General features: G+C 35.4%; 1 protein-coding gene across 8 annotated transcripts; it reads left to right on the top strand.

Annotated features, from left to right (window-relative positions):
• Positions 1-50,910: 50,910 nt before the first annotated feature.
• LOC117339363 (sex peptide receptor-like) lies at positions 50,911-121,505 on the top strand. 8 transcript variants are annotated; one of them, XM_033900906.1, is made up of 5 exons: positions 50,911-51,018; positions 64,352-64,457; positions 88,109-88,178; positions 88,896-89,014; positions 118,372-121,505. In XM_033900906.1, the coding sequence occupies exons 4-5, from the start codon at positions 89,001-89,003 to the stop codon at positions 119,642-119,644; spliced, it is 1,287 nt and encodes a 428-aa protein (XP_033756797.1). In that variant the 5' UTR covers positions 50,911-51,018; positions 64,352-64,457; positions 88,109-88,178; positions 88,896-89,000; the 3' UTR covers positions 119,645-121,505. The 8 variants fall into 8 exon arrangements, with proteins under 8 accessions (XP_033756797.1, XP_033756801.1, XP_033756798.1 ...); XM_033900910.1 differs by lacking the exon at positions 88,896-89,014; XM_033900907.1 differs by lacking the exons at positions 50,911-51,018; positions 64,352-64,457 and adding an exon at positions 86,952-87,231.
• Positions 121,506-144,179: the final 22,674 nt, after the last annotated feature.

Below are 144,179 nucleotides of genomic sequence, written 5' to 3'. Positions count from 1 at the left end.
ATCATGATGTTAAGTCGATCAAAATAGCCCCGAGTTAGCATTTCGAATCACCCCCTGGACCACGTGTTCACATCAAACTAAATTAGGAAGGATCGACGATGGACCACATGTTCCCTACACTAGCTGTGTTACCTGGATCAGATTAAATCGAATAAGGAAGTATCAACGAATTGACCACATGTTCTCTGTAATATCTGTCTTACCTCGATAAAATGAGCATCAACCATGGAACCACGTGTTCGTTACAATACCATTAGATCACGTGTTCATTACAATACTCTTGACTACACGTTCATTACAATACCACTGGACAACGTGTTTATTACAATACCGGTGGAATCCGTATTCATCACAATACCACTAGTTACAAAACCCTGTCCCACTAGTTCATTACGATACCACTAGATCACGTGTTCATTTCAAAACCCTGTCCCACTAGTTCATTACGATACCACTAGATCACGTGTTCATTACAAAACCCTGCCTCACTAGTTCATTACAATACCACTGCATCACGTGTTCATTACAAAACCCTGTCCCACTAGTTCATTACGATACCAATATATCACATGTTCATTACAAAACCCTATCCCACTAGTTCATTACAATACCACTAGATCACGTGTTCATTACAAAACCCTGTCCAACTAGTTCATTACGATACCACTAGATCAGGTGTTCATTACAAAACCCTGTCCCACAAGTTCATGACAATACCACTGCATCACGTGTTCATTACAAAACCCTGTCTCACTAGTTCATTACGATACCACTAGATCACGTGTTCATTACAAAACCCTGTCCCACTAGTTCATTACAATACCACTGCATCACGTGTTCATTACAAAACCCTGTCCCACTAGTTCATTACGATGCCACTAGATCATGTGTTCATTACAAAACCCTGCCCCGCTTGTTCATTACAATACCACTGCATCACGTGTTCATTACAAAGCCCTGTCCCACTAGTTCATTACAATACCACTAGATCAGGTGTTCATTACAAACAAAACCCTCTCCCACTAGTTCATTACAATACCACTAGATCACGTGTTCATTACAAAACCCTGTTCCACTTGTTCATTACAATACCACTGCATCACGTGTTCATTACAAAACCCTGTCCCACTAGTTCATGACAATACCCCTAGATCACGTGTTCATTACAAAACCCTGTCCCACTAGTTCATGACAATACCCCTAGATCACGTGTTCATTACAAAACCATGTCCCACTAGTTCATGACAATACCACTAGATCACGTGTTCATTACAAAACCCTGTCCCACTAGTTCATGACAATACCTCTAGATCACGTGTTCATTACAAAACCCTGTCCCACTAGTTCATTGCAATACCACTGGACCCCCAATTCATAAGTTATGCAATACAACTGGACCATGTGTTTATTACAACGTTTGTTTTACTTCGATAAGATTAAATTGCTAAAATTAAGTAGCATCAACCATTTGACCATAATGTCCTGAAATTGTTTTTTTTTAGTAAAAACCAAAGCTCTCAGCCAAGTTGACCCACACAACCTATTGTTTACCCGGAAAGATTAATCTAGCTTAGCTTTTACTGACTACTATTAGATCTAACAGCACGAAAAATAGATTAAGATAATCTTTTATCTGGTGTATTCAATTAAAATCTTTTATTTCTATTTAAAACAAATTTAAACCATTCAGACAGAATAATATTGGATTATTTATACAATACATCCTAACAACAAAACGTCATTAGTGAGATGTATGTCCGAGATAATTTGATGGTGGCACGTTGAATTGAACATCTGTATGACGCTAATTGGTTTGCAGGAAAGATCAAAATCACCAATAAAAACTGATGATTGTTTTAGTCTGAGTAACCATTTTTTATCACGGTTCTTTGACTTTCTTTGAACAAGGTCCTACAGTGGAGATTACATCATAATGCGGGTAAAATATGTACTAATGCAAACAATTATTTGTACGCTGCACGAATCAAATAAATTCAATGTAACTTAATACATTGAAACGTTTTTTTTTTAGTTATTACGTTCGCTTTTATGGATTTTTGGCGTTTCAAACTAGCCTTCTGCACCGATATGTGTTTCTTTCTTTTTCGTGAAGTGAAGAATTCATCTTTAAATTAACTCATTTGAACTTTAGATTTAGTGAAATAGATATATTACCGAAACTGTAGAACTATATTCCTCATGTGGAATTTCAAATATCACATACTACGTTATACAAAAGGAAGTCCATTGCTCTCAGAAATCAATAATTATATCCAGTCTATATCACGTCAAGAATTGTGAAAGCGTTGCAATGATCTAAGCATGAGGCTGCCAAACGCAAACCTTTCGGTTCTATAAATATAACACAGATTGACGAAAGTATACAACTGTCCTTTGCACCGGTTTCCTGCAGAGCACAGCACAGAAGTAAAGTTGGCTGTTTCTGGAGATCACTTAAAAGCTTCCTCTGGCATGTTTGAAAATTAAATTGTTCATGTTGCTGAATCCAAGCCCTGAGCAGTGTAACTCGATATCTACGAATCTTAATTGACGTGCGTGTTTGATGTGATGGCGTAATTTGACTCTAGGCTTACATATCCCGTTTAAATTGAGATTACTCAGCGTGTTTCAGTTTGCTTTGGTAAAGTTATAAGAGCACAAAAGGATGGTTTCAAAGATTCATACACCAGCTTGATCTTATGTCCTATCTCTTCCTTTGTGCAATGCCTTTATCGAGAAAAGGGAGCCAGTACAAAAGTGACAATGTCAGTACACACTGTTATGGAAATAATGTTAATAAAACAGTTCTGATGACTTCACACCTTCGCCATTATAAAGCATTTGTGATTAACATGTTTTACAAAATATGAATTAATCAAGTTGCCAGAAATCATAGAATTAATGACTTTCCTTTTTCAGGATATGTTCACATCAGTATATAAGTTATATTTGATCATGTCGGCGGCATACGCTATCAACATAGTTAATATGTAGTGAGTACATAGTTAGAAAGAGGTTCCCCAACATTTGACGCGAAAGCTCTTGTCTGTTCTAAATTAGAAAATTAATTAACCCTAGTTACATAAACAGGATACACAGCCGTCACTAGTTTTTTTCAGACACTTCTTATGAGTCATATACTTATGCAATCATACTTAAGCTTATTTGGTCGAAATATCATATTTACATATCGAAGTATTCCGAACATAACCGACAAGAAATTCAGTTTCAAAATTGTCATAAATAAGTATACACATGTAAGCTAGGAAATGGAAAAAGGGGCAAAAGCGCAGATATCACTTCCGAAGAGATTAATTTAAGCAGAGTGCATGATTTATTGTATTGTCAAATAATGACGAAGTATTATATCATTATGTAAAATGCCCAATAAAAGATCTCGCAGTGATGGTCAATTGTAAGTTGGTTAACCGCGTTATCGAAATAAGGTAGAGGCAGGATATTGGCCGACTTGAGATCAGTCGTTGGATTCATGTCCGGAATAAAATAAGGACTGAGGGTTTATTTTAGTGCATCAGAGAACATTCAGTCCTTTAGTTTCAATCCAATATAAAGGCAGATTGGCTAGGGCCACTTATTCTGTTTTTTCTTAATCAAATCTCAGCGAACGGGTACAGCAGTCTCTGATGTCCAAAACCACACCGTACAAATATCAGGTATACATTTCCTGTTATAATTTGAAGTCTTATTTAACTACTTCGTTCAGTACAATGCATTCTCGACAACTTCCCGACGGAATATCAGTATTTTAATAAAGATTAACCGTTGTGGTGCTTATGGTTTTGGAGGGCATTTTCTTGTGCTATCTCTCACTTTAATCCTTATCCAATTGTTTGTGTTATTAGTGGGATGAGGTCGGTAACTGGCTAAATATGGGTTAAACTATGCAAACGATGCTTTGTTCGTGATTTAATTATGATATTGTTGACTGTAATTATTTCGTTGATATTTCAAAATGAAAATCAAAGATGCCAAAAACTTGTCAAAGTAAACTAGTGACTCGAAAATCAAAGAGATCCGCAAAACATATGTTTTTGAATGGTTTTTCCCCGATTAATTGGTGAATAACACTCCGGAATATCGAGAACAACATAAAACCCCGCTGTCATATATCAGATTTATAAATAATGTCGGCCGCAATAAAAAGGAAGGATGTCTTCATTGCAATGACTTTAAATGTTTAAGATGAACTATACAATTGACAAAAAAAGGAAGAAAAAGAAAACAAATGTATTATGTAATGACTCAGGTTATAGACACAAGGATGTATGGTTTGATGTAGATTACCATCACCCGAAACGGTATGTTTAGGCATCTTTCAACTTAGTACATATCCAAATAATATTTTCCGTCATTTTTTATCTTGAGTCTTAACAGTTATTTGTCAAATAAGATCAGGAATGGAAACACAATTATTTAAAATTATATCAAATATGCTCATAAGGATCATCTTTATTCCACGACAAGGCTAACCCCGGCTAATACGAGAGATATCTACCACATACCAAACGTAATCAACTGTTGTAGGTATGCATATGGTTTCACTGTCAAATGAGCTGTAACAGCTGAATGAAAGACAATATGTATACTTTACGTTATGGTGATTTTATCCGTTCAAATATGCGAGGGATATATCAGGACATGGAATGATTTTAATACATTTAAAGTTTTTATCAGAGAAGTGAAATAAACATTGGAAGAAATATGAAACACGACCGTTCTTAAGTTTGCGTCCTTACAGGAAATCAATGCCAAAAGTTGTTCTTTATACTGCATGAATAATATGAATTTTTAATGTTATTACACACAACACCAGGTTGTTTATTGAAAGTGCAATATAACAATAGGCCTTGTTATTCTATATTGATCCGCACAAATTTCTCTAATTTCATTTATCATCTAATAGTGCAAGTCTTTCAGGATTATATAGAATACGTCAAGAAACTCCAAATGTGCGTCTTTTATTACAGTTTTGTGTGATGTTATATGTTTTCTTCGGAACCAGATCTCCTTTTTGTTTTTGTATCTTTCAACATTTTATATGACTTGTTTCAACAGTAATATGTAATCATTTTGCGGATTTATTGGTTTTATTCCCGAGCGACTCATAACGTGGTGTTCAGAATCCAGTTTCTTGACGTAAACAATTTCCCAATAGTACAATACCTTTTTGAGAATGTATATAACTTTCAATTGTTTTACTGTTCGAAGACACCCGATAACATGCATAATGTTCTAGAAAAATAACATAAATAAACGAATATCTCGTATGGATTTGACACATATCTCTTTGTAATCTTGGCTAAAGCAATTATGGCGAAAATATAATTTAAAATTCAATTAAATTTCAAGAAACCTACCATGGCAAAAAATAAATCTAAATTGTGAAATATGTGGTCCCCTTCCCCTGATGCCTGGTGGATGGAGCAAAAGGGGTTACGTTTCAAGACCAAGATCACCGTCGGTAACCCATGATCCTGACGCCAACGAACGGTCCGTTTGCGTCAGGACCATGTATAACCGACGACGAACACATATATGGTGCTTTCGAATATATATGAATGGAAGTTTCGTAAGATGCTTTACCAACATAGTGAATTCCATATCGCAAATTTACAATGTGGAAGGGAACAGTCACCTCACGTTTACTATTTTGAAGGTAATAAGCTATGGTATATTGTATATAGAAAAATGACATTTTTGAGGACGATAGTAACAATGGCATTTGTAGATCATTCAAAAATGTTCAGAATTAAAGCTATGAGATGGCAGTTTTACGGGGCGTGAGGGAGCTGGAAGAGTTGGTGTTGCTTAAAGTTCTGAGGTTTCCCTTTTAGACATGGCAATGTACATTATGGCTTTTCTTTTTTAATATTTCTCGTACATTTTTGTTTTTCAATTCCATATACCTTTAGAGAGTAATGGATAGTTAGTACATGTTTAATTAGATGTAAGTATATGCTCATTATCTCTGTACATGTATCTTAATACAGTACACATGCCAGATGTACCTGGAATGACGGGATGAGACGTGTAACCTGCCAATACAATTAACTGCTTATTATTTGTTAGGTCATATATGCCTACACTATTGAATGAATCGTGAAAGGTATTATGCATTATAAATTTCCGTTTTAAGGGGAAATTGTAAACTATTTAGACACAAATTCCATTATATAATATGTGTTTCTAAATTGACATTTTATTGCCATCTTTTATTAAACAGGCGATGTCATGATCAATCATTCATTTGGAATTGAGTACTGGTGAAGCTGATGGTATAATTGTATCCCTGCTCTGGGTGTTTGTTGGCATGTTCTGTGTTTGTATGTTTATGTCACTACTGCCTCATGTATCACGATGATGTATGCCTGACACATAAATCTAGATTAAAAAGATTCGCATTAAATCAACGCATCCATATCCCTTACATCATATTCCTTGGAATAAAATAATTAAAAGATCGCTCTGACGTGACTGTTTTTACTCCCTTCTTTTGTGTAATTAATGAGAATGTAACTGAATTCCTGTCGATCTCCATCCTTTGCTGACTCCTACTTCAATTGATGCATGTGTACAGTTGTGTGGCGTCTCACTCACCTTCGGAAGGAAGTGCCAGGGATGAAGAGCTATTCATTTTATAATTGATTGGAATCTTAGATAAGAAGACAGATAGCTTTATAAATTAAATATTTTTTAAAAAGTTAACTGAAATGAATATCGAGCATTTTCGAAAAGGAAACCCGTTTTTTATGATCATGAATAGTTGTATTTTCCAACACGAAATATGGGCGGTGCCAAAACAAATGCGTTTGTCATACATACTTTTCCATCGCATTAATGATAATTTAAAATTTTAGAATTGACATGTATCAGGTACTCTTTAATAGCCTGATTGGATCAGATTGTTTTATCAAGAAGAAAAATGGTTGCTATCCTCAACACGTTTGACTTCAGACATTACAAACATTATCTGAAATTTATCTTTAAATTAGTGCCATTACATTGATTCTTATCATTGCCAATCTTTATATACGGCCAACGTAGAACACATTGAAACGCTGTGTGGTCATGGATCATTGAAGTTATAACTCATAACAAAGTAAGACGCGATATCAGATGACAATCGAAACCCTTTTTTGTAACACTCATCTGTAAAATATTTTACAAAGATCCGTTTTCTTCTAGATAGTAAACGTATATATAATTGAACAAAGCAAGCAGTATTTTTCTTAGACATGTAAGTAGGATGTTTGTTTATCGATATTTCCAATTGTTGGCGTGCATTAAGGTGATGACTGTTTCCACGCTGGGACAGATCATTAACCGATGTGTAATGTAATATATCACACATGCAACAATGCGATCGTATGTATGCTATATTTGCTTCATTACCGAATGTGCAATATCAATTGTAACATTGCAGGTAGTAATTGGTTTATGTTCTGACTTTGTCGGGAACAGCAACACAACGCTTTTCGGCTTTCCAATGATATTAACAATAGATTGACGTATTCAGGTAAAACATATAATTAATTACAAACGGAGTTATTTTAAAAAGTTTGAGATTCTCCACGAAATGCTTAACTCACACTAAAAGTGATTGCAACATTCAGGTAAATAACACTAACAATGTATAGTAACAATGTCACCTTAGGTAGACCATGAACCATCCATTTGTAATGAACACATTTCAGGTATCCCCCTCCCTACATACAAAGAGACAGCTTATATACAACTTAAGCCATAAAGAAAAATGAACGTTATAGCTAACAAGAAGTTGACCATTAGTGTATGGTATTACTGTTTCATTTGGTATACATTTGTTACTGACATGCAAAATACTGATTGCTCTCAGGTGCAGTCTTGGTAGCAACATGTAATGATTTTTCACTTCAGTCGGAAAGACAAATGAGTAGATGCTCTATTTCTGGTCTCTAAAATCCCCGATCTGCTATTTCCTCAGAAGATGAACTAGCTGCATACATAATGGCATTTCGCACTCTTTTCGTAATCGTTTCTTACTCAAAAGCCACATCCCAAAGGGAAAATAAAAGGTACTTTTTTCAGGCGCGTTATTGTCGTTAACTATGATTTAGATCAATTTGGGCTATATTTCAAACGTAGTAAATGTACATCAGCATCCGATTATTGTATTACTGATCTTAACGTGTACCTTTTTGCGAGCGAAGCTTGATCGCTGCTGAGAAGTCATAAAATGTCAACAACTGGCATAAAGTAGTCTCTCTCCAGCAATCAACTCCATCACTTTAGTAAAGCAGCGGATGCCGACTGTTCGTTGTACGAAAAACCTGACTTGTCACTATCTTCGCTTTTCCTTATTTAGGCTAGAAGTGTTTCTGTTGATCAGAACTGTATCCCTCTCTATGAAATCAAAAACATTAACATCGCAAGAGTTTCTAATTAACGACCTCATAATGGTAGCATGGTAAAGAAAAAAATGCCTGATCTGTAATTCCATTTTACAAGACTGAACTATTCAAAAATAGATTGATTGTGAATTATTCAACACATTACAGGCATTATGTAATATGCCCCCATCTCACCTTGTAAATCAATGCATATTTACAGTACTGTTTGTTTGTTTGTGTTTTACGGCCCATCGGCACCTAGGGTCATTTAGGGCCAAACAGTATCATTTTGTTTTATGACTTTAAAATCAGATAAAATTGGTCATTGTTAAAAGCATTCCTATTGTATATTTAGATCATTATGATAACAGGTTGGTTAAACTCGTAATATATATATATATGTATATATAACGAATATATTATATGAACTTTGTGATATATATTCAACGTCAAATAGAATAAGGTAAAAGACATCAAAGTCTATAGAATAGATCGATTTCTACTTACGATCTTTCCGATGTTTTAAGTTTCGGTTGTACTTTATAAAGTTTGTTGCTCGTCTCAAGAGGCCAGCGCTGCTGCCATTTACTCTGGATGGCAGTACTAATTACAGGTTTAAAATCTGTTTATGTCATTTTGATATTTGTTTGTTGCAGATTTAAAGCATGTTTTGCTTGGCGGTCAACAAGTTCGTTGCCTTTAATTCCGACATGGCTCGGAAACCAAAGTAAAGTTATTTTGCATTGTTTTACGATACGAGATATTCGAAAGACAAGGTTTATATACAGTACAGTAGTCTATATATGTACGTAATTTGAATACCCCTGTCCATGTTAGCATGGGAGGAAAAATACCACCTCTCACCCGGGATCTCCAAATTCTAAACAGATGCATCCCCCAAAGGAAAAGATGTCTAAACGCAACGTTAGTACTGTATACACGCATATGTTAGATTCAAAGGAAGTATTACATAATACACATACACGCTATGTATGTACAGTGTATATATACAAACGCTTACATAGAGCATATTAACAAATCCCAATTCACTCATGCAAAAACAATAACTAATAAACAATAACTAAAAAACAATAACTAAAAAGTTTAATAATTGATAAAAAAAACAGCTCAGTTTCGCTATGACATGTACGATCTCCGAGACATTTAAACATTATTGTAGAGCGCACATTCTAGGAAACGCATTGTGCATTAGACTCAGGCTATCTACAAACACCTGAATGTTTTACTATAGTACTAGTGAGAGGGATGATTGAACTTGTAACATAAACTTGTCCATTATCCTGTTAGGGTAAACGTCACTTCCACGATTACTATAGATACCACAACGGTGACCAATTACGATCATAATTGTTTTTGGATTGATATTGAACCATTCATTAAGAGCAGCATTTCCAGGCCATTAACCCAGATAGTTCTATGCATCTGATGGTGTTGTAATCGTTTCACTTAACTTAATGACAACATATGTACCAAACACTGTTAAAAACGTAGTGTGCTTCATCACAATATCACAAGATAAGAATCGATTGAGAAACATGTATTCATTTATATTATTCACATTTATAGACATGTATGAAGTGATAAGGGTAAACTTATTCCTTCTATTAAAACCTGTATTTCCCGACAAAAAATGTGAAAAAAGAAATATTCATATAATTATATTGTCTGTAAAAAAGACATTCCCCCTAGCAAAACTGAAAACATTATTATCTTCTATTCTCTTAATGATAATTTAACCACGTAATGAAAACGAAAACGCATGACCCGGAATCATCGCATGTTTAGGATGTTATTTTATATATACATGCACATATATATGTTTGTTAATACGGATAATATACAATAACAGGATCCATGCGTCAAAGTCCTTTTTTCAGACTCCGCGATCGCTAACAATATGTATCTAATGATGTATAATATATTACATGAACTAGTATAGTTGTGTACCTTGTAATAGTCATTTTGAGTGTTTAGTGTACATAACGTCCTCAACAAAAGCAGTGAGTATAGATCGGTTTGCTGTTTGTCGTGTATATGGCTATTCTGGAGTGAAATAATAACCCAGCGTTATAAAAGGAATACACAAAATACATATTGACTATGTTTAATCTTAACTAATGTGACGCTACGATCATAAAGGAACGCTGGGCAGATACTGATGAGAAACAACGAAAGATCCGTACAATCCGCTTTGTGTACGTTTGTTGATTGTTTTGTTGGTAATCATTGTCCTCTGAAAAGCCAGGGTCATATGAGATTGACTGTATTGAGGACATTTATTAGCACTGAGAGCAGAAACCAATTATGACACAGACGAACCACCCTCCTGCTGATTCTGCAGGCGCTCCACATTGAACCGCTTCCGTCTTTCAACATCAGGGAGAATAAAACTGGCTCGGTTTTCACAAGTTCCTCTAAAGAAAACAGAAAGCACTACCTATTTTCCGAGTTGGTCACGCAGTCACTGACGGCATACTATATCTCCGCTTCTATATATGTTAATACAAATACAGATTAAAATATGATATCAATGTATGGTAATGAGGAATCCCACATAATGTAGAATTCCGCCATTAGCGTGTAAATGATATTATAGTAAAACTCGTGACATCGTTTCCAATTCATGTCAACACTATGAAACAAAAATGTGCATTATAAACCCACCGCTCCAAACACGAACTTGACCATTAGTATCACTGCTTCATTCGCTCATATTCCTAATTGCATGGTCAATAACATATGATAAATACCGTGTTAATGGTATGCATTTGTTACTGACCTGGGAAATACATAAATTTGCCGTTGCTATATATTATTGTATTAGTTATCAGTCATGATTCTTTATCAATACTATAGATAGCGGGATGCGGTTACATTTGTAACTGGTGTACAGCGATAATATTTACTTTGTTTCCAATGCACCATTTCCGTCTCATTAGTTGTACTTAGTATCGTGGTTATTAGCATGTCCTGATACAACCTCCTCTGCTTTCCAGCTATGCTAAGTTATTCTTATATATTCAATTATGTAACCTTAGCAACAGTAGTTGAGCATTACCGTCTCTTAAACTGACCACCGGCGCATTAATAGTGTGCCAATTGAAGCACACCGCATATGAGGAAAATATTAAATACATATTCTCTTTTTGAAAAACTAGACGAACACTTGATATTTTGTATTTTGATCATGTTAATTTACATTATATATTTGAGTTACATTGATTATTTTTGTCAGGTTTTCCATTATCATACGCACTATTTTTAAGCGAAACAACATGGTAGAGCTATTGACAGGTCCACATCCTAGATTTGCGGAGAAACTTGAATCCCGTTAATTGAAGTGATTTTTTGAAATCGCGCTTCATACAATTTTCCATTGTCCAGCTGACATTACCAGCCTATAACAGCCAATTGAAAGCTGTTTAATAATTAACTATCGGATTACGCATTTGTCCTCCATTTTTTATAGAATATCTAGGTTACACTTTAAAAATCGCCGATATATACTATACACTTTGAATATCTGAGTATTTAATTTAGAATTTAGCACTCCTCAATGAGGTCTGTGTTTTTGTCGTCAAATGTAATTTTTTAATGATCTATCAGCTGGGTTTTTTTTGTCGGTAAATATCTATTCTTGTTTGTTATTGATTTCTCAGTCCAAATATTCTAAAATTGAAATGAAAATTAAACTTTATCAGCTTACAATGCATATCAGCTACTATTGTTTTCCAGATGGGAAACGCACAGTGGTTGTTAATTTGGACGGTTACCGGTGCACCTTGGGGAAACAAGTGGTCCGGCAGCCGAGTGACCTGTTTCTTTTCTGCCTCTTGCAATTTGATATAAATTTCAATTTCTAAACTTTATAATCACTAGTGCTTCCTGGCAGTAAGATCTCGGCGTATATCCACACCATTTGTTGCCTAGTCTTATATAATCGCTACCTCTGCTACCTCGAGCCGAGAAGAAAGCCTTGTGGTTCTATTGTGCTCTTTCTAATTGGTTTCCGTCTGAGACGACCGGTTCGCTGTTAACAGCGGACCGATACAAAATATATTTAATTAGATGTTCTATACATATACAGCTAGTCTGGTATAAATTATCAGCATATGCAAACGATGCACGGTAGAAAAAGGCTTGTTCTTAAAGATGAAGAAAGAGTTTTGCAGGCTTTCATCGCATTTATTTTGCAAAATTATGAAATAAATGTTCGCTGAAATACTGAGCTACTCATACGGCATTACAATAATAGACTAGCAAGTCTAATGCCAGACTCTATTAATCTTTCAAACGCCAAGGCAAAGTACATTACTTATAACGACCTTTATATTTATAATCAAGGAAATATCTTCATTAACAACACGTGTAATGATAAGTATCTGTCATTTAACCAGTTTTCATTGATTATTTTGTGCTTTATCATCTGACTCTTACGTATGTAACGTGCGTCACCACACACACTAATTATCATATTCTATCTTATTTGGACATATACCGTGTTCATTAGGCCACCGGTGCTAATGACAAAACAATGAACATAAAACGCGTCTTATACATTGTAAAATACGAAACTATTTTTAACACATTTAAAAAATGTTGATATAGCACGGCGTCGATAATCAAGGACAAAGCCGGTATAATAGATCGAAACAAAGCCACTGCATCAGGGACACAACAAAGTATCAGTATAGAACATTCCTCGATCTCCGGTACGTGGAGAGAGCTGAACGTTTTCTGATATACTCTAGGTCAGGATGAGTCCAGTAAACTAAGTAGAATTAAATAGGTGACCAGTACTCTTCACCTTGTTGAGCATGTCTTTAATTTCGAAAGTATGTCTCAGACCACGGAAGCAAACCTAACTGTTTTCTATTCTTGATGTAATCTCCGCACTTGTGCATGTGTATGCAGAAGCATGGCACTTAAAAGACTGCAAATAAGATACTTGAAAATGTTCCTCCCTATCCTTACTTATCCAATTATGTTTGTGTACTGTTCTTGTAGCGACTAGGTGTGAGCGGCATCAAATCCTCTTTTGTCATGTTATGAATATAAGAACTAAAGCTACATGTACAGAAGCTATCTGTGCTGATTGAAAAGGTGCAAGACAAAATACGATGATAATATCTGGATATTAGTCAATTCAAAGGGTGTCCAGGAAGAAGACAATCTCGAGGATGCTGAATGAGTTTTTGTTTCGATGATACAAAAATAAGGTCGCGATTTCCTACAAAGTTCCTTCATTTATGAATAGAACAGTGCACCGGCCATCATTAATAGTGAGAACAATTGAATTTCTGTTTGATGGTCTTTGTTGATTTGACCAGACTATTAACATTTGTGATGGTGCTTGCGTAAAAAGCAAGTTTCTCAATATTACTTCACCTTGCTTCTTGTTAAGCTGCCTTACTTTTTCAACATTCTTAGATCTACAAGGATTTAACATGCATAAAGAGCTGAACATTTTCTGGTTGGTTTATAAATACTGCAAATGCAGCATATTATGCTAATTCAATTAATTTAACAATCGGGTCATCTGCAGATGTTTAAAAGCATCACGGAAGCATAATAGTTGGGCGGATCTTTTGAATCAAGCGAGCAAAAGTATCGTATAGGTGATCAACGTCACGGAAGCTATGAAAAGAAACTTAAAAAGAAATGGTTCTTTTTGTTATTTTTTGCATCGATGCAATGATGTATCGATAGAGAAGAGATACTTCATTGATACAAAAACAAATCACAAGAAAATCTTTACATTTGTAGGTGAATTTGAACGCAATTTCGATGCAGATCAGGACAAGACATCTAATTGAGTTACAACAGAATGCAGACTATTTTAAACTGTCTAAGATCAGATGGCCAACGCACCGGCTTTATATTCTGTAACTAATCACATTTAAGGTTTTATCCATCATAAATATTTTCCAGTCTCTGCATGATAATATGAATTAATCAAATAAGCATTTCTTTAATTTTTTTGTTTGTGTGGACGACGACTGTAGGGAATACAATTTACTGATTTAGAAAAAATAGCATTATGTATTCAAAACACGGCATGCCTAGAGTTCAACCTCAACTACACATGCAACTTTGATAGTTCATCAGATCGAGATACTAAACGGAATGAAATAAATTAGTAATTCTATACCAGCTAGGAAGCACCTCGAAATAAGTTTGATACGGCAATTGTAATGGAAGGTAAGTTAAATGGCACGAATGATATGACACTGAAACTAAAACTAGTTTATAGAAAGTCCTGCTTTAAAACAACGTTATATATAACATATAACTAGTTCATCCACAAATAAATGTACATGATCTATCGTGATGGATATTTATAGTGTAATCTAATTGATATGTTAACACGGGTGTCAACCACGGACATCTTACTCTCTCCCACAGTATCAATTACAGGTCATCAGTCTCAATAGTATAACGTACCGTCGATTGGTAAAATAACACATGTACATTTAATTGAAATCTATTTCACAACTAACACACAAGATCTTTCATATTTCAATGTTGGTCAAAATGAATCATTCTTATCATACATTTTTGTTTACGCTTGAATAATTATTTAAAAAAAAATATGATAGAATCACAACGACGAGGTCCCCAGTGACTTAAAAAACCAAAACCAAAATGTACAAACAAGATACATTGACAGTATCTGTAAATGTAAAATGCAATGATAAAAAATGATTCATCTGTGTCAGTCAGTCAGATGTTTAAAACTAGATCGATTCAGGAGGAAGCTTGGTTGTCAAGTTCTTACATGTATCCTCCTGATTGAAAGTATTTTTGATTGTCATGCTTGCTGTCGATGTTAAAAGTAGGCCACGCGCTGTCATTCAACAGTCATATATGACTTAACGATTTAATGCTTTTGAATTAAGACTTGTCAACCTAGGATACTCTAATGTTAGTTTCTAAACACTCGAAGATTAATTTATCATGCACATTTAACAATCTAATTATAGAACAGTTTGCACAATTAATACAGTATGTTTGTAAGCAAAATGAAAACAGAAAGCATTTACAAAGGGTTGTATTCCCAATAATCCAAAACTGAAATATTTGTTTCTGACACGACATTATCGATATCTCTGGTCAAATGTAGCAGAAATGTGAACTAGATCTGATCGTTTCTTGAGATATTTAATGAAAAAAGTGTATAAATACATTAGTAAATATTTTTTGGTCATTGTACAATGCTAGAGTAGTATTTTAAAGGTAAATGAGAGACGTGATACGGCTGCTGATGCCTAACGTTAAATGGTGAATACAGACATCTACAAGATCTGCCTTAGTTAGGCTTCCGTCATATCCGATCTGCCATATCGTTTCATACTGGGCGACATAAGTCAAAGATTTATAATAGTTTGTGCTTTGCAACATATCTTCTAGGATGGTATTCACCGATGTCGCACTTAGGGAATGTATCAAAAGTCGCGTAATTGTTTTTGTCCTGTGTCGACCCCTACTGGGACACTTGCTGGTTGAGCAATTAACCTGAGCGTGTGTGCTCTAATAAATGCGTCTGGGCCGCTATGGATGGCATATTCTGTATTACTGTATTCACGAAAACAATTGATTATAATTGACCCTAGCTTTTCCAAATAAAATAAGTGAAGTTGGTTTACTTTCATAGTGATTGGTTAAGGATAGGTAGCAGATTTCGTGGTTGTATAGTTTCACACTAGGATATGATCCAAACAATTCTCACCAGTGTATTCCATGTGTACCATCATCATACTGACCGAACAGTGTAATGTTATCATTGCTTAAAACCTCTTCATTGACACAAGAACTAGATCCCGTCTTCATACGACTGGCCTATTGCGAGGATGTTATTACAATGTATGTATTTATTCATTCATTAATTCCTTATTAATTTATATGTACTATGACTCCCATTGTCAGGACAATGTATACAATTTGTGTTTTCATATAATTTAGGAATGTTAAAATCATCCACAATGTATACCATGAAACGTTCGTAATGGGAGCCGTTTATTGGAATATATGTACATGTACTTTTTCGCTATAACGGATACTGGCCTTGGCCATATCTTCTGAATACCTATCGATATTGCCATGATTTGGCGACTTGTGGCGTATTCATGCCTGTCACCGACTTCTTGTCAATGACATAGATGTATATATTGCCAACAAAATAGAAATCATTGGTAATACCAGTCGCGGCGGGATAACATTTATTGCTTCATAAACAATGGCGCCGAGTCCATCAAGATTCGTCCGTATTTAGTGCTGTATTTTAGTGCGTCTAAGATCAATCTGTGAGGTCAACAAAGATCGCTGTACATTTTAAACCTCTGTCATTCCTCCCGGAAGTGCATTACCGTTGCATTGTGGGAGACCGGAAACACTAGTCGTAGTTCCCTCTCAAACAATCGAATATTCTAAAAGAGACTGCAAAACAGACCTAAAGCACAAAGAATTCGGTCAGAAATCCCGCCAGTTCTCATGAAGGTCATCGTATATTTGTTCTCCAGTAAGATGTAATAGGTTCCACACACGTAAACCAGAAGTAACCGCTTTAATCCATATCCGTTTTTGTTTGTAGATACAACCACACACTTGGCAGAATGGCAATATTACAGAGATTGGTCCATTGAAGAACAGAATGGGTTCAAGCTGTTTGAGAGCGTTAGCTGAATATAAAATAAGGTAGCTGTTTTTGTAATTTTACGCATCTACCTTTCTTTGTGGTAGTTCTGTGAAATGCCGTACTGACAAATTTCAAATAAGACACGCGTGTTTTAACACGGGAAACGCAAAATATCGTGTCATGTTGCATATTCACGAATAAATATGGTGACACTAGCGTTATTGACAAGACCTATTGGAACGGCAACTGTATGATGCCCCTAGCCTTACTAGTTAGTCTTATAAGGGTAAAACAAATGCATGATGCATCTAACGTTGCTGACAAGTCCAACAGAGATGGGACAGCAGTATGATGTAGTTTAATCTGTTACCACATTGATAGATAAAGGTACACTGTCGACTCAGATTATTGCGGTAGAAACACGTCAAACGACTCGTGGATATTGGATATGGTATTCATTTCACTTGCGTTAATTACCTTTAAAAAATTCCAAGACACTCGTAAAAACTCGTGTCTATGTATTTTGTTTTTAAACAGATATATAACTCTTCAGAAATCAATAACAAATCCATGAACCACTCGTCGTGTACCCTTTATGTGTCAGTATAATTGTTACTCGTTCTTACACAGATTATATACATTAATATGTATCTTATGGAACGATTATATACATGTATGTTTACATTGGTAAATTATTGTTGTTGCTAAAAACAACAGTGAATTTCGCATTCATATAAACGAAGGGGTTGTTCATAGATATGTTATTATTTTCGATCAGTATTTCTCTTAAAAGATGAAACAGCTTACTCAGGTCATTTTGTCCACAGTATGTGTATAACCAACTGCCGATATGTTACATAATAGATAATGTAGACTACTATGGATACTGTCGCTAAGATGACAGTATATACGTGCCTTCCTAAGTCATTTGGCATTCTGATGCACATATCGTTCTAAGAATCCGACTGCGTGGATAAGCAATGAATAGTTGAGTACACATAAGCATGACAAATGTGATCCTTCTATAGGATCAAATAGATTTTATATGTAAACGACGAAATTACATATGTCACTCATTCTGTAAAATCTTGATCGGTCGTGTCTTACATACAGCTTAGGCTTAATACATATTCTGCAGAAAGTTTAGCATCGCAATAGCTTGTCGCCTAAAGCATAAAGCGGACTAACCTGTCCGGAATCGATTAAAAACTTATAAAACAAATATAAGAATGAACAACAATATCCAGAATGGAGTTATTTCTCCAATTGACCGTAATATATTTAGATAACTCACAGACACAGTAACACCATGCAATAACATGTTTTTAACTAGTAATAAATATCACCTCACTTTAATTTCACATTGAGCTACCTCCGTGCACTGTGTTTCGTCAGTTACAATTCAGTCGACCGTGACCCCTCTCAACGCTGCATGGTTTCAGCAGATTTCCCACGAAAACGCAAACCCGGGGTACTCTTGTGCAATACGTGTTGGTACATCCTGACAAATCGAACATTGGAACAATAAAGATCAATAACAAAACATTTCTTTTCGAAGAGAATGCACAGCAAAATGTCTCGTTGTAATGAAGTCGACAATGAAAGAGCGATTGCTTTGATAGTGCAGTGGCATTTACAACGTCATGTATCCAGCAATGAATTGTACATAATAAGACAACAATGACAAATTTAGTTGGGCGTCTTAGAGCAACAGGGACATAAGGTGACCGTCCCTAGACTGGACGTCCACAGATTACGTCGCAACTTCAAGATAGAGGCATACGTCTCTCCAAACTCCGTAACCGATTTCAGTCGTCGGCACTCATGGTCGGCACCTTGTTTCCTAGAACGTTTAAAAATCAGTTCCGGTAATTTCATTTTAGTCATGACCTCCCTATGTTGGTTCGCTACTTATACATGCTTAAGCAGAGGCGATGCCAACGTCGAATGCAGTGGTTGCTTGCACATGCACCTAATATCAGTTTTGTTTTGGCTATTGTCGACTGGTGTTGTTTACAAACGAATCCCACTTTGTACTTCATACAAATATAGGTCAGATGGACGACAGCATGTCTATCGATGCCTTGGTGAGCGATATTCTGACGCTTGCGTAACGAAAAGCGATAGTATATTTATTTATATATTTATTATTTTATGGGGGGGAGGGGGGGGGGGGGGGGGGGTATATATCTCGCAAAGCGTTAAAACACCTCTCGTGGCTTAACCATGGTGATGCTACTGTCGTAAGCTTACGTGGCAGTAGAACAATGAAGGCCCCATGAGGTTAAGGTTTGGTGTGACTTTCTGGCTCAAACAACCATACAGTCCAGACATAACACCAGTGGAACATTTGCTGCAATAGCTAAACAGGAGGGTACGGAAGTGTGACAACGTCCCATATTACGTCGCTCAACTTACACAGGCCCTTGTTCAGGAGAGGAATAGTATCACAGAATTATGTTTAAAATAATAGCTATAGAAAATTAACTTGCTTTAATTTTTTTCGCTGTTTATAATTTAAATTTGCAATATCATGTTTGATATAATACCATATGATTTTCAGTTATAGAGTAACCGTAGGAAAATACTAGCAAAGTAAACAGAGAACCATAAATTTCCGCTGCTATATCAATACCTGATACAATACAGTCATACTATATGCGATAACAATGGTAACGGTCTGTCATCATGTTCTGTAACAGTTCAGACTTTTATGAAACATAAATCACGTAAAATCACACATTGGTTTTTATATCACCCTCGCATGTGTGAAGCGTCATAATCACCAATATAAACCATACATAGAAAACGTTTCTCCTAAAAGTAGCTTTCTGCAGTGCACCTGAAATTACTGAACCCAGTACTTTATTAAAAGTTCATTCAACATTTAATGCATGTCACATACAATCACAGGTTTAACCAATGTCAAAGTGGACGTGGCCGCTTATAAATATTTGCGCATGTTTAAATTTATCTCAAGACAAAAAAACAACCTTGCATTTTGGGCTAGTTCCCCTTTCTGATCTAATAGACCATTGGTTGGCTGTGTCAAAAACATATTCACATTATTTTCTGCAAGAGAGCGAAGGCTTGAAGTGTGTGAGTAGACAACGCGAAGTTCGGACAAAAACCAAACACTATTTCGAACGCACTTTATCCTAATATCACTTTCACTGTATTGTTCATAGAGAAAACAACGTATTTTGTCCAATTGATTGCCACCCTGAATGAAAGGTGTCCACCGCTCTGTTGTTCGACGCGGTCATTCCCACTGAACCGAGACAATGACGCGGGAACCCCGAGTATGTTCCTGCTTTATATCAATCGGGCGACAACCTTCTTTGGTACATTGTACAAGAGGAACGAAACTCTGATTCTTGGTCTGGCACGAAAGCGTTACAGGTTCCGAAAGTCGTTATTAATGATAATATGGCCTCTGAGACTGCATTCTTGTTCCGGTCGGAGCTGCTGGATTTGTCCAGTGCGGTAAACATGCCTGGAAACAGGTACCGTTCCATAAGGTCAATTTTTCGTACCTCTAATTATCGCGACGGTGTTTAAGTATGTGCTCGGGTTTCCTTTTGTTGCCATACATGGATATTGATGTAAGATGTATTCCTGTATGCCTTTCCACAGGCGAGTTGTGATGTAGTTCAATGACAGGTTTTAATGGCACTATAAATATCGTTTGACTTTCTAACATAATTTGTCTGGAATCCCTTTGAGAAGCAGGTAAACTTCATTTCTGCACAATGTTGTAACTTTGCGTTGTAGGTTGTAGGAAAGGATCCCTGTTAAAATGGTCATATCGCAGAATCTGAAACATAACCAGCAGAGGAAGAATATATTACATCTGTGTCTTTGAAACCCTCTCAGCTTAGTAGTTGAGATGTTGTAACATTGTGTACACCAGCCTTATTGAAAGTGTAATCTTGATCATCTATCTCCTGCTTTGTAGAGTCTACATAAGAATCACGAAAGAAAAGGTGTCTTTCCCCTTGTATCTTGCGGTGTTGATACGTTAGATGATGTACACTCAGCTTGTTCTACAGGAGATATTTCCTCTTTAGGTGAGTCACTTCCATTTTTTATCTCTGTCTGCCTTTTTGATTTCATTACTTCTCGTTTAATATCGCATGATCAAAATCTCGATCTTCTGAGTGTCAGCATCATAAACCTGACCTTGATGAAAAGTAGTGAATATTGGTTATGAAAAAAGCGTGAAGATACGTATAGCCGGGGTAACGTTTTTACGTTGTTAACTTCATTGTGAAACGAAGACAATTCAACAGACAAGTAAACTTGTAGAATTTTCTATATGACGTAGGAAAAGTGAGGGTCATCGTCTTGTCATCAAAGCATAGATTAGCGTTTTGTAGGATTTCAATTAAGCCCGAAATTTGTTTCCATCCCGTGAGGGTACCCTGAATATTTTTGACTTGTAATATGTTTTGCCTTGTTCGAGCTCTGTAATGTGGTTTGGGAAGGCGACGATATGGAAAATAAAGAAACTGAAATGTCCTGCAATTGGACATCTAAATTATCAATTTCGGCCAATTTGATTTCAATATGTAACTTTCATTTTGTATTGGCCGGATGGCTTTCAATAATTTAAATAACATGTTAAGTAGTAGTCATGCGTTTACTACCTTTCCCGGTCATATTGTTAATAAGCATTGCCCAGGATAGAGACCGTCATACAATTTGAAGTAATAAAACTTATGCTCTCCTCCGTAATCTGAAAATATGCAAGTCTGTGAGGATGGCTTAATGACATTTAGTGTATTGTGATTGTGAAAGCAGGAATAAGAGATCCGTGTTCTTCATTGTTTTACATCAATAAATCCCCCAAACAATGTTGGGGGAATTAGTGTGGTTATTGAGGCTTCTAATTGGTTGAAATTAAGATATTTTTCAATATCAATGAATATTGGTATATAGGCGTATTAGGGAACTGCGAATTCAAGACTATAAATTTGGTTGCCACAGGAACCACATGGATACTTCTGATTGATTGAGATTAAGATCTTTTTTCAATATTAATGAAAATTGCTATTTAGGGGTATATGGGGACTGCAAATTTAACTGCATGGGTCTGATTGGTCGAAAGGTAGATAAGGTTTGATTTCTATTAAAAAATGAGTATATTGGTTGTAGGAAACTGCTAATTCAAATGCGTGGGTTTCGTTGCCATAGCCACAACATTTGTACTTTGGGAATAAGTTTTAGAACTTCTGTATTGGTTTCCAATTGCAATTAGTACTTGTTAAGATTACATTTTCGTTCATACGATCTGATGTGTTTTACCTATTTGTTAACTGTCATATTTAACGGGCCATGCATCGCATTTTGTGATATATACATCTAATCGATAGACAAGCCGTTAAAACGTCATGTGTGGCAATGTGAAATGTAACACTTCAAATAATGTATTACCACGGAGACTGGTGCACGCATTATATTAAAATTAATTAATTTTGACAACTTTTTTTTTTCTCCGTACTAATGGGTTTCTAAAATGCATAATAGGAATCCATTGATAAATATCCAGTGAAACGGGAATTGATATAAATTCGATAACTTGGAGTTACAATTTTTACAATAAACGCATTATCATGTAACGGAATTGATTTTATATCATGGAAAGTAATCACCTCTACAGATACAGTAGCATTATAAGTAGTTGGAAATGTTACGACAGATAAAGCAATAACACATATAAACACAAATGTTGTTGATCATTCTTTGCTGTTAGGTAACGGACATTTCGGCAGACTACTGTCCGTTTGTTCATCTTTTTCTCTCTTTTCAAATTCAGAGCTGTCCGTTAATGAATATCTAGACATTTGCAATAAGTATCAATTTTTGCTAACACACTTTAAAACAAGACATATATATATATAATTAGCTGTTATGACTAAGAACTAGATAAGAACAAGTTTAAACTAGATTATATCAAGATCAAAACACAGCATTTCCATCAAGGAAATGGGCGTAGACATGCTATCGTTTTGACGGTCGCTTTAATACGTTTTCCTTCATTTTCTCTTCGCTTCCCTTCTCTGACCGGTCAGTCATAAACATTGGGTCAACGATTTGGATACGTTTTGTAGCCATCCATTCATGTTATTGAAATGATAATTATGAAGTCAGTGCGTGTCAGATTAATGGAAGAAAAACATTCAAAATGCAATTTTAGGATAGATTTGAATTTTGGCGGGAAAACGTTTTTTCTGTCTTATTTTTGGTGATTTGACCGTAAAACGTTGAATCTTAATAAGAGCATTTTCTTTTATGTATGATCAAAATTAGCCATTTTTAAAAGTGTTCAAAATTATTGATTTTTTACCATTTGATCTCTGTGATCTTGAAGTCAGGTCAATGAAATACAGCAATGTGTGTAGGCTCTTGTTTATGCTATAAATTCGCCGAATATAATATCTGTATTTGTGAAGATATGGGAGAAGAAGGAATTTAAGTGTATATTTGGTAGAAATTTTGAATTTTGGCAGGAAAAGGAATATTATTCAAAGTGCCATTTCTGCTCATTTTTAGGTCACCTGAGACGAAGTCTCAGTTGACCTATTGCAATCGCCTTTTGTCCGGCGTCGTGCGTCGTGCGTCGTAAACAATTTACATTTTCAACTTCTTCTTAAAAACTGCTGAACTAAATTCAATGAAATTTTACAGGAAGCTTCCATGGCTGAGGGTGAACCAAAATTGTGAATTATATGGTCCCCACCCCCTGGGGCCTGAGGGGCGGGGCCAAAAAGGGTCAAATTGACTAAAATTTCAAAAATCTTCTTCTCTACTCTCAGATATGGTAGAATCAAATACTTTTTATAGATGGAAGGGTCTTAAGGTGCTTTACCAAAATTGTGAATTTCATGACCCTGGGGTCTCACGTTTGCCCCTGGGTAGGGGGTAAACTTTACTATAGTTTATATAGGGAAATAACATTTTTGACTATTATTTGTTGGATTTCTATTGGAATTTATTCTAACTTTGTTCAAATTATCAGCATAGGATGACAGTTTGATGGTATGTACATGTTGGCCCTGGTTGACCCCCAGGGGCTGGTGGGCGGGGCCAAAAAAGGTCAAATTGACTAAAATTTCAAAAATCTTCTTCTCTACTCTCAGATATGTTAGAATCAAATACTCTTCATAGATGAAGGGGTCTTATGATGCTTTACCAAAATTGTGAATTTCATGACACTGGGGTCTCACGTTTGCCCCTGGGTAGGGGGTAAACTTTACTATATTTTATATAGGGAAATAACATTTTTGACTATTATTTGTTGGATTTTTATTGGAATTCATTCTAACTTCGTTAATGTTATCAGCTTGGGATGACAGTTTGATGTACATGTTGGCCCTGGCTGACCCCCAGGGGCTGATGGGCGGGGCCAAAAAGAGTCAAATTAACTGAAATTTCAAAAATCTTCTTCTTACAACCCAAATAAGGTAGAATTAAATACTCTTCACAGATCGAAGGGTCTTAAGGTGCTTTACCATAATTGTGAATTTCCTAGCCCTGGGGTCTCGCGTTTGCCCCATGGGAGGGGATAAACTTTACTATAGTTATAGGGAAATCACATTTTTGACTATCATTTGCTTTATTTGTTTTGAAATTCATTCTTTCATTCAAATTTACTGAAATATTTCAAAAATCAGGTGACCGTTAAGGCCCATGGGCCTCTTGTTTTTATTGAACGACCATAAAACTTTTTGTCACAGTTAATGATATGTTTTCGTAAGAAGAAGAAGAAGAAGAAGAAGAAGAAGAAGAAGAAGAAGAAGAAGAAGAAACAGCGATAACAATAAGGATATCCGAAAAAATAAAGGAAATCGATATAAATATATAAACGGCAGAAATAACCGAATTTCGAATTGCTTGTTTGTGAATGAAATGACATGTGTACATGTAGGAATACTACATTCGTATTCCAGTTAAAATTAAAACAACATTTGTTAAACGTTTCCCTAATGCATAGGGAAACGTTTAACAACACTCTGCAATATTTCTGATTGATGACCCATGGGAATGGGGTGAAAGAGATAAAAAATGATGATTTAATGACAGAACAGATAAACAAAAATAGTAAATATTGTTCCTCCCGTCAATTATTGATTGAAACGTTCACTGTGTCAGTGTGTTAGCATTTAGCCGAGCAAAATCCGAAATTTCACATAAGGATTGGGCTTTTAGAAATACATCAGCACTGATTTAGTCGAAACTCACCTATCGCTATGCATATTACAGAGTAAATATAAATATGTCGTTAAATCGTCGGCCATATGACTTTCACAACTATCCAAATACACCGCTTTGTCAACATACAGATCGAACCTCTCGCCAGTATGGGCGTTGCCAAATGACCGAGTTTGAAAGCTTTTGTTCTCATTGGTCATTCCGCTACAGTATGACACGTCACTAGTGAAGGTCACAGAGTACCATACAGCGTACTTATAGCGATGTAAAAAAAATCTAAATATCTTTAACAGTACGATACGATGCTAGATGTGTCGGTGCCCGTTGACGTAGACCATAATTACCAATCCGTAAGACCTAATCAATTACCCGTTTCCTTTTCGAGGATCTCGGTGTATATTGTGTTTGTTAGGGCATTGAACCCGAATTATAAACTGTTAACTAGAAATACGCGTTTGCAGAGATGTCAGTGCTTTTCATCCTTCCCCTTATATTGCTGGATACATTTCAAAAGAAATTGTTGATGTCTTATCAAAACAGCTGGTATATAGGCAGTAATGAACGAAAAGTAAACTACACGAAAACTATGTACGTAGTAGTGAATTAATGTACATGTATATTTTAAATTGTTGTTACGCCGACCAATTAATCTACCCTTGACAATTACCTTTGTGTCACTGACCGTCTCCATGTCAGATCGGTCCAAACATTGGATGGTATGGTTAGTATATTGCCGAGCACTTTCATGTGATCCGATGGGTTATCATGTCACCATTCCAATGTATTACATCTCAGAGTGGTGGCACTATAAAAAGTATTAGTCTGTCAACCGATATAACCCGTGGACAGAAAAACATCGTTTGTCAACCGATAACTCGTGGACAGAAAGACATCGTTTGTCAACCGATAACCATTGGGCAGAAAGACATCGTTCTGTTAACCGATAACCCGTGGACAGAAAGACATCGTCTGTTAACCGATAACCCGTGGACAGAAAGACATCGTTTGTCAACCGATAACCCGTGGACAGAAAGACATCGTTTGTCAACCGATAACCATTGGGCAGAAAGACATCGGTCTGTTAACCGATAACCATTGGACAGAAAGACATCGTTCTGTTAACCGGTAATCCGTGGACAGAAAGACATCGTTTGTCAACCGATAACCCATGGACAGAAAGACATCGTCTGTTAACCGATAACCATTGGGCAGAAAGACATCGGTCTGTCAACCTGTAACTTGTGGACAGAAAGATTGGTTTTTGTTTGGTTTATATTGTTTAACGTCCTATTAACAGCTAAGGTCATTTAAGGACGGTCTCCCGTACGTGCGACATGCATGCGTGTGGTGAGTGCGTATGTGTGTTTTGGGAAGCTGCGGTATGTTCGTGTTAAGTCTCCTTGTGATAGGCCAAGACATTGTCTTTCAACCGATAACACCTGGCCAGAAAGACTTCATTGATTTGTGATATTTGAAACTTAAAACTGTTTATTTGATTAATCATATCAAGTGACCCTGTTTTATCTAAATACACGAATGGCGTCTTTCAAATAGAATCATATCACTATATTTCTCCAATAATTATATGATTCCTATTTCAAACTGAGGATTTTTGCAATATACAGACCAATGAAGTTTAACATCACATCATTTGCTTTTTAATGAAGTGTTTGAGACCTCGTTTTTCATTCATTTCAGGGTCAAATGAGGGCTCTTAACTTAAAAACAATGATCCGAGTTAATATTGATCTTCATGATGTAAAAGTAAAGGGATGTTATAATATTGCAGATATTGCCGGTGAGAGCAGAAATACAGGGGCTGACACATATTTTGCGCACAGTCGACACCAGTTCATCATTAGGATCAGAATGGATGTGTTAGTTAACGGTCATCCATCAGCGCTAAACAATGGCTGTAAATCGAGGTACCGCCGCCCTCAATCACTTACAAGCGCGCTCTCAAGAACGCTTTTCGGGACGTCATTGATAGATTTATAGGTATGAGTTGTCCGATTTTATAGCCGGGATATTATTGTAGAGATTTATATGTGGAAAAATTACCTCGAAATTGTGTACGTCTAGTATTATAATCAGTTAAGTCCTTTAACGATAACCGTGCATAAAACCCCAACGATTCATTATAGAGGTAAATAATCACTAGAGTATTCCACGAGTCTGATGACACACAGAGGTCGACATTTCAGCGATAATATTTTCCCTTAAGTATCGAAAGTATGCCTAACTTAGATAATCATCCCAATAACATACGTGTTCAAGGCCGTAAAGGAAGATTTTAATCGTTACGTATAATTGTTTATCGACTCAAAGCGGTTACTTTGGTGTAACTTCCTAACATATATAAGATATTGCCTCAATACAAGAAACTGTTTTTGTAGCTACATTCGGCAATGAAGATTTCCATTTGGGGTCAAGGTAACATAACCTTAGAGTAAAGAAGTAAACGATCTGCTGTTAGATGACAGAGAACACACAGTATGTATACAATGCCAGCACATCACCGTTGTTTGTGTGAAGGGCGAATCAATTACATTGTCGAGGGAACACATATTCTAGAATGAACATAAAGTAAATCTTCACTATATCGCCCCTACAGGTATCGGTAAGTTTCGTCCCGCTACGACAGTATACAATGTATATATGTACACAGGTATTCATCCTGATATAATGACTACCTATTCGACACGTACAGATATATTACTCATTCTGACACGTACAGATATATTACTCATACCGACACGTACAGATATATTACTCATTCTGACACGTACAGATATATTACTCATTCTGACATGTACAGATATATTACTCATTCTGACACGTACAGATATATTATTCATTCTGACACGTACAGATATATTACTCATTCTGACACGTACATATATATTACTCGTTTCGACACGTACAGATATTTAACTCATTCTGACACGTACAGATATATTACTCATTCTGACACGTACAGATATATTACTCATTCTGACACGTACAGATATATTACTCATTTAAACACGTACAAATATTTTACTCATTTTGACACGTACAGATATTTTACTCTTTCCGACAACTACAAATATTTTACTCATTTCGACACGTACAGATATATTACTCATTTTGACACGTACAAATATTTTACTCTTTCCGACACGTACAGATATTTTACTTTTTCCGACACCTACAGATATTTTACTCATTTTGACACGTACACATATTTTACTTTTTCCAACACATACTGGTATTTTACTCATTTCGACACCTACAGACATATTTCTCATTTCGACAAGTTACTGATTTGGACACGTACAGATATTTTATTCTTTCCGACAAATACAAATTTTACTCATTTCGTCACGTACAGATATATTACTCATTTCGCCACGTACATATATTTTACTCATACCGACGTGTACATATTTTTTCTCATTTCGACGTGTACAGATATATTACTCTTTCCGACAACTACAAACATTTTACTGATTTCGACACGTACATATATATTACTTATTTCGTCACGTACAGATATTTTACTCATACCGACGTGTATATTTTTTTTCTCATTTCGACATGTGCAGATAGTTTACTCTTTAGAACACGTACATATATTTTACTCATTTTGACACGTACAAATATTTTACTCTTTCCGACACGTACAGATATTTTACTCTTTCCGACACGTACTGATATTTTACTCATTTTGACACGTACAAATATTTTACTCTTTCCGACACATACTGATATTTGGCTCATTTCGACACGTACATATATTTTACTCATTTTGACACGTACAAATATTTAACTCTTTCCGACACGTACAGATATTTTACTCTTTCCGACACGTACTGATATTTTACTCATTTCGACAAGTATAAATATTTTACTCTTTCCGACACATACTGATATTTTACTCATTTCGACACGTACATATATTTTACTCATTTTGACACGTACAAATATTTTACTCTTTCCGACACATACAATTGTACTGGTATTTTACTCATTTCGACACGTACAGATATTTTACTCATTTCGACACGTACAGATATTTTACTCATTTCGACACGTACATAAACATTACTCATTCCGACACGTACAGATATACAACTCTTTCCGACATAAACACATATATTGATCATTCCGGTTCGTATTTCTCGCGAAGCTTTATCCAAATTGCTCTTGATGACATACAATGGGCTTCCATATGTTGTTTAGTTAGGTAGTCACCAACTACTTCAGGTAGAACCCGCCTGGATGTTCACGGGGGTATAAAACTAGCAAACACACAAACAAATAACAAACAAAGAAACGAATAGATGTACTTGTCCAATCATGTCTACTACTCGTCCTGAAACACACAACTTTATTAGTTGTTTGAAGTAATCTCCTCAAATCTAATCTCAAAGCAATGTCATGATGTATTGGCCAGTTATTGTAGAGATGGTAACCGTTATATTTAGGACCTAGTTATTACCAGATGTGTCCTTTATTGCGCACGTGACCAGTAAATAATTTCATTATTTTCATGCTCGTCCCTGATGTTATTTCACCATAACAAACCGTATCTCTTCCGGTTCTCGCCTAATCCCATCAGCACTACAAAATTCTATGGTGATCTCTATCGAAACAGAATTGTTCCTTCTTAGTGAACGTAATATGTATGTGTACCGAAACCAATCATCTCGCGTGTCGGCACCTAAAGAGAAAGCAGGACGGCTATAACTAGAATGTGTTTGATAAGTGAAGCGTAGTGGTCATTATGGTTAACAAGATTTCACGACAGAGGCGATGAAACAATAAAGATGGTGTTGTTCTCTGCAAAACATATTACACTGCTACAACATTATATGTATACTCAGGAAACATTAACAACAAAAACCACTTTCGTCAGGATAAATATCTTTCCACAAATAACCATGTTTCTTATCTAGTAATCAGAGTGAATATACACAGTCCACTCGTATTTATCTACACAAAGCACAACAATCAGCTTAAGTCTGTTGGAAATTGTGACCTGTTGACCCATTTCTTGAATATATGTTCAGAAAATTAAACGATCACATATTGTACATTTGTACATTATATCTTGTGGACAGTACAGTGGGTGTCTAATCAAACGACTTTATGATTTGAAAGTGTGTTGTGCCATGCGCAACTGTTTCAGTTGAGTACATATTGTTATATTACAAACAAGTACCTCTGCAAATCAGAACTGGCATTTTCAATTTCATGTTCGATTCTTAGGGCAATCACAATTCAATAGATACTGTCTGGAACATATCGAGGATCATATTGTCAAATTTTATAAACAACATGATACACAAAACATCAGAAATGACAAATTCAATTTCACAATTTGGGAAACACAATGCAATAGTTTCTGTGTAGGACATCTCGTTTAGACGCAGTACATGTCCTTTGTCGAGCAGTGCGTCAGTGTGTTATGTAAAGATATGGTTACAATCAAGCTGAATTGTACATGATGCTAACTTGTTCGGACATAATGTCGCGTTCGATCAATCATATAAACATAAGTTGTTTGACATGTTCTGGGTGGCGCGGGCCTGAAATGACCCAAATCATTACAGTCCTGTGGCGTATTTTGTGCTCCACCTTTTTGGCTATATAAGATCAAGATATTGTTTATGTTGTATATAATATGAAGATACTGTTTATGTTGTAAATATGTTTAGGCAGCATGGCCGACATTGTTGTTACCATGCCTGCCATGTTATTCGTCATTTAATAAAATGACATTTACTGGAAACAGTTCTCTGTTGTTCTTGATATATACTTGTGACTCATTATAGGTAGCAAAAAACATAGCTAAGTCGTGACTTTGTTATCGTGATGAAGATTTCGACATAAATATCTTTATAGATAAAACAAAGGTGGCTCAATCGGAAATGCCCGTGATATTTCATTCCAAACAAATGAGTCGCTTTACTAAGCGGACCCGTTAAGTCCAAGCAACCAAAGGGGCTCATTTATATATTGTTTTCTAAGGGAGCATGAGCTTAGTAAAATCATAATTAATTACAATAGATAAACCGTCCACATATTATCATGAATGTCGGTGTTTCCTTGACACTCGTCCATATATAACCGTGAATGGCGATGTTTCCTTGACATCCGTCCAAATATAACCGTCAATGTCGGTGTTTCCTTGACATCCGTCCATATGTTACCATGAATTTCGGTGTTTCCTTGACACCCGTCCATATACATATGTATAACCGTCAATGTCGGTGTTTCCTTGACATCCGTCCATATGTTACCATGGATTTCGGTGTTTCCTTGACACCCGTCCATATACATATGTATAACCGTCAATGTCGGTGTTTCCTTGACACCCGTCCATATAAAACCGTCAATATTGGTGTTTCCTTGACACCCGTCCATATATAACCATGGATGTTGGTGTTTCCTTGACACCCGTTCATATATAACCAGGAATGTTGGTGTTTCCTTGACACCCGTCCATATATAACCATGGATGTTGGTGTTTCCTTGACACCCGTTCATATATAACCATGGATGTTGGTGCTTCCTTGACACCCGTCCATATATAACCATGGATGTTGGTGTTTCTTCGATACCCGTCCATATATAACCATGAATTTCGGTGTTTCCTTGACACCTATCCAATAACAGTTATAATAATAATTTACCGTGTTACCATTTAATGAAGGGCAACAGATGATTTCAAATAGCCGTCAGCTGTTTGATGGCTACAGGAATGCATATAATATCTCTAACATCAAATGTTCGGTCGGTTATAACGTCATATGCTAAAAAGAACGAAAGTGCAAATCATTGTATGAAGATGCATGATTTGACAGGATTTTAATCAATATTACCTCGGATTATAATCAATATTATCTAGAATTATAATCAATATTACCCCGGATTATAATCAATATTATCTCGGATTATAATCAATATTACCTCGGATTATAATCAATATTACCCCGGATTATAATTAATATTACCCCGGATTATAATCAATATTACCCCGGATTATAATCAATATTATCTAGAATTATAATCAATATAACCAAATATTAAAGAAATAAAAATGCAAAATCCTATCCATGAGAAGCTACAATGTAATGCGATTATGTGTTAAAAGTTGCTGAATCGTTTTACAAATAGTTTTTTGTTTACTGGTGATAGAAGGAAATATACGAATTCAATGTTGTGGTAAAAGACGCATTATATGACGCTCTGGAAATGCTAGCTCCAAATAACTTTCAATCAGAAATAAAACAATTTTTATCATCCTGGTTCATTTCGATTCCGCATGATAATGGTACGGTTTGGCCATGTGCTGTTTATAGCCGACAGCCGTGACAACGCTGACAGTTCACGCTGCTAGTGCCTCGGGTTAAATGACAACTGATGCGTGCAAAGAGGTTTCGTTTTTGTCCTTATAACAGCTAAATCTCCACAAGAACATTGTCTTTATTACCGAAGGATGTGTCGTAAATGACACGCTCTTTAGTGCGATTTCATTTTGCTTAAGTTGTATAATGAGAAATATGCAGTATAAAACGTGTCAGATAACGCGAAACATAGTTCTGTCGAACGGTGAATGTGTGCGTGAATATAGCATTCATTATTAAAAAAAAAAAACAACAACAATAACCACATTTTTTCTGACTCATGCGATATCTATAGCCAGATCTATATCGGTATTACACTGGAGTATTCTATCAATATCAGTAACGTTATTAAATGTCAGATAACAGGTAATATGTAATGCATTTCCCATTTGTTAGCTGTTGTCACGGATTGTTATGACGTCTGTTCAGGTGATTGCTTGTGAAGGACTGCTGTTTGCTCAATCATGGTTGTGAGTTTTGTTTGTGTACTTGAATGCTTGCATATGTGTTGGTTGTTTGTGTGTATGCGTGTTTGGTGGAATATACGTGGAAGATGGTGTGTGACGGTATGGTTATATTGGTGTTGGGTTTTATATTGACTTGCTTGTGCACGTGTGATTGTTTAAGTATTAGGTGTTTTTGTTTATGTTTTTGTGTTGCGTTTATGAGTTAGTGTGTTTGTTTTAGGAATATATGTAATAAAGTACTAAGCCTCATTTAATTGTTATTGGTCCAGGAGCATATTCGCCAGAACAGTCTATAAATATATCTATGTCATGCATATTTCCGGTTTCCAGTGCAGTAAAGACCGAGGAAAAATAAAATCGTCTGTCCTAATGCCTTACTCGACAGTGCCCCAATTTATCATGAACGTTCGTCCCTATGAGGAAGAGTTTCTCAGAATTTGGGGAGTGTGATAACTGGTTCGCCCATTGCCAGTATAATGGGACCTGAAGTGGTGTCTACGATAGTATATTTCAGTAAGATAGCACTATAAAGTTGGATTCAGTTACGTCTTATCACTAGGAAGAAACATGAACCGAACATACATAGACCAAAAAAGCCAGCAGACTCATAATAGTATGCAGCTCGCACAAACAGGAAACTGTCCTTAAATAACCTTATCTGATGATAGGAATTTAAACAATATCAAACCAAACGGACGCAAAGCGTTTTGCAGGCTGCGTTATCAATGTAAGTAATGCTTAAGTTCAATCCAGTTCAGTTGGTTTGTCAGAGAAAATATATTGGAATATGTCGGAATTTCTGGTGCTCATTAGCACCTGTTCCTTCCCCGCATATACGTGTATATTGATACCAAGCACAGATATCAATTTAAAAAAACGTCAACCTGTTACTTTTTAAATGAAAATTTTGCAATAACAAAGTAAAATTACGACAAAATATAATTGACATCATCATGTATATACATATTGTAGTTTCTACTCCCCATAAGATTTGTAACGTTTTGGAGAGAATTTTGATAAAGGTTTTTGTCTCATGTTCGATCCAATTATTTGAGCAATACAGTATGTTGACACATATTCTATCCTTATAGCTGTTGACTAATCAGGAAAAGTGGGTGAAGTCGGCCTTGACCCGACCGTTTGGTTATCATCAAAGGCATCAGTGCAGACAAAAAGGAGATATGGCTGCCGATGGCTAGACTTTTTAATGACTTAGGGCTTTCTGTAGAAACAATGAAATAGTTGAACTGTAGGATTTCTAGGCATATCAAGTTCGAGGTTCCTTTAGACATGGTCACATTTTCGAACAGCAACAATTACCACATTATGACCCGTCAAACATTTAAGTGTGCATACGTCAAAACACAAATAGTTTGTTAATTATAGTGCGTTTATTTAGCTCTGACAAATTTGATGCATATTCTTGTAAACCGTGGGTGTTTTGTTGTCGACCGTTATACTATAAGATATTTACGATGATCACTAGTGCATATGCTATTAAATGATTCATCCTCACACAAATCAAGATGTTTTAATCAGCGAATAATGCTACATAAAAGTTGTTAAGAGTATCTACATCAAACAGATAAAACACAATTGGAGGGGTGAATTATTAATTATATTGTATACCACAATTGTACGCCGAAATACCACTGATTGCATACGTAAAAGCTGTGCGACATTGTAATGTTCTTTTATAGTTGACAGTGAAACAAAATGTGATCTTAGCAATCTCATCTCCCGTGAACAGTGCCATGTTGTCATTATTACACTACGGGGTGAACATGTGACTTAAGTTTATTACATGTAACGTATCAAGATTACCCAGCTATTTGATGTCAATGGTGTATTTGGCAGAACGTTTTTCGTAATTCTGACGAGCATCTTAACATGGATTAAATGCACTTCTGCAGATAAATGGGTAAGGCTTGATGTTTCCTGTAAAAGTGTTTTAATGTGTTAACATCAAGGACATAAATAATTGGAAAGGTTATCAAGTTGACGGAACACTTGCATTCGTATATACCCAGCGGAGAATTTCTAGCTTTTAACACTGAAGATGTAGTAAGGTTCAGGCGACGACACTGATGAAGCCTTTAAGAGTAGTTCCATACACTTAGACACAGTTCTCGTTTCCATATAAGTCCCATATGCACAGTATTGTAAGAGCTCTTCTAATACTGATAACATTAGTATGACTTTTATTTCACACCACGAAACCTGTGGATGGCTTCAAATCGATCGCAACCATTGGGCGCGAGTACTCAAAATGACAGACAAATGAAACGGTTTCACAATGGATAAGCATTATACACCAAGACAAGGGAGCGAGATCTCTATAAAGTGTACTCTTTCACTAGAATAATTACTTGTAAATTCACACCTAACACATTATTTTTTTTCCAAGCTGCAATGAATATTAGATTACGTCAAAGAGTGAAAAAAGGAACAAAATAAATGTGATTGTAAAAGTTTTCTACTGAAATCAATGTATTACTTGTTTTAATTGATAGGTTTTATCTACTGGAGAGGTTGCGGATTCCTCAAATTGATTCCACCCCATCTATGATAAAACCACTTCCTTGATGACACCTCATAGACTCTCTAATGTAACATTAATGAAATTGGCGACAGAGTGCGTGATATCTGAAAATTCATTTTATTTCACTGAACACGTATGAATTGTTTCTAGTGTAGAATAACTCGTTATGTGCTCTATGGTAACGATTAGATACGAGAGAGCACGGTTGGATGCCGCACTAAGCAAGAGATTGCATCGCTTGTGTCAGCTAAATAAATATGTTTATTTGTTTTGATACAAGTGATCGCTCATGATGAATTTAACTCGTGTATTTGGAAGATGGACTGTTAATACATTGTTACAAAACATTCGTACAGAGCTATTGGGCATAAAATGAATTATCAGTATATATGTGTAACTCTGGGGATGTATTTTAACAGATAAATTCAATAACTCCTGGAGAGAGAAGAATTAAATGGGGAACCCCTGTTCATGATGATATATTACAATAGATTTCTAACGTAGTCATAAGTATTTATAGCAATCAAACCTAAGCATTGTTAAATTAAAGTAAAATAGAGTGATGGTGATGTTAACAGCCACAATCGTTATAGATAATCATCAAGCGAAAATCATAAAGCAAGAACAAGAAATCAGGATTACAAAAGCTCGCAAAAATGTAAAGAAACTTTAGACAAAACCAAAGTGAAAGTGTTCGCCTTACATGTACGTATCGGAGTTTGATGGAATATATTAAGCCGAATATTTCCTACTCCTTATATTTTAAGCTATTCTCCTATCCTTACCATGTATCATATATTTAAATTATTTCCATTTCTGACATATATTTGTATTTGTCACAAGACACTCTCTCCTCTATTCAACTCAACACACATTCTTTCGCTCTCCTCCCAATCTCTACCTCCTCAGCTCTCTGCCTCTCGTTTTTTTTCTCTCTCCTCCTCCCCCACGTCTCTCTCCCCCTCCAGAGTCTATCTCCCCCTCCAGATTCATCTCTCTCCCCTCTCTATTATCTTTCTGTCTTTATATGATAATGTTAAATAAAACATAATTGAATAAATTAACAATATTAAAAAAATATTACATATATTATTTGTATGTCGCTTTGTACCCATATAATAGAGCTGACAATCAGATCATTTCTGAGTGAAAAAAAAAATAAAAAAAAAATAAAAATAAAAAAATTAAGCCGATAATCATTTTCCCTTCTGTATCATTCCTTCTGATATGTGGCGTTTTAGGCAAACAGGGAATGTGCTGGACGTGTTGAATGCGACCGTTGGGGGATTCAACGATAGTAGCTCAAAATTCACGTTTTTTTTTGTTATGTTTTTTAATTGAAGGTATTTAAATTGCCATCAGTGTGATTAATCTGGTATATGACTGGATGTGTAGTGATGTCTGTAAAAATGTTAAGTGTGTAGGTAAAGGTATTACAAATGTAATGTTTGTTGTACATGCATCGTGTAACTGTCAGTCACCATGTGAGCTATACAATTAATATACCATATAATGTTATCCTTGCACACCAAAGGGAGACAAACGTAGGCATTTTGTTTAAAAAACTATAGAACAATTACATTATTATATTTATAAAATAGTATCTGGGACAATTACACATAGAATAAAAAACAGTATTAGACAAAATTATGGATAAAGATCAGAGAGAGGTTTCTGGCTGGACGATATATTTGGGAAAACACACGATTAGTTTATGATTTAATGAAATATACAGAGGATAATGATATTCCGGGGATGCTGCTGATGATTATTGAATTTCCAAAAAAACTTTGGATTCGGTCTCATGGGATTTAATTGAAAAAGTGTTGCAATTTTTGTGGTTTTGGGATAAATATACGGAATTGGTTAAATGTATTTCACAAAAATGCAATCATTCATGTGGTAGGGAAACTTGTCATCGTTCTTCATAGGACTACAGGTGGGAAAAGGCGGGAATCCCGGAAGGGAATTCAGGAAACACCACTTATTGGGGACTATATTCCTTCCCGAGGTAGCATGCACTACAAATATAGGAGTCTGGTACCAAAGGTTTAGAGGGCGCCTATATTTCCTGTAAGATCGAAAATCAAAATATCTAGAAGTATATGATACAATCTATATTTTCTCGGGATCCCATACACAATGGCATTTGGTAGCCCTAAAGGTTTAGAAGCATCAGGCACAGGGATCTAGGATTTTAAGTATAGGATAACCTGATAATCTAAGTGGTATCTTCGGGGATCTAGGTTCTGTGTAAGTAGTCTCGAGACTTCAGGTAAAGGGGTTATGTGATACTCTAAGCGGTCTCAGGACTTCAGGTATAGGGTTTTATGTATATGGCTTAATGATACTCTTGTTTCGGTTTACGGTTTGGTGATCTATGTTGTCTCAGGATTTTAGGTTTAAGGTTTTATGACACTCTAAATGGTCTCGGGACTTTAGGTACATAGTCCCATGATTCTAAAGGTGGTATCGGAATTTTAGGTAAAGGGGACCATGAAAGTAGATCCTTTTATTAATTTTGATTACAATAACATTACATATTACATATTAATGTATACGGCTTAAACTTTGAACAGAAATAAAAGCTATTACAAAAATGAATAACAGAATAAGAGTATTTTGTAGTTTACATTGCCTGATGGTTGGAATTAAGCCTGAACCAATTACTACATGAACTGCTTCGCTTTTCACTGATTCCTATGAGGCTTGCCCCGTAATCAAGTCATGCAATCAGGAAAATAAACAATCAACGTATGGTATATTGTCACAAAAATGTTTGCTTCAACTTCCACAATGCAAACATTCAGTGGAAAAAAAATTAATTAAAAAAAAAAACATTGTAAAGTTTGCATCTTTCAACAAATGCAATATAGACACATTTCATGATACTGGTTGGTTTGAAAGTATTTGCATATTGAATGATCCACAAAAACATCAACGCGAATTTTCTTGTGTCACGTTAATTCCATGCGTATGTAGATGTATTACAGGAAACGTCCAGACAATGGACATGTGTGACGATAAGTATACATCAGTCTCTTATACACATAGCTATGTTAAGATGGGCATGATTGTGTCAATATTTTAATTTATATTTTAAAGACAGATATCAGTCTCTTATACATATAGCTATGTTAAGATGAGCACGATTGTGTCAATATTTAATTTATATTTTAAAGACAGATTTGCATTATAAGATTTTTGTTACAGCGAATAAGGTAGACCTGGTATGATAAGCGTGATGACTTCAATATCCCTTAAATCCATTTAGCGATGATAACATTCCTACTTCTCCAAACATATGTATATGTGTATATGTTACATTTGATTCGATAATCGAGGAATTATTGTCAGAATATCGCCAGTGGTTCATTATTAGTACATCGTTTCTTACTTATAGAACGTTCCATTACTTGGAATTGATCTAGGTTTCCATGGTGAACATCTATGTCTGAGTATTAGTGTATGTTTTTAGGTGAACACGTACATTCTGATTTTGTTCATATTTATCCTTTGCCGATATCCCGTAATTGTTTTTGACGATGCTTTTGACGTTATACATTTTCTCGAGTTTCGTCCAATGATTATATATGTTCCGATGACACAAACCATTCATGAAAGAAACGCACGGAGGTCAATTTGTATGATCATGGGAATGTAATCATCGACCACAATTGAAAATACTACTATGAAATTAATTTATGTATTTGTCTTTCTAGAACGATAGGTAAATAACATCTTTATGACTGTATCTATCAATTTGTTATGAAAGGTATTAGTATCTAATGTGTCTTTAGTACAATTATTCAAGACCTTTTAACACACAACATACATGCCTTAGGCATGACAAGACGGTAATCATATCAAACTTGACCTCTGGATAGAATAAAATGTTTAATATACTCGTGCAGTGCAGATCGTTAAAGATAATGAATACAGACACACAGGGACCACTTATTAAGATGGCCAGTTTCTAATCAATCTGCTTTAGATGAACATGTACCCTTAATGGACTTGCTAGTTATTCCCCGACTTCTGGATCTGTCAACGACATTTCCCCATTTGATCCTCGCCATTAGTCACTACTTGACTGCAACTTACACTGGGTCAACAATTATCTGGCATAGAGAAGTGTTTAACAATATTGGGTAGGATATGATTCTTCAGGCCGGCGCGATGTCTCTAATCTGACCAATATCTCCAGAAGAGTCACTCTGTTAGTGGTCAAGTCAGTGTCAAGTACGGTCTACAACACTCGAGTATTGTACCTGTCAACATGCTCCAGAGAAGCTTTTAAGGCAGTAATGCATTAAGATTGGTGATAGCTTCTGTTTACGACATTTTATGAATAACATATGCCTTCAACGTAAAGGGACAATTCATATCAATATATTCATATAATCTGCGCGACTATAATAAGGGAAACTATACCGCATGTTTTCAAAATAAGTAAATCTTCCCTGGTTGTATGATTATCTGCGTAAATCGGTCATCAATAATATACAAATTGATAAAAATTTAATAATAGAATATATAAAAAGAAATAAAACTGGTCATTGTTATTGACTTTTTGATCAATAAAAAATAAAACCATAATTCAAACTCACATTCGATGAAGCGGGGGCAAAAAGCGAACAAAATATTCATTTGCAAGTAGCAACTTGAAAAAGTCAACTGATGAAAAATGTTCCGTAGGGTAATCGTCTTCTGTAAAGTTTGGTTCATATCCGGGTTCAGTCACAGTAATTAGGAACCGGGGTGATGAAAAAGGAATGACCAGTTAATAAAGATCAGCGTTGATAAACTCCAATATGATAATTAGGGAAACTGTTGCTGACCACAGTAACCAGAAGCTACTGTATGTTTAGTGCAGTAATACACACCAGCGAGGAGGAGCGCCTCTGAATAAAACGTTAATAATAAATCCGTTACCATGCTGAATAATGAATAAGAAATTGCATCAGGTAGCTATCGTCTTTCTCTGATTAACATGTGACGTTAGTCATCCAGAAACAAATTGAAAGAAACATATTGAAACTAAACGTATTAGATAAAGAGAACAACGAAACATTTAACCGTGCATATAAGCTGTCCAATGCTAATCCCATTGGTACATTGTATAAGTTGTTAATTAAAATGCTAAAACAAATTTTGAGCTTTGTTTAGTTTTGCCTAACGCCTTATCAAAAGATTACCTAAAACCTAGCATACTCGAATGATTCTACAAAGTGATACCTATGGATGGTGTGAACAAAGCGTTATGAGTAATGTTTTCCTATTATTTGTCTTGCTATTGTATTAATTGTTAAATCGTTTTCTAGAACTGTTATTGAATGTGTTTGTCCTTTGCACAAAAAGTGTTTGTATATTTTGTCTTATGTTTTAATTACACAAAGGCAGTTAATCTATCAGAGATAGTGATATTACGAACAGCACACGCATGAATATCAACCATTGATGTGTACATCGAAAGGCTAAGAAAGCATAACAACTATTAAAACATAGAATTGGATGATGGGAGTTGTAGGTAATTATACACAAACTGACGGTTAATTATTGGTTTTCAGACGTTTGTTCTCAAAAACATTAATGTTTATAGTCGGTTGGGTGACTATTCCTCCCGATTATTTTATTATGTGTCGATAAAATAGTTTCCCAAGTTCTCGTCGTTATGGATTGTTTGGGCGGTTATTCCCCTGTTCATTAATGTTTAGAGGTTGTTTGGGCAAGCATTGCTCTCCGTCATCACTGGTTGACGACTGTTTCTCCCGTCTGGGACTGTCGACATACAGCAGACATGAATTCCCAGGGTTATATTAATTTGACCAATTAGGGCACATCACGTACGATAAATCAAATTAGGTCCGTGTATTCAAAACCTCAGCATATGCCTGTGTTCGAAAAAGACCATTGATTTCTTCTGCTCCCGTAGATAACATGTTATTAAGGTCCAGATCGACCAAGCTAGATGTTTTCCCAGAATAAAATTGCATTTCATGATATCATCGAAATCGCCGCTGGTAAATATGTCTCTGTTCCTGACCTCTGTCGTTTATTAATATCCTTATAACACGACCAAAAGTATATACATGTACTCTATTTTCGTACATATTTTGAAACATCATGTAGAAAATAAAGGTATAATAGTTCAAAAGGTAAGGGAAGCGGAATTTGGAAACTCAATAACAGTTATTTAGAGAATGACGAATATGTAGACTTTGTTAAAAAAGTCATTGATGATGTTATTAATGGCAATGAAAAGTTGAATCCAACTGATTTATGGGATTATTGTAAAGTTATGATTAAACATAAAACTATCGAATTCTGTAAAGAAAAGAGCAAGAAAAAACTATGCATTATAAATCGTCTAGAAAGGGAATTGGCAATTGAGATTGTAAAATTTGACGAAAATCCCAGCAAAGAAACACAAGATAAAATTAATGATTTTGAGAATCAGTTAAACCTCCTCTACCAAGAACGAGCTAGAGGGGCCCAAATAAGAGCACGGGTGGATTGGGTAGAAAACGGGGAAAAAAATACCAAGTATTTCTTGGGCATAGAAAAACATAGACAATTAAAAAACACGATTACACAATTAAGATCGGATAATGGGGAAATCGAAAGAGATCCAGAAAAAATCCTTCGTGAAATTGAATTGTTTTACTCAAAATTATACCAATCCGACAATCCTGATAAAAACAAAATCAACACTTATATCGGAAATTGTAAGGTAGATAATGTACTTAATGAAAAAGAGAAAACTTCTTGTGAAGGAGAGTTGACCATGAAGGAATGTGAAGATGCTGTAAAACATATGAAATTAAATAAAAGTCCGGGAAGTGATGGTTTAACTGCAGAGTTCTACAAAACATTTTGGGGAAAAATAGGAAAAATTGTACAAGAATCCCTTAATAACTGTTATAGAAGGGGCGAATTAAGTTCTTCTCAAAAAAGAGGAATTGTATCACTGATTTATAAAAAAAATGACCCATTAAGTTTACGTAATTGGAGGCCGATTTCTCTTTTGAATACAGACTATAAGATAGCTGCCTACGCTTTGGCATCTCGAATCAAACCTCTCATGTCAAAGATTATCAGTACTGATCAAAATGGTTACATAAAAAATAGGTTTATTGGCTACAATATCAGGCTAATTCAAGACATAATTGACTTTTCGGAAAAAAATAACAGTGATGCCTGCATATTATTTTTAGATTTTTCTAAGGCCTTTGATACGATTGAGTGGGATTTCATGTTCAAAAGTTTAGAAAAGTTTGGTTTTGGGGTATCTTTTATTAATTGGGTAAAAACGTTATATAATGATATTAGAGGAAGTGTTAAAAACAATAATTGGCTAACCGGAAGTTATAAGATATCACGTGGTATAAGGCAAGGCTGTCCTTTGTCTTGTTTATTGTTTGTAATAGCAACAGAACTTTTAGCTTGTACATTGCGTAATGAAAAAGAGTTACATGGCGTCAAAGTACGAAAAAAAGTTATAAAGTTATCTCAACTTGCTGATGATACGACGTTGTTCATGAAATATAATGACATTGAAATGGCGTTGAAGTTAGTGGAGGAGTTTGGTGAAGTATCTGGCTTAAAGTTGAACAAGGATAAAACTGAAGGGATTTTTGTCGGAAGAAATAAAAATAAAGATGAAAGTCATGCAGGTATCAAATGGGTCACTATGGTTAAATCGCTTGGGGTTTACTTTGGCAGAAACAGTAAAACATGCTCAAACCTTTGTTGGAAAAAAAAAATAACAAGCATAGACCTTCTACTAAAGAACTGGAAGAAAAGAAAACTTACTTTACTCGGAAAGTCTATTATAATACAAAGTCTGATCATACCAATGATAACATTTCTTGTAAACACCATCGGAATTGATAGCAAGACTATAGCAGTTTTAGAAAAGATGACATACCAATTTATATGGGATGGAAAACCCGACAAGATAAAGCGGAGTATAATGATTGGCGATTATGCAAAAGGTGGGCTAAACGTTAGGGACATTGATTGCCATGTTAATGTATTACGCATATCATGGATAAAACGTCTGTTAGACAAACAGGAAGCTAACTGGAAACTAATTCCAAGTTTATACTTTGAAAAGTTTGGAGATGATTATCTTTTATTCAAAATGAACACTGGTACTAAAAAACTTCTGCCAAAACACCATGGAATTACAGATTTTTATTTGGATCTACTTATTGCATGGTATAAAGCTCAGTCCGATACCAATGTTAAGAAAAACTTCAGAGAAATCAAACAGCAGGTGATTTGGGGAAATAAATACATCACTTTTAATGGCAAAGCTTTATTCTTTAAACATTGGTGCGATTCTGATTTAATTTATGTAAATGACATTATTGGTGAGAAAGGACGGAATTATCGATGAAAATCTTATACATCATAAATTAACTTGCAAAAGAAATTGGATTGTGGAATTATTAACAATTAAACGCGCAATACCTAGAATTTGGTTACAGGAGCTGAAAACAGAGAACTCTAAATCAATTGTGCAGATTTTATGGAAAGAGGTCTGTCTATGCAATTCTATTAAAAAGTGTGTAGTGTCATTGGCAAATTTAAATAACCATCACATTTACGCAATACTCAGAAAGGAAAAAACTTGTGATACCCTTAATTCAGTTATAAAGAAAGATATACTAAACATCGGAGAGGGGACTCACAATCTAAGAAACCTATTTCGTTTTGTCTTTAAAATGATACCTGAAAACGATGAAAAAATATTTCGCTGGAAATTGCTTCATAACATTATCCCTAATGGTATTCTGTTAAAAAGATGGCACATTAAAGATAGCGAAAATTGTCATATTTGTAATATAAGGGATGACTACAATCATTACTTTATTGATTGTTGTTGTATCGACCCAATTTGGCAACACATAAAGCAGTCGATGGATAGACTAGGCTACACCATTGATTTAAGGAACTTGAAATATATAGTTTTCGGCTACAAAATTACTTATAATGCATATAATGAGATTAACACCCTTTTATCATTGATTGGTTTTGTAATATACAAATGGTTCCATCTCAGTGAGTCAAGAACGAAATACGTGGATATACTGCAGCTATTTAGGTACGAATTAAGAAGAAAATTGTACCTGGCAGTTTACAAAAAAATGTCCCTATTACCTAACTTTCTGTAAAAGACTTGAGGTATAGTGCATACAATACATTTAAAAATAGGCAAGCATTGCTGAACTTACGTAAAATCAAAAGAAAAATTGTAACAATATCATAATTTTTTTTATGATGCATTTCTTAAAAAATGTGAAAATTGAAAAATAAAATAACAAACCACTATGATGAAACGAGAATATGAAGTGTGAGCATTGTATCATTTCAATAATAAATTATGAATATTTCAATGGATATATAAATATAATATTACAATATATGTATGTATGTATGTATGTATGTATGTATGTATGTATGTATGTATGTATGTATGTATGTATGTATGTATGTATGTATGTATGTATGTGTGTGTGTGTGTGTGTGTATGTATGTATGTATGTATGTATGTATGTATGTATGTATGTATGTATGTATGTATGTATGTATGTGCAAGTGTATGTATCTACGTATGTATGTATGTATGTATGTATGTATGTGTGTGTGTGTGTGTGTGTGTGTGAGTGTGTGAGTGAGTGCGTGCGTGTGTGTGTGTGCATGTGTGTGCATGTGTGTATATGTGTATGTATGTAATGTGTACCATTCCCATGTTTGTAACTACATGTGTGGTGCTTATATGGGTGTATTTATATGATTGTAAGGAAATGTTAACACAAAATTAATGTAAAGAATGATAAGAAAACTGCTCACATCAATGAATTATTCTCTTGTGCATGTGTGTATATGTGTATGTATGTAATGTGTACCATTCCCATGTTTGTATCTACATGTGTGGTGCTTATATGGGTGTATTTATATGATTGTAAGGAAATGTTAATACAAAACTAATGTAAAGAATGATAAGAAAACTGCTCACATCAAAGAATTATTCTCTTATCTGAGTGAAAAAAAAAAAAAAAAAAAAAAAAAAAAAAAAAAAAAAAATAAAGGTATTCTTGTGTCATCATTGCTTCTATTCTACAGCAATGCTACTTGTCCAGTCTGATATGTATTTGTGACTTTTCGTATGTACAAGGCAAAGCTATATTTTTTGGAAGGATTATACCAACAGACGTATAATACTACTTTAGAAACAAGTTTTTTTTACTGGTTATGTAACTTTACAATATAAGGCTCACCTGTTTTTATGTTGTATGACGTATGATAATATTATGTGTTACCAATATGACGGTGCATGTTAATGGAATGACTCAGACAGATACTGTGTCCTTACCACAATTGTATTTACATGGCGGTTGTCGTTGATGGCGAAGCTGTTCTTGTTTCTTACACTACCATAATTATCCTTGTTTTTTCCCTCACAGTATGACTATCATAATGTTTCTGGGTTTTCTCTCATACTGTGACTACCATATTTTTCCTTGTTTTTTTTTCTTACACTGTGACTACCATACTTTCATTGTTTCTTTTCCTTACGCTGTGATTACCTAAATACAATTCTCTTTGTGTTGGTGAAAGTGTGGGTCAAGATATTTAACGGATAACTGTTAAATAGGTCAACATAAAAACAGCGTCTATAAGTGGTGTATGGTAGACCTTCAATCGATTTTGATGATTGGATAATGCATTTTTAATCTTTGATGAGTCAGAAATTCGTCGTTTATCTCTGTGGATGGCATTGATGTAACATAATTGATATAAAATAACACCGTCAGTGGATTAGGATACCAAACTGTAATGGTTGATAATGGGTTGGACGAACAATACCTTGTTTAGTTATTTTTGTGAGTTGTGCTGATTAACGTATATATACGAACTTCAACAACATACAATGTACCTCACCATACTTATCTATAAAATATACATATATGTATTTATTGATGAAATTTGCGCGTGTTGATGAAATATAATGATATATGTTATTAAAATCCCGATATAAATTACTCAACATACTTACACTGTGACTACCGTACCCCCCCCCCCCCCCCCCCCCCCCCCCCCCCCCCCCCCCCCCCCCACACACACACAATTAACTACCGTGGTTTACCCTTTTTCTTTTTCTTTCTCTGTGATTACCATAGTTTTCCTTGTTTTTTTCTCACCCTGTGATTACTATAGTTTCCCTGGGTTTTTTTTTACCTTGTAACCAGATCTACCATAGTTTTTCCTTGTTCTTTTTCTTACATTGTAACCAGATCTACCATAGTTTCCCTTGTTCTTTTTCCTTACAACGTGACTACCATAAAATTATATTTCCTTACTATTACCTGAAGCAAACATCAGTATATCTGTATCTGTCTCTGTTTGTATTATGTTTTTTTTTCATTACAGTCATGCAATTTGTCAGATTAAATACACCAGAGTAGATCTTCTCTTTTTTATTCATCTTACGTCATAGATTTGTGCTATCAAAGGTTTTTTCCCAATTTGTGTTATTGAGTATCTAATTATGTGTATTTGGTTTTAAATTATAAGTGATTTTAGAATTTAAAGAACAATGTTCGTATTGTTTATATTTAGAGGTTGATACGGATAACGTCGACAGTACACCAATTACCTATAGTGTAAGTATAGACAATATACAGTTGTCGGTCAACATTACGTTATAAACAACTTAGGATAAAAGGTCGAAGAATTGTATTTTCCTCAATAAAAGCAAGTGTTTTCCCATTTTTACATGGATTATCCTCTGGATATCCTGGTCGATTCGAAGAAAGATTTGTATCTTTTTAACAATTATACTATCGTTTCACTTAATGTTAAAGTGAATTATAGATAAAGGATGTTGGTTTTTAAATCGGGTAAAATAAAGACGGTGGTTAGTTTTGGACTAAACATATACAACGTCCATCTAGAAATGACTATATTTCTTGTAAAGCTGAGGAATCCTGACTAGATGTCAGTGTTTGCATTATTTGTGATAAATGTCCGTTTTCTTTTTATACCCAGGGCGATATAGCACATGTATTATGGATAGCATAATCGCGTAAGAAATCCGCTCGACCTAAATACAATCCTTTTTGTGTTGGTGAAAGTGTGGGTCAAGATATTAACGGATAACTGTTAAATAGGTCAACATAAAAACATAGTCTATAAGTGGTATATAGTAGACCTTCAATCGATTTTGATGATTGGATAATGCATTTTTAATCTCTGATGAGTCAGAATTACGTTGTTTATCTTTGTGGATGACATTGATGTAACATAATTGATATAAAATAACACCGTCAGTGGATTAGGATACCAAACTGTAATGGTTAATAATGGGTTGGACGAACAATACCTTGTTTAGTTATTTTAGTGAGTTGTGCTGATTAACGTATATATGAACTTCAACAACATACCTCACCATACTTCACAAAAACAAATATACATATATGTATTTATTGTTCGGTTGAAATTTGCGTTTGTTGATGAAATATAATGATATATGTTATCAAAATCCCGATATAAATTACTCAACATACTTACACCGTGACTACCATACTTTCCTTGTTTCTTTTCCTTACGCTGTGGTTACTATAGTTTTCCTTGTTTTTTAGTAATTGAATGTAATGAAAAATCAATGGTTCAAGTAATGCACCGATTACCTACATCTACATGTATTTGAATTGTTCGGCTGTGAACAGAAGGATAAATACGTTTGACGATTTAACCATGTCATGCCTGTCACAGCAAACACGTGTTGGATCAGATTACAATACATATAGTTATACTTACAGCGGCACGTGTAAGAAGCGACGGATGTCTCCAGCGCATTTGTTTAAGTTGTCGTTCTTGTTATTTCCTGGGGGATACGAAAGTGATACGTGTTGCACAATAATATAATTTGTTTATATCCAATCCACTTTAATAACCATTTCCTAAACTGAAATCTCACTTGAATTTATTTCTTCTTTATCATGGTATCGTGTATTGAACAGAGGTAATGGTTGTCTCCTTTAACGATACAGACCTATGTCTATGCACGTGTTACTTAAAGTTCTTTGTTTGACTGTCAAGTAAATGCAACAACTCATCAACACATTGTGTTGAATATAATTCATTACGTTTATCGTCCCACGCAGTAGATAAATGTTTCCAAATTAAAATGTTCCAACCAGTGTCAGATTTAAAAGCGACAGGGTTAAGGTGCTCCATTCATTGTCAAATCTACAAACGACAGATTTAATGAATTCTACTCGGTGCCAAAGTTAAAAACTAAAAGCGAAAGGGTAAAAGTGTTTCATTCAGTGTCAAAGTTAAAAGCAACAGAGCTATGTTATTCCACTCAGTGTCAAAGATAAAAGCAACAGGGCTATGGTACTCCACTCAGTGTCATAGATAAAAGCGACAGGGTTAAGGTGTTTCTGTTATTGTCAAATATAAAGCGACAGGGTTAAGGTGTTTCTGTTATTGTCAAAGATAAAAGCGACATGGTAAAGGTGTTTTTGTTATTGTCAAAGATAAAAGCGACATGGTAAGGTGTTTTTGTTATTGTCAAAGATAAAAGTGACATGGTAAAGGTGCCACACTTAATGCCTTACTTAACAAAACAAGATATTGATGTAAATGATAGATGAAGTTGATATTTTATGTCTCCAAAAGATGTCTTATTTTATATTTAGATAAGGTTAAAACAATTATAATGCTCCTTATGATTGACCAGTTGTTGCTACTAGTATGTGCGATGAATAATAACAGTATTTTACGAGATAAATATGTCCCCTTTTTAGCAACGCAATAGTTATCTGAACATATCCCAGATGCAACTGTCGTTCATCCCAGAAGCAAACTGGAGAAATATCTCACGGAATGTTCCACAAAAAGTAATAATATCGCGTCGGTATAACGAAATGGAGCAATATCTCACGGATTTCTCCACACAACCAAACAGTATCGCAAGGATAGTAAAGCGAAATGGAGCAATATCTCACGGATTTCACCACACAACCAAACAGTATCGCAAGGATAGTAAAACGAAATGGAGTAATATCTCAAGGATTTCTCCACACAACCAAACAGTATCGCAAGGATAGTAAAACGAAATGGAGTAATATCTCACGGATTTCACCACACAACCAAACAGTATCGCAAGGATAGTAAAACGAAATGGAGTAATATCTCACGAATTTCATCCACACAACCAAAGCAGTATCGTAAGACTAGAATAACGAAATGGATTAATATCCCAAGGACTTCACCATGGAATTGAGCAATATTGCATTGATTGTACAACGGAATGGAATATCATGGATCTCACCATAGAGTGATGCATTATGGCACGGATTGTACAACGCGATGGAGTAATATCTCAGGGATTCCATCAAGGAATGAAGCAATTTCTCGCGGATTTCAACACGAAATGGAGTAATATCTCGCGAAATTCAGGAAACTGACATTACTAAGAAATAAGATCATTCGTTTTCTATTAAATTTTCTGGCGCGATGATTTTCCTTTCCCGTCATATGAATTAAGCTAATGATAAAAGACAGCATAAATCATTTGAAATGCAATACAATGGTATTATCACACCAAATTCAACTTATTGAATCGCGAAATAGTATCATCACACCAGGTTTAACTTATTTGAAACGCGAAAAAGTATCATCAAACTAAGTTTAAACTAATTGAAATGCGATATAGTATCATCACACCAAGTTTTACTTATTTGGAATGCGATACAGTATGATAACACTTTGTTTAACTTACATATGTAATTGAAAGGCAATATAGTATAATCTCACTTAGTTGTCTTAGTGTACGCATATCCACCAATTTAAAGAGTTCAAAGCACGATATGACAAAACAATAAAAAGTGCTGTTATGTGTTACAAAACCGTCAAAGAAGGTGTCACTAAGGATGACAGATACCGATACTAACAGTATATATGTCGCAATAATATAGGGGAAGGTAAATTAACACTGAAACTAACATATGTTGTAAGCATTCCTTGTGCAAACGACAGAGTGTAGTGAGAAACGCTTTAGATTACCAGAGAGTCAATATCTATATTTATTGGTATGCTAATCAATTCTGACTAAAGTGACAATGTATGTATATTGGAATTCGTGAAGCTGCTTTTAACACATGTCTCCGCCCACTGGGCTGAAATCTACAAATCGCCGTGTGAATAAAACTGAGCCATGTATTGGTTGGGACTGTAGAAGGCCCTGAGAGAGTGTGAGGGGTATTTCTCGAGACATTCCTTGTAGATTTCGATCGATCACTGCTGTTATTTCACAGAGCCGTGGTGGGAAAAGGTGAGTGTTATTTCTATTATCTACATTAAGTAAACCTGCGAAAACGTATTAATCCCAATTTTACATATCAGATAGCATATGGGATATGTTCCACTTGCAAAGTGTTTTTCAGGATGTCGATAAATTTAAATAGGTATATATCTTCATTGAAATTTTATAAAATTAAGTGACTCAAACGAAAACAAAACGGTTTATTTGTATACAATCATTTAGGTTCTGTGTTGAGTTTCTTAAAATTGGTGAAAATTCAGTGATGTATAATGACTTTATTTGGTGATTATCTTTTTGGAAAATAACTGTTAAAATCGCTCTAAAAATGTCAAGAGAGAAAGCGGAACTAGAAAGAAGAGTTTTACAGATTATATATTCAAAATAGCTGTAGTTGTCGGGGAGGATCTGTCTATGTAATGCTTAAAGTGTGTGTGGTTTGTCTATAAAATTAATGTTTTCCTGAAAGTCATAAAGTTTCCAAGTCGTACATTAACATCAGTGCATGATGTATGTTAAATTCATAGGATGGACATTTTCTTTTTTCCATGACCTACGATTCTGAAACTAAACAGAAAATAAAATTATTTGATGGAACATTTGAAGATACAACAGTACGACCAATGCAGTTAGAATGTGTCTAATTACATCATGTTCTAGCTGCAAAGATGAACCATAAAACATATCCCAGTACCAACAGTTTCGTGTGATACCTCGATACGCCTATTGTGTTTATTCAAGATTTTCTACGAGATCCATATATTCATTTTGTCTAACAAACTCAAATTATATCAAAGTATATATTTATAAAATTATGAAATATTCATATGATTAAAGCCATATCGAAACAACACAGATTTGTAAACCAAGAATAGTTTACTTTTGAATAGAAACATTATATATATTGAGTCGTTGCTGAAAGAAAGCTACAAATGTATATATTGTGGATTATATACTTTATGTGGATTATATGTTTTTGTGGGTTATATTTTCTTTAATTATTTGTATTTGTTGATCATATATTTTTGTCGATTATCAATTTTTATCGATTATATTTTGGGAACTATTTGTTTTCCCGGCAATATTTGCCTTAATTTAGCTCTCGATAGATTTTACGATGGTATGTATTCATGGAGAAAACGACCGGTGAAGAAATCGATTAAAATTCAAAAATCATCATAGTGGAAAATCGCAAAATGATACTGAGTAGTATGATATTATCATTACTACTGATAAGGTGATTATGATTAATTTTATTTATCAAAAATTTAAAACATGCGTTGCTAAACCTTGACATTATCAAAGGTTAAGCTACGGGAAGCCAGGATATAACTCGATACATTTCATTAAGTGGCTAAAAGTATGCCTCGTTAGTTGTGATTCAGACTGGGGGAGGTGTCGTGTAAAGTTACACAATAAACCATCAGTGGACAATGGTTTCTAAGCGATAATGTTTAACAAGCAAGCATTAGTCTGTTCACCAGTGTGTGTGTGTGTGTGCCGATAAACAAAGCACGTCATTCATCGACAACGAGACATAATTACTCAACTTGACACAAAGTTTCTAACATGATGGCCAGTCGTAACAATTCAAACATTATACCGTAGGTATGTGCGTGCATGCATGTCCGTGCATGCGGTTGTCATAACGTGTATGTCCATGGAGAACAGAAGATCACAGTGATTTTTTTTCCAGATATCACAACAAAACATTAATCATGATTAACAACCAGATCATAGTCGAAATGTATGCCAAATCAATTTTATTAGGCTTATATAGTATAATGAGCATTTAAATCGGTAACGCGTTAAGATAGATGGGGATGTTGCATGTCAGTTCTCTTTCTTTGTGGTGTAAAACCAAACGCTTTAACGACAGGTAGTTTACAGCACGTGGTTGATAGACTGAATGGGTTAAACATGAATTAAACATCGTAAGGTCACATCCAACGAGCATTTCATAAGAATTGTTCCAATTACGAACGAATTACTATCAATATCGACTGTTCTAATATGGCGTTTTCTTGTTAATCGTTACATTTTCTAATCCATTATTTATTTTCACGATCTAGAACTATGTCAGTCATTTGTACATGTAACGGAAATATTGAAACAAAAGTCTGTTGCTGGGACATGATGGAATTTCCATGACGTCACATGTTGATGACAATACCAGATGTCTCTTTGGTTGGTAACGATAATCTGATTGATCATAATCGTACTGGTGCGTTAGACTGGTGTCCATACACGAAAATGGGGTCCTGCGTTAATATGATACAATAACATTTCTCCCAAAGAATTGAATCTGAACTTTGACGGAATCATAATCTTCCTATGTGTTTATATATGTGTTGTCATCAGGATCTTCCGATGTGTTTATGTGTGTGTTGTCATCAGAATCTTCCGATGTGTTTATGTGTGTGTTGTCATCAGGATCTTACTATGTGTTTATGTGTGTGTTGTCATCAGGATCTTCCGATGTGTTTATGTGTGTGTTGTCATCAGGATTTTGCGATGTGTTTATGTATGTGTTGTCATCAGAATATTGCGATGTGTAATGTATGTGTTGTCATCAGGATCTTCCGATGTGTTTATGTGTGTGTTGTCATCAGAATATTGCGATGTGTTATGTGTGTGTTGTCATAAGGATCTTCCGATGTGTTATGTGTGTGTTGTCATCAGGATCTTCCTATGTGTTTATGTGTGTGTTGTCATCATGATCTTCCGATGTGTTTATGTGTGTGTTGTCATCAGGATCTTCCGATGTGTTTATGTGTGTGTTGACATCAGGATCTTCCTATGTGTTTATGTATGTGTTGTCATCAGAATCTTCCGATGTGTTATGTGTGTGTTGTCATCAGGATTTTGCGATGTGTTTATGTGTGTGTTGTCATCAGAATCTTCCGATGTGTTATGTGTGTGTTGTCATCAGGATCTTCCGATGTGTTATGTATGTGTTGTCATTAGAATCTTCCGATGTGTTTATGTATGTGTTGTCATCAGAATCTTCCTATGTGTTTATGTATGTGTTGTCATCAGGATCTTCCGATGTGTTTATGTGTGTGTTGTCATCAGAATCTTCCGATGTGTTTATGTGTGTGTTGCCATCAGGATCTTCCGATGTGTTATGTATGTGTTGTCATCAGGATCTTCCGATGTGTTTATGTGTGTGTTGCCATCAGAATCTTCCGATGTGTTTATGTGTGTGTTGTCATCAGAATCTTCCGATGTGTTTATGTGTGTGTTGTCATCAGAATCTTCCTATGTGTTTATGTATGTGTTGTCATCAGGATCTTCCGATGTGTTTATGTGTGTGTTGTAATCAGTATCTTCCGATGTGTTTATATATATGTTGTCATCAGAATCTTCCGATGTGTTTATGTATGTGTTGTCATCAGGATCTTCCGATGTGTTTATGTGTGTGTTGTCATCAGGATCTTCCGATGTGTTATGTGTGTGTTGTCATCAGGATAATAGTAACCATAATATAACAAAAAGTAAGATATATTATCCCCTATTGCATGTACTACATGATACTGACATTTATAATCTATCTTTTCTATCTTGGTTATTTCATAAACAAAATAAATGAATAAATAAAAATTAGATAAATTGATGAACGAATAAATGATAAAAAAAAACCCAGAAAACATGAGCTAGTTGACGATAACAGTGATCAGTTTATATGAAATGGTTCTTCTTCTTATTCCTGACCACTTCTATTATATCAATGGAGATATAACCAGGAGATGCCCAAGGTCTCAGTCAAAAAATAGGATGACCAATTAGATGACATTTACATATGTAATAAAGCCACACAACAATGCCTGACTGATTGTATCTGACGTGCTCTGTACAGAATATCCTTCAGTCAATGTGCTAATGTTCTGTGATTCATAAGTCCGGTAAATTCTATTATAGACGCTTTAGACTATGTTCTTTGTTGGCAATGACGTTACCGACTCGATGAAGGGATAAGAGCATCAAAGAGACGAAGCAAGCGCAAACTGGCACCCTGGCTTTCGGTATAAGGGAGGTTCGGCTTTGTGTTCGAAGTGCCATCTTATTAGATTTCTAAATCATTCACATCAGACAATTGCGTTAGACCTATCGTTCGGCACTCTTTAACTATTTTGTTTATTTGCACTTTTATATGTTTTTGAAGGTCAACTGAGTCCATGTTTTAGTTGTCCTCAAAATGTACAGTATCAGGTTATTTCTTTGTTCCTGGTATATTAAGGTTTTTTTTTCGTCATCTGGTGGAGTCTTCACTTATCACCAATAGCTTAAATTACAAGGCATAAAACTAAAATAAGAGATGTTATGAAAGCCAAAACCGTAAAAGGAAAAATATGTAAAATACTGACAAAGATAACTGATGCGGTTATTACAGGAATAATACTAGACGAAAAGGGCTATTTGTTCTGGAATGGTACATTTTTTCTACTCCAATGAGGACATACATCATGTGACACCTTTAGAAATCGTTATTGCTCCCGAAAAGAACATAATGCAGTAAAAATTGAAACATGGAATAAACGGTATACCTATCCCGGTGTGAAGTAACAGTGAACTGTACAACACTACAGTATGTTTTGCGACAATACTGTATGTTTATTCCTGTGTGAAGTAACATTAACCTGTACATCAATAATGTATGTTTATTCCTGTGTGAAGTAACAGTGACCTGTACATCAATACTGTATGTTTATTCCTGTGTGAAGTAAAAGTGACATGTACACAAATACTGTATGTGTATTCCTGTGTTAAGTAACAGTGTCCTGTTAATCAATATTGTATTATATTCCTGTGTGAAGTAACAGTGTCCTGTGTATCAATACTATATTATATTCCTGTGTGAAGTAACAGTGACCTGTACACCAATACTATATTATATTCCTGTGTGAAGTAACAGTGTCCTGTGTATCAATACTATATTATATTCCTGTGTGAAGTAACAGTAACCTGTACACCAATACTGTATGTATATTTCTGTGTTAAGTAACAGTGACCTGTACACCAATACTGTATGTATATTCCTGTGTGAAGTAACAGTGACGTGTTCACTTATTAATGATGGGTGCCTCGATTCTGTAACGATGTGGCGAATAAAAATCCATGCATTAAGCTTTCATGCCATTTTCAATTTTTGGTATTGGATGAAATAAAGTTGTATGAAGTATTCCAGTCGTTTATGATAGTTTTAGTGAACAATTCAAGAAAATGGAAACGCTGCTGACTACAGTATCGACTGGGACTAGATAATCGAAGAAATATGATTGGGAATCTAGAAGTCTATCATAATATTCTCTAAATCTATACAAAACAAACCTTTTAGTTAACATACGATTCCCTAAAGCTACAAAAATAAACATTTTAGTCGCCGTAATTTTTTTCTTATTGATAACTGAAGTATACCATTGACATAGAAAACAAATTTGCATGAAAAGATAACAACTGTTATGACTGTATCACAGATGATATACGTTATACAATGTTTGTTTTATAATGGTGAATAAAATCGATTCTTACGGATAATAATCTCTTTTAGCAACGCCATTCGGTTACTACCAGACATGAATATTGTAAACCAGTATCGTATTCCAATGCTGGAAATAAGCTTAACATTGTCATTTCCTCTGATACAGTTATATATCCCTAGTGTGAACAGTATGAAAAAGCGACCTGGTCTTTCCGTCGTACAATATTGCTGTTCAGAAGTGTATGGTATTCATGGAAAACATGTACATGCTTTATTCATATGATAGCATTTATCAACGTGAGTGTGACGCACCTTGATATCCAACCAACTTAGTATTAAATATTGATACCTTTGGCTATTAGACTTCCTTTATATGTTGTTAATTATTTGTACAAACCATTGGAATTAATGAGTAAACCAACGGAATGAAAAACAGATTCTCAATCCTAACTCGATGTAGGCTTGTTTCATACAGGTTCTCAATAATAAGTCGTTCTATTCTTGTTTGATACGGGTCCCCAGTCGTACGTCGTCCTGTTATTGTTTGTTACAGATCCCCAGTCGTACGTCGTCCAATTCTTGTTTGTTACAGGTCCCCAGTCGTACGTCGTCCTATTCTTGTTTGATACGAGTCCCCAGTCGTACGTCGTCCTATTCTTGTTTGTTACAGGTCCCCAGTCGTACGTCGTCCTATTCTTGTTTGATACGGATCCCCAGTCGTACGTCGTACTATTCTTGTTTGACACAGATCCTTAGTCGTACGTCGTCCTGTTATTGTTTGTTACAGGTCCCCAGTCGTACGTCGTCCTATTCTTGTTTGATAGAGGTCCTCAGTCGTACGTCGTCCTATTCTTGTTTGATAGAGGTCCTCAGTCGTACGTCGTCCTATTCTTGTTTGACACAGATCCTTAGTCGTACGTCGTCCTATTCTTGTTTGTTACAGGTCCCCAGTCGTACGTCGTCCTATTCTTGTTTGATACGGGTCCCCAGTCGTACGACGTCCTATTCTTGTTTGTTACAGGCCCCCAGTCGTACGTCGTCCTATTCTTGTTTGATACGGGTCCCCAGTCTTACGTCGTCCTATTCTTGTTTGATACATGTCCCCAGTCGTACGTCGTACTATTCTTGTTTGTTACAGGTCCCCAGTCGTACGTCGTCCTGTTATTGTTTGTTACAGGTCCCCAGTCGCACGTCGTCCTATTCTTGTTTGTTACAGGTCCCCAGTCGCACGTCGTCCTGTTATTGTTTGTTACAGGTCCCCAGTCGCACGTCGTCCTGTTATTGTTTGTTACAGGTCCCCAGTCGCACGTCGTCCTATTCTTGTTTGTTACAGGTCCCCAGTCGCACGTCGTCCTATTCTTGTTTGTTACAGGTCCCCAGTCGTACGTCGTCCTATTCTTGTTTGATAGAGGTCCTCAGTCGTACCTCGTCCTATTCTTGTTTGATAGAGGTCCTCAGTCGTACGTCGTCCTATTCTTGTTTGATAGAGGTCATCAGTCCTACGTCGTCCTATTCTTGTTTGTTACAGGTAATCAGCCGTACGTCGTCCTATTCTTGTTTGATACAAGTCCCAAGTCGTACGTCGTCCTATTCTTGTTTGATACAAGTCCCAAGTCGTAGCTTGTTCTACATTGTATATATGGTTGACCAGGGCCCTCAATCATAACTCGTTGTGTGTTTAATACAGGTCGCCAATTGTGACTTGTTTTATGTTTTGTGTTGATACAGGTCCTCAATCGGAACCTGCTGTTTGATTTTGTGATACAGATCTCCAAGCGCAGCTCATTCAATGTTTGTTTGATACAATTCTTCAATAATAACTTTCTATGTGTGTTGGATACAGGTCCTTGCTGTTTTGATGCAGGCTATCAATCATACTTGTTTGTTCTGCTGCGGCGATTGATAGCATATTTTTGTTCATTGTTCTTTTCTATATGGCATTTGTCTTGCATAATTGATCATTCATTATGTGTATTATGACAGATGAATAATACATTATGTTTATTTTCAATAGCTACATTGTTCATCGATCGAGATATGTTACGTGTATAAAATGTTATTAAAATGTAATGCTATTTAAGAATAGGGCCATGTTATATATTCATTAAATTCATATACATGTATCCCCATTCATTGAGGAAATAACTAAAAAAAAAACGGGAATTCATACACAGTTTGGCTATCATTTTACTGCATAATTAGGATTTGTAATCAAGTACACAAATGGACATTTGATAAAAGCTCTGTAAGCAAACCTTACCAGGTAACAGCTTAAAAATCCTTAAATGTGTTGAGCAGCCCATTCAAAATCGACATGGTTTGTTTACAATAATGATGTCGAATATCATCTTTCTGATTCACAAATTTGTTTTCTAATTGCTCTTTGCTTAGAACATAATAAATAAACAGCTAACGTTTTCTGTTCGTTAAAATATCGTAATTTCCACCAAACGAATGGAGATTGTTTATCATTTTTATCCAACTATCGTTAGTTAATTTTCTAATTCAAAATTAGAAAATTAACTAACAATAATTGGATAAAAATGATAAACAATCGTCAAGAGTAGGGGAACTTGTTTATCCCATAACTTCTTTACTTACAAATGTAAGTTTGTCCAGTTCAAATTCTCCCAACGTAGCAACTAAATTCCGTGAACCAAATCACTACGCGACAAAATATAGGTCGTTATGAACGAAAGCTTATCATCTATTTTAGATACACGACTCATATCTTCTGTACTATATTTGTAGACGATATTATTATACAAAACGAAATATTAATTTGACAATCCTTGTGTCTGTGTGATTTATTAATAGGTAACTTGTTGAAATGACTCCGCTCAAAATATTCGAAGACGACACCGTCATCGCGAAGTCGAACGTCACCGCTGAATATTAGACTAGCCTAATCATTGTCAGATTCAATTATCGGTCCTTTCCTGGATTTCGTAGGTATGCTATTACTGTTTATTGTGATGGTATATGCTCATTCTGAGATTTATGCATTCAAGACACCGTGCATGACAACAAATATTTCGGAAACCGCACTGGAGTGCTGATCAATATGTATTTTACGTTTGTCAGTGTGTTTAAACGAAATATCATCAGTTTACTGACATGAGACAAATGTTCCGATATGATTGTTTACATTTTTGTGTTTGGGATCAATATATTCGTAATAAAAGTAAGTGGAATGATAAGAAAGTGTTTAATTATTCGTTGATGTTTTTTCCTGTTGGTACAATATCCGTACCGAATGACACCCAACTAAAAGGGAAGCTCTAGGCTTAGGCCTACGTTAGATGCCGCAACCGTTTCATTCAAATGACTACGATAAGATACAGCGATTTAACCATTTTGTATTTTGTTCATTGTTTTGATATTTCATTCATGGCTATCGGGGTACGACTCAAACCACAAATGAATCGACATTTCCACGAGGACAACCCTCTAATGTTGAGCACCGACAAATCCACAAAACGTGTCCATGTTGATGTTGTTGACGGACGGGAAAAAAGAATGAGTGAGAGTAGTAAAAAAAGTCCCTGGTCAAAGGCAAGAGGTTAGCCAATCAGATTTGTTGAGTGTCACAAATGACCAATCGGAGGCTTAGAAAGTGGTTACACACTGCGGTGTGTAAACAAAAACAATAACACACTGCTACACATTTTATCACGTGCCATATCAGTTGTGAAACAAGCGTAGTTATGGGATAAAATCCTACATCATCTTTCTATCTGCATATGGTACTCTGCTGTACGTGTTGAACTACCCAGATGAAGGTAGGTAGCAACTGAAAAAGGAACACCAAGAAAATGATATTAACGCAAAGAAACAAGATGAAGGAATAAGTGGTCACCCCGTACATAAAGGGGTTATCCGGAACCATCCAGAGGATATATTGCATTGCAGCCATCGCAACTAAAAGTTGGGCCCCTGAAAATTCGAAAAAAATAAATCGTCTGACCCGTTTCATCAGTTCTACAGGTGTCTCCTTGACGCCGATATCCATATGACCCTTTAAGATAAAAAGTAAAAACCAAAAGCAATGCAACTCCATAAAGACATCCTTGTACAACCTAAGAATAAAACACCAAAAGAGGAAGTTGCGGAATGTGTATATAACATAATCTGATGCAGAAACTGCGACACGGCATACATTTATATCTGACAGACCGGGAGAAGAACTTTAGCCTGTCGTCGACGATACCAGAAAGAAGATAAAGCCCGAGAAGGCGGGCATTTAGAAGATCAGATCTAAAACAACCAGGGCCTTATATAAATAACCCGGCAATCACAGATCATGCCGTCTAACATAGTCATAATGTTGACTTCGTAAAATCAAAAGAGATTGACAGAGGAAGCAATATTGTCAAACAACAGTTGAAGAAGACCATCTGGATGCGACGCCACAAGCCAGGTCTAAAGTATGACGAGATGCCGATAGACTTTCGCACATATGCTATCAGGTTATAAACAAAGAGCTTTGCCGAATCGACTTTTGCACAAAATAGCCGAATCAATGTATCTGCTAAGTAGTCAAAACTGTTTGCTACTTCATTGTACTTATAGTATACAGGACGAAAATGTCTGTATCATTTCAATCTCTCGTTCAAGTAACACTTCACTGTACATACACTCGTGGCTGGTTTTATGTCCGACGTGACAGGGTACAGTCACCGAAACTTAAACGTCATTTACTGATTGTGATTTACCGAGTCCATACATACATATATGATACATATTGCAACGCAGATAGCAAAAATGTGTCCTTTATTTATCGCATTTGGCGGAACCAGTTTTGTATATATTTGCTAAATTATATTACCTTTGCTTAAATTTGTCTCGTCCTACTATCCGTCAGACGCCATGCTTCATATTTGTATAATTTTCATTGTAAGCATCCAAATCAACATTTAAAACCTAGCTTGGATTTATGTATCATTGGTATTGATTACCAATATCACAGAATATAGTATAAGTGTTCTGATGCTTTTAGCGCCTTCCTGTACATCTGTTTCGTCGTCCAGACAATACAACCAAACTGTATCTGTTACCCTTCCCATTTTATACTGCCGACATGACTGCATGTCTGTATACCACAAAACATTGTCTCCATAGTGCTGCAAACGCTGTACAATAGAAAAAAAGATACAGATGTGTTTTATCTAGTAATGTGTAAACGAAATAAAAATTGAGAGATTACGTCGAATCCGACTAGAACACCAATATGTTACACTAACTGGTGATTGTTGACAGTTTATCTCTTTTATTGACACAGTAGATCTGATAGACTGGAGAGACTAGACAATCCGAGCGTCTATGTTTACACGAACAAGACATTGTCTGCCCATGGTAACACATCACGCCTAATATGGCTAGTTAAACGGGACTGGCAGCATGAGGTGATTAATGATGCTATACAGTGACCTTTGCCATTAATAATCAGCCTCCATAATGAATAAATCGGTTGGTGAGAGTACATTTATCGAGTAGTCAGTACCCCCAATATGTCACAGTCAACGTGGATAATACATCAAATTGGATAATCATGATCGTAATGGCATCGCTGTGTTGGTATGCAATATCGTGAAACCTCTAATTAACTGATTGGGGAATCGAGAATCTGTCCTGAGGATATACTGCCGAGGTCAGGGGAAGATTGAAGTACGGTGATATCCTATATTGTTTGAAATTATATAAAAAATGTTAAAACCACGTCAAACATTGATTTACTGAAAAGGAAATTATGATTAATATTATAAAATAAGCATACAATGTAGTACAATTAGTGGAGATTGTGACAGAACATACATGGTATATGAATTTCCAGCTTTGCTGGTAGGAGATTTCCCAGTGTATTTACAAGTAGCTACTCATCATTCCGCAAGTGACCTTTTATTACGCCTTAGCCTGTCAATTCGTTACACGTGACAAGGTGACTGAGAGCACTTCCGGTTCCCGTTTTCTACGGATGTTTATTTCAGGACCTCTGTTGCAGTTTGTCCTTGAGTACGTGTTTTTTCGTCTTTCTCTTCCTTTTTGCGGTTTACCATTTCTCTGTTGGAAATAATTTGCTGAATGTTTCTTGTTAAAATAAAATGCTATGTAAATGCCTAGTATTGTCGACCTTTTTAGCCATACGGGACTATATTAGTATGGCATTGTGTTATATCGCTCTTCCGTTCACACTTCCCATCTGATTGTCTGGCTCATACGTCTTTATTAAACTACAGTAAACTTTGACAGACCTCCCTAAGTAAACAGTTTAACCTTTCAAGTGTGTAAGGCGCATTGCACTATAAGCTTGCCGTGTGCGAGCTGTCTCCTTAGTGGACGAACCTCACTTTGACATTTTGTTCAAACTTTATGTTTTATATGATAATGCCCGTATACATCGGTCACCGTATATTTGTGTTGGTTAATCAGTTGCGACTAATTTTGTAAATATAACTTCAGAAATGTTCTTACAAGACTACCCCATCGCGATCCCCCATCGCGATCCCACATCAGTTTAATTAGTGTAGAATGGTTCCAATGACCAAGCTCACACGATTCACACCGTTGTGTAATATAGTTATAATACATACTACAGCACCGTTAGCCGTATACCACCTTTAAACGACTTAGCCTGAAAAATGTATGAAAACTGCCTTTTATCTGTTAAAAAAGTGGATACCACAGAACATTCGTCCTTCGCTTAATACCATTACATGTATGTTTTATCTAACTACAGAATGGCAATAACGATCATATCAACACAAAATGCATGCTTAGCAACGAAAAAACATTACTTTATATTCGCAATCTTTGGCGTTTCATTTCATAGACAAGGAAACACCAGCGGTAAGGTGGCGTACATATAGCTGATACGGTAATCAAAGGTCTTTTTTAATATGATCAGCTACTACAGATATTGTTACTATATCTCCACATTAATGGGCGGACTATGTACAAATAAAGGTTTACATTAGAAAAAAATATATAAGATTATGTTTTTCGAAAGAATGGTAGAGCTCAGTTCGACGACACCAGGCATGCAAATCAAAATCACTTCCAGATGATGTCACGTAAGAAAACTGGAGCCGGACTTTTGAAACACGGAACCACTGAACATATCACTGGACATCGAGCAAGTCTAACGTCATAACATCTAGAGAAATGGAATATTTCCCACCGATATCATGAAGTCCACTATACTCATTGCTGGTGCAGTACGCATCTTTCTATATTTACATTTAAAAGGAAAAGTAAAATTCCCTTGCTCAACAAACGTTAACATAAAAATAATCTTCCAAAGTCTTGAGGATGGCTTTAACTGTTCACTGACTCAATGGACGTTTCACACCCGCCATCCGCGTAGTCCGTACATGATGTCTTTTCTTTAAATTCGAGATACTAGAAAAATGTTGACGTAGTTCGAATTCAAATTGTTACAAATACAAAATGTCCCCTTAAGTGTGTATCCCTCTTACATATCATGTCCATTAGAATGTTTTGGATATTGACATGATTGTAAGTGATGCAGTATATTATAGTTTTCAATGTACATACCGACGTAAACACTTCGAACACATTGTTCATGTTACATATTCATTCTTCATTGAGACATTTGAATTAGTATGTCCTTGATAGATTTTCTACTTCAATTGTATAGTATAATTTACCATTACCAGAGCCTCAATACAGGTCAAAGGTTGCGATTTAGATTGTATGTTGTCAGTTACGCCATCTGTAACATGTTTCTCGTCCAGCGTCATGTAAAGCACATTGTTTTATGACATGCTGACCATGCAGTTCATAGCACTACTGAATTTTCCACTACAGGCAATAATATGCATCAATGTCTGTTTACTATTTCAGCAAGGATCGATACAAGTATCACCAATAATACCATCACAAGGACACCATGTCACAGAGGAACTACAGAGACTAAACCGGTTATACATTCAAAGGAATCCATCAAATAGTAAGTACCGTTTTGATTACTGACTCTCTGATAATCTCAGTCACTGACAATTGTCTTGTTACTGATGCATATATAGAGGATATCTAACAGTGTCTTCAGTAACACCAATTATATTTCACGAGTGGGGCTAATATTTTGATATTTTTCACGAATATTAACTTATTTTTCACGAGTGGGAATATCAAAATATTAGCCACACGAGTGAAATATATTTGGTATTACTGAAGACACTGTTAGATATTCTGATTGGTCAATTATTTTGGTATTTTCTAATCATTAATTTGATTGGTCAAATCAGCAAAAGTGATATTTTTTACTAGTGTAAACTATCACTTTTATAGAATGAATAATTTTTGATATTTCACTGGTAAAAATGTAATGAATATATATATATATATATATATATGTGTGTGTGTGTGTGTGTGTGTGTGTGTGTGTGTGTGTGTGTGTGTGTCATGAAATAAAAAAACGCCCATTTTGCAGCGCAATAGCAGTGGCCGCTGCATATATTCTCAATTAGTAAATTAAGTAATTTGTGGTACATCTATTTCCATAGACCAAATTTGTTTACCGAATAACTACCAATTAATAAAAGAAAAGAATAAACACCAACACAGAAAATCTATACTAAAAACAGCCCCGCAAAAGGTTACGTACCAAATATAGAGGTAGTACCAATAGGCATCCTTCAGGATCAAATTATCGATGTATTCAAATGCAATCTTAATCATATTAATAATTATAAAGGAAAATACTTCCGTAAATTAGCACATTACACGTACAATAGCATATTCCTGTTTAAATCAGTCATAATTTCATCTCGTTGATGTATTACCTTTCATTAAAATGTATATGCTGGCTTCATTCTCATATTTCTCAATGTCTGTACTTGTTATCAATCAGAGTAACGACAGTCCTAAATTAGTCCCATTCAAGGGGGTATTATCCTTAAATGACCCGTATGTTTTGATGCGATTTTAAACATTAACGACCAAACAAAAGTTCCAATATTTTTTTATGAATAACTTGTTATTATTAATCTGATTTAAATGCTTTGATTCAGTATTACCTTGCCTCCTCTATAACTCTGAGAGGATAATGCTGATATATTAAATAAAACATCAACTAGGGACAGGTTTATTATGCTTTTTTAGAATATCGTGTCCATGTAGTAACTTTATATTTTGTTATGTTAACTTGAAACGCAATCGCTATTGCGAACGAACTAGTATATCTAGCCCAGTCATTACTCATATTGTTAGAGTCGTTACCATTCAAACAACCACACACCTATTTCCTCAATCAAGCATGACAACCTGCTGAGCTAAATTAAGTTCATTCACTATCCTCATTAATTTTCTATTCATCAAGGTAATCATATCTTGTTCTCGAGATAATATGATGTAATAAAAAAAAAAGAGAAAGATGTTTTTGGTCTTGTGCCATGCAACGCGGTGCGCTCAAAGACTACTGGTATTACATGCGAGTGCATTACATTTTTGAATCCAAGATAGGCTTTTAGCTTGAGCTTATCCATTCCAAATGACGCAAGCAGATACATTTGAAATTGACTTGACGCTGTTGTTAAAATGCCGATGCTGTTTTCTGGATGTCAAAAGTAATACGATCCTTTTCGGCTTCATTAGCGTCCGGCCTTTATTTTGTGCTGCGCTTAGGGAAATAACCAACTATATCCACAGCATCATATAATTATCACTGTACAGCACAGAATTGATTTATGTGTTGAGAAAATGGATTTTTCTCGAATATTGATCAAAAGTGACGTCATATCATTGTTCGTGCTCTAAGTCATTGTCACTTCAAGATTCTCAGCCATTACGATACAGTAAAAACGGACGTCTTAAACAACAAAGCATTGATGGTGTGAATTTCCCTAATGACTCCGGTAAATGTGATGAAGACAGGAACACAATCTATTGTTATTATGTTGTATTAACACTTGTCATGCGTAGCAATATGATTAAAAGTTGCTATACACCACTATTGTTAAATTGTAAGAATTCTCACCAGTAAGGATATGTTTGATTGATGGTCCCTTTTGTAGCTACATTACAGATATCTGGAGTGAAGCAAGAAAGTGTTGAATAAACATGTTGTACATATATAAATAAAACATCTTTTCATGATATATGCAAGGACATTTATACAAATAGATCTAGATAAAGTAACAGCAGAAGCTACGATCACCATGATGAACTTTCCCGCTGTCATTCTAGTGTATACATGTATAACGTCTCCATATTGTCATATATAAAATCACACTCTCATATATAATATCACACTGCCATATATAACATCACACTGTCATATATAATATCATATTGCCGTATATAACATCACACTGCCATATATAACATCACACTGCCATATATAACATCACACTGTCATATATAATATCATATTGCCGTATATAACATCACACTGCCATATATAACATCACACTGCCATATATAACATCACACTGTCATATATAACATCACACTGCCATATGCCATATATAACATCACACTGCCATATGCCATATATAACATCACACTGCCATATATAACATCACACTGTCATATATAATATCATATTGCCGTATATAACATCATACTGCCATATATAACATCACACTGCCATATGCCATATATAACATCACACTGTCATATGCCATATATAACATCACACTGCCATATATAACATCACACTGTCATATATAATATCATATTGCCGTATATAACATCACACTGTCATATATAACATCACACTGCCATATGCCATATATAACATCACACTGCCATATATAACATCACACTGCCATATATAATATCATATTGCCGTATATAACATCACACTGTCATATATAACATCACACTGCCATATATAACACCATGTTGACGTTTATAACATGTTTATAACATCATGTTGACGTTTATAACATGTTTATAACATCATGTTGACGTTTATAACATGTTTATAACATCATGTTGACGTTTATAACATGTTTATAACATTATGTTGACGTTTATAACATGTTTATAACATCATGTTGACGTTTATAACATCATGTTGCCGTATATAACACCATGCTGTCGTTTTAACACCATGTGGCGATATATAACATCATGTTGCCGTATATAACAACATGCTGTCGTTTTAACACCTTGTGGCGATATATAACATCATGTTGTCGTATATAACACCATGCTGTCGTTTTAACACCATGTGGCGATATATAACATCATGTTGTCGTATATAACGTTTTGTTGTCGTTCATTACACCGTGTTACCATATATAACGACATGATGTCGTATATTAAACAAATACAGACTTGGTTTTAAGGACCGAACCTTCACAATATTCCCCGAGGGCGATATAGTTCAGGGCAGGTCCGTAAAACCATGAATTGCCCGAAACTAAATTAAAGTCTGGATTTACTTTATTGTATGATTTATGTAAATATAAAATCAAAAATAAAACTAAGTAAGACCCTTTAAATGCTTCATTAATCACCTGGAGGTCAATATAACGTTTTCGCCTGGTCCGTGGAATATTATATTGGCCTCTGCTACAATAAATTTCAGGACTGATAGCATAATTTCTATTTTTAACAGTGGTCATTATAAGATTCCACGGACCTGACAAATATTACATTAACCCCTCGGTGATGTAATGAGGTATTTCCAAGGAAATATTTGATGTCATGTGATCTCATTAGGACTAATGAGTGATAGTGTTACATACCAATCATATAATGAAATATCATACAGCCATATATGTACAGATGTATATAACATCATGTTGCCTTATATAACACCATGCTGCCGTATATCACATCACGTTGCCGTATATAACGTTATTCTTCCGTAAACGTCAAGCCGGCGACCATAAAAATATCAATGGTCAGCGCTAAACTTTTCAGGGGAATACCTAGTTTTTATTCCGAGGTGAAATATTGGTCTTACGTCGAATATTACATGAATATTTGTCACGAACATGCCTGAATATCATAAAATTTCATGGGATATTGGACGAGTTAAATGTAAGTATTTGCAATTGTACAATGTAATATGGCGATTTTTAATGAGAATACTCTTTTACCAGAATCATTGTGTTCAAGCGACAGAAACATAGATAAAAAAACAATCTGTGTCAAAGGGCGAGAATCAGAAACGTCACCTTTTGTTTGTTAAACTTCACACTAAAAGTTAAGTTGTTGGCATATAAATAGCAACGCCACATAATTCAACTATTCTCTGCTGGTGTCGTTAATAATTGCTAACGATAATGTTATCTCACACAAAGTATATAAAAAAATAAGTGACTTGAGCGAAATTGCAGTAAAGCACTGCTTTCGCTTCATTTAGGATTTTACGTCAGTAGGTTAAATCATAACATTTTAACAGTATTAAATTGTATAGTGTATTTAATGAAGATTAAACTTATATTTCATTTAATCCTAATGTGCATTTAATGAGAAATTTCATTTTCATAATTAAACAGTTAAATTGTATATTCAATGACTCACGATTACTTAGTAGATGTCGATTGCTGGCAGTAATTGTCGATATAATCATCTAACTTTAAAATGTTCTTTGCCACGCGTGTAGACGTAAGTGGTGCGGCGGTCGTCCCTCCCACACGGTATCGATATTTAGAACATATAATTACCTGAATTTTACATGAGTGTTGATGTCGGGTTATGCCGATGAAGGAGACCATATTCCTTTCCTCAGGAGTGCCCGATATTACTGTCCTTGTGCTTGTTCTAATATATCCGTATGAATCTATATTAAGACTTATTTGTTCGCGTTGTATCGGCTAGATAGTTTGACTATGTACATGCAAGTATTATCCTTTTAGACATTGGATTTTGTAACGTCACCTTCAGACTGAAAATTTAGAGAATAGTAGGAATGAACCAAATGAAGGTTTTATGGAAGAGTAGACAATTGTCATGCAAAACCGTTTAATTTTCGACTAGGAATATGTCGATTCAGACATTCAAATGGAAATACGCCAGACAATGCAAATCTGTGCATCATCAAATGTCCCTATCCGATAGCAGCTAGAGGAAAAGTACGTAGATAACCATCTATTGACCGCCGTGTCCCAAGATGTTACCAACATCAGACACACATTTACAACAGTATCCATATATAATGGGAGAACGAACGTTAAACTAATCTTTACGATTTATCTATACAAGTTAAATGACTATTTGATTTTACATAGATTAAACCATTTGTTCACTGTGTAATACGTTTTGTAAGGCGAGTTTTATGTGATGTTCATGTGTAAGGCTATCTTTACTTATTTAACTTAGTAGACCAACCGAATGCTGCCTGTATCATTAGCCGGCAAGATTAGGTCCCATTCAGCATGTGCATATACATTGTAACAGTGTTAATTCACCACAGAACAGTAATTGATTAATTCATTTGAGTATATATAATGAAACCTACAAAAATATATTCTAAAATGTACTCATCATACACAGGCAATATTTCTTCACGTGAATTTCACGTGAAATTTTTCATGTGAAATTCATGTGAAATTCACGAGAAAAATTTCACGTGAATTTCACTTTTTTGTCCTTTTCACGTGAAATTCACGTGAACAATTTCACGTGAAGGAATATTGCCTGTGTGTAATATGTTATTATAGTATGTACTAAGCTACATTCGTAGTTTATTCTTCCAAGTAAAGCCTATGAATGTAAACATGCTCAAATAACCGATCTTTAGACTGATGAACATGCTATCTTTGATACACAATTGAACATTGATTTGACTTTCTCCAATACAAACATCATAAATGATAGCATTGGTCCCATCTCTAACTCAATCAGAGGACGCATACGAAATCAATGATATCCTGTATAGTGTGTTATATCAAAAATGATTGAGATTTATCACTCTCCAAAGTAATAGGAAACTTGGGGTGTATCATTATTGCAGACGATTTAAATCCGAGTGGTCTATTCTTTGTAAAATTATCTTTTTAAATCACAAATTACTCGCCTTACTGTCACTAATTCATTTAGGACAATCAATACTTGTTATATCGGGTGGCTGATTTGTGCCTTGTCCCTTTTTCATGTGTATGTTTGGCTTTGTTTTTTGTTACTTTTCTCTTGTTTGTTTATTGTTGTTATTTTGTTTGTTTGTTTGTTTTTCTGTTTTTGTTTTGTTTGTTGTTGTTTATTGTGTGTAAAAGTGAAAATTGAATATGATTTTTTTTTTTTTTTTTTTTTGCGTTTTCAACCTCAATAAGCGAAAATGGCACGAAACAGTCACCATAGCTATTCCAGACCGGATAGAAGGCGATACAAAATTGGATTATCTAAGGTGTATTCCAGCTGTAAACACACGATTTTATTTGTCCCAAGTTGGAATTGACTTTGGACATGATAGACCATGAGATAGGTTTATAATCAAATACATAGACCTCATTCTGACACATACCACCTTCACGTGCGATATAAAGTCAGACGTCTCGTTGTCATCATCCTAGTTTTCATTTTGAGACTGTGACTTATCCCGGACATAGATTGTGCCTGGCGGCAGTCGTCGATGGAGAAGAAGAACCTAACTGACGTCGAATACCTGATCTTATTCTCTTTGTTCTTTGTCAATGGAATCAATGTGAATAAATTCTTAATCTTAATGTGTTGATGTGTTTTAGAAGTACGTTTCCGTTTAAATGCTGGTACTCTCCGTTTTTGTGGTATGTTAAAATATTAGAACAACATTGGAACTTCCTGTCGGACAGGAAACAAATTCTTAAAATATAGCTATAATCGGAACAGCTAACACTTGTTTTCCAATTCGAAGGATACAAATCATTGCAAAAACCACGGTCATAGAATATGCCCTGAGGTCTCATTTGGATATGTAAGTTAAACGAAAGTATTGATTTTCCCTCCTGAAAGTGTTTTGAACTACATGTGGGCATGCTATGGATAGGGATTGTGATTTTTAAATATTCATAGAATACTTGTTTTATAGACTTGACAATGATATAGGTTTGCGGGTTGATGATGAATGTGTACGAGAACAGGGTTGTTACAACACCTTGCATCTTTGACGTCGTAAGTACACAGTTATTATACTGTAATGCCGTGGGTCACATTAACAAAAGTACGCCAAATACGAACAACCAGGAAGGTTCTCCAGTACACAAGTACACTGGATTATTTATCATAGACATGAACATGGTACTATAATTGACGTAACATGTCTAATCTGATAACATACAGCATAATTACTTCCTTTTACCCCGTCTTGGAATGACCTCAACTGTTGAAAGGACGTTACGCAATCCCTAACCAAATCAATGTTGCTTTTAACAAAGAAATCATTACAGGTTTATGACAGCGTGACAACAAAATTTTGACAAACAAATTGTTCCAAATATAGCCAAAGGTGTATTGATATTCAAAGCTCACATAAAAATTAGAAAATGAAAGCATTAGCAAACATATGTATGAGTAGCCTCTATGCTTCTGTATAAAGGTAAAAGGTTATTTCACAATAAAATCGGTCTTTGGTCTGCTGATGTGTTGAATAAAACGTTATGAAACCTAAGATGTAATCGGGATTAGCCATGACTCTACGGACTGCACAGGGGAGTACGGGACTACACAGGGGATTACGGGACTACACAGGGGATTACGGGACTACACGGGAAATTACGGGACTACAGAGGGAATTACGGGACTACACAGAGGATTACGGGACTACACAGGGGATTACGGGACTACACAGGGGATTACGGGACTATACAGAGATTTATAGGATTACTCAGGGAATAACAGGACTACACTGGGGATTACAGGACTACACATGGGATTACGGGACTACACAGAGGATTACGGGACTACACAGGGGATTACGGGTCTACACAGGGAATAACAGGACTACACTTGGGATTACGGGACTACACAGGGGATTACGGGACTTCACAGAGGATTACGGGACTACACAGGGGATTATGGGAATACACAGAGGATTACGGGACTACACAGGGGATTACGGGACTACACGGGGGATTACGGGACTACACAGAGGATTACGGGACTACACAGGGGATTACGGAACTACACAGGGGATTACGGGACTACACAGGGGATTACGGGACTACACAGAGGATTACGGGACTACACAGAGGATTACGGGACTACACAGAGGATTACGGGACTACACAGGGGATTACGGAACTACACAGGGGATTACGGGACTACACGGGGGATTACGGGACTATACAGGGGATTACGGGACTACACAGAGGATCACGACTACACGGGGGATTACGGGACTACACAAAGGGTTCTCGGACTACACGGGGGATTACGGAACTACACAGAGGATCACGGACTACACGGGGATTACGGAACTACACAGAGGATCTCGGACTACACGGGGGATTACGGAACTAAGTAGGGGATCACGGACTACACAGGGGATTACGGGACTACACGGGGGATTACGGACTACACAGAGGATTACGGGACTACACATGGGATTACGGGACTACACGGGGGATTACGGACTATACAGGAGATAACGGGATCACAAAGGGATTTACGGGACTACACAGGGATTTACGGGACTACACAGGGGATTACGGGACTACACAGGGGATTACGGGACTACACAGAGGATTACGGGACTACACAGAGGATCACGGACTACACGGGGGATTACGGAACTACACAGGGGATTACGGGACTACACAGGGGATTACGGGACTACACAGAGGATCACGGACTACACGGGGGATTACGGGACTACACAGGGATTTACGGGACTTCACAGAAATTTACACGGGGGATCACGTATCTGTTCATTTCTAATCAATTTACCTTTCTACAACTTTACTTTCAATTTAACAGAAGCTGAACATGTTAAAACAACACAATCCTTGCTGTATTGTGTTAAGACTTCTAATTTTCTGTTAAAACAACAATATTGTTATTTTTATGAAACATTGACAAATGGCAAGAATTAAAGAAACAAATCTATCAAGCTGATTGGCACAGTACTGAAATATACAATCAAATTAACAAACATGTTAATATAATATGATATATATTTGCTTTGAGATCCAAATTAATCTTACGCGAAGCATTTTTTTTCTTCTTTTGATTATTAAAGAACTCGGTTGGGCTTTAGTGTCTAGGTTCATCATTGAATGACGGCGTGAATAAGTCTTGGAGGATGTGTATAGGCTTGTCGGGTCGTCGATCAACCTCTGGCTGATGTACCGCCCAGTGTCTTAGAGGGCATACATGATGGAACAGAGTAATTGGACATGTTCCATGGTCGAACACATTGAAAAAAAAAAAAATTAATTTGTTACGTGTCGAATCTTTCGTTGTTATTGATTAAATTACAGGCTCTGAAGAGTTTGCCAACAGATCTACAGAGCAGACTTCAGTACTCGGCACACAAAAACAGGGAAATATACGAACCTTTCACATTGTATAAAACAGGAAACGTCAAGCTGTATGGCGAAGAAGTAGATTGAGCTAGCGGACTGATTTACATTGGCTGAAAAAAATCCTGGGCGTGTTAATGTTTTCGGATTCAGAAATGAAATCATAAACGATATTATACATAGTTCAACCATATCACTGAGTTTGATGGGAAGGAAAACTGACGTACACATGTCAGTACTATTATACAATAATTAACAAGGTGCTTAATCTATATAATAAAAAATGTACCAATATAGTCATTAGTGCAACATTCTTCATTTCTGTTACTTTTTTATGCGTGCGGGCCGGACACAGGTAGCCCAGTGTTTTGACTGGACACATGTCGCCAAGTGTGTGGACTAAACAAAAGAAATCCATCATGTAGACTGAACACACGGAGCCCATTTTGACCCTGTGGACTGGACACAGTAAGCCCGCTTTCATCGAGTGGACTGGGCACAGTAAGCCCTCTTCCACCATATGGACTGGGCACAGGAGGCCCGCTTCCATCGAGTGGACTGGGCACAGGAAGCCGGCTTCCACCCTGTGGACTGGGCACAGGAAGCCGGCTTCCATCGAGTAGACTGGGCACAGGAGACCCGCTTTCATCGAGTGGAATGGGCACAGGAAGCCCGCTTCCACAGTGTGGAATGGACACAGGAAGTCGGCTTCCACAGTGTGGACTGGACACAGGACGTCGGCTTCCACAGTGTGGAATGGACACAGGAAGTCGGCTTCCACAGTGTGGACTGGACACAGGAAGTCGGCTTCCACAGTGTGGACTGGACACAGGAAGTCGGCTTCCACAGTGTGGACTGGACACAGGAAGACCACTTCCACCCCGTGCACTTGGCACAGGACGTCCATTTTGACCATATGCCTTCGCTGTGTTGTTATCTACACATCTACAATAAGCACTAGATGCTAATTAAAGTACATGCATTGTATCTGAAATATTACAGGACGAATTTCCTAAAAACAAACCGAAGCACCCACCATTTCGGTTTTGTTTTGGTATTATGATTAGACGTGGAAGACAACTGTATAAAATGAAGAATCAGACAACCATCCGCCGAACGAAATGTATTATCTGTGACGTTTTCGATTATATTTAATATCATCTGTACAACATATTGATGGAGACGTAACTCTGTTATATACACGGATTGGCAAAGCAATGAATAAAAACGTAATGATCTGTATTAAATATCAGTCTTGAGAGAGAGGGAAAGATGACAACGGTTTCAGTGTCCTAACCATTCAAGCATTCTCAGCTTGATGACCTGGCCACGCATAAACGGATATTTTATTATTGTAGAAAATGGGTTCCGTAGAAAATTAGAAAGTACAAGTGTTTTGGATAAAGTGTTCCCAGTCAGGAAAACCCGACATTAAGTCTATCAAATGCCACATAACAGTAAAAAAAATAGCCAAATATGCAGGACCAGTGTAATATTATTTGTAAAAACTGTTGATATTTCTCTTTGTACTAAGTCAAATTATACACTTAAATCAATTTAAAAGGGCGAATGAAGCTCAAATTTTACAACGGTACTTCTTATAGCATATTTTAGCACTAAGTCAGTCCTTTATGGTTATGTCTGAACTCCTTCTGGAAGACCGTAAAGAATATTGAACGACATGTACAGTACCTGTCAAAACGGAATTGATGTAAATGAGAATATCTACGTTACTAGCAGTAAGTTACTTTGTTATTAAAGGCGGCACGCGCAGACATGATGATTTGAAGTGAGATGATACCGTAACGCTCTGTAACGTTACATACGTCTCGGACGATGTATCGATTTGAATCAGGATTGCATTCCTTATGTAAGGGATTGTACATCAAGACGCAAGTAATCAACGGACGATGAACGTACCTCCATTTTATAAAAAATCCCGCATATAGTTGTCAGGATGTGGGTGTGATGGTACATATTCTAAATCGCTACCTCAATAGTTTCTGAATATATACAATTATGCCTTATAATTTTTGCATGGCCCTCATAATAGCTGCCACATAAATCAGTTGGACTAGGGCACTTTCAAAATCAAATTACAACATCATTTTTCATAATGGAATTATTTCGTATTTTGCATTATGTATATAAGTATTTTACGTTAAATGATACTGGCAGGCTTCTATGCATTAACAACACATGCTTTATGTTACTGTTATCGGAAGTTTCTAACCATCAAGTTATGGCTCATATTTCAGTTAATTTGTAATGAAATTGTACATTAATCTATAGGACTATGAAATGAGAAATTTAATTAATCTGAGATAAATTGATAAAAATAATATCTTGCAATAAAATACATCATGGTGATATGTAAGATAATGAACTTAATTGACTGTTGTATAATAGACTGACTTGTTTTAATACTAGATTGGGAATGTTCCTGCCACTCAGTTGATGTTGCCTGCTCTTAAATTACAGAAACTACTATTAGCTCTGTAGAACGGGCGATTAAATGGGGATCGGCAATGCAAAAGGGCAGACCTACAATCTAGTACTGTAGTCATACCCCGTAAGGTCGTTTTCACCAAGAACGTCTATTTGATAATTAAATGGTCGTTATGCGGAAATTCCTATTTATGAAGTTTACTGATCTCATAGCAAAGTGATGCAAAGAAAACACATGAATACTTAAGATAAGTAATGTAAATGCCATTAGTAGATGGACAGTTATAATTATCTTTGCTTGCCATATCGATATATCTACATCTCTCCTTAAATGCCTTTCCAATCAACATCAGTTTTGAGAACGTCACCTCATCAAGCAGTATATTTATTTACGAAATCAAGGAGTTGAACAAAATAGTGCCATATATGCCCCAGGGTAGTATATCATGACAACCATGAGGAGCTTCTGTCATCAGCTGTACATCTTTGATTAAATACCAGAAACACGGAGGTCGCAGATGGTCTCCTTGTTATGTGCTCTAAAATATCAGCAAGGAAACGTATAATTTACGATTTGCTTCTACGTAGCCGGGCTATTCTGTCGCATTCGAGAAGACTGATTGACCTCGCTTGCGCCTACCTTATCAGATTTGTAGTGAAGATGTTTGGTTTCTATTTGGTATGTTCAATGATGACGATTTTTGCCAGTAAAATAAGATAATATGAATCTACCATTGTCGCAGATGATATACTTTCGTATTTAAAAAAAAAAGAACTTTTCATTTTTCTTTTTGTTTCATTTCAATCATGTTTGATGTTCACTTGTAAATGAAAATGAAATAGGCACATCTACATTTGTACAATTTGTGTACAATTTGAATTAATGTAAATTAGGAATTGTTTTGATGTGGAACTGATTAGCAGAGTACTAAGTAGGATTTATTACCAGGAAATACATGATGTTCCTCACTGTAGATGTAAACCGCAGATAACTAAACAATGGCAGAATTACTTTATATTCATATAGACATATCTTATCATTTAAATCAATTTGCTAAAAACGGATTACTGGCGCAATGAATGACAAACGACATGCCGTTAGATTTCGACTGATGATGTAGGCTGTTTAACAGTGTAAGTTACCTAAGAGATACTGTTCTGGGCTGTAAACACTGCCGTCTGTCGATCTCACAGATAGGGGCAGTTCACGAATTGTCCTACACACTTGTTATCGCTGTATCTGGAGCGTCTCCTGAGTCCAGACAGGTTGATAGGCCGGAGCTGTAATTCCAGTTCATCATAGCCAATGGACATACGGGAGATAGATATGTAGTAAAATACTTGTTATATGTGATATAAGCCGGGAAGAGAAATACCCGTACAATATCTGTGGTAAGCCTGACCACTAAGAAAAGTTGCTCATAAACCATTAGGTTAGACGATGGAGACATTCCAATCTTTATCAAGTTAACTAGACACGATAGTGTATCGGAGTTTATGTTTGAGATGAAAAAGTCAGGTTTCATCTGGAAAACTCTGGTTGCTTTTCTTTCTTTTATATTGTCATCAGACTTGTGTGTGCTATATATAAGTCGTTATTACAAACGTTCAAACAACGTCGACGTTGCCGAATTCAACGCAAAAGGTCGCTGTACAGATAATACCACAATCAATCCTAGTTATAACTAGTATAAATCGTTTAATGCAATTACCAAGGATAAAATGGCACAAATTATATATGAAATGAAACAATTTCAAATAAATACGACGTATTTACTTAAACATGAAGGACGACGAATTACCAGCTGATAATGAATGGATTCTATTGGCCATTCTCTAGGACAGGTAACCATTTCTGTGGTTTTGCAAAATAATTATTGTTCAATAGTTAATGTTTCTTTCGTACATTTCTTGAGAGCGTTTGTACTGCTTGTGGACTTTTCTGCTGCTGGTGCCGTAACCTATATATCGCACTCGCACTGATGGCTAATGAACCTCCAAATCTTTATTTTATCTTTAGACTTATATTGTATTCGCAAAAGGTATCAACACTGTATGCTCTTTAGCATCACTGACGGGTCCTAGAAGGACAAAGGCAGCTGTGCAATACAGTTAACTTCATTTTGTCATTTTGGTTCTGCTGTGTATACCTATCATTGTGTAGGGAGCGGTGCTTTTGTTATCATGTTTGTCATTTATATAATCTCCTATAGTTTTTCAAATTCATTTAAGTTAGACTGATGTTTTGCCAAGTACAGGAGATCATCAATTTTATGATGATCCTTTAAAGCTAACAATTAACCAACGTCTTCGTATTTTTTCTAGAGTGTGGATTAGGGTCAGACAAGAATTGTATCAATTAAACAACCTAATTACCAGACCAATATCCCAACTTATGCCCCGACAATTCATCCTAACATGCCCCATTCATGTGTTTTAGAAACGTTGATAAAACGTAAGTATTTGTTTGAAATCAAAAACGTGACCAAGCTTAGTCAGACTGATCTCTATATCATGACATGGATGTGGATATATTTAATGTGTATTGTAATTTAAAGGAACAAAAAATCAGTATAATCCATATTTATAAATAACACTGTTATATTATTTCTTTACACCGACAGCAATAGACATTATTGATAAAACACATGTCCATTTGAACTACAAACGACTTAATCGAACCATGTAACGTTTAATGAAATTAATGTCTCTACTGAGAAATTTATCAAAATTGGTTATTGATGATGACAGAGTGTGAATCGTATCGCCGAACGGTATCACATCGTCAGCAGCACTGAATCCTCGCCTTTTTGGTGTAATAATCAACACCGTTGTAATAATGTGAAGCTATATCAGATAACTATATCTGTATTTCCGTTTCACTATATAAACCGTTCGGTTTCGAGTTATACATTTTTTTTATTCTCGTCAAATTACCATATACATAAAGTACAGTCAACAGTTATTCACGTTGTGGTTTTACAGCACTTTTAGACAATAATAGTGCAAACGATTTGAATTCATTCCTGATGAATTCTTTTTTACGCGAGTTGTTTTCTACGGTCATTATTTCAAAGTCTATGTTCCAGAGGAAAGCGCGAGAAATGTTTTCGTCGCCGCTGAAAAGGGATTCCAGGCTATGGGCTCTTCCATTAAATTCAACATGTCAGAGGTACTTGGCTATTTACTTTAACTAATTTTAGATCGAAATTGTATTTTTTTCGTAAAAGTTGGCAATGTAGTGTGTAGACATAAACATTAAACGGAATTCCGATTCAGATTATAGGCCATATGAACACACATTACATATAACAGGAACATAAACATGAACCGCTGGCTTTGTTCCTGTTATTTTCATGTAATGCAGTTGGCATTCAAAGCTTGAATATGTCTTTGTATAAGGGGTGCTTTTCTGTTTTGTTATTGAATTTTTGCGTTTGAGACAATTTTTACTCATAAGTTTGATAGTCATTGGTCAACAATCCTTCTATTGGTAAGGTTCAAAGTCTACCTTCTGACTAACCTGAATTTCATTTAATTTTTTAGTACCAAACAGGAAAGCTGTAGGAATCATTCCACAATGCGTTTAATTATCAGAAATGGACTGCTAACTTTGGCGATCCCCGAGGTCAGCCCCTAGGATAGTGAAACGACGGTTCAAATCCTAGTTCACAACAACATAACACAGCTGATTGATTTCGATGTAGTCTCATTCCTTCGTAGGCGTTAATCACAACTGTGTTCCTGTGCAAATGTTTGAATATGATATCAAAATATTTGGATCATCATAACTGCAGTGTTGATGATGAAATCATACGTACAGAATTCAGATATTATTTTATTTGTAGTAGCATATACATTCCGTTTTGAACATAGTTCACTTAGTTACTTAGTTAAACTATTATATGTTTCCACCTGTATAAAACTAATACAATTGTTTATGACTGTATTGTTAATTTTAGTTGATACCCCGCAGCTTTTCTCGTCACACTTTTTCATGTTGGTATTCACTTGCCAAATCAAATTCATGATTTTTCTTTTTGAAATGCCATTTACATTATCAAAATAATATATATAGACGTGTTTATTAAGCAGTCATGTATCTTTAATTATCTTTGAATTATCATTGAATATTGCCACAACGGTGGTATTACCAATCACAGTCTTATTAACAATCGCTACGTCTTATTTTTGCTTCAATGATATTTGAACGGGACATTTGACTGACATCATATTGGCTGTTAGCCGAAGCTATGAATGTAAAATGTTCGACATTGTGTTAATCTTGTATTCGGCAATGTAAAGTCTGTCAGGAATTATTAGTAATGCAAATATAGAAATCCTTACCGACGTTCGTTACAAAATACTCATCTTTGTATTACCATACTTATGAGTTGGGCTGACACCTAACCTCTGGAGGCTGTGCCATCTGACCTTCGTCTGGTGATCTGAGGTCGACACCATGTATAACATTACATGCTGAATATGGACAGATGGAGGGATTGACAGACTTACAATATGTTCAATAACAAGGTTTTTTGTCTAGATGTCACGGAACAATTGTTTTGTAAGGCTTCTACTAGACGTAAAACATGGAAAACATATTGCTTACATACTATACATGCTATATATGCTTGCTTAAAAATCAACTATCACTTCATAGTGGCTTTCTCCTTATCTAAACATATTATGAATTGCAAATAACATTGCTTCTTTTATTTTGTGGAAGTGTTTGGCTGGCCAACACTCGACAAGCCTCGTGCTGACTGGCCAAACTCTTACACTCGGGTTGAGATATCCATGTCCACCGAACAGACCCATGATATATTATATTAGTCTCTTACCCTGGGCAGGGTTATCCGCAGTTTTACCGGGGTGATATTTTCTTATCTCAACCTTGGGAAAAGACAAGCTACAAGTGCCCTTTTAACGTTCTCAACAATTGCATTTCGCCACGTAAACAATACCATGACGTCACGGCAACAGTACATAGAGGATATCTAACAGTGTCTTCAGTAATACCAAATATATTTCACGAGTGGGGCTAATATTTTGATATTTTTCACGAGTGCGCAGCACGAGTGAAAAATATCAAAATATTAGCCACACGAGTGAAATATATTTGGTATTACTGAAGACACTGTTAGAAATTCTGTTTATTACATTTTTTTATCAACGAAAAACCTACCCCGTATGCTAACTAGGTCTAATGTAAACAAAAAAAGTAGTTTCCCCTGTCCAGGTGCTGACATATATATCGGGCTTTCTGATTGGTCAATTATTTTGGTATTTTCTAATCATTAATTTGATTGGTCAAATCAGCAAAAGTGATATTTTTCACTGGTGAAAAATATCACTTTTATAGAATGAATAATTTTTGATATTTCACTGGTAAAAATGTAATAAATAGAGGATGTATAACAGTGTCTTCAGTAATACCAAATATATTTTACGACTGGGGCTAATATTTTGATTTTTTTCACGAGTGCGCAGCACTGTTTATTACATTTTTTATCAACGAAAAACCTACCCCGTATGCTAACTAGGCCTACAGCGATACTTTGTAAACAACAAATTGAGAATCTTCCCCGCGGGTTGAAATTACCCTGTCTCACCCCCAAGGGGGTGAAATATTCTATTAATCTCACTCTGGATTGAGACAAGATACATGTGCCCTCTGCAAGTTCTCAACAATTCCATTTCGTTGCGTCAACAATTCTATTACGTCACCGCGACCATACCATGACGTCACAACGACAATTCAATCACGTTACATCAACACTCCATTGCATTGATGCTAAACGCCTATGAGATACTAAGAGTGTAAACAGAGTAAGAGAAAAATGTGCATTAACCCCCACGGAAGTGGTCTTGAAACTCTCGGGTAATATACTTAATCTTCAAAACACTCGTGTTTTAGCAACTTAAGAATATTCCACCTCTGGTCGAGACTCCCTTGTCTCCTTCCTAAAGGAGTGAAAGAGTTCTGTTAGTACCTTTTAGTAATTTTGTATTATTGTCCTTTCGTAATTGTCATTGTTTAGGACATCAGTTGTTATTATATCGATTGTTACAATATACCACATTGAATATCATCATCTTTAAACACGTGTTCTTTGTAAAATTAATATGCAACTAAAAAATTTTTCGTAATGTAGTCTCACACGTGATGATTTTATTACTTGTGCATATATTATTGGTTCTTGTTTTATTGTAGGACGAGTAAACCTTCCCTTTTTCTGTGTAAGTCTCAAAGCATCTAAATGACTCTGTGTTTGCCGTCCTAACAATAAATCCCCAAAATCACAATTTTATCTACATTCCTTTTACTGTCAATACAATTGTGAGTATATAGGCGTTTTACTGTATACCACATGATTGAATCACATGACTTTCTTGTACCGTCACATGACTTTCATAAACAAAATGGCTACCAACATGGAAATATCGCCGACCTGTTAGCGTCATTCGCGAATTTGAAGTAATTTTGAGACCAGAATTCGCGAAATTATGTATTCGCGAATAAGTCAAACTAGGTGAGTTCGCGAAATTAAGTACTCGCGAATTATAAGTGATTTACAGTATACAGACATTGTACTGTACTGTAATCGTATACATTTACGCGACGGGGGAATTTACGCTAATTGCACGTCATTTTAATCGCGAAAATTCTCCCCATGCGCGTTTTGATATCAATTTGCATAATCTCGAACTACAAACGAAGGTCGATTGATCGCGAAAACTACCCAAACGCGTATAGTTTACATATCGAAATCGCGAAATCAACCCCCCGCGAAAATAACCACGTTTACAGTATATAATAATAAGGACGTTTTACTGTATATAATTATACAGACGTTGTACTGGATATAATTTTATGCATGCTCTACATAAAACTAAAACCAATGATTGAATTGAAAAGGCCATCTTATACAAGATTATAATTTATTATAGAAACATGAAAATTATTACCATCAGAAATATTTTGAAAAACTCATCATAAGATGGCTAATTCCGCATCAGTATTAGAACAAAATACAAATTGTATGACAATTTACATCCTTAGGTGGGTATTCGACAGAATTACGCCAAAATACAAATCGTAAGACAATCATCTTAGGTGGGTATTCGACAGAATTACACCGACATAGAACAAAATACAAACTGAATGACAATGTACATCATTAGTGGATATTTAGCAGAATTACACAAAACCGTATTACTTGTAAAAAGAGTGGAATGAGGGTGGGCTTCGAAATAGCTTAATTTTTTAGATTTAGTGCTGTATGCGTAAAAACAAAATGGCGATAATGGAAAAAAAAATTCAAGTGAAGAAAAGTAAACAGCCAATCACCGACCAGCAAGTGCTGTATGCTCTGGGGCCATAGTTACACAGACGTTTACTGTATATATACAATTATACAGACGTTTTACTGTATATAATTTCACAGACGTTTACTGTATATATACAATTATACAGACGTTTTACTGTATATAATTTTACGGACGTGTGACTGTATGCAATTATACAGACATATTAGTATATATATAATTATACAGACGTTTTACTGTATCTTATTATACAGACTTGTGACTGTATGTAATTATACAGACATATTAGTATATATATAATTATACAGACGTTTTACTGTATCTAATTATACGGACGTGTTACTGTATATAATTATACAGACATTTTAGTATATATATATAATTATACAGACATTTTAGTATATATATAATTATACAGACGTTTTACTGAATATGATTCAGAGTTTATATACTAAAATATAGTAAAGTTATTGCATTTTACCACTGACGATGTATACATGGCTGTGTTGTTCGGTTTTATAGCTAATTGAGGATTATAATCAAATGTCTATTTCAACTTTGCAACTGGAACAATAATCAGTCTAACGGTAGAAAACACAGCTCAATATAAAAGTATTTAACATCTTCACAGTGATATCACGTTTAGCAACATTGTGTTAGCCTAGAACTGACAGACACGGCGAACATTAACGTAAACAGTTTGGTTTTCATTCGAACTCCATTTTTGTACCTGGTATTAAAGTATCCAACGGATGTATAATTCCCGGTTTGTTTGTTTTAATCTGACAGAGAACGGCACATCAGTAGCACCACTGCATCTCCACACAGCCAATCCAATGTTAATCTGATCAATACACCACGGAACAATCATTACAGGTTGTACAGACATGATGCAACTTGAAATAGATATGTTTTACAATTTCATTCCATTGTGACACAAGCTGCACTACAAATAAGAAAAGGCGCTGCAATAGCAATAAAATGTTGTCGCAAACGCCTGTTGATAATCCGATCAAACATCACCGGAGATTGAACATAATATCACGTGATACATCACTATTCCACAGTAACTGCTGCAGTAGAAACACTATACGCATAGAGTATGTATGATTTACTGGCAAATGTAATTCCTTAATGGAACAGCTAGCTTTAAAGGATATTAAATACTGTATTTAGGGACGCTGCTTTAAATTAGAAAGCAGACTCGATAATGGAATGTCTGTATGACAGAGAAATGATCATTATATAAGAAATAGTCTACGTCCTAAATCAGAGCCAGACGTTCTGTTTCTAATGTATTAGTAAGATAGCTATATATGGTATATAATTCATCTGTCGGTTGTTTTAAAACCACATGCGTTGGTATATGCTATTCAACCTACAATAATTGCTTTACGGATGTGTGAGAAGGCTTTACATATTCGTGTTGTATTTCGTAAATGTATATATATTACTACACTCGTATTGAAAGGTGCTATGCTATGTCTTTTTACAATCCGTTGGGATTTCTGGATGTAACATCTGTTGATACACATCGAGTCCCCGAGAATTGACTTTACTCTACATACAACGCCTACATGTAGATAAATTATGGCACCGGTTCTGGATAATCACTTCTTTTGTTAGAAAATGATTAAACAGAGAATACCGACATGCAAACGAAAGAGTAATTCTAACCCAATATAGATAAAATGAGGGCCAAAATCGCATCTGTCAGCTATTTCGATAAAAGGATTTTTTTCTGTTTGTATCTGTATGTATGCCGGTGTTAACGCACCGAAATCATGGGTGAAGGCTTTCTGTGCGCTAAGATGTTAACGTATCGCATGTTTAAGTTAAATATTCTGTGCCCAAAGCTTAGTAGTTATACATTGCAGCATGGTCGCGTTGCTTGTGACAATAATGGAACTATTTTACTTATCGTGCAATACTATTATTTTACTTCGGAAATTTTCATGTTGATATGATTGCTAAATATAATGTATGTGAAGGGTCGAGTGATGTATATATCAATGGAACTTGCTGTTTACAGCATCATAAAAACAATATATTCGTTTTCAAAAGAAATGTCACTAAGCAAACAAACATTAATAAAGAAAAATAGAATTAATTTATCCATGTAATCTAACAGGAATATAGATACCGTGCTGAGCGATAGCGTGTGTCATGTCTATAGGGGTGAGTTAACGGTTTACTAATAGCTCGATAACGGGGGTATACCGCCGTTAATATCGCATGCTCTTGTCAGGTGAGGTGAACAGTATCATAACCCTATAAGCAGTGACGGCCTGGACATGTTTTCCCTGTCCAGTATCACGCAACTGTTGCACAAACAATCTTTTGTTATTACTATTTTACTATTTTACATAAGCGGATGATAATCTCACACCAAAGCATGATGGAACAGTCATAAACTAAGACATGATATACAAGCAGTGATTTCTTTTTCTAAAGCGTCCCTTTTTTCGTCATGAAAACCTTGCGTTTATAGGTCCAAAATTCGGAAAAGTAAGAATTTTCGTTTCAATTGGTCATTTTTGTTATGTTTCAGAAGATAAAGTTCGTTTAATTAAGCAGTTCCCCTTAATGTCAACTATGTAAACCAAAATATTAGAACTCTTATGAATAATTATTCAACTTATTTTCATGTTTTTTTCTGAAAATGGCATTGGTCGCTGACGACGCTGTACTACTTTGGAACAACTTGCGAATTTACTTTTTAAGGGTTTCTCGGAATTTCAAATGGTGTGTTAAGTCTTAACCTGTGTTTCTATTCAGATACCTGTCAAACTGGGTGGGATGGCCGGGAGGCATTATGAGTGTATTAGATATCACCGATATTTATATTTCGCGAGTAGGGCTTGAAGCACCATGTGTGTTTTGAGGTGTCATAGATATTTATGTGGCGGGAAAGGCTTGATACACCATATGCAGTTCAGAGATCACTGAGAGATCCATGGAGCGGGAAAGGGGTGAGGCACCAAGTGTGTTTATGAGATCACAGTTGCATATGAGTTATTTCTGCTGTGTAAATGACGAGACGATGCTGTGTACTACGGATGACCGGGCAATCTCTGAGATTGACCACTGATATATCGACCGACTCTCGCTGTCCAGTCATCAAGCTTTATCTCTCACCATATCGATCTCATTCTATCAGTGTTCGCCCCACCTATTAAAATCTGACTTGCTTAATACATGCGAAAAACAGCCACTAGCAACGTCCCACAACATAACAGTTCCACTTAAGCAAACCCACCAGGAATAATCCGTGTACATTCTGAATAATGTTTGCTCCATATAATAATAGCATAGCTGTAAAGCCTGTGTTGTTACTTAGAATGTTACGAATATAATTTAGTAACTTCGCCGTCAACGTGACAATGCTTGATATCGGTGTTTCCGGATGATATCCAGCGAATCAGTACTTGTTGAGTTTGCTTGATCACCGTTTACTTCCTCTAACCAGCCTAGACTATTTTAACATGCTGATTTCTCTGATAACGTATGCTGCTGTCGTTAAAGCTAGCGAAGGCGACTGTACAGCAGGTAGGTTAAGAGTAGTATCACACGATTGGCTGTAAACATACGTGTTATTTATTAGTCCTGTAAGAGGGAACCATTGTCGTGATCAAATTGATTCCCCCATAGAGATAATAATGTATAACGAAGCATTATAACCGCGTTGGGACGATGCTGGATTTGTCGTATGTAAACATGTGCTTTGCTGCCAGAGACTGTTGATTTATTGAATGTATGTAATTTGTGTTGAAACATGGCTTTCCACTGGAACATTAATGACTTTTTACGACGCTCCGTGGTAGGTTAGTGTCCCAATTATTGATGAATCGTAATCGGAGAGCACGAACGGGATAATTATACTTTATTTCTCTCTCAGGTATATATTGTTGTGCTATGATTAATTGTTGGTTCCTTTTAGTATGTTATTCAAACAATACATATTTACATAGTCAAGTGTATAATGTCTTTTTCATCAAATGGTTAATAATCAATACATTAATTGTGATTTATTTGTCGATAATGGATAGTTGGAATGGTGTTGACATAATTGCCCAATATGATCGTAAAGTTACTCGGGCTTACCAGGTGTTAACTACAAGCATCATGTCGAATAAATGAACGTTTCGCGTCAAGCTCATGTGTTGGTCCCTTTTACTCAGTGCTTACTTGCAGCAAATCTTACTGTAGTAACACGGTAGCTTATGGGTATTATTCAATTCCATATAAACATTGTCTAAACACCTATAAGTTAAAGCGATATTTTAACAAATCTTTGGTTTGTACGTGTATATTGGTATTCGTCGTTTTTTCATGGAACTTGGGATATTAATATATACAAATCACTCTCCCTATATATATTTATATTTGTGAACATGGTGGTTATATGCGCGTTCCTATTTTACAGGAGGATACCACGTTGGACATGGAACATTTACACGAGCCGATTTACATATGCCAGTCCGACAAGTATAAAGGTAGGAAACTTTATAAACTATATACAATGTATAGGTCTTACAAGCTGATAGTTCAAATTTAAAATATATGTACTACAATGTCCACAAAGTCAAACGAACCGATTGGTACATTTTGTACTTATATAGTATATGTTAATACCTAGGTTTTCTTATTAGTCTGATGAGTGTTTACCATGCTATTTGTATGTGATACATAAGTACGCGTGTTTTGTCAATGTTAGTTGTGACATATGTTGGTCACACCATGGGTTGACTCAATAATTTCTGGTATTTGCATTCTTATTCGTATGTGTATGCATTTATTTATATGAGCTCACTGGAGTTTCGGTGTATTTTGTCCTGTGTGCTGCCTTGGTGGAATAATTTGTCCTGTTGGGTTGTCCTTAAGATTGGACATGAACATGTTTTGCTCGCTGATTCAGTAGTATACGTATCATGTGCGGACTGGTTGCACTTACGATTGTGTTTTATCCTTCAGAATAAAGGAAATATAAATAAAATGTTTTTTACTTATTCAAATTAATATATAAAAGTATTAATAAAAGAAATATCTCCTTTCGAGGAAGGTTGTAACATTTCGATTGGACTGTCATTTGTCGTTTGATTTTAAGCCGGTTAGCTTATATGAATAATTGTCCTTGGTCCCATGAATGTCTGCAGACACAGATATTGCCACGAGGCTAACAACACTTTGATGATGTCCTGTTATCGTTGCAGTTTGCTTCGTCCTAGAAAAGCAATGAATCGGTTAACAAAGATGGCGATACGGCTGTCTGAGTGTTTGCCGGGACCCTGGGGGAGTGACCATAAGGAAAACTTAGGATGCATTCCTTACAGTATGGTTTGCTTAAAAGATTTTCAAGGCACTTTTCCAGATATGTTTGCAATCAACAATATTCTGTCCACATTTTTACCGCTAGGAGTCTATGAATTTAACTACGTTATAGAAAATTATCTTTGCAAAGCCTTACATTAGCTTGATATTCAATTAGATAAGATTCAGTCATGAGACAAGACCAGAGATTGACATTTCGGGAAATGTGTGTTATTGATTTAGCAATAATCTATGAGCACACATTCCATCCCCAGGAGTCCGATGAAGTCATACGATTTGAATCTTGACTACTGCGATCACACATGATTTACGTGTCTATGTTCGGGGAACAATCGTACTCTAATTATAGTGATGTATTGACACTATGATCCTCCCTGTTTATGATACTGATCTCCTTACTGAGCTAGCGAAACAGACGCCAGCTCCCAGAAGGACATGGGACATTAATTAACTTGTTTAAATGGATAACCATTTAATACATTGTACATCATATGAATCAGTCAGTGCTAGGGAATGCTTCTACGGTACCAATGTGAATGGCTACTTTGATTTATTTCGTTTATTCCAATCATATGAAAAAAGTAGTATTCTGTAGTGTTGAATGTGTCAAGATAAACTAAAAATAACATCAGTTTAGTTTAATAATGATTGCCACCACCATAACCGTCCTCTGAAGTTGTATCGCGGGTATCGTCAATAAAGCAGACGGAGACGCGTTCTTTCCAGGAGCACCTGGTTTTATTTGCCTCCTAACTTTTCATAATGTGTATTCTTATATTCTTTAAATATAGTAAAAGTATAAACGAAGATGATATGATTAATTGCATCAGCTAATTGTAGTGTTCTGTATGAGGTATATACAGTATTGGTAAGACGATAATATGATTTTTGTATTCGATATACGTGTCATATGTTTGCAGATAATATTATAAACTATATCGGCTAATTGTAATATTATGTAGCGATGTTTTAGGTCGGAAGATAACATCAAATTTTAGGTTATTTCAGTATTCTGTAAGTGATATATATATAATGATAATATTGTATATTTAGCATTGAATTACAATATTTTGTATAAGTAAGCATTATAAGAATTAACATAACATGAGAAACTCCATCATGTAAGAGTAAAGATGTGATGCACTACTTGAGATGTAATAGACTACCAACACGTGTAGTTAGATATCGTCAAATATTGGAAATAAAACGTCAACAATGATAGCATCACACCAAAAGCGGTGGGGTATCAATATTTGGCAAGGAACATCACCACTCTGACAGTGAGGTATCAATAGTTGGCAAGGATCATCAACACTCTGACAGTGATGTTATCAACAGTTGACAAGGAATCATCAACACTCTGACAGTGAGGTATCAACAGTTGGCATGAAATATCAACACTCTGACAGTGAGGTATCAACAGTTGACAAGGAACATCAACACTCTGACAGTGAGCTTTCAACAGTTGACAAGGAAAATCAACACTCTGACAGTGAGGTATCAATAGTTGGCATGAAATATCAACACTCTGACAGTGAAATTTCAACAGTTGAGAAGGAACATCAACACTCTGATGTGAGGTATCAACAGTTGACAAGGAACATCAACACTCTGACAGTGAGGTTTCAACAGTTGACAAGGAACATCAACACTTTGACAGTGAGGTTTCAACAGTTGACAAGGAAAATCAACACTCTGACAGTGGGGTTTCAACAGTTGACAAGGAAAATCAACACTCTGACAGTGAGGTATCAATAGTTGGCAAGGATCATCAACACTCTGACAGTGAGGTATCAATAGTTGACAAGGAACATCAACACTCTGACAGTGAGGTTTCAACAGTTGACAAGGAAAATCAACACTCTGACAGTGAGGTTTCAACAGTTGACAAGGAAAATCAACACTCTGACAGTGAGGTATCAGCAATTGACAAGGAACATCAACACTCTGACAGTGAGGTATCAATAGTTGGCATGAAATATCAACACTCTGACAGTGAGGTTTCAACAGTTGACAAGGAACATCAACACTCTGACAGTGAGGTATCAATAGTTGGCATGAAATATCAATAGTCTGACAGTGAGGTATCAACAGTTGAGAAGGAACATCAACACTCTGATGTGAGGTATAAACAGTTGACAAGGAAAATCAACACTCTGACAGTGAGGTATCAGCAATTGACAAGGAACATCAACACTCTGACAGTGAGGTATCAACAGTTGACAAGGAACATCAACACTCTGACAGTGAGGTATCAACAGTTGATAAGGAAAATCAACACTCTGACAGTGAGGTATCAGCAATTGACAAGGAACATCAACACTCTGACAGTGAGGTATCAACAGTTGACAAGGAACATCACGTTGACAAGGAACATCAACACTCTGACAGTGAGGTGTCAGCCCTGACGTTGAAACATTCAACGGTACCGTGTTAAAGTTCACCTAACATCCAACCGCTGAAACGTTGAGTGATCTTATCCTGGCCTGGTATTCCACAACATACCAATTCTAACTGACGTTAAATAACGTCTAAAATCATGAGTGATGTCATAACGGAATATATTAAAATAGTTGTGTCACATGGTGGTGGAAAGGTTTGTAAAGTTAATATTGCTTATGTTTTCTCACATTGTCTTTCCGCTGTGCTGATGTCATTTTTATATGCAAATAAAATCGCTGGGGAATGTACATTATTAATGTATCTTCTTAAATATTGTATGACAACACAATCAATGTCCTAATGAATAAGCGTTCTATAAAAGTAGGTCAAAAACAAGAGATGACAACTAGACAAAAACAGATATAGAAGGCTATGACTACGCTCCGCGAAAACAACGAACCAAGTTACAAATGAGTGCTGATCTCGGGGGATTCACTGTTCAGTGCACACGAACTTCAGTGATATGTTTTCTCGGCGGTTTGTGTTCATTATAGTGCAGACAAACGACGAATGAGCTAAACAAGCCCATGTGCAAGTATTTATAAATTGAAATTGATTTATTGCTCTTTGTCAGTTTGGGTGGTCAGTGATTTTCTATGAAACACGAGATTGGCGATTGATACACAACAGTGAAGAATAAAACTGAATTATAAGCTCTCGTTGATATCATAGTTTGGGACAATTGGATGACATATATCAACATGATATTGGGAATTATATTAATAATTCAAGTTCTTTATCAAAATGCATTCAATATCAAATTTGTTTTGCCTCAAATAGAACGATGATGAATGAATATTTGCTCTTCAGTAGAATACAATAAAGTGTTAATGTTGCACAATGAATCATTTTGACAGAAAATGCCAATTTTATAATTCCACGCGATGCAGCTCGTAACTTGAGTAGTTCTTGCTGTTAGAGTTATCTCTGTCTGATAGCGACGTGTTGTTTTAAAGGGCAGACGGAGTATATGACTGCATCACTTACATCAGATAAAGGGGCTTGTGATTCAGGATGTAGACGTCATTATATAACAATAACAAATGATTTATTAAAACATAGAACCAATATCATCTCTATTGTAATGAGGATGCGGCCATTTTTAGTACAGGGATAGACTCTCTCGTATAGACAGGACAGGAAAGGAGAGTAGATTAAAGCAATGCTACCATGATATACAAGTATTCATGATAACAAGTAATTGATATTGCAATTTCCGGAAACAACAGTATGACCATTCTATTATGATATATCTTAAAATGGATGTATTCAAGTGGCTTCCTTATGACCTGTTGAATGCTCGATGTATTGTTATTTTTCTTTTCTTTGTTTTATTGTTTTGAGTAACAAAGGTTTCATTTTACTAAATATTAAAAAAGGAAACATCATTCCTTGATGATTCCGACAACAAAGGGAAAAAGAGAGAAAAAGAGAAAATATTGCATTGTTAGATTTCATACCAGCATGTGGAAATATTCTTTTAAATTAGTTTTCAAAACATATTCTTGTGAATGTATTAAAAATTATCTTGCAATTTATGCCATTAATAATCTTTTAACTAGCAATTTCTAGTGTCGCGCGATATAATTTAGCTAACTAATACATTTTTTTGGCTGAATTCTGTAATGAAGCGGCGATATTCCGGCGGATTTCTAGTCATCAGAATTTGTAGCCAGTCTGGATTTATTTACCATACAAATATACGATTTATCCCTATATACGTTCAAGAGGACGGGAATGCAGTCTTACAGAGAAAGTCATTTGGTGTATTAAATGAGAAACCATAGAAATCCAACCGCAAGCTCTGTCAATGAAGTCCAGTCAGGACTGTCATTCTATCATTGAGACGAGATAATTCACTATGCTTAGAATCCTTAATATTTCGTGGCACTTTCACGGAATAGACGAAACCCTTCAAGTCATCCAAATGACGAATTTGATCAGGATTTCTGTCCGCTCCTTTTGATAATCTGCAATTCATTTCTCTTCTGTCTGCGAACTTGTGGCTTCTGTATGTGTATACTATTATCTATCAATGCACGAATAGATACGATATGTAGGTTAAATAAAACTAGAGAATGCACCTGTAATTTTATATTACTGTATTTCGAGTTTTTCATGAAAGATGGTATGACCTATTTTTGTTCGTCGACCACAGTCTGGGTGATACTATTTCATTTCATGGAGTTGATGTTTCTCATTAAGATTATACTTTTTTTATCATACTAAATATTCAAATCAAACTCCTTTTCGTGTGAACAACATATTATCTCGTGATTTAAACATCATATTATCTGGTGATGTGAACAACCTATTTCCTGGTGATGTGAACAACCTATTATCTTGTGATGTGAACAACCTATTCCCTGGTGACGTGGACAACCTATTCCCTGGTGATGTGAACAACTTTTTCTCTGGTGCTGTGAACAACCGAATCCATTGTGATGTAAACAATGTATTACCTGATGCTGTTTACAAAGTATTCGTTGGTGCTATAAACAACCTATCCCCTGATGATGTGGACAACTTAATCCCTGGTGCTGTGGACAACCTTTTCCCTGGTGATGTAAACAACATATTCCCTGGTGATGAAACAATATATTCGCCAGTGATTTAAACAGCCTATTCCCTTGTGATATGGACAACATATTCCCTGATGCTGTGAACAACCTATTGCCTCGTGCTGTAAACAACCTATTCTCTGATGCTGTGAACAACCTATTGTCTCGTGCTGTAAACAACCTATTTTCTGATGCTGTGAACAACCTATTCCCTTGTGATGTGAACACCCTATTCCCTGATGCTGAAAACAACCTATCCTCTGATGCTGTGAACAACCTATTGCCTCGTGCTGTAAACAATTGTTTATAAATTCTAGTGTACGGTTTCTATGACCTTGAAGTGATGTGTGTGTGGCCTTCAATGCAAGTGCCTAATCCAATTTATCTTGCTATTTCATGACAAAAATAAAACATGGCTCATTTTTAAACAAAATTAGTACTATATCACCCCTGCCTTTTCAGCAAACTTGTCAGATGAACATGAAATAACCAATGAATACAGATAAACCCAAACCGACTGATTTCATTACCGATAGCGGAATAAATGGCTGTCATGTTCCCGTGGCCTTACTCTGCTTTTTGATTGTGTATCAAATCACACGCAATTAGTTCCCATTCCTCTGTGATAGACTTCAACTGCAATTCGGCCTAGTGTTACTGTCTTAATTATATCTGACTAGAAAATATTACCAAATGCAGTAGGCACGTGTTCGTTTTGATTACCAAACCAATGTTTGTATCACATGCCTTGCACTCAGGGATGACAAACCCTTGAAACTGGGTTACAATATAAGCAAAGTTTTGTGGATGTGTTCTGCAACAAATACATTGACAAGTCGATCTTTGATTGTGTATAACCCTGACTTATGTAGAAGGTTGAACCATCGATCTATACTCTTTCTTAACTTCTTTATCAGGTTAAACAGGTTTATTGTTTTGTTCTATTTCAGTAATCCCTTGTCATTAGGATAAACACATCAACAGTTCTGAAAGTTTTTTTTGTTTCATTAAATCCTTATCAAAATGCAAAAATTATCAAAACTTAGACAACCATGGAAAAATACCAAAAATAAAGTAGATAAATATTGTAACGGAAAGCAAAAATTGAACGCAAACACGCGGGGGCCTATCGTATATAATATGGATTATAATTAAAATCTCAGTTTTGATGAACATATCTATTTTCAGAACATTTAGTAAGAACGATCATCTAGATTACCAAAGGTCAAGGGCAACACACAAAGTCATTAGCTAGCAACAGAAACAAATGTCTGATTCTATGGCTGAACGTCTTCAGTCATGGCTTGTACAATTAACGCCAAGGGGAGGACGGTCATTTGTGCCACACACAGACACGTGATGCATGTGATATGTCCGGTAGAACTGATTAGCAACGAAGGTCATATCTCAGTCAAGAAATCTTTACATGCAATCTCCGCATCCGAATCAATAGGTGTGAGTAGGTGCAGTTCAATACTCTCTTTTATAGCGTTATATCTTTGATCTGATTAGTGTTTGATTTTCACGTTTCTTTATTTTTGCGAAATTATTGAGAGACGTTTAATTCTTTTGATGTAACATCGCATCAACGATTTTATTCTTTGGTTAATCAAAGCTAATTCATGGAATGATTCAACAGGACAATATAGGCATTTACATAACTCAGTTTGTATAATCATGAAACACGAATTTATATCTGTCAATGTGTTCATGGCGACGGCAAAGTCCTTCGTCAATGGCTTATCATTAATGTCCATGGTCCGTGAATGTCGATAACACTAAAACTTTGGAATAGGCCAATAATCGACTGCCTGTAGAAAATATTCATCGCCGATCAACCTTCGGTAATCTATAGACCATGCTGTAGCAAATGGACTCTTTAGAAAATAGATAGGGTTATATAGAATCTAATTAAATGGAAGGCTTCGTGATTGTGTACCAATGCTAAATAAGGACTAGACCCGCCACAAGCCGATAAATCAAAAGACAGGAACAATACATCAAAGACTGAATGGCCAAATAACTTAAAAGTGAAATCGAGGTCCAATTTCCGTCGTTTCCTATGGCGATGAAATGATAAACTGACATGGCATTACAATTAAGTTTTAGAGTAAGGCTTGTGAAGGAGTTGAATAATTATAGTCTACCTGTACATAAATGTAAATATAATCCATCCAGTAAAATCAATATATGTAATCGTCATTGTCTTCTCCATTAGTTCAAATGTGATTAACCAAATCGATGCTTTGATTTAGAAGAAGGGTGACCTCGCTGAATTTTAGCACAGTTTGACGTCCATTGAATACCACAATAATGTCCATCAAGCCATTAGCACGTGCTCTGTCTGATTTAGATATTGGGATGTGTGACCTGCTTCTTATATAAGAGTTAAAATGACACTCGCAAAGATGAAAAAAACAGAGGATATCGACATGTTAACTGTTTTCTAAAACCGAGGTCAAAATTGTAGCATAATGTACATGTAGATTTGCAAGGAAGAACTACGAAAACAAATAAGAGGAATAAGACAATATGTTCCTATAATGAAACGTTAACGTAGAAATGTACCTGAGGGTTCATTTGCATAAGGGAAAGCATTACGCCAGGTAGAAGTTTACGTCATGTAGAAAGTTACATGAAGGTAAATCTACATAAGGGAAAAATTACGTCAGGTAGAAAGTTACATGAAGGTATATCTACATAAGGGAAACATTACGTCAGGTAGAAGTTTACGTCATGTAGAAAGCAACGTGAGGGGAAAATTTACGTGAGGGTAAATCTACACAAGGGAAACATTACGTCAGGTAGAAAGTTACATGAGGGTAAATCTTCACAAGGGAAACATAACGTCAGGTAGAAAGTTACATGAGGGTAAATCTTCACAAGGGAAACATAACGTCAGGTAGAAAGTTACATGAGGGTAAATCTACACAAGGGAAACATAACGTCAGGTAGAAAGTTACATTAGGAAGAACGTTACGTGAGGGATAAATTTACGTGAGGGTAAATCTTCACAAGGGAAACATTACGTCAGGTAGAAGTTTACATTAGGAAGAACGTTACGTGAGGGATAAATTTACGTGAGGGTAAATCTACACAAGGGAAACATTACGTCAGGTAGAAAGTTACATGAGGGTAAATCTACACAAGAGGAACATTACGTCAGGTAGAAAGTTACATGAGGGTAAATCTTCACAAGGGAAACATAACGTCAGGTAGAAAGTTACATGAGGGTAAATCTACACAAGGGAAACATAACGTCAGGTAGAAAGTTACATTAGGAAGAACGTTACGTGAGGGATAAATTTACGTGAGGGTAAATCTTCACAAGGGAAACATTACGTCAGGTAGAAAGTTACATTAGGAAGAACGTTACGTGAGGGATAAATTTACGTGAGGGTAAATCTACACAAGAGGAACATTACGTCAGGTAGAAGTTTACATTAGGAAGAAAGTTACGTGAGGGATACATTTACGTGAGGGTAAATCTACACAAGAGGAACATTACGTCAGGTAGAAGTTTACACTAGGAAGAACGTTACGTGAGGGATACATTTACGTGAGGGTAAATCTACACAAGGGAAACATTACGTCAGGTAGAAAGTTACATGAGGGTAAATCTACACAAGAGGAACATTACGTCAGGTAGAAGTTTACATTAGGAAGAAAGTTACGTGAGGGATAAATTTACGCGACGGAGAAAATTACGCAAAGCATGCTCATTATTTTGTGATGTATGTAATATTTATGGAACAGGCGAAGAAGAAATATTCGCGAAAATAACCCTCAGGGAAATAACCATGTTGACAGTAAGCGTCTTCTGCTTCATTGATGACGCAATCATCGTAAATACTTTGTGTTATTTTATACACCTCGATCATGTCGCCTCTTTGTCTTCTGTAGCTCAAAGTTGACCATTTGAGTTTCTTTGAACCGGATAAGATAAATCCTGAAATCCAGGTAAAAGTTCGTTGCTCTCCTTTGCATGGCCTCGACCATTTTGATATGTTTCAGTTTGTAGAGATGCCAAACAGTATTTGCATATTGAAGACGAACTCGTACTAACGTTGATATAACAGTGAAAAATTGTGTTCGTTTAGAAAATTAAAAGTTCTGCTAATGACTACAAACATATAGCTTGCTTTCTTAACTCCGGTACTTATTTGATTTTCGAGTGCCATGAATCTGTCTACAGATACTCCTATATCTTTCTCCTTTTCTACTTTTTGTAAGGGTTCATCTTTTGTGTAATATGTTCTTTCACCACAGGTCGGCCTATATGTATTGATTTGTACTTTAAAGGATGAAATTTTAATAGCCATGTATTGCTCCAATTTGAAAGTGTGTTTGTGTCCTCCTGTAAGGTGTTAAAATCAGGTTTTCACGTATACTTTTGAAAACTTTAGAATCATCTGCGAAAAGGTAAGCATCTGACTGTAACATCTCGTGAAGATCGTTTATATAGATCAAAACTAATGTCGGTCCTAGCACTGATCCTTGGGGCATTCCGGATGTTACGTTTGTCCATTGTGAATTTTTTCCCGTTCAGCGATAATCATTTCTGGCTGTGGGAAGTAAAACTGGCTTTCCACTAGAGATTCCGTCACTTATGCCACAAGGTGTCATTTTACTAAGAAGCCTTTTATGTGGAAAAGTTACGAATGTTTTGGGTTTTTTTTTTTTTTTTTTTTTTGTATATCCATGTACATATATTTACATTTACACTGCAGCCCCACTATATAACTTTACCAAGCTCACTTGGAAGTTATGAGTCCATAACTTCCAAATCTTTATTATGAAGTCATTATTATAGTGACGTCATAATTGTCACGTCGGCGATAACGAAAGGTGGCTGTTGAAAAGGCTGTTCCGTCTTTGACGATAATAATTTGTTCATTCATCGTCGGAGCAAAATTCCTGGATATGGTCTTTAAAAATCGTTGTCAAATGTAAATATAAGCATTGAACTGCTTTCATTTGGAAGTTATGGGCTGATGAATACCAACTGGACAAAGGCAAATTCAACATGAAGCGCTAGCGTGCTTCATTAGATTTGCCTTTGTCCAGTTGGCATTCATCAGCCCATGACTTCCAAATGAAAGCAGTTCAATGCTTAAGTTTCTACAGTCAAAAGCAACTCCATTATCTATCAGGTTTGTTCATTCCCCTAATATTTTAAGGAGTTATGAACTAGTAGTTCTCCCAGATACAAATCCGTACTGCTTCTTAGATAATAAAGAATTGCCTGTAATGTATTCAGTAGTGTGACGTTTTATAATTTCCTAATACTTTACACACGATGGACGTTAAAATGACCGGTCCACGTTGTCCAAAATATAGGTCCTATCGTTGAAATGTTTAGCTCATATCAGTTGTTCGTTTTCATAAAAAGCAGGACAAGCTGATTAAGTAATCGTTTTATCATACCTTTGTGATCTTTTGTCAATCAACGGCGGTATTATTCTGGCGAAACCTGAAAAATATGTAAATGTCTCTTATTTTCACATTTAGAGGATAAGAGATGTAAATTTGACGACCGTTCAATCATACACGTACATGTAAATAAAACAAATAATTTTTCCATTTCGTGTCTAGACAGGTAGGTTGCTCAGATTCATGGTAATTATTTGAATAACATGCAGACATTTTTCCTCGGTAATACTGATGTCGATTTATGTACTTACCAATAATGTTCATCCAAAATGTGCACATTTGTAATTTTACATTTTCCGTGACAGATGGGTTGAGTATCAAGATAATTGTAAAATTTCTATGATAAAGAAAAAGCCACAAATTAGACGACCAAAACATATATGACAACACAAACTTGAGTAATATCACTTACAGCATACATTCTATGATGCATGAATACAACTTTTGATTAGAACAAAACTGATGTTGAATAATGTCCTTGTTTGAAATATGAAAAGATATACGTTCTTTCATAACGGTTTATGATACTTGAATTGTAATTATTGGTGATTGGTTCTTTGGTAAATGTATTTATTTAAGATGCAAAATGTATGAAACTTATTTAGATTTGTTATGAATGAACGCCTATTTTTATGTTTCTGCTTTTCCTTCTGTATTTCGCACCTAGCGACATCGATGAGCCCAAGAAGGACGACAATATGCATGATGCAGTTTCTTTTTTCGTTTGGCATAAATTATATCGATTACTAAACACATTTCAATGTCGTGTTCGCAAGTCTCCTGTGCAATCCTTTTACAAGACATTGTAAACAATATGCAATTTCGCACAGTTTGGAGTTAATTATGAATTAAGTCAACACGCTTCTCAATAGCAGAGGCATCCCGTACCATGATGATTACCCAAGGTGTCTGACCTCAGTATATTGTGAGAAAATAGCTTCTGTCTATCTTTGGCTACAGTTATTGGACGTTTATTGTAGAAGGGAATTACAGGGTAAGATGTAATTAACGTCTCACTAGACTCGCCCTGCCACTACGTGGTTAGATGATTTTTTTTTACAATGCAGAACTATCTTTGATATGCTTTCTTTTTATATCCTGTATGAACAACCAGTATTTATATATCTCATGAGTTATTGAAGGAAAGTTGATTGGTATTCGGTGGCTGATTAAGGCTGACAAGACAGTGATATTTTCATTTTCCTGTTTGGTATGCTGACGATAGAACATTGACGTTTTTTACTGTTATTAACATCTCCGAATCATTGTAAGGGAAAGTGGGGAATATCAGGGGATTACAGGGGTTCAGATTGTCACAGAAAATCATTATATTAGTCCGTGTAAGTTACTATGATCATCAAATAGTCCGGATCTACCCTTGCAACATGTAAATTTGAGCAGAGTAAAAGCAAACGCCCTCGGCATCGATCTACTGGTTCAAGTCGTATATTAAGGTTTGTTCCACGACCTATTGTTAAAATTAATTACAACTGTATGACGTCATCTCCTGGTCATTTTATTGTCATCAAAATGACATCAAAATCCCATTGAGAGTACTCAAATTCCAAGAGGTCAATACTCGATTATTTGGTAGGAAATCAATAATCACTAAACCAGTTAATTACCGAACAAACGCCACACGTACAGTGACCGCTCGCTCATCCATCAAACAATTTCCTGGCGTCAACAACTGTTTATTACAATAACCAATAACCTGACGCTTAGATGGTGCCTGATTTTACAACGTGTATGACGCAAATAATTGATTTTACAGCATGAACATTTTGAGAATATTACATATCACGAGAATTCACAGCACAAAATACATCGCGTTATCCGCCCTTTTCAAAATATTTTCGCGATTCAAATTGACTCTGTTCATCTTTCATTGATTTTTGTTTTGATTTTTTTCATCTAACATTTCAAAATTTTAAATCACGATTAGTCGTTATTATTAGATGGTATATTGTGTATAAGATGTAATATAAACGATTATAGTTTTCAAGATAGGAATCTCGATGGATATCGGTACTTACTTAAAAATAACATAACGATATACGTATTTATTATAGGAACGAATAATAAGGCCTTTCTCAAAGGTTCGGGAATTAAATTGGTCATATATGTTAGATATTCTGGGTAAACCGTCCCCGTAGGGCAGCGGCAGTCATATACATGTGGCGCGAACAATGCAGGTGAAAACAATACCGTTTTAATCTGCATCAATTCGATGTTTGAATTTAATGTAATAATACATGTCAAATGGAAATCGGAAACAAATCTTCTGTTATTTTTGGTGAAGACCCTTCGATGATCTCGTGTGAATTATTCACTGTTTTATGTTATGATTCTAAAATAGTCCGGTGTTTTTCCTACAAGAAACCAACCAGAGATAACCATAATGCGATGTTGTCATTCATTTCAATAGTTTGTACAATATATATTGCATTGTATTCATCTTCGCTCTTTATCTATCATTTTACAGTTTATAGTGTATATATTTAAACATTGAAATGCATCCTGCTGTGCGTTATAGACAATATTAACGCCCATTGTATTACAGGAAAAATGTGAAATAGATATTGTTATTTATCAATGCTGTGTAGAGAAAGTGTAGATTTTCGTAGAAGCATGGAGGATTAATTACCAGACTTCTTATTTACTGACAGTGATAGTACATACATTTTATAAATGTTTTACAATGGCCATAATACATGATAACCGGAGTTGGAATAGACCCAGGGATCAGGTCCCCTAGCCCTACGTCTCTGTGTGAGTCTCTCTCTATCAGTATCTCTCTGTCTGTCTAGTCTCTATCTTGACTGCTTTTTAGACAAAATCAAATTGTGTTTCATCTAGTTTATAGCCGTGTGTGATTTCGTATAAAAGGCACTCGAGATAGAGCCAGAGAGAGACACACACAGGTACTGTCGGAGTGAGCTAGGGACCTGGTTTATCCCCAGGCCGGGATGGCCATACTATTTCACCATGTGATTGTAAATGCATATATGCAATGTATATGCAATGCAAAATATTAAATAAATAACAAGAATAAGAACCAAACGACCAAAGTGGACATTATTCTTTTAAACCATACTACAGACCGATATGAAGAAACAACCATGCTTACATTCCCCAAAATACATACATATTTATGTAGCGGTTCATGTTTTATTTTTCCCCTAATGCAGTGAGCGAATATATTTCCTTTAACCCGTAAACGAATATAGTCTGATACTTTTTAAATTTCCATCCATTACCGCGTAATGAGAAAGGAATTACGACATCATGTGTTTATTACGTCACATTGATATAAATGACATCATGTATTTATTACGTCACATTGATATAAATGACATCATGTGTTTATTACGTCACATTGATATTAATGATGTATTTATAACGTCACATTAATATAAATGACATCATGTATTTATAACGTCACATTGATATAAATGACATTATGTGTTTATGACGTCACATTGATATAAATGACATCATGTGTTTATAACGTCACATTGATATAAATGACATCATGTGTTTATTACGTCACATTGATATAAATGACATCATGTATTTATTACGTCACATTGATGTAAATGACATTATGTGTTTATAACGTCACATTGATATAAATGACATCATGTATTTATAACGTCACATTGATATAAATGACACATGTTTATTACGTCACATTGATATAAATGACATCATGTGTTTATTACGTCACATTGATATACATGACATCATGTATTTATTACGTCACATTGATATAAATGACATCATGTGTTTATAACGTCACATTGATATAAATGACATCATGTGTTTATAACGTCACATTGATATTAATGACCTCATGTGTTTATGACGTCACATTGATATAAATGACACATGTTTATTACGTCACATTGATATAAATGACATCATGTGTTTATTACGTCACATTGATATAAATAACATTATGTGTTTATAACGTCACATTGATATAAATGACATCATGTATTTATAACGTCACATTGATATAAATGACATCATGTGTTTATTACGTCACATTGATGTAAATGACATCATGTATTTATTACGTCACATTGATGTAAATGACATTATGTGTTTATAACGTCACATTGATATAAATGACATCATGTATTTATAACGTCACATTGATATAAATGACACATGTTTATTACGTCACATTGATATAAATGACATCATGTGTTTATTACGTCACATTGATATACATGACATCATGTATTTATTACGTCACATTGATATAAATGACATCATGTGTTTATTACGTCACATTGATATAAATGACATCATGTGTTTATGACGTCACAGTGATATAAATGACATCATGTGTTTATGACGTCACATTGATATAAATGACATCATTTGTTTATGACGTCACATTGATATTAATGACATCATGTGTTTATTACGTCACATTGATATAAATGACATCATGTGTTTATTACGTCACATTGATATAAATTACATTATGTGTTTATAACGTCACATTGATATAAATGACATCATGTGTTTATTACGTTACATTGATATTAATGATGTGTTTATAACGTCACATTGATATTAATGACATCATGTATTTATTACGTCACATTGATATAAATGACATCATGTGTTTATTACGTCACATTGATATAAATGACATCATGTGTTTATGACGTCACAGTGATATAAATGACATCATGTGTTTATGACGTCACATTGATATAAATGACATCATTTTTTATAATGTCACGTTGATAAATTTCAATTTCTACTCAAGTTGGACTCAATGAAACTACCAAACTTAATCTGTTTCATCTGCCCATGAATTTGACCAGATTAACACTGATAAGTGCGTATGAATACCTAGAAAAAATGCTTCCGCGGAACGATTTTACTTTTTCTACATTGTTATTATAAACATGGAATAATTATTAAAATTATCAAATTCATAATGTATTCTTGTATTTTATGAAAGACCAGATGTGCTAAATACTTCTATTTTGACAAAATAATGCTGTTTTTTAATCCTAAAATGGCGGACTATTTTACTCGACCGACTCGACATGCACAATCCGCAACTCCTCGGGCTTTTCCCCATTATCTAGACCGACTTTTTTTATTCGAAAAAAAACCCAATTGAAATATAAGGATTGAATCTTTTGGTCGATTTCATGGGGTCATGAATTGAGTTGCTCTTGAGACAAATTCAACATGAACTGCTTCATGGGGTCATGAATTGAGTTGCTCTTGAGACAAATTCAACATGAACTGCAGTTCATGTTGAATTTGTCTCAAGAGCAACTCAATTCATGACCCCATGAAATCGACCAAATCAAGATTCAATCCTTAAATAAATAACATGTGATCATTACGTCACATTGATATAAATGACATCATGTGTTTATAACGTCACATTGTGGAGGCATTGAAAACTGAGTAATACGCTCGTCATGGAAGACAAGTCTGCATCTAGTGTTTTTTTTTTTTTGTTGTTTTTTTTATTGGACAAAATGCTGTCTTTTTTGTATATTGAGTTCTATGAGAGTTTTATCCGGATGTGTATTTACAGCTTCCACGCTTGTATTATTTCAGACAATACTAGACATTCTGACAATAGCGATGGTGTGTAGCGAGCGATTGAAAACTACTAATTTCATTTTTTAAGTTTATCCGATTCTGTCGAAAATGTCAGACAAGATGATCAAGTACGTTTTCTATCACTGGCTTTCGTATTCATACTTATATTGGGCTTTAGCACCATAGCCTGATACCCTCACTTGCTAGGTTTATGTTAGGGACACTGCAATGTCAATGTTTATACTGTACCACGGTATGTCTCTCTCTATCGGTATTTCTGTACAAGGACTGTATAGGATGAAGGAAATGAGTATTTCTCGTGGTGATAGTCACCGCTCGTGTTTCCACACGCGGCATTAGGTCTATTGACAGCGATCACCACTGGAAAGCATTTTAATGCTATACAACTTCATTAAGATGAGCGGGTTTTTACGTTAAATGGACGGATTTCGGAGGTATTATTTTGAAACGGAGTTCTAAATGAGATTTACTGCTGGTCCGATCAATGTCCAGGAGACTATTAACTTAACGACGAAAACGGTTTGATAGCCGGACATGTGTGGGGGTCGGTCAAACCGGATATATAAGGAAATCGGCGTGGGCAACAGTCTTTAATGAAATTGTTTCCGATTTTCGGGGATCAAACTTTGCACTTTGTCTTAATTAAGAACAGTACTAACATGCCCGTGTAATGTTGGTTACTACAGAAACCATGCATGCAATCTTATCATCAAAATCGTTGCAAAAGTTTTAATATTATTCGTAATGAATTCGTTAACTATTTTACATTGTAAATATAGCTACAATCGTACGTATATCATATCTTGCACGCACTGTGTCGACACGTGCAGTACCATGTCGTGTAACGTTGCGCGATCCCATAACTGTAAGTAATACACTCAGTTAAAATCGTATTCATTCGAGTAAGAGGAGCAATGTAATATTAACTACATGTCAAATCATTAATATGAAACGGGATCAAACAGATGATGGCTCGTCAGCGATGATCTGTACCATAGTGTTAGAAAAAGAAATAGATCGAAAATGTTACAAATATGGCATTGGTGCAAATAATGTAGATCGAAAAAAAAATAAAAAATTCGAACTATGCCACTATTCATTATTTTTCATCTTATTGAACACTTCAAAACATATTATGAATAAAAAACCGTCCGATTATTGTATTGCTGTATATAATGCCATTAAAAAGTATACGAATGTTTCCTCTGGAAACAGTTTCAGTAAAGTATTTAGACAGGAGCAACATGTACAATTGGATCATGTTGTTGTCTTTTACACGTTTTTGTACCCCAGTCTATTGAGGGGGAGTATGTTACGTGCATGTTTTCTATATAAATTTGTCGATTTTAGGCGACGAAAGTGAAAACATTTTGATATTTACTCGATATACCAAGCTTTTGATGAGTTATTTCCAAAAGAAATCCGTATGTTAATTAAATATCATTGGCTGTTAAGCAATATTTAAACTAGCTGATAAGTATACTTCTGTTTAATCTTGAATATACTACTGTGATATTCAACGCAACAAAAAACAAAAGAACAAAATACTTTTTTATTTTCTGCGATGATGCTGCTTATGGATCTCTTAACTACATGGCTTTGGATGATGGGACGAATGTATTAATACACGTTGTATTACATTCAAAGGATATTGACAACATCACACAATGTCAGAAAACGGAAGCAGCGTGAAAAAGGAATTTAGATTCGCAAGCGACAAGAAAATTGCATTAGAATTCCCCAGGAATAGTAAACATTACAACGACATTTTACTTCATATTCAAAACATTCGGAAATGGAATTAAGCAGAGATGTGGTAGGTTGGGGCGGCAGGCAGCTAACGTCGTCTATATAACGTACGAGGTAATGCAGTAATGTAATTTAGCCCTAACATTAGACCGAGACTGTTGTGATTAGTAGCCGGGCCTCCCAGGGTGCCATGGTATTTCACTCGGCTCTTCCTTTTAACCCCCAGCGGTAGGTAGGACGTGGTCACTAGAAGCAAGGTATTAGCGTAAGTTGTACATTATCAAAGGTAGAATAGCATGATTCCCTTGCGTTGTTGTATCGGTGGCATTTGATACTTTATGTTAACCTTTTTAAACAAAGATTAAGATTGCATGATTGAATTCACTGGAAGCACAGTTTTCTAGTGGTAGAACGTAAGACTACGTGAACGAAGGTCGCTAGTTCGAGCCTTGCAGGGGCGCTTTGTTATATCCTGAACAAGATTCTTTACCCCTTTGTGTTGCAGTCGACTCAACTGTAGATGAGTTCGTTGTAGAGCTGTGCAACACATGTCGTGTGTTAGTACCGAAATAGCAGCTCCGGCTGTAAGCTCCCCAGGGAGCAAGGAAGACATTGGCTTAAGGCCCAGTAACCACGGATAATAATTTGTGAACGACTTTGATACGGTTATTTATTACATTTTTACCAGTGAAATATCAAAAAATATTCATTCTATAAAAGTGATATTTTTCACTAATAGCACTGTTGCTGATTTGACCATTCAAATTAATGATTAGAAAAATACCAAAATAATTGACCAATCAGAAAGCCCGACATATATGTCAGCACCTGGACAGGGGGAACTACTTTTTTGTATGTAAACTTTCGCTGTAGGCCTAGTTAGCATACGGGGTGGGTTTTTCGTTGATAAAAAATGTAATAAACAGAATATCTAACAGTGTCTTCAGTAATACTAAATATATTTCACGAGTGGGGTTAATATTTTGATATTTTTCACGAGTGCGCAAAAATGCAAAAACACGAGGATAGATATCCTCTATATGTTGCTGTGTTATATATAGCGTTATACAAAACTCCACATTATGATTATTGTTGTTATCATTATTAAAACGCGTAGCTTATGTTTGTCAATCTGCTAATGTGGTATATTCGACCACCTGATTCTGCATTAGAACATTTGCACGAGATTTTACCGTCGGAACAGCCTATTTACTTCGAGCTAAGCGGGGTGTTTGGATTATTAGAGTTTGGAATAACGAGATTTGGCTGTACTTTTAATTATCAACATTGTTTAATCTCCCTTTATATGAGGTATGATTTCATGAAATCAATTGCATTTCTATGAACAAGTTATACAGGATGTACATCGATGTTGCCGACCCAGTATCCTTCAATGGAAGAACATATTTGCTGAGTATCCTACTATAACATCATTTTTCTCGATTGAGACGGTGTGGTATGCTCTCTTCGATAAAGTTTGTCATCGTCCGCCGATCGAAGGACTAGCTTGGTGATCGGGACAGGCTCTCCACAGTATACATGAAAGTGTACGTAGTGCATTTACATACATATCTAGCACTAATCAACCCAATTCTGTCATACACGCAAATCAGTCTATGTTCATATAATTGGACGGGCACAATGTTCCGTACAGGATGCGATTACCAAGAAATGAATCTCTCCGTTATTGAACAGTGCAATGAGGGCGGAAATGGGGGAATGGCAATTATTGTGGAAATGGACTAGTAATCATGTGATTTGAGGGGGGAGGATAATTTCAAGTTGTCTATTATAGGGAGGTATATTATGGAGATACGAAGCAGACACATGTGTTTTAGTGGTGAAGACTAAAGACAGCTACAGTCTCCGCCGCCCGTGATCAACAAATTACAAAACCAACTGGCTTTTCATTTAATTAGTGCAATACTGTTTTACGACCGTATAATGATCGCCGGGCGATCAATTACATCTTCTCGGTAACGTTGATTCTTCCTCATTTGGCCTTAAAACGGTGCGAAGCGCTTATAAATAGTCAAAATGCTGGAGTTTAGTCGATTCACATAATTTACAAGTGGAATCGATATCACACATTATTTCACGAAAGATCTTTTTAAATGATAATAAATAATAACATTAATATTAAAAAAATATGTATTTGTATTTCATTATTTACAATTTTAAAGGATGTACACATATGGACATATGTCAAGATGGGGACATGCATGTTTCCCTTCTGGTTAAATGATGCCTTTTATAGAACATACCATGTGACCCATAATCGAACCGCATTCCGACCATATTTCAGCCACTGTCCGAAAGGTTTGACAATTGTTTGCGTGGATAGTATGGTTCACGTGAAGGTTACATTTTAATTACACATAGAGAGTATGATGATGATGTCTAGACAAACTTGTAACAACGGGAGTGCTAAGCTTTTCATGTCTGGAGGGGTGTTTGTTATTAGAAGACCTACTTGCCTAGTTCAAGTGAAGGTTACATTTGTAATTACCAAAACTGTGAGTTTGCTGTATAATGCTGAGTCGACAAACTTCTAGCCATGAAATATCAACTCAGATTTCTAATCAAATGGTGTCTTTTTTAGAACACTTAGCATGACCTTAATGTGACCTCATCATGCTGAGATCTAAGATGGAACCTAGATGAACCTCTGGGATGGTCCCCTGGGATGGGACTGGGATGGGCCCCTGGGATGGGACTGGGATGAGCCCCAATTCTTCTATTCATATATAAGATGAGACCCAGAGATGGGACTAAGAGGGGTCTCAAGATAAGACTGGGATGAGCCCTTTGGATGGGACTGGGATGAGCCCCTGTGATGGGACTGGGATGAGCCCCTGGGATGGGACTGGGATGAGCCCCAATACTTCCATTCATATACAAGATGAGACCCAGAGATGGGACTGGGAGGGGTCTCAAGATGAGACCGGGATGAGCCCTTTGGATGGGACCAGGATGGGATGGGACCAGGATGAGCCCTTTGGATGGGACCAGGATGGGATGGGACCGGGATGAGCCCTTTGGATGGGACCAGGATGGGATGGGACCGGGATGAGCCCTTTTGATGGGACCAGGATGGGATGGGACCAGGATGGGATGGGACCGGGATGAGCCCTTTTGATGGGACCAGGATGGGATGGGACCGGGATGGGATGGGACTGGGATGAGCCCTTTGGATGGGACCAGGATGGGATGGGACCGGGATGAGACTCAATGCCCTCAAAACATAACTACTTGTACACATATGGACATATGTCAAGATGAGGACATGCGTGTTTCCCTTTGTTATAATTAACAATATCATGTCATTACTGAAATATTTAGCTATTGATCGCTGATATGGAAGTCTTCAAAAATGAGAGTGAATGTAACTAAAGTCATTTCTAGATCAGCGTTCGCGAACTCTACGTGATATAGAAGTACATTCAATATTTTCCTTTCTCCAAACACAGGAATTCACTGAGACGTTCGCGTACAAAAGATGTACTTCGGGTTATATATATATCCATCAAATATAACATATCCAAATTGAACGCCGTGATATTTCAAATTAACAATTTGACAATGTTAGAGTTGATACATGGGAAATATATATTAACAGTGAATGAAAAAAAAAAATCATTGTTTTCTTAGACTAAACACAAATTTCATAAATTATCGAACTGATCAAATAAATTGGGGCCATCTGTCAGACGTCAGCGCGATATATTTAAACAAGATGCTATATGACTATTGTAGGGGAGGCAACTGTCATTAGAAACCGGTAAACTCCTCTAAAGCATATACACACTTTCGTTTCCCAGTGTCGTCTTTTGTATCTCAGAGACCTATATACTAGTATATAGGTCTCTGTGTATCTCAAGGCGTAAGTGATATTTCCATAACTGAATCATCTTTTAACACGCTCTTTTCATTTCATATCATATTTTACACTATGTCAACGATAGATCGAACCGATTATCGTTGAGGTCGTCGCACAAAGCAAAAAAGTTTAATGATTCATTGAAAAAGAACAAAAGTTTGATGACGTCAAACAATGAAAAAAGGTCGATGACTTCACTAAAAAAAAGAACAAAAGTTTAATGATGTCAACCAAAAATTTAAAAAGCTAAATGACGTCAAACACAAAGTACAAAAAAATAACAACGTCAAACACAAAGTACAGAAGTTCAAAAACGTCAGAAAAACAATAAAACATTGATATTTACACTTGAGATGTGGTGGTAATTATGATTTAATGCAATACGATCAAAGGCATATATATTAATGAGATGAATTGTCAGTTCACAAAAAAAATCAAATAAACAACCAAAAAAAGATGTCTATGTATTTGAATGAAAATTGTAAAACATGCTGATTGCATTGTTTTCTTTCCGAACTATTTTGTTGGCGTCAGGCATCAATGACACCACGGCAGCGCCATCTAGATGTTTTCCTATTAATTAGGCTGTTCCATTAAGCTGACTGCTGTCACAAAGATGTGTATAAAGTGATTTCTTTTTATATAAAAAAAAGTCCATAGTATTCAAGTGTTAATATAAAGATCTTTTTTTTTATTTCATGTAGTTGCATCGAAGTGTATTTACTTTGGAGTAATTACATATTCTTTGCTGAGCAAAAGATCAACATGTTAAAAGTGTACTTACCCCAATTTAATACACTGCGATGCAACTACAAAAAATAATAATCAATCCTTAAATGACGTCACACAAAAAAGATAACACAAATTGATCATGTGAGTGTCTCTTTGTTGATAAGCTGCTGCTAAGTCACACCGATCTTAAGTGGTTTTCGATATGCTGTCTGTCGTCATAACAACACACAGCAAGATTAACATTTACCTGTTTCTTGTCAATATCAATGCCCAATTACACTTGTCGCAAAACCGACCAAATTTAGTAAAGAAATACTTGAAACCAACTTAAAATGTGTATAAAAATAAGTAAAAACCTACTTAAATGTGTATAAAATACGTGAAACCAACCTAAAATATATAGAAATACGTGAAACAGACCTAAATTGTCTGAAAACAGTGATATTTGTAAAACATTTTTGCATGCTAAGTCAGAAATAACTTTATTTGTACTGTCAGCGACATATCGTTTAGTCAGGGATTTGTAAAAACAAGTGACATTGACTAATTAACACAATTTAGATGTAACAAAGATATAATACGTTACCAGACAATTCTAGCACATAAAACAATTTAGAAAACATTATCTCTGTAGAAACGCTCAGGAAACACTCGTATAATTTCGTGCATCGTACATGTTTAAGACGACTTCAAATGTAATCGCTATTGCGTGACATCTCTTATCAGGCCAAATGACGTTATGTTAGAACACTATCAACCCGATGACGAATTTTACTTTAAGAGAAACTCCATAATCAGACTTTTCGCGCGTTTGTATTTTTATTGAATTTTTATAAAAGTTGAAACTAATTTAAAGACAAAAACATCAAAAGAAATTCAATATTGTACTCTGTGTTGCCATGGAATGCTAAATAAGATATGCTTAAAGCATCGCAAGTAACAGCTAATTAGTGATAAGGCAAGAAAACAAACAACCAAAGCGTCTTTTGCTATCAGAGGATGCCGATATGGTTATGGCATAGAACAGTTCAAACACCACTATATCAACAGCAAATATCTTATTTCTTGTTAAATCTTTCATCGCAAACTTTCGTGTCAAACCATTATCACGCCGTATCTCTCCCAAACTTCAGCATATTATTGTGTAAGTTGGGACACACGGAATCAACATTTAGACATGTAGGAAATACGTTTTTATCTAGAACATATATTGCAATATACTGCCCTTATCATGTATAGTGTGTATCCAGAACATTATTCCAACATACTTCCCCTATCATGTATAGTGTGTATCCAGTACATATATTATAACATACTGCCCTTATCATGTATAGTGTGTATCCTGTACATATATTATAACATACTGCCCCTATCATATACATGTATAGTGTGTATCCAGTATATATATTATAACATACTGCCCCTATCATGTATAGTGTGTATCAAGTACATATATTATAACATACTGCCCCTATCATGTATAGTGTGTATCCAGAACATTATTCCAACATACTGCCCCTATCATGTATAGTGTGTATCAAGTACATATATTATAACATACTGCCCCTATCATGTATAGTGTGTATCAAGTACATATATTATAACATACTGCCCCTATCATGTATAGTGTGTATCCAGAACATTATTCCAACAAACTGCCCCTATCATGTATAGTGTGTATCCAGTACATATATTATAACATACTGCCCCTATCATGTATAGTGTGTATCCAGTACATATATTATAACATACTGCCCCTATCATGTATAGTGTGTATCCAGTACATATATTATAACATACTGCCCCTATCATATATAGTGTGTATCAAGTACATATATTATAACATACTGCCCTTATCATGTATAGTGTGTATCCAGTACATATATTATAGCATACTGCCCCTATCATGAATAGCGTGTATCAAGTACAAATATTATAACATACTGCCCCTATCATGTATAGTGTGTATCCAGTACATATATTATAGCATACTGCCCCTATCATGTATAGTGTGTATCCAGTACATATATTATAACATACTGCCCTTATCATGTATAGTGTGTATCCAGTACATATATTATAACATACTGCCCTTATCATGTATAGTGTGTATCCAGTACATATATTATAACATACTGCCCTTATCATGTATAGTGTGTATCCAGTACATATATTATAACATACTGCCCTTATCATGTATAGTGTGTATCCAGTACATATATTATAACATACTGCCCTTATCATGTATAGTGTGTATCCAGTACATATATTATAACATACTGCCCCTATCATGTATAGTGTGTATCCAGTACATATATTCTAACATACTGCCCCTATCATATACATGTATAGTGTGTATCCAGTACATATATTATAACATACTGCCCCTATCATATACATGTATAGTGTGTATCCAGTATATATATTATAACATACTGCCCTTATCATGTATAGTGTGTATCCAGTATATATATTATAGCATACTGCCCCTATCATGAATAGCGTGTATCAAGTACAAATATTATAACATACTGCCCCTATCATGTATAGTGTGTATCCAGTACATATATTATAGCATACTGCCCCTATCATGTATAGTGTGTATCCAGTACATATATTATAACATACTGCCCTTATCATGTATAGTGTGTATCCAGTACATATATTATAACATACTGCCCTTATCATGTATAGTGTGTATCCAGTACATATATTATAACATACTGCCCCTATCATGTATAGTGTGTATCCAGTACATATATTCTAACATACTGCCCTTATCATATACATGTATAGTGTGTATCCAGTATATATATTCTAACATACTGCCCCTATCATATACATGTATAGTGTGTATCCAGTACATATATTCTAACATACTGCCCCTATCATATACATGTATAGTGTGTATCCAGTATATATATTATAACATACTGCCCTTATCATGTATAGTGTGTATCCAGTACATATATTATAACATACTGCCCTTATCATGTATAGTGTGTATCCAGTACATATATTATAGCATACTGCCCCTATCATGTATAGTGTGTATCAAGTACATATATTATAACATACTGCCCCTATCATGTATAGTGTGTATCCAGTACATATATTATAGCATACTGCCCCTATCATGTATAGTGTGTATCCAGTACATATATTATAACATACTGCCCTTATCATGTATAGTGTGTATCCAGTACATATATTATAACATACTGCCCTTATCATGTATAGTGTGTATCCAGTACATATATTATAACATACTGCCCCTATCATGTATAGTGTGTATCCAGTACATATATTCTAACATACTGCCCCTATCATATACATGTATAGTGTGTATCCAGTATATATATTCTAACATACTACCCCTATCATATACATGTATAGTGTGTATCCAGTACATATATTCTAACATACTGCCCCTATCATATACATGTATAGTGTGTATCCAGTATATATATTATAACATACTGCCCTTATCATGTATAGTGTGTATCCAGTACATATATTATAACATACTGCCCTTATCATGTATAGTGTGTATCCAGTACATATATTATAACATACTGCCCCTATCATGTATAGTGTGTATCCAGTACATATATTATAACATACTGCCCCTATCATGTATAGTGTGTATCCAGTACATATATTATAGCATACTGCCCCTATCATGTATAGTGTGTATCAAGTACATATATTATAACATACTGCCCCTATCATGTATAGTGTGTATCCAGTACATATATTATGACATACTGCCCCTATCATGTATAGTGTGTATCCAGTACATATATTCTAACATACTGCCCCTATCATGTATAGTGTGTATCCAGTACATATATTATAACATACTGCCCCTATCATATATAGTGTGTATCAAGTACATATATTATAACATACTGCCCTTATCATGTATAGTGTGTATCCAGTACATATATTATAGCATACTGCCCCTATCATGAATAGCGTGTATCAAGTACAAATATTATAACATACTGCCCCTATCATGTATAGTGTGTATCCAGTACATATATTATAGCATACTGCCCCTATCATGTATAGTGTGTATCCAGTACATATATTATAACATACTGCCCTTATCATGTATAGTGTGTATCCAGTACATATATTATAACATACTGCCCTTATCATGTATAGTGTGTATCCAGTACATATATTATAACATACTGCCCTTATCATGTATAGTGTGTATCCAGTACATATATTATAACATACTGCCCCTATCATGTATAGTGTGTATCCAGTACATATATTCTAACATACTGCCCCTATCATATACATGTATAGTGTGTATCCAGTATATATATTCTAACATACTGCCCCTATCATATACATGTATAGTGTGTATCCAGTACATATATTCTAACATACTGCCCCTATCATATACATGTATAGTGTGTATCCAGTATATATATTATAACATACTGCCCTTATCATGTATAGTGTGTATCCAGTACATATATTATAGCATACTGCCCCTATCATGAATAGCGTGTATCAAGTACAAATATTATAACATACTGCCCCTATCATGTATAGTGTGTATCCAGTACATATATTATAGCATACTGCCCCTATCATGTATAGTGTGTATCCAGTACATATATTATAACATACTGCCCTTATCATGTATAGTGTGTATCCAGTACATATATTATAACATACTGCCCCTATCATGTATAGTGTGTATCCAGTACATATATTCTAACATACTGCCCCTATCATATACATGTATAGTGTGTATCCAGTATATATATTCTAACATACTGCCCCTATCATATACATGTATAGTGTGTATCCAGTACATATATTCTAACATACTGCCCCTATCATATACATGTATAGTGTGTATCCAGTATATATATTATAACATACTGCCCTTATCATGTATAGTGTGTATCCAGTACATATATTATAACATACTGCCCTTATCATGTATAGTGTGTATCCAGTACATATATTATAGCATACTGCCCCTATCATGTATAGTGTGTATCAAGTACATATATTATAACATACTGCCCCTATCATGTATAGTGTGTATCCAGTACATATATTATAGCATACTGCCCCTATCATGTATAGTGTGTATCCAGTACATATATTATAACATACTGCCCTTATCATGTATAGTGTGTATCCAGTACATATATTATAACATACTGCCCTTATCATGTATAGTGTGTATCCAGTACATATATTATAACATACTGCCCCTATCATGTATAGTGTGTATCCAGTACATATATTCTAACATACTGCCCCTATCATATACATGTATAGTGTGTATCCAGTATATATATTCTAACATACTACCCCTATCATATACATGTATAGTGTGTATCCAGTACATATATTCTAACATACTGCCCCTATCATATACATGTATAGTGTGTATCCAGTATATATATTATAACATACTGCCCTTATCATGTATAGTGTGTATCCAGTACATATATTATAACATACTGCCCTTATCATGTATAGTGTGTATCCAGTACATATATTATAACATACTGCCCCTATCATGTATAGTGTGTATCCAGTACATATATTATAACATACTGCCCCTATCATGTATAGTGTGTATCCAGTACATATATTATAGCATACTGCCCCTATCATGTATAGTGTGTATCAAGTACATATATTATAACATACTGCCCCTATCATGTATAGTGTGTATCCAGTACATATATTATGACATACTGCCCCTATCATGTATAGTGTGTATCCAGTACATATATTCTAACATACTGCCCCTATCATGTATAGTGTGTATCCAGAACATTATCCCAACATACTGCCCCTATCATGTATAGTGTGTATCAAGTACATATATTATAACATACTGCCCCTATCATGTATAGTGTGTATCCAGTACATATATTATAGCATACTGCCCTTATCATGTATAGTGTGTATCAAGTACATATATTATAACATACTGCCCCTATCATGTATAGTGTGTATCCAGTACATATATTATAACATACTGCCCCTATCATGTATAGTGTGTATCCAGAACATATATTATAACATACTGCCCCTATCATGTATAGTGTGTATCCAGTACATATGTTATAACATACTGCCCCTATCATGTATAGTGTGTATCCAGTACATATATTCTAACATACTGCCCCTATCATGTATTGTGTGTATCAAGTACATATATTATAACATACTGCCCGTATCATGTATAGTGTGTATCCAGTACATATATTATAACATACTGCCCCTATCATGTATAGTGTGTATCAAGTATATATATTCCAACATACTGCCCCTATCATGTATAGTGTGTATCCAGTACATATATTATAACATACTGCCCCTATCATGTATAGTGTGTATCCAGTACATATATTATAACATACTGCCCTTATCATGTATAGTGTGTATCCAGTACATAGATTATAACATACTGCCCCTATCATGTATAGTGTGTATCAAGTACATATATTATAACATACTGCCCCTATCATATATAGTGTGTATCGTTAAGGCAGTTTGTTCGTCATGCTGCCAGATTATGTAGCTTTATACATTTTGTAGTGAAGTTTTATATCCATTTATTGACAAATGCTTATATGCTGCCTAATTAACATTTACTCAATGGAACTCCAGTTCCCGCAGATACCGTGGTTTACGTTTACAGCCTTTTGTTATAGCTGGACAATTTAAGTTGAAAAGCAAAGGTTTTTATTGAAGATTGAAGCTGTAATTATATTGATATATGATGTTGTCATATTTATGTTGCATATCAATATGCTGTATTCACCATATTATGCTTCCTTTTAAAATTGCTTTGCGTCATGTATTCTACTCTGGCATGATAGTTTAGATTTCCATTAACAGTAAATATCAATATCTCAGGGAATTTGATTAATAATATATATCACCTTGATGTTGCAGACTCTACGATGCTTCTTCAGTGACGGGACACAATTTACGGATCAGTGACGAGGTAATCACCATGGCCGGTTACATGACTAATACAACAGAGGGTCCGTACGACATGATCGAACTGAATGCCCTGGACTCATATGAAGGTTCCACCTCAAATCATGCACTGAATCATACACAAGACGATGGCGTGTCTGCCTTAGTAGTATTCAGCAAACGCTATGCACCACTCCATGGATACATCAGTGTCTTCGTTTGCGTCTTCGGAATCATTGCTAACGTTGCAAATATAGTAGTACTTACGCGTAAAAATATGATAACAACGACCAACATTGTCCTCACGTGGCTAGCCGTCACTGATTCCATGAAAATGCTGGATTATCTGCCTTTTGTGACCTACTTTTATATCTTAAAGGACAATGATTTGGATTATTTCTCCTCGCGGAGTTACAGTTGGATGTGTTTTCTGTTGTTCCACGCCAGTTTCAGTATAGTTTGTCACACTGTGGCGATATGGTGTACCATTGTACTGGCCATCATGCGATTCCTCATCATTTGGTTCCCAGCCAAGGGGTCTATGTGGTGTAGTCATCGCCGTGCTAAGATTTCTATCGGAGTCGTTTACGTATCTGTCGTCATCATTTGTATTCCAAACTTCATGATGAATACGATGGAGGTATCGCTCCATAACGTTACGGACGTACACGGTAACACGTATACAGACGTCATATACCATTCAAATGTACGGAAGGAGGGAGTGTTTTCTGTGGTCAGTAATATAAATTTTTATATCCAGGCTCTCCTGGTCAAACTTGTCCCGTGTGTTACGCTGACCATATTCACTGTGCTGCTTATCTACGCCATGCACAAAGCTTATAAGAAGCGTATGGCACTGAAAAACCAAGGGAAGAAAGAGGAATCGGATCGTCATCATGAACATAACCGAACCACGGGCATGTTACTGGCCGTTGTGGTCCTATTCCTCATCACTGAACTTCCACAGGGCATGCTCACTCTTCTTATCATCTTCATTCCATCGATACAGACCACTGTTTACAACCCTTTGGGGGACGTGCTCGATATCGTAGCCCTTTGTAACAACGCTATCAACTTCGTACTCTATTGTAGTATGAGCACGCTATTTCGAGACACATTTGTCCGAATATTTTGTAATTGTTGTCCGAAAAATCGTCCAGGTTGGTCAAAGACGAAACTTATCACGAACGGAAATGGTAGAAAATATAACTCAACTCAAGATGGCACCACAGCTACGGATGTGTAGATAGTCAATGGCAGACGCAAATGTCTTGATATATACAGGAATTTAACAAGAGGACAACAACAATGGAAAACTGCCGTTAAAGAAACATTCAAATTTTACTTGTATATAAAACAAATGATTTATCGAGGTTGACCTAGTAGCATCGCCATGTGAACTATAGATGTATTTCTTGAATCCTCAATAATTATCTTTAAACCAAGTATTAGTCTTTCCTCAATTGTCCAGAATGATGTCAGTTTATGTCTCGTCTTGGGGCAAGTATATTCTAAGAATAAGTAAATTTTGGTGTATCCTCAGTTTAGTCATAGACTTCTATGAATGAAGCAACACGAGGTTTCTAAATAGAGAAGTTATCACTTCAATAGAAATATTATTGGATAGTTGTTCATTCACAAGGACACCACAAACAAACAAGTTAAGTCCACAGTTCATATAACGTCAATGGAATATTTTATGTGTGGAAGAAACTGCACGATTTTGCATTTGATTATCAAAACGCAAATTTGTTGCTGGATGGATTACTACACATCTAACCATTATATGGTCGTTATACATTGTATACTAGCTGTACATCCAGTCTAAGAACCAATGTGTCTTAACTGACAAACTTTTACTCTTACAAAAACATAGCTTCAATTGTACAACACCTTAAAATATTGAATGTAACAGCTGTATCGATTGGCGATAAATCATTACGTAGGATAGGTATGATCACCATAAAAACTGACATGTATGTCAGCATCATTTACTGGTGCAACACATGTATACAATTGTTATAGCATTAAGAAGTAAGGTTAAATGTGGAACTCAAATAACAAAGACATACTATATAACAGCACTGAGAAACTTTTTGTCTTGCAGGTCAGAACGTCATCATGGCACATGATATACCACACAGCTGATGAGCTCTCTCGAGCAATAAGTGTACATATAGCTTTGTTTATTTTATCGTGGTGATTTTGTCGTGGTATGCACATACTGGCCTGTACCAAGCACATTGCATCTGGTTTTATTCCTAACATTGATAGTAAAATTGCATTGAAATTTGATTTCATGAACCATTGTAATTAATTAAATAAATTCATATTTATTGCCAACGAACATTTGTAATTAGATATCATCATTCATGATAAAATACCGTTGGTCTTGTGAATACTTGCTTTTATCGTTATTTATCAAAAGAGTAATTAACATGACGGTGCGTACAGGAATGGACAAAAGCCTCGTAGGAAAGTGGAATACGGATGTACCATTAGGTTTCCCGTCAGGAAGACTTTTGAGTTATATAACTAAGGTGATGTAAAATTTGGCAATAGATATACAATTTTTATGCCAAAAAGACATCAACCTTAACCTTTTTGAATACAGGTTTATTTATTTGAATGGATATTAATTTTTCTGATGATAGAGAGTACAAAATTTTGCAGGATTTTGAAAAATTGAATAATGAAAATAAACGTCATGGGGGTAATTAAATGAGACTGGTGTAACTATAATAGAATATCTAGAGTTATAACATCCATGAATACATTATCAGAATCCGGTACCATCTTGACGCCAGGAACGTCGAAATCATTCAATGATAAATATTCTTATTACATATTTCATCTCGCGTCTTCCTCAGAACACTGTAGCAATGTCTCTACAGAGAAATTCCTGTGACATATCAAACAAAAGTTAAGGTAAAAAAACAGTTTAAAAACTGACAATTTCCCTGGATTCAGGATGGTTTCTTCTTTACGTTCAAGATCATCTCTAATGTACATGCACCTACTCCTGATTTCAGCCATGTTGGGTCCATTGTCATTACCATTCACACTTCATGTGCTACTTTGTAGAATAAAATGCATAGTAATACTAACTAAAGAGTTATGCTGTTTTTTCTATTACAGATTAGTTTATTACAATATCATTCACAAAGTAAATAACATCAAAATCAAGCATGGAAAAGACAAATCTCAGTGACATTTGCAGAAAAAAAGCCAAGAATAAAATCAAAGGCCTGAAAGGCCTGTTGGTCGGATAGACTTAAATGACTTCAGCTGTTAATATAACTTCATAAAACTTCCGAACAACACTCAGAATTATGGTAAAAGAAATTCACAATTCAACTTCTAAATGGCAGACTGGTAAGGAATGAATGGTAACGACTGCTCTATTTAATGAAAGTTATATAGATAATCAAGACATTGGATTCAACAACAAGAGATGCATCAAAACGGATTATTATGCGTGTTACCCTCTATGCTGCACTGAAAATAATAAACAACCAGCAACAACTGTTCTAAGTATAAATGTTGAGTATTAGTTATAAGTATTCTACAGACATTGGTAACACGTATGGCCTGAGTATCGAGCTTACACGTTACCCCTTCCAAGGCCACACCAGGACTGACTCTATCAGGGCCTGTTCACCCAGTCTAAGCATACATAGCAATTATAATGATTAAAATGACATGGATGGGGTGTCAGCTAATGAGATACTGTGATAAAGGTCCGGCCGCATCAGCATGGGATACCTGACACCTTTGGTAGCTCCATTTGGCTGTCTGATACCTTAATGGCAGGGATCACCAGACTCTGGTGGTCACAGATAACACTGACCATGTAATTGACCCTGAGGTCAATTTCTCCTTATTAACAACATGCATATACTAAGTATCCTTAAAAGTTCAAGGATCCAATACAGTATTGATCATTTATATACATGTATATAATATTCAACTAGTTCCAAATATGCTTTGCTTCACAATTGCCCTTTGGCATTAAATTGACAATAAAGAATGCAGTATTTATATCCTAGTGAATTATCTTTATAAGCACATATCAATTTAATAAATTGTTGCTGTTATTTGAATTAATGCTTTTCATGTGGTTCAAATACATGTATACTGTACCTAGCAAATTTCACCAAAATACATGTATATGTAGTTGTATTATTACATTATACTTATAAACTTATTAACTGATCAATAATACATAATTAAATAAAAACAATATTAGCAATTCACCGAATTCTTAAATTGACAAATACTTTATCAATAATTATATATTTTATTGATGTCGCTGTAGGAACAGTTTCATGTAGCCTTGATTCAATCTAGTCACATCATACTCGAGTTTATTACATTTTTACCAGTGAAATATCAAAAATTATTCATTCTATAAAAGTGATATTTTTCACTAGTGAAGAATATCATATTTTTCACTAGTGAAAAATATCACTTTTGCAGATTTGACCAATCAAATTAATGATTAGAAAATACCAAAATAATTGACCAATCAGAAAGCCCGACATATATGTCAGCACCTGGACAGGGGAAACTACTTTTTTTGTTTATAAATTATCGCTGTAGTCCTAGTTAGCATACGGGGTAGGGTTTTCGTTGATAAAAAATGAAATAAACAGAATATCTAACAGTGTCTTCAGTAAAACCAAATATATTACTGAAGACACTGTTAGATATCCTCTATATCTTGACACCACTAGCCCGGAATGTTATTCTGGGACAGTGTTCCTAATTGAAATTAATGTCTTTTCAAGGTGATAAAGCAGATTCAATTTCAATTTCAATTTCTGTATTAACTGTGGGCCATATTGCCCATTAGCACATATTATAATATACAAAGTCGTAATATACGTGAACAGCAATAGAAATTACAAAGTGGAGAACGAGTTCAGAGTTTGTACATATAGCCAGGATCGTATTGGCTTCGAAAATAAGATTTGCATGATACAATTCACTGACATAAGTTATTCACGCACCCTAACAAACCCACAGTGTTACACTAGCTGGCCTAGTACGTATACGGTGACACGTGTTTACAATGTAACAGTTAAGCACATGAGAATATCGCTTCAGACCCATGACATGATTACTAACTCTAAAAACCAATATACCTTATTAAACTGAATTATCTAATTTTAACATTACCACAGATAATGTATGACCAATATTATCAACGTCCTACTAAACGCACAAGTACATGGATAATATACCAAGAGAATAGGACAATTTTTAGCAGACGACACACATGTAGTGGTACACAGCTACACCAACCGGAAGTCATGAGCGGTGTATTGATATGCTGATTTGCCGTTTTTTTTTGCTTGTATTTATTCGCATTTGTTTTATTGTAAGTACATACACAAACAATTGCTAATTTAATTAGACTTCAATGATTCGTGTGACAAGCAAGTATCAAAATTTCGAATATCATTTTACATGGACCATTCTTTAGATCGGAAGTTTTTGACAAAGAGTAGTGACCCTTCCAACGGAAACACTGAAACCACGTGACCTTGTCTGCACGACAGCTATGGTCTATCCGACCAACAAGACAACAAGTTGCTTTCTTAAAAAAAGAAAGCAATAGGTGAACACTGAAATGTGTGTACATGACTATACTACCTGGTATTGATGATAGATATTCGTTAGTTATCTACCTTGGGAACAGTTAAGTACTAATTGTTATATCATTGTGTTGTAAAAATTACATTGTTTTCTCAAAAATTACTGATGTTACTCTCTAAAGCAAATAAATGACGTCCCAAACAATCCCTACCTACTCCCAAGAAAGACAACAGCTGTGTAATGAAAGAAATGAATGTCATTTTGTGTTATTTAAGTGTATTTTCTCCTTACCTTTTCGACTGTTTATTCACCACAATGCCTTATTTTGACATCTGACATTTGTTGTGAAGTATTTCAGCTTTCCAAACAACCGTTATGTAATTTTATTAATTTGTATATATGAACAGATGACTAAATCCAACATACTTTACTTTTTCCCCTTTTTTTGAAAAAATACAAAAAATACACAATATTTGCTAATCAACTGCGGAAGTGGGGATGTTGCACTCAATATTTGCATCTAATTCTAATCCACATTTCTCTTGCACACCAATTCCACTAGAGTGGTCCCCCTCAAAACATACTTTATCTCAATGGGAACAACTTCCATGACCCTTACAAACATTTTTTCTCTGTCAAACTCAATGGCACTATCTTCGTCTGCATTGTTAGTCATGGCCTAAAGGGCAATACACTTTTTTAAAATTATAAATTTGTCAATCAAGAAAATGGTTTACTTACAATCACGATCATTTTCGTTCAAATATTGTTTGATTATTTATTTGGCTGATAAATTTTGATTAGATCAGTAATTAAAATATGATTAATTAAATAAATCAGTTAAACGTAATGAATTATATTATAATTATACAACACCAACTGTCCTTCAATATAAACTACGCTGACAGTGCTTTACAGTATATGTATGATTGGTCCTTTAAATCCCACGTTGCTGCAGGCGTCAAATGTCCGACCAACTTAAGATAACACAGTTCTGCAATATAAACTAAGCTGACAGTGCTTTACATTGAATGTATAATTGGTCCTTTTAAATCCCACGTTGCTGCAGTCGTCAGATGTCCAGCCAGCTGCAGATGACGGGTACCGCCTTGGTATTTAGGAATTGTGTTTAATTCCCCTAACAGAGCCCCAATTTCTATTTGGAACTCCTCTTGGCTTATCACTCTGTTGTAATGACTACTCCAGAGGTTATCGAATTAATAAAAAAAAAATGGCGGCGCCCTGTAATCTTTTAACAGGAAGTCATTTCTTGCGAATAACTAAAGGGGTGAACACTCAGGTGTTCACCCAATTATGACGTGACACAGTGGTAACATATTTGCCATTAACCCAGGTGTGGTTTCCTACGGGCAGTATGCTCCATTGAGTTGGTACTATGAAGTCTCCCCAAACACCAACACCTTCACCACACACATGCATCTCGCACTCAGGAGAGGTCGACCTTATATATATCTGTTGATAGGACGGCGCTAAACAATACTTAAACAAACCAAGCATAGACGACACTAAATAATACTAAAACAAAACAAGTATAGACGACACTAAACAATACTAAAACAAACCAAGTATAGACGACACTAAACAATACTAAAACAAAACAAGCATAGACGATACTAAACAATACCAAAACAAACTAAGACAACACTAAACAATACTAACACAAACCAAGTATAGAGAACACTAAACAATTCTAAAACAAATCAAGCATAGACGACACTAAACAATACTAAAACAAACCAAGTATAGACGACACTAAACAATACTAACACAAACCAAGTATAGACGACACTAAACAATACTAAAACAAACTAAGTATAGACGACACTAAACAATACTAAAACAAACCAAGTATAGACGACACTAAACAAAACTAAAACAAACCAAGTATAGACGGCACTAAACAATACTAACACAAACCAAACATAGACAACACTAAACAATACTAAAACGAAACAAGCATAGACGACACTACACAATACTAAAACAAACCAAGTATAGACGACACTAAACAATACTAAAACAAACTAAGACAACACTAAACAATACTAACACAAACCAAACATAGACAACACTAAACAATACTAAAACGAAACAAGCATAGACGACACTACACAATACTAAAACAAACCAAGTATAGACGACACTAAACAATACTAAAACAAACTAAGACAACACTAAACAATACTAAAACAAACCAAGTATAGACGACACTAAACAATACTAAAACAAACCAAGTATAGACGACACTAAACAATACTAAAACAAAACAAGTATAGACGACACTAAACAATACTAAAACAAACCAAGTAAAGACGACACTAAACAATACTAAAACAAACCAAGTACAGACGACACTAAACAATACTAAAACAAACCAAGTATAGACGACACTAAACAATACTAAAACAAACCAAGTATAGACGACACTAAACAATACTAAAACAAACCAAGTATAGACGACACTAAACAATACTCAAACAAACCAAGTATAGACGACACTACACAATACTAAAACAAACCAAGTATAGACGACACTAAACAATACTAAAACAAAACAAGTATAAACGACACTAAACAATACTAAAACAAACCAAGTATAGACGACACTAAACAATACTAAAACAAACTAAGTATAGACGACACTAAACAATACTTAAACAAACTAAGACAACACTAAACAATACTAAAACAAACCAAGTATAGACGACTCTAAACAATACTAAAACAAACCAAGTATAGAGAACACTATACAATACTAAAACAAACCAAGTATAGACGACACTAAACAAAACTAAAGCAAACCAAGTATAGACGACACTAAACAATACTAAAACAAACAAAACATAGACGACACTAAACAATACTAAAGCAAACCAAGCATAGACGACACTAAACAATACTAAAGCAAACCAAGCATAGACGACACTAAACAATACTAAAACAAACGAAACATAGACGACACTAAACAATACTAAAACAAACGAAGCATAGACAACACTAAACAATACTAAAACAAACCAAACATAGACGACACTAAACAACACTAAAACAAACCAAACATAGACGACACTAAACAATACTAAAGCAAACCAAACATAGACGACACTAAACAATACTAAAGCAAACCAAGCATAGACGACACTAAACAATACTAAAACAAACCAAGCATAGACGACACTAAACAATACTAAAACAAACGAAGCATAGACAACACTAAACAATACTAAAACAAACCAAACATAGACAACACTAAACAATACTAAAGCAAACCAAGCATAGACGACACTAAACAATACTAAAACAAACGAAACATAGACGACACTAAACAATACTAAAACAAACGAAGCATAGACAACACTAAACAATACTAAAACAAACCAAACATAGACGACACTAAACAATACTAAAACAAACCAAACATAGACGACACTAGGCAATACTAAAACAAACCAAGCATAGACGACACTAAACAAAACTAAAACAAACCAAGTATAGACGACACTAAACAATACTTAAACAAACTAAGACAACACTAAACAATACTAAAACAAACCAAGTATAGACGACACTAAACAATACTAAAACAAAACAAGTATAGACGACACTAAACAATACTAAAACAAACCAAACATAGACGACACTAAACAATACTAAAACAAACTAAGACGACACTAAACAATACTAAAACAAAACAAGTATAGACGACACTAAACAATACTAAAACAAACCAAGTATAGACGACACTAAACAATACTAAAACAAAACAAGTATAGACGACACTAAACAATACTAAAACAAAACAAGTATAGACGACACTAAACAATACTAAAACAAACTAAGACGACACTAAACAATACTAACACAAACCAAGTATAGACGACACTAAACAATACTAAAACAAAACAAGTATAGACGACACTAAACAATACTAAAACAAACGAAACATAGACGACACTAAACAATACTAAAACAAACCAAACATAGACAACACTAAACAATACTAAAACGAAACAAGCATAGACGACACTAAACAAAACTAAAACAAACCAAGTATAGACGACACTAAACAATACTTAAACAAACCAAGTATAGACGACACTAAACAAAACTTAAACAAACCAAGTATAGACGACACTAAACAATACTAAAACAAACCAAGTATAGACGACACTAAACAATACTAAAACAAAACAAACATAGACGACACTAAACAATACTAAAACAAACCAAGTATAGACGACACTAAACAATACTAAAACTAACCAAGTATAGACGACACTAAACAATACTAAAACAAAACAAGTATAGACGACACTAAACAATACTAAAACTAACCAAGTATAGACGACACTAAACAATACTAAACAAACCAAGTATAGACGACACTAAACAATACTAAACAAACCAAGTATAGACGACACTAAACAATACTAAAACAAACCAAGTATAGACGACACTAAACAATACTAAAACAAACCAAGCATAGACGACACTAAACAATACTAAAACAAACCAAGCATAGACGACACTAAACAATACTAAAACAAACCAAGTATAGACGACACTAAACAATACTAAAACAAACCAAGCATAGACGACACTAAACAATACTAAAACAAACCAAGTATAGACGACACTACACAATACTAAAACAAACCAAGCATAGACGACACTAAACAATACTAAAACAAACCAAGCATATACGACACTAAACAATACTAAAACAAACCAAGCATAGACGACACTAAACAATACTAACACAAACCAAGTATAGACGACACTAAACAATACTAAAACAAACCAAGTATAGACGACACTAAACAATACTAAAACAAACCAAGAATAGACGACACTAAACAATACTAAAACAAACCAAGTAATAGACGACACTAAACAATACTAAAACAAACCAAGTATAGACGACACTAAACAATACTAACACAAACCAAGCATAGACGACACTAAACAATACTAAAACAAACGAAACATAGACGACACTAAACAATACTAAAACAAACCAAGTATAGACGACACTAAACAATACTAAAACAAACCAAGTATAGACGACACTAAACAATACTAAAACAAACCAAGTATAGACGACACTAAACAATACTAAAACAAACCAAGTATAGACGATACTAAACAATACTAAAACAGACCAAGTATAGACGACACTAAACAATACTAAAACAAACCAAGTAATAGACGACACTAAACAATACTAAAACAAACCAAGTATAGACGACACTAAACAATACTAAAACAAACCAAGCATAGACAACACTAAACAATACTAAAACAAACCAAGTATAGACGACACTAAACAATACTAAAACAAACCAAGTATAGACGACACTAAACAATACTAAAACAAACCAAGTATAGACGACACTAAACAATACTAAAACAAACCAAGTATAGACGACTCTATACAATACTAAAACAAACCAAGTATAGACGACACTAAACAATACTAAAACAAACCAAGTATAGACGACACTAAACAATACTAAAACAAACCAAGTATAGACGACACTAAACAATACTAAAACAAACCAAGCATAGACAACACTAAACAATAGTAAAACAAACCAAGTATAGACCACACTACACAATACTAGTGGGGTGACACCTAAAGGAGTGTCACAGAAAGAATGAAGTGTAGTGAGGGGCGATAACTCTATTTGAGCATGAAAGACAGATAAATACAAATAAATTCCCTTCCTTTAGCATTAATACCTTCACTTGCACCGATTTTCCTCACTTCCACTGAATTTCCTCATTTGCACTTAATTGACACACGCGACATTTATCTAAGTTTAAAAATTCATACTGGCCTGAGGAAATTGAAAGTTATGGGGGTTACCAGTGCAATAATTCTCACACATTCTACAGTTTTTTGGAATATCACACTTTAATTGATTATGAGACATCAATTCGCATCTATCCAAGCATAAGTTCAGGGTCTCTGGTGTGTTGTTCAATGAGGTAGTCACCTGTTATACAAATATATACCTCCGATACAGTAATATATTACTGGTACCTCCTATATAATAATTATTCTCAAAATTCTACAGTTTTCTAGAATATGACACTTTAATTGATTATGAGACATCAATATTGGCATCTATCCAAGCATAAGTTCAGGGCCTTTTGTCTGTTGTCAGGGTTCTAGTGTGTTGTTCAATGAGGTAGTCACCAACTACTACAAGGAGACCAAGTCTCAAAATGATCTTTCATGACTGAACCATATGTGTGGTGATAAAACCAGCAGACAAACCAAACTAAGTTCAGCTCAGGAACAAATGCACTTGCAGTATTCTAAGTTTTAAAAATGTCATGCATCATTTGAGGTAAAAATCATCCAGATCAATAAGGGTAAAGTGGTCTTGCCCAAAGACACAACTACAACAGCACATACCGGCCTGATTGTCAGCTTCCCTTTTCTTCTGCAGGATAACTGTTCAAACTTTTCTATACTTTTTCTATAAATATAATATTAACAAACTTGGTGTATTTGGTTTAACGTCCTATTAACAGCCAAGGTCATTTAAGGACGTCCCAGGTTTAGAGGTGGAGGAAAGCGGGAGTACCGGGAGAAACACTACCAGCCTACAGTCAGTACCAGTTAACTTCCCCACATAGGTTTCGAACTAGCAACCCAGAGGTGGAGGGCTAGTGATAAAGTGTTGCGACACCTTAACTACTCGGCCAACTCGGCCCCTCAATAATAAATAATTAATAAACGTTCTTACAGCGGCAATAATACCAAAGAAGTGAAAATTATGGAAAATGTGTTTCTTAATCTATAAATGCCTTGAAATTGAGAGAATAGTTATACAAAATGAAATGAAAACCATATTTTATGCAAAGTCTCAAAAACATTTTAATGAATTTTTTTTTAAAGTAGAACATAGAGGGTCATTACTTGCGGTCTAAGGCCTCGTTTACAGTAACTGTTTAAAACTTTTTAATTCTTATTGATGGACCTACAAACCAAATGTCATTAAAATCGGACACTATCTTAATTTGGACCAATCAGATGCCAGAAAATGGCGACCAGTTTGTTAAAATGTGAAAATCAGGCTACGAAAGTGACTGGTTTCCCATGATGTACATACAAATCAAATGTCATTAAAATAGGACAATATTTTAATTAGGAACAATGAGAAATCAGGAAATGGTTGCCACTTTGTTAAAAAAAAGTTAAAGTGACGTTTGGTTTGTTTTTGTTTAACGTCCTATTAACAGCCAAGGTAATTTAAGGACATGCCAAGTTTTGGAGGTGAATAAAGGAAAGCCGGAGTACCCGGAGAAAAACCACCGGCCTACGGTCAGTACCTGGCAACTGTCCCACCTAGGATTCGAACTCGCAACCCAGTGGTGGAGGGCTAGTGATAAAGTGTCGGTACACCTTAACCACTCGGCCACCGCGGCCTCCTAAAGTGAGGTTACGAAATTAAAGTAACCGATGTCCCATGATGTACCTGTTACATACCAAATTTCATTGCAATCGGACAATATCTAAATTTGGAACAATTTCCTCAAAATATAGGGATTAACTTGTTCAGATGTAAATCTTCACGATTTTATGGGAACTAACTCACCCCAATTTCAATCTTGGAGGAAAAGGTTAATAATTCATACTTGCGCGAGGAAAATCCCATTTTTTGTATTTGCCAGTGGAACCAAAATACAAATAGAGAAGGAAAATTGTTTGGTTTTTGCTAAATCTATTTCAATCAAATGGCATTTTGAGAATTTCCCTTTTGTTCAAAGTCATTATCAGTGTCTGTGTCAGTGGTCCATGTCAAGCAAATTAGAAAATGTCTATAATAATTTTTTTTATTCGAAAATTTTGCAACTTCTTATAAGTAGTGTCTCGAATCACTATAAAGTTTTTGATCGATCAATCATTAATAGAAAGGGAAATATCAATAATTGCTACATTATAATTGATAATTAATTTTAAAACATCATGACTAGATGAGTGAGTTATCTCCCTTTATCTTTCCCTGATGAAAATTAGGTAATTAGCAAGTTTTAAATTGTTTTAAGTGAATTTGAACAATACTTTATGTAAATGAAGCTTAATCAAGTATAATAAATCATGTTCTTTTTTAATAACTTTTTTCAACCCTTTAAGTTTATCAGATAGAAATTTGCCCGGTTTCTGAAAAATAACTGGCATCTCTTAGTTTGGGGCCTGTTCTCATTGTAGCAGTGTTGCAATTGGCCTTAAAACAGAAACATACATTGCGAACTGTTTACACAGGTCCCTGTGCAGCTGTATTCTACCTGTGTGCAGATGGCATTTCGAAGACTATTTTGTAAAATTTTGATAATTAAATCCTGTTATATAATTCTTTGATATTGTCAAATAATCTCTATAAAACATTTGTAGTAAGTTAAAATCAATCTTAATACAAAAGTAATAAAATGTATACAGTATATGGTTCCCCACCTATAATAATTTAAGCTGACTTAATGAGATATGATAAATATATAATAGTTCAATTTCTTTTAATTTGCCAGAATTTATTTCTTGCACATTCTTTTCTTCGACATATGTAAACAAAAGGTTTAATTAAATATGTTACAGTTAGTATAGTATTTGAGGCAAAAGATATTCTCAAAATTTACTGATTTTTACCTGTGCGCAGATGATATTTCCAAGGAGATTATTTTGTAAACTTATGATTATTAGATAAATCCTATTAATTCTTTCATTTTATCTGATTATTTTCTGTAATACCTTTTGTATAAAGTTGAAATTATTTTAAAATCAAAGTATCAAAACAAATAATGTTACCTTTATAACATGGTTTTTAACCCAAAATTACTGAATTTAACTTAATGTAAAGATATTTGAAAATTTACTAATTTCAATATGACATGAATGGACCTGAAAGGACCTGAATCTGGACCTGAATGGGTTTTAAAGGTGTTTATTGATTATAAATGTGTTATTTCTCAGTGTTTTATGCAAGAATGGGTGTTATTACATGTCGAAACACCATTTTCATTTGAAAAAACAAATTTGAATGATGTTTTTTAAAGCTCGATAAATGAGTCGCTATCGAACGACAAACACGGTGGACCTGAATGGGATTGAGTGGACCTGAACAGGATTTTAGCTGTATTATAGCTAAGTTTGTATAATAAATTTTTTGTGCATAATACAGGAAGAGATGTTATTTCATAGTAAAATACTATTTCTGTACAAAAAAAATCACAATGATGTATTTTACAGCTCGATAAATGGGTCGCTATTCGAACTGACAAACACGGCGGACCTGAATGGGATCGAGCTGAACGGGATTTTAGCTGTATTATAGCTAAGTTTGTATAATATTTTTGTGCATAATGCAAGAAGAGATGTTATTTCATAGTAAAATACCATTTCTATTTTTTTTTTTAATTAAAAGATATATATTTTAATAAAGTTATGTAAACGAGTCGCTAATCGAACCAACAAACATGGTCGACCTGAACGGGATCGGTTGGGCCTGAATGGGAGTCTAGACATGCCCGTGTGAGTATTCAACAAATAATAAAGCTTTTGAAACAAGAGATCCCAGAGGGATCTTGGCGCCCACCATTGAATGATATTTATAGGTTCCATGTCAGATTGATCTTTTCTCTATTTTCCCTTCCTCTTACCAATCTGTGCAAATTGAGAAACATCTCTCAAGTACTTTTCAAACAAGGGGAACCAATATATGAAATTTGAGAAAGATCCTTTTAGTACTTTCTAAGAAATATTGATAACAAACTTCAATTGTCAAAATCCAAGATGGCTGCCTGTCGGCCATGTTCTTTTTCGATTGGTCTCAAAATGCAATATGCATAACTAGGCACCAAGGGGAACATACATATGAAATTTCAGAAAGATCTCTTCATTACTTTCTGAGAAATAGCAATAACAAACTTCAATTGTCAAAATCCAAGATGGATGCCTGTCGGCCATGTTGTTTTCCGATTGGTCTCAAAAAGCATTATGCATAACAAGGCACCAAGGGGAACCTACATATGACATTTCAGAAAGATCCCTTCATTACTCTCTGAGAAATAGCGATAACAAACTTCAATTGTCAAAATCCAAGATGGCTGCCTGTCGGCCATGTTGTTTTCCAATTCGTCTCAAAAAGCAATATGCATAACTAGGCACCAAGGCGTACCTACATATGAAATTTCAGAAAGATCCCTTCATAAGTTTCTGAGAAATAGTGATAACAAACTTCAATTGTCAAAATCCAAGATGGCTGCCTGTCGGCCATGTTGTTTTCCGATTGGTCTCAAAAAGCAATATGCATAACTAGGCACCAAGGGGAAGCTACATATGAAATTTCAGAAAGATCTCTTCATTACTTTCTGAACAAGAGATCCCAGAGGGATCTTGGCGCCCACCATTGAATGATCTTTATAGGTTCCATCCCTTACAAAAATACATGCTGGTCACTAGCTAGAAACAAGCTAGAGACTAGCTAGTTTGAAGCTATCAAGCTCGCAATTAGCTCGAAATATGTGCATGGTATGGTAGTACTAGCTTGCAAAGATTTCAGCGATCATTTTGCGAGCTTGTCTCATTCTGCAATGAGCTAGTCACGAGCTTGCGCGAGCTAGTTGCAAGCTAGTCACTTTTCTGTTTATTCACAAATAGCTAGTCATTTTCTGTTATGCTCGCAACAAGCTAATTTGTTATCACTCAATTTGAAGGTTTTCATACTTACAAAACCTGGATGTATAGTTTACCAATTATATATATTCAACATGAGCATGCCTAAAACTTCCTTCTAATATTCTGTCTGTAAAATAAACATCTCTAGAAAGGTAAACTATTAAACCATCTTTCAATTCCTCTTTTGTAATTATAACACTTTTGAAAGAGGCAGCAAATTGCCAAATAAAAACTACTACTTAGAATAAGATTAACTGTTAAATTTATTCAACATTTGTTTAATTCATGTAACTGAAAAGATGTGCAAGTTACAATATACTCAAGTATATATAAGCTTATACATGTATCATGGATGTCAGCTCATTCAAATTCGCTAAAAAAGTTTTCAATAGATCATTTAAAAAATTGGTACCAAAATCAATTTCAGACCTCCTGTAAGAAAACTGCATCATGTTCGATGTGATCAATTGTACAAAACTCCTTTCTGTTATATACCGTTAATAACTGATCATGAACTAATGCATCTGACAAAAGTCAAGTGTTTTTTTCACGTAAATTTACAGCAAAAAAATAAATAATAAATAAAAAATAAAATTACAAAACAGTCGAAATAGAAATATCAAAAAAAATATCTGCAACTGATTTAACTCATTTAATTGACATATAGTATAATACAAACCCGTCCGATCAGATTAAACAACTATCAACACGTTACGTAATCATTATCGTAATGTGAACAGTCCACGTGTGTTAAAACATTACAATGCCGTAAAGTCTAGATGTATGTGTCCGCGTGCTAAAAACAGAATACTTCGCATCAGGAGCGTTCATTAATTAGCAAGTCGAATGATATATATATATCGTATGACCATGCTTGATTGCATTACCTGTGTACGTAGGCGAGTCTCGCCTGTACACAGCTGATGTGCAAAATAAATGGCATAAGCGGCCCGATTGGACTTTAGGGCCGCTTAGGAAAATACGTTTGTAACGTTATGCATATTGTGGCTTGTACAAGCATGTTATGTTCATATGTTTGTAGAAGTAATCTTTTAAAAAAATAAGGCAATAAAACAACAAAATCGAGAATATTAAACACGAATAACATCGACTGGATTTAGATTTTGAACAGATTCCGTATAAGCTTACCGGAAGCGAGATTTTAGCGGGAACTTCGGGAAGAAACAGAGGACTAGAAGACGGTATTTTGCGTTTTAAACAAATCACGTTTTAGACTGAACATGTTGTGCTGAAGAAGATCGACTAATGGAAAAACAATTTCACCGTTCTTGATGTTTATGGTGTGCAATTATCAAAGGAAATCTTTGTGCAGTAAGTTTACAATATTCTATTTGAAATTGAATTTTGTCGTCGGCTGTCAGTGTCACCTGTCAGTAGGCCTACTGAGTATATAGCTACATACCATTCGATCCTGTTACACCATTTAATTATGAGTATTTATATTAACTTCATAGGAGTGGTCTTTATTGTTTTTGAGTTTTAGTCATGTATTCACCGGTAATCACAGGCCATGCACGCACAGCCGATCTAGATTCACTTGCACATATACCGACAGCGAGTACACACGTGCGGTACGGTGTTTGTTGACACACAATAAGGGGTCAAATTAAATTAAGGACGCATTTTTATGTGCATCCATTTCACATTCTGGCGTGACGTAGTTTATTTCTGAATTCAAAATCATTGATTTAGATTAAAAACCTGTAGGATGATCATGCTGGCCTAGATCGTTTTTGTGCGCGTTTTTTCCCCCATATTTCTACTAAATGAGTTCATCGGTATCTATAAGATCTTAATAATTAAGATACTGCTTTAAGTTTTCATTCACACCTGATCATGTTTTGTCAAGATGATTTAATCAATATTAGATAATTGTTGTTCAATTATTATAATTGTATTCTTTTGCAATCACATTATCACACTTACACCAGTTGATGTTAATACAGGGCATCCAGTTGACCCCTGAGGGTATGTTTTTGACTCCCAAAATTGAGATCTGACTCTTGAGTTTGAAGGGACATGTCTATTTGACATATGTTTTGACCCTTCAGATTGTTCAGAAATTGTGATTTGACTTCTGAAATTGCAAGAAGTCCAGGGTCAACTGGATGGCCCTGCTAATACAAATTGTTATATCATAGAATTTCATGTATTTTCAGGTTTCTATGTCCAGTCTACATACGTTTTCATCGTATACTAGAGGAGTCTGACCAGTTTTATGGCTTAAAAGCTAGCAAGTCCAACAGTCAAAGACAAATGAAGTGAACTGAAAGACACAGGGACTGATTATTAAAAGTACTGATGTACAGAGGTCTAACTTGCTGTCAAATAACTGTTGATGATAATGTAGAAACATTATTATGAATCTTGAAGATGAAGTGTGTGTGCATGGCTAGGATGCCAGAAGTATACCGTATATATATCATATTTTTGACAAAGGCAGATATATTACACAAGGAATTCGCTGGATAACAGGTCCCCAATTATGTGATAATAAACTTTGACCAAACTTGTGATCATATAGTAGACATTTCCTCAAAGGTTTTAATTTATGGAACATCTTCAAGAATTTATGGTCCACTTTACTGTTAAAGATCATATATTACATAGAATAAATAAAGATCAATCAATTGTGGATGTCATCTCCTTGTTTTAATTATGTACAAAATATGAAGTAAGCATTCTGCTTTTTTATTTTAATTTCTGTATCAGAAAAGGTACTCTTCAGCTCAGTCTTGTGTTGAATTTGGAATGTGCTGTATCCACTATAAATTGGAATGCCAGTGGTAAAATCTGTCTGTATTCAACTGGTAAAGGCATTGGGGTACTCAAATGAAATATAAATCTTACATGAATATTATAGAATCAGCATGTTGCTTTTGTTTTCTGTTTGATTATGGATAGATTTGTGTGTGTACAGAATTAGTGTTTTATTACAACATGCATTCACTTGTGCATTTACATATTTTTTGCAATCAATTAAATTAAAACCAGTCTGGATTAGTCTAGACTAGTCTAGAATTGTCTTCACTAATCCAGATTAATCCATTGTATAAGTCTTGTAATATCCATAGATATCCGTGAGGATTTCTCTGGATTTTACAAGATTTAAGGAACAGGATATCTTGGAATATCCAGGGAAATCCAGACTTTCCTCATCTCTGTTGAGTCCAGACTAATCTCTGGATAACCCATGACAGTATTGGAACTGGAAATCTTGGAATATCCAGGAAAAAATCCAGACTCTCCACCCTGGATTTTTCCCTAGATATTCCTAGATATCCTGTTCCAATACCGTTGTGGGTTATCCAGGGATTAAATCTTGTGAAATCCAGAGAAATCCTTACAGATATTCTATGGATATCACAAGACTTGGATTACTGTTGATTATCCGGGGATATCCTTGCATATTTTCGCAGGGTAAGGAGGCATGTGTTACATCAGGACTCATGCAGGTTAATGTATGTGTGCTGAGAGCTAATGCCACATGCTAGTTGCAGGCTAGTCGCGAGCTTGTCACTAGCTAGTCGCGAGCTTGTCACTAGCTAGTCTCGAGCTTGTCACTAGCTAGTCGCGAGCTTGTCACTAGCTAGTCTCTAGCTAGTTGCGAGCTAATTGGTAATAAACATCATGCAGTGTTTTAGTTCGCAAGCTAGTTTTAAGCGCGTAAAAAGGTTCCAAATACTTGCTAGTGACTAGGTAGTGAAAGCAGCGTGCGACTAGCTTGCTGCGAGCTATTTTGACGAGCAAGTAAATAGCTAGTTTTTTCTGTTTGGGATGTCAGATTGATCTTTTCTCTACTTTTCCCTTCTTCTAAGTCTTACTAATCTGTGTAAATTCAGAAACAGCCCTCGAGTACTTTTCAAACAAGGGGAACCTATATATAAAATTTAAGATTTAGCGATAATGGCTGTCTCTCGGCCATGTTGTTTTCCGATTGGTCCCAAAATGCAATACCAGGGACCAAGGGGAACCTATATATGAAATTTGAGAAAAATCCCTTCAGTACCTTCTGTACAATAGCGATAACAAACTTCAATTTTCAAAATACAAGATGGCTGCCTGTCAGCCATGTTATTTTCTGACTGGTCTCAAAATCCAATATGCATAACTAGACACAGAGGGCAACCTACAAATGAAATTCAGAAAGATCCTTTCAGCAATTTCTGATCAATAGCGATAACAATCTTCAATTGTCAAAATCCAAGATGGCTGCCTGTCGGCCATGTTGTTTTTCGATTGGTCTCAAAATGCAATATGCATAACTACGCACTGAGGGAAACCTACATATGAAATTTGAGAAAGATCCCTTCAGTACTTTATGAGAAATAGCGATAACAAACTTCAATTGTCAAAATCCAAGATGGCTGCCTGTCGGCCATGTTGTTTTCCGATTGGTCTCAAAAAGCAATATGCATAACTAGGCACCAAGGGGAACCTACATATGAAATTTCAGAAAGATCCCTTGATTACGTTCTGAAAAATAGCGATAACAAACTTCAGTTGTCAAAATCCAAGATGGCTGCCTGTCGGCCATGTTGTTTTCCGATTGGTCTCAAAAAGCAATATGCATAACTAGGCACCAAAGGGAACCTACATATGAAATTTCAGAAAGATCTTTTCATTATTTTCTGAACAAGAGATCCCAGAGGGATCTTGGCGCCCACCATTGAATGATCTTTATAGGTTCCATGTAAGATTGATCTTTTCTCTACTTTTCCCTTCTTCTAAGTCTTACTAATCTGTGTAAATTCAGAAACAGCCCTCTAGTACTTTTCCAACAAGGGGAACCTATATATAAAATTTAAGATTTAGCGATAATGGCTGTCTGTCGGCCATGTTGTTTTCCGATTGGTCCCAAAATGCAATACCAGGGACCAAGGGGAACCTACAAAGAAATTTGAGAAAAATCCCTTCAGTACCTTCTGTACAATAGCGATAACAAACTTCAATTTTCAAAATACAAGATGGCTGCCTGTCAGCCAGGTTGTTTTCCGACTGGTCTCAAAATCCCAATATGCATAACTAGACACAGAGGGCAACCTACAAAAGAAATTCAGAAAGATCCTTTCAGCAATTTCTCATCAATAGCGATAACAATCTTCAATTGTCAAAATCCAAGATGGCTGCCTGTCGGCCATGTTGTTTTTCGATTGGTCTCATATTGCAATATGCATAACTACGCACTGAGGGAAACCTACATATGAAATTTGAGAAAGATCCCTTCAGTACTTTCTGAGAAATAGCGATAACAAACTTCAATTGTCAAAATCCAAGATGACTGCCTGTCGGCCATGTTGTTTTCCGAATAGTCTCAAAATGCAATATACATAACTACGCACAGAGGGGAACCTACATATGAAATTTCAGAAAGATCCCTTCAGTACTTTCTGAGAAATAGCGATAACAAACTTCAATTGTCAAAATCCAAGATGGCTGCCTGTCGGCCATGTTGTTTTCAAATAAGTCTCAAAATGCAATATGCATAACTAGGCACCGAGGGAAACCTACATATGAAATTTCAGAAAGATCCCTTCATAAGTTTCTGAGAAATAGTGATAACAAACCTCAATTGTCAAAATCCAAGATGGCTGCCTGTCGGCCATGTTGTTTTCCAATTAATCTCAAAACGCAATATGCATAACTAGGCACCAAGAGGAACCTTTATATGAAATTTCAGAAAGATCCCTTCATAAGTTTCTGAGAAATAGCGATAACAAACTTCAATTGTCAAAATCCAAGATGGCTGCCTGTCGGCCATGTTGTTTTCCAGTTGGTCTCAAAATGCAATATGCATAACAAGGCACCAAGAGGAACCTTTATATGGAATTTGAGAAAGATCCCTTCAGTGCTTTCTCAGAAATAGCGATAACAAACTTCAATTGTCAAAATCCAAGATGGCTGCCTGTCGGCCATGTTGTTTTCCCATTAGTCTCAAAATGCAATATGCATAACTAGGCACTGAGGGGGACCTACATATGAAATTTCAGTAAGATCTCCATATTAGTTTCTGAGAAATAGCGATAACAAACTTCAATTGTCAAAATCCAAGATGGCTGCCTGTCGGCCATGTTGTTTTCAGATTGGTCTCAAAATGCGATATGCATAACTAGGCACCAAGGGGAACCTACATATGAAATTTCAGAAAGATCTCATTAGTTTCTGAGAAATAGCGATAACAAACTTTAATTGTCAAAATCCAAGATGGCTGCCTGTCGGCCATGTTGTTTTCAGATTGGTCTCAAAATGCCATATGCATAACTACGCACTGAAGGAAACCTACATATGAAATTTGAGAAAGATCCCTTCAGTACTTTCTGAGAAATAGCGATAACAAACTTCAATTGTCAAAATCCAAGTTGACTGCCTGTCGGCCATGTTGTTTTCCGAATAGTCTCAAAATGCAATATGCATAACTAGGCACCAAGGGAAACCTACATATGAAATTTGAGAAAGATCCCTTGATTACTTTCTGAAAAATAGCGATAACAAACTTCAATTGTCAAAATCCAAGATGGCTGCCTGTCGGCCATGTTGTTTTCCGATTGGTCTCAAAAAGCAATATGCATAACTAAGCACCAAGGGGAACCTACATATGAAATTTCAGAAAGATCCCTTGATTGCGTTCTGAAAAATAGCGATAACAAACTTCAGTTGTCAAAATCCAAGATGGCTGCCTGTCGGCCATGTTGTTTTCCGATTGGTCTCAAAAAGCAATATGCATAACTAGGCACCAAAGGGAACCTACATATGAAATTTCAGAAAGATCTTTTCATTACTTTCTGAACAAGAGATCCCAGAGGGATCTTGGCGCCCATCATTGAATGATCTTTATAGGTTCCATGTAAGATTGATCTTTTCTCTACTTTTCCCTTCTTCTAAGTCTTACTAATCTGTGTAAATTCAGAAACAGCCCTCTAGTACTTTTCCAACAAGGGGAACCTATATATAAAATTTAAGATTTAGCAATAATGGCTGTCTGTCGGCCATGTTGTTTTCCGATTGGTCCCAAAATGCAATACCAGGGACCAAGGGGAACCTACATATGAAATTTGAGAAAAATCCCTTCAGTACCTTCTGTACAATAGCGATAACAAACTTCAATTTCCAAAATACAAGATGGCTGCCTGTCAGCCATGTTATTTTCCGACTGGTCTCAAAATCCAATACGCATAACTAGACACAGAGGGCAACCTACAAAAGAAATTCAGAAAGATCCTTTCAGCAATTTCTGATCAATAGCGATAACAATCTTCAATTGTCAAAATCCAAGATGGCTGCCTGTCGGCCATGTTGTTTTTCGATTGGTCTCAAAATGCAATATGCATAACTACGCACTGAGGGAAACCTACATATGAAATTTGAGAAAGATCCCTTCAGTACTTTCTGAGAAATAGCGATAACAAACCTCAATTGTCAAAATCCAAGATGGCTGCATGTCGGCCATGTTGTTTTCCAATTAATCTCAAAACGCAATATGCATAACTAGGCACCAAGAGGAACCTTTATATGGAATTTGAGAAAGATCCCTTCAGTGCTTTCTCAGAAATAGCGATAACAAACTTCAATTGTCAAAATCCAAGATGGCTGCCTGTCGGCCATGTTGTTTTCCCATTAGTCTCAAAATGCAATATGCATAACTAGGCACTGAGGGGGACCTACATATGAAATTTCAGTAAGATCCCCATATTAGTTTCTGAGAAATAGCGATAACAAACTTCAATTGTCAAAATCCAAGATGGCTGCCTGTCGGCCATGTTGTTTTCAGATTGGTCTCAAAATGTAATATGCATAACTAGGCACCAAGAGGAACCTACATATGAAATTTCAGAAAGATCTCATTAGTTTCTGAAAAATAGCGATAACAAACTTTAATTGTCAAAATCCAAGATGGCTGCCTGTCGGCCATGTTGTTTTCAGATTGGTCTCAAAATGCAATATGCATAACTACGCACTGAGGGAAACCTACATATGAAATTTGAGAAAGATCCCTTCAGTACTTTCTGAGAAATAGCGATAACAAACTTCAATTGTCAAAATCCAAGATGACTGCCTGTCGGCCATGTTGTTTTCCGAATAGTCTCAAAAAGCAATATGCATAACTAGGCACCAAGGGGAACCTACATATGAAATTTCAGAAAGATCCCTTGATTACTTTCTGAAAAATAGCGATAACAAACTTCAGTTGTCAAAATCCAAGATGGCTGCCTGTCGGCCATGTTGTTTTCCGATTGGTCTCAAAAAGCAATATGCATAACTAGGCACCAAAGGGAACCTACATATGAAATTTCAGAAAGATCTTTTCATTACTTTCTGAACAAGAGATCCCAGAGGGATCTTGGCGCCCACCATTGAATGATCTTTATAGGTTCCATGTAAGATTGATCTTTTCTCTACTTTTCCCTTCTTCTAAGTCTTACTAATCTGTGTAAATTCAGAAACAGCCCTCTAGTACTTTTCCAACAAGGGGAACCTATATATAAAATTTAAGATTTAGCGATAATGGCTGTCTGTCGGCCATGTTGTTTTCCGATTGGTCCCAAAATGCAATACCAGGGACCAAGGGGAACCTACATATGAAATTTGAGAAAAATCCCTTCAGTACCTTCTGTACAATAGCGATAACAAACTTCAATTTTCAAAATACAAGATGGCTGCCTGTCAGCCAGGTTGTTTTCCGACTGGTCTCAAAATCCACTATGCATAACTAGACACAGAGGGCAACCTACAAAAGAAATTCAGAAAGATCCTTTCAGCAATTTCTGATCAATAGCGATAACAATCTTCAATTGTCAAAATCCAAGATGGCTGCCTGTCGGCCATGTTGTTTTTCGATTGGTCTCAAAATGCAATATGCATAACTACGCACTAAAGGGAAACCTACATATGAAATTTGAGAAAGATCCCTTCAGTACTTTCTGAGAAATAGCGATAACAAACTTCAATTGTCAAAATCCAAGATGACTGCCTGTCGGCCATGTTGTTTTCAAATTAGTCTCAAAATGCAATATGCATAACTAGGCACCGAGGGAAACCTACATATGAAATTTCAGAAAGATCCCTTCATAAGTTTCTGAGAAATAGTGATAACAAACCTCAATTGTCAAAATCCAAGATGGCTGCCTGTCGGCCATGTTGTTTTCCAATTGGTCTCAAAACGCAATATGCATAACTAGGCACCAAGAGGAACCTTTATATGAAATTTCAGAAAGATCCCTTCATAAGTTTCTGAGAAATAGCGATAACAAACTTCAATTGTCAAAATCCAAGATGGCTGCCTGTCGGCCATGTTGTTTTCCAATTGGTCTCAAAATGCAATATGCATAACAAGGCACCAAGAGGAACCTTTATATGGAATTTGAGAAAGATCCCTTCAGTGCTTTCTCAGAAATAGCGATAACAAACTTCAATTGTCAAAATCCAAGATGGCTGCCTGTCGGCCATGTTGTTTTCC

The sequence above is a fragment of the Pecten maximus genome, chromosome 12, assembly GCF_902652985.1.
Source record: "Pecten maximus chromosome 12, xPecMax1.1, whole genome shotgun sequence".
NCBI lineage: Eukaryota > Metazoa > Mollusca > Bivalvia > Pectinida > Pectinidae > Pecten > Pecten maximus.
Note: the sequence above shows the minus strand (reverse complement) of the source record. Positions and strands in the feature narration are given on the sequence as shown.